Consider the following 143,389-nt stretch of genomic DNA (forward strand, 5'->3'; position numbering starts at 1 on the left):
TGCATTGCCCATTTATAAAACATGATCCTCGTGTTTCTGTTGGTTTTGATTGGTCAGTGGTTCATAAGGAGGGCCTTCACCCTATCATCATCTACCTCATCCTGGAGGATTTTCATTGAAATTAGTAATCACTACTCAATTTGGTAAAACAGCATCTCCATTTCCTGGATAAATACTGCTTCCATACCCTAGATTTCCATTTTATGTTTTTTATTATAAGTTTTTTCAAGTCCTTCTTATATGGATTCAACTTATAAAAGCTATATCAATGAAAAGCAACCAAAACATATGAATAAATACAGATCCTTCAGAACCCATATGTCACTTGCCTTTGCTTCTGTCTGATACCGGCTAAGTCCCATTTTTCTTGTTTTCATTCCTCTGCTATGTTTCCCCAGCCTGTTTTGTGTGGAAGGAGGTAAATTAAAATGGATGTTCTAAGCATCCCAATCTCATTTCTCCTCCCCTTCATGAAACCAGAGTGTCTTTTGGATTCCATCAATCCCTGGATAAGTAATATTACCACCCATAAAGCACTGCTTCTTTAGACTCTCCCAGGGGGACAATCTGCTGCACCCCCACCTTTGCGGAGGCACAGGGGTCCCAGATGTGACCTCTTTGCCTTTCAGGGCACGCTTCCTTTATCTTTACTGAATGAAAACTTTGGCTGAGGGGCCTGCACAGAAATGCTTCAGAAAAGATGCTCGATGGATTTCTACAAAATGGAAGTCTCCAGGGCTGGAGGTGAAGGTGCTTCTTCCAGGCCAGGAAGCCCCGGCTCAGCCCCCAGGTTCCTCCTACCACCACCGCTCAGCCTGGGGCCTGCCCTTCCATGGCCATGGAGCCCAGATCTGCCTTTCATTTCACCTCTCCAGGGGCTTGGCTGCTATCCTTTCCAGGAACTACATCAAAGTCCCTCCCCCTTAAGCCTTCCAAGGTTCCCTTAACTCTCTCTCTGGTGAGTTTCCTCTGTGAATCACCCATGTGCTATGTTCTTCCAGGTACTTGAATCATGGGGCATTCCCAGGGGCAACATGAGCTGATCCATCATACCCCTACAATCTCTTCTGAGTTCATTCTACTCTGAAAACAGCTCTATTTTCCCATCTGATTCAGCATTCCCACTTTTATCTCCCACTGGAAGTATAACAAATTCTAATATTTGACAGAGAAAGAAGCACCTGTGGAAAGAGTAAAATGCAGCTAATATATTGGCTGATACAGACAACACAAGAGACCTTTGGAAAAACATACAATGCGATATGATAATAATTGCTGCCATTTATTGAGAACCTCCTCAATGCCAGGAACACCAAAAATTGAGTTCCTTTGTTTCTCATTGTATACCTGGAACCAATGGCAAAGAGGTCAACCATGGCTGTGCTTGTCATTAGTCACAAATCCACACCTGGAGCTGGAGTCTCACCTGCACCTACCACCATACAAGACACCCAACTCCCGACACCCATACCTCCCGTAATGCAGTATTCCATAACTGCACCAGACTTCCCCTTTCTGTATCCCCTGTGGCATCTGGTGGCATCACTATGCATGGAGGGGTCCAGGTAAGGACTCCAGGCTCATCCTTATTCTTTCCCCTCCCCACCACCTGCAATCAGCCACCATGTCTTCCAGACTTTCTCCTGGATTGTATTTCACTCTATTTTATCGTTCCCCACCCCCAAGGCTACTGCATTCAATAGAGCCCTTGTACTAGTCTCCAGTTTGTTCTCCTGCCACTGCCTAGCACCCAAAAGCTACCCTCCATGGTGCCAGGTCATATAACAGCTGCCAGGCTGTCCTTTCCAACGATGGCCTCTCAATCTATATCCCATCCCAAATGCAGCATACAGCAGAAGGTTCACTGTCTGACTGCCAAGGTCAGGTTCTAAAAGGACCAACAGTATCCACCACCCATCCTTCACCTGCTCTCTCCCTGCCTCCCTCCTTCCTCTACCTTCTCTGCCCCCTCTATACGTATGAAACTATACTGGGTTGAGGAATGCATCCTCAGGTCTGGGAGTCCATACTTACTTAGGTTGGAGACCAGTTCTTAGGTCGGGGGGCCCATTCTTAGGTTGATGGTGCATTGTTGGGTGGAGGGGCCCATTCTTGAGTGTGAAGGCCCAGCCTAGCAATGTAGTACTTGGCTGAAAACCTCAAGGTGGCCACTTAGGAGCAGAGTGGTCTAGACCAGGCCACAACCTCTCCAAACTTCAGTTATTCTCTGGAGATGCAAGAGCTTCCCACAGTGTTTGAAGAGAGCTAAGTGACTCCATATTCCTAACATGCTGAGCAGGGGCCCAACTGCTGCAGCCCTATGTACGTGAGAGCTAAGGAAGTCTATATCCTCACGCATCTGCCCTCCAGCTGCAGGGGGCTGGACTCTGCTCTCTTTGAGCACCAGCACATGCCCAACTCCCAATGGAGGCCCAGTGAATGTCTGAGGCATGAATCCTTGTATCAAGAAGGTTGAGCTGGAACTGGCTGGAAGTCACTGAGAAAGCATCATGGGGAGTCAGAACCTTAACAGGACCCCACAGGATGAACAAATGACCAGTGAGAGGCTGGCAACAAATACTGCGGACTACCTCCCCAAGTGTTGGGAGAGGTCCTTTAGAGGACATGACAGCCAATTTACCCATGAGGTAGGGACTCCAGCAATCAGACTCTCCTCACTTGCTCCCCTACCCTTGGAATATGCATTCTGCTTGCTTACCAGCTCCTGGAGGCTGCCCCAAAGACACAGATAGTGATGTGGCACTGAGACCACCTTGGCGGTATTTACTTGACCAGACCCAGTCAAGCTCTTTACAGTCTGCTGTATGGGTGCAGAGGGTGTACGCAGAGAATACTGTAGGAGAAAATACCCAGCTGAGCTGGGGCCCTACAACCCCTCCCAGACAACCCTGGGTGTGCATTAAAGTAAATGCAGAATTGCTGCCAACTGGCTGAGCATGCTGGGCTTTGCATTCCTTCCCACGATCACGGTACAAGCTCACCTGCCTGTGTGCCTACGTCCAAGCTGCTTACTGCTCCAGCATGTCTCCTGTGGACTCCAATGGACCAGCCGCTCACAGTGGCATCTCAATTAGGCCTTCACCATGACCATGTTGGTCACAGTGACAGAGTGGGAGGTAGACTGGCTATGTGGTCAGGACCTCTCAGCCCATGGGACAATGTCACCCCTAGGTGGGTTTATCCCCTTGGGCAAGACTCTTGTTGCTCAGAGCCAGCTTCTCTAGATGTCAGCAAGGGATCCTGAGAGCACCCACGCGTGGGGAGTACTGAGGAGAGCCACCCTTCCCCTATTCTAGGACCAGAACACTCATTCCCTCACCTGCAGGGAGCCACCCTGCCCAAGGACCTCCCTGGTCTCATGACTGCTATGGCAAGGGCACCGGCACCCTTGCCTCACTTTTAGATGTCTCTGCATATGTGCAAAGCTCCAGTATCCCATGGGGCAGCAGAGGCCTCCACTGTACTTGTATCATGGCCCAGCTGCTCCCTCTGTCCCAGGTGTGGCTCCCAACAGCACCATCCCCAGGGCCCTACATGCAGATCACCTAAGAGAGTGTTTCCTAAGAAGCAACCTAAGACATACCTCCTGGTACTGTCATGATGATTGGAGATTAACTGAAGCCAGAGAAGGCCTGAGAAATGCTCAGACATTCATGTCTTTGTCAGCATCCTCACTATCACCATCGATGTTATGCCCTGGACTCTGGCCCACATGACTTCTCCATCTCACTGCTGCCCTAGTCCTCACTCCCCCGCTCCTGATAGAGGAAATGGTCCCCAGGGGCCCAAAAGCTGATTGTGGAGATTTCAGTGTGGCTAGTGGGGATGGCTTGGCTCTGCAGCCACTTCTGTTTAACTTCCTGGGACAGACTCCCTGTGACTTCACATTTGCCTGTTCTTGTGCTGATGGCTCAGGACAAGCTTCCCTCAGAAGCTGACCACAGGGGCGCCTGGGTGGCTCAGTGGTTGAGCGTCTGCCTTTGGCTCAGGTCATGATCCCAGAGTCCTAGGATCGAGTCCCACATCGGGCTCCCTGCCCAGGAGAGCTTGTGCTCTCTGTCTGTCAAATACATAATATCTAGAAGAAAGAAGAAGAAGAAGGAGAAGAAGAAGAAGAAGAAGAAGAAGAAGAAGAAGAAGAAGAAGAAGAAGAAGCAACTGACCACAGAATAGCTGCTGGCTACTGTTGGGCTGGCAAGACTGGAGACCTCAAAACGGCCAACCCCAGGCCAGCAACTTCCCAATAACTCTACCTTGCTGTCCTACCCTAACTTAGCTTAAAAGACCTGTAACCCTTGCCCTAATTGGAATGCCGCCCTGCCCCCATCTTCCCTGATGAAAACTCTTTATATACCCTCCTGCGGTTTGCCTGGGCAGGACTTCCTGCCCCACCTGGCCCGTGACTTCCCCGCTCTCTCCTTCCCCTGTGGGCCGGAACCTCACCAAAAGTGTCCCATTAAAAGCCTGTTTCGACCAACTTTTGCCTGGCCTCTCTATTCCATTTCACCACCAATCAGATTAAACCTGACAGCTACCAAGGTGACACAGGCTAGCAGGGGTTCAGGAGCCAATCCAGAGGCGACAAACGTGAGCTGGATGTTCCCCGTCCATCACTCCAGTCCAAGGCCAAGCACGGTGTGGGCCACAATGCAAAGGCTCTCGGTTTCAGTATCCTCTGAACTAAAGGAAGACTTTGCCAAGGAAAACGGAAGGGCTTTTCCAAGGGCAGCTCTGGCAGCATTTCTTGGAGACTTTGTTCTCTGGGATCAAGCCCACAGATGAGCAGCCTCACCCAGAAGAGCCCAGACCCTCAGCTACCTCACAGCTGCCTCAGCAGCCTCTATCCTACCACCACCAAGGTGCCAGGGAGCTTCCAGGGAGGCTTCCTGTAGGAGCTACCCTCTGCATGAGTGCCTGTGGATCCTGTGCCTAGAGGAGACTTCTCAACCTGTCTTCATCTCCATACACCAGGCTGCCTGCATGGCTGCCCTGTAAGACCCCTGGCTGCGTGTCCTCCCCAAAGCCTCCATTCTCCAGGGGAAGGAGACCTGGACAGGGAGGGACATCAGGGTCCTTGCAGCAAACACAGCCTCAAGGTCTTCGCTTTCTCTCACTCAGTGATTCTTCCAGCACATTTTCCTTCCTCGGTGCCCCAGGGCACTTTGGTTTGGCCTGCTGCCACAAGTCCCACCCCTTACCTGGGCTCTGGAGGGTTCCATTAGCCACAGAGGTGGGAACAAGGCTGGGCCTACCCAACCAGATCACTCTGTGTTTTGTACCACGGTGGCACTTACCTTGGCTGTGTAACAAATCAGCCTGAAACTTAGTGGCAAGAAACCACCACTTACTACGTTCATAATTTCTGTGGGTCAGGACTTGCAGCAGGGTATAATGTGGATGGCTGGTTCTTGTTACATGCTATCTGGGGCCGCAGCTAGAAAACTCAAGAGGCAGGAGGCTCACTCACTACACATCCGAATGTCGATGTTGATGTCACCTGAACCTGGGCTCCTTCCCACAGGGGCCTCTCCAAGTCTTCTTGCAGGCTGGCCCTGTTCAGGCCTTCTCATGGTGTAGCTGGGTTCAAGTGCCAGTGTCCCATGACAGAGGCAGGGAGAGACAAGAGTCAGGTGGAAGCCATCTCCCCTTTTTTTTTTTTTTTTAATTATGATAGTCACAGAGAGAGAGAGAGAGAGGCAGAGACATAGGCAGAGGGAGAAGCAGGCTCCATGCACCCGGAGCCTGATGTGGGATTCGATCCCGGGTCTCCAGGATCGCGCCCTGGGCCAAAGGCAGGCGCCAAACCACTGCGCCACCCAGGGATCCCGCCATCTCCCCTTTTATGACAGGGCTAGGAACTCACTTCTGTTCAGATCACAGAAGGGAGCATCAGTCATGTAAAAGCAGGTTGCATGGGAGATCTACAATACTGTGTGGCCACTTGAGACAATGTGATCTGCCCCAGCACTCACCAGAGACTTGATGGTGGCGATAGTGAGAGGCCTTCTCTTGCCTCCCCAGCATTTTACAGTTGATGAACTTGAGCACAGGGTGGAGAGGAGGGTTAGTTAACTTGCCCAAGGCCATGAAGCTGTACACAGCAGAACCAGGGTTCAAATCGAGGTTGCCCAGAGGTTTCCATGGACTTAACCATGGTCTTGACAAACCTGAGAATATATTATAAACATTATATTAACATTAAAAGAGAAGCAGGAGGAAGAGAAGGAGGAGCAGGAGAAAAAGAAAAGAAAAAAGCAAGGTAGAGCAGACGTGAGAAAAAAGGACCAGAGAACATGAGGTCGTGAAAGAAATCTTAAAAAATAAAGATATAACTGGTAAATTATGACAAATAATAAATCAATAAACAAGATGTAAGATAAAGTTTTCTTTTTTTAATTCCCAGATGTAGGGATCCCTGGGTGGCGCAGCGGTTTGGCGCCTGCCTTTGGCCCAGGGCGCGATCCTGGAGACCCGGGATCGAATCCCACGTCGGGCTCCCGGTGCATGGAGCCTGCTTCTCCCTCTGCCTGTGTCTCTGCCTCTCTCTCTCTCTCTCTCTGTGACTATCATAAATAAAAAATAAAAAAAAAAATTCCCAGATGTATTAGCCAGGGATATCCAGAGAAACAGAGAGAAAAAAGAGAGAGAGAGAGATTGATTTATACTAGGAATTGGCTCACGTGATTATGGAGGGCAAGAAGTTCCATGATCTGCAGTCTGCAAACTGGAGAACTAGGAAAAGCAGCAGTCTAATTCAGTCTGAGTCCAAAGGCTTGCGAACCAAGACCACTGATATCAGAGGGCCGGAGAAGATGACTGTCTCAAGCCAAGGGAAAAGAACAAATTTGCCCATCCTCTGTTTTTTTGTTCTCTTCAGAGCTTTAATGGATTTAATCACACCCACTGCATTAGTGAGGGCAATATTTTCTTCTTCAGACCCAATCAAATGCTAATCTCTTTCAGAACCACCCTCACAGAGATATCCAGAAATAATATTTTACCAGCTATCTGGGCATCCCTTAGCCCAATCAAGGTGACATGTAAAATTTATCATTATACCGGGTCATAGGCAAAAGAGAGTGAGAGAAAGGCTCAACTGATGAGACAAAAGAAAAGGTAGAGAAAGTGAGAGGAGAAATTCATGCAGAAAAAAAAAATAGAATGACATTTTCCAAGTTGAGGGAAACCCATGTAAACTGGGAAGATCCAAAAGTCCATAAGGAATGGCTCCAGTAGTAAAGGGTATCTCAGTCAATGAACTGTATTCTTAAAAGGCTTGCAGACTGCTGGAGGGGATTAAGGCACATTATTATTTTGTCAATGGCAAAAGCAACAAAGATAAAAACAGGACTGCCAAGAAAACGGAGCGCCCAGCTGGCTTAGTCAGAAGAGCATGTGGCTCTTGATCTTGGGCTATGACTTTGAGCCCTAAACTGGGTGTAGAGGCTACTTAAAATAAATAAACTTTAAAAAATTAATTCCAAGTAAAACAAAATGCTATACAAAAAAGACCTGATCCAAAAAGGAAGCAAAGTAGAGTGAGCATGATTTAAGTGTAGAACAAGAAAACACATTGGACCTTGAATCTGAGAAAATCATCCTTGGAGTGGTGCAGATCTCAGGAGAGACAGGGAAGAGCAAATCCTCACATCTGTGGATCTGCAGTGGCCCTCAGTTATGTGGACATAGTAATGTATTTATTTGTTTTCAATATTTAAATCCCATCTAGACAAAAAATAAGGGATATAACCTTTGTAGAATGTCAAACTTGACAGTGTAAATGCAGAGATATTCCCAACTATATTAGTTAGGATTGGATTTCATAGCATCTAACAAATGAGCCCCCAATGATGTAAACAAAATGGACTTATATTTTTCAGTCACTTAAAGGAAGTCTGCACATTAGCAATCCAGAGGTCTTAAGGCAGCTCCGTGAAATCACAAGGGAGCCAAGTCCTTCCACCTCCACTTTGCCATCCCTAGGATGTAGCCCAATCTGTCTGGCCCAAAGGGCAGCCAGAAGCACCACTCATCACATCTGTATTTCAGGTAATAGAATGGAGAAAGGAGGGAGAATGGCCCAGCTTCCTTCCTTTTGGGAAGTCCCACACAACATTTCAAACTATACTCGTCAACTGGAAGAGTCATACATCACAGCCAGTTGTGAGAGAAATTAATGAGCATAGTCTTTAGGCTGGGTGGCCATATGTGACAGCATCTTGCTGACGATGTATAAAGATGGGACTTTGGGAGAGATGGTTGAGAAAGCCGCTAACTTCCTCTGAGAGAGTAGAGAGCTGATATTCTCTATCACAGGTGGAGTAAAAAGCAGAGAGGAGGTGATCTTTATTTAAAGCTACAAAGGTCACTAAACATAATGGAACTAAAGATTATGAAATTTGCTAAGAATTTACCTTGTAACTGAGCTATCATTGTAATGGGGTCATTGGAGAATGTCTAAACTTGATAAATCAAGCAACTGAATTATAAGCTTATTGTTTTGATTTACAGACAAAACAGAGATCACAGTCCCTGGGGCAAACACTTGTAACTGTTTCTATTTTTTAAATAGATCATTGTAGAATGATTTTTTTAAATAGAAACAGTTGCAACTATTTGCCCCAGGGACTTGGATTGGGAAGGGAAGAAGGGCAGGACAGGAGGCACTAGCTTTGCTTTATAAACTCTTCTATACACGTTGATAACTATCATGTGCTAGAGGTTTGACTTAAGTTTTTAAATTAAAGGCAACCTCTGCTTCCACTCAGGGTGGGGGTAGATGCTTGAGAACCTCCAGGGGCCCATGAAGTAAGATCAGACTGCAGGTATTGGCCTGGGCTGACCATCTGATTCCCTGGGGAAAAGCCAAGGGACCTGGAGGGGGGGGGGGGGGGGGGGGGGGGGCGTGGTCAGTGTCATAGCAACTCCTCCAGTACGTGGTTGGGACTTGGCTAAAAAGGTTGGCTGCCTGGAGGACCCGAGATGATTCTTCCACCCACTCACCATTTTAGCCATTTTCTCCCATTGTATACTGTTTGTTTACATTGCCTTTGAACCACCCCTAGGGCAGAAGTTCAAAATGCCAAACATTTGACCAAAAACATTAATGAAGTGGCATTTTGAGACAGCAGCTCAGAGATTTTAAATAGCAAGCACCAAATAATGCAAGCTCTGCTGCTTTGAGAAGGGAAAGGGACATTTATTTTTCCAAAAATCTTCTAAAACTTCCTCCTAGACAAAGAAAAAAAAAGTCCTCCTGCACAGGCACCTGTCAAGTCAAATGAGATGTCCTTGGACTTTGCAACATTTTCAATTTTTGATATAGGAATGCAGTGCTCTTGTTCACGGTGAGAACAGACTCTCAGTCCTGGGGCCAGCTCAGAATTCCAAAAACAGCTCTCTCCAAAGTGTAGACCGCACTCCTGTGGCCACTGCGCAAACAGCAGCTCAGAATCAAGGGCTGGAGGAGTCCAGACGGCTTCTAAGGTAAGGAAACTATGCTCCGCAGGCAGCTCTGAACTAATTGCCAGGGGAGTGGAAAATATGCTTGATTTAATACTTTAACATCATGAAAGACATTAGAATTCCAGGATTGGATGTGGGGGATCATTTTTATCAGCAGAAACTAGGAAACCTCTGCCTCTGTGAACATTTCCCACCAACCTCACCCCAGAACACCTCCCCAGAACACCTCAGAGTCCTGATCCACAGGTGCTTTGTTCTCTAGTTGAGAGCAGTGGTTCACGAAATGTGTCCCTGGACCAGCAGTTTCAGTGTGCCCTGGGGAGTGGTTGGAAATATGTGTCTTGTCCTCACCCATCTTACTGTGGCAGAAACTCTGAGGCTAAAACTCCAGTACTGGTGAGCTAACAAACCTTCCAGAGGGTTCTGATGTGTCCTCAAGGTTGGGAATCTCTGCTTATAGTTTATTAGCATTAGATGTGGTTGGGTTTATTACTACTTGTCATTGAAACAGACCCGATAACCAAAATACTGACTCATCAAGAAACCAGAACACCTCTGGAGATTCCCCAGGACTTTTATTTTATTTTTTTTTTTATTTTTTTTTTTATTTTTTTTAAATTTTTATTTATTTATGATAGTCACAGAGAGAGAGAGAGAGAGAGAGAGGCAGAGACACAGGCAGAGGGAGAAGCAGGCTCCATGAACCGGGAGCCTGACGTGGGATTCGATCCCGGGTCTCCAGGATCGCGCCCTGGGCCAAAGGCAGGCGCCAAACCACTGCGCCACCCAGGGATCCCTCCCCAGGACTTTTAATGTTGAGAGAAAGTCTTGTCACTCAAGGCTTAGCCTGGATTCCCCAGCAGCAGACTCTGAGACCATCACTCAAGCGTAAGCAGTGTGCTGGGGAAGTGATCACAAAATGCATTGTTGGACTGTAGAGAGAAGCCAGTACAGGCTGTTTCCGTGGGCAGGTTGGCACTGTCAGAAACTGGGGTCAGTCCCTGAGGAACTTCTGAGGATGGTGGAGGACATGTCCCTCCCAAAGGTCATGAAAGCAGGGATATTTATCCCCCATTCCCCCTTCTGTCATTGTTGAGGTAGGCTCTGTATAGCACCCTCCTACCCGAACCCAGGGCATCCTGTCCTGCCCTGGGTGAGGCTTGAGTTTGTGGACAGAGGACCTTTGTCCAAGAATGGGAAAATGGAAGTCACCCCACCATCTGCTCCATGCAGCTTCCCCAGGCTGCTGGCAAGAGGAAAATTCTTATAACTCACTTCTGAGCTCCCAAGACTGGCTCCTTGGGCAGCCCTGGTGGCGCAGCGGTTTAGTGCCACCTGCAGCCAGGTGTGATCCTGAAGACCTGGGATGGAGTCCCACATCAGGCTTCCTGTATGGAGCCTGCTTCTCCCTTTGCCTGTGTCTCTGTCCCTCTCTCCCTCTGTCTCTATGAATAAATAAAATCTTAAAAAAAAAAAAAAAAGACTCTGGCTCCTTATTCAAATCCTCCTCACTCATCAAGGCACCAAGTTCATCAAACCAAGTGTAATTTTGTTGTCTTTTTTCTTTTTCTTCCTCCTCTTTCTCTTCCTCCTTCACAGACACTGAAATCTCTTTTATTGGTAGGAATGGAGACTCAGAAGGTGGGCGTGGGGCCCTCTCACTGCACTGTTTGTTCACTGGCTCTGCTTCCTGAGTCCTGCAGTTTCATCACAGTATGCAGCTCCAGCAGGCTATGTCTTCCCCAGACACCTCTACATCTCCAGTTGAGAGCTGCCTCTCAGAAAACCAGGATCAGCCAAGATCAATTCACCACTCAAATCTCTCTGTTGACTCTGGGCAAAGCAGAACCCATACAGCCTGCTGTGCCCAGCCCTCGGGTGGAGAGAGCCCTCCCACAGATGGCTGAGATGGATCAGACAGCAAAACACCAGAGCTGTCAAAGGGGCACAGGAACCGTTCAGAGAGGCGATGCACCATAGTTAGCTCTGGAAAGTGGGAAAGAGAGGAGGAGAGGGGTACCTGGACCTGACCCCGAAGGCTGGAGGGACCCTGTGCAGATGTGGAAAATGCCAGGAGCACAGGCATGGTGGGAGAACACCTGAGGTCAGAGCTTGACAGGGGTGGAGAGAAGGAGTAGGAGCTCATGTTGCATGGTGAGAGCCCTGTCCAGGGCAAGTGCCTTTGTAGAGCATGCGTGGATTCCTGATCAGAAAAGCCAATATCCCTGTAAGGAAAGGAAGGAAGATGGAAGCAGATGCTGGGGTCTCATGACAAGCCATGCTTCTGAAAAACAGGCATTGCCCGTCTATCCACGTCAGCACTAGGGATCAGTGCCCTGATTTTAGATGAGGAAACCGAGAGTGTTCCAAGGTTCAGGTGACTCAAGTCTATCTGGCTCCAAGTTCCCATGCTGTTTCGCTTGCTCCACCTGGATTGTTGTAATGGCTCTGGAGAAAGACAACTGAGCCTAATCCAGGACCCACACAGGAGCTCAGGGGCCTGAGCCATGGTGAGATCAAAGTGAAGTGTGAGAGGAAGGCGTCTGTGCTCTCCTGGTCAGTAGAGATGGACGGACGGGCATGCAGGGAGACAAGACCCTCAATGAAACAAGAAGAGCTTAGGGCACTGTAGACATCACAGGTCACTCCACAGGGAAATCCTTCACCTACAAAGTAGTTCTCCCCTCTTCCTCCCTGTCCACCAGCACACACCAATCAGCATCTCTGATTGCAGATGCAATCCATCTCTGCATTTATCTAGTCTGGATATTCCATATAAATGGACTTATACAACATGTGACCTTTCGTGGCTTCTTTCACTCAGCATAATTTTTTCATTGTAATATATGTCAGCATTTCACTTATTTTACCACCAAATAATATCTCATTGTATGGTTAAACCACAATTTCCTTATCCATTCATCCGTGGATGGGCTGTTCCATCTTTTGGAACCTTTATATACTTGCTGGAGTACCTGTTGTTAATTCTTTTGAGTGCCTACCCAGAAGTGAAACTGTGGTGTCCCATGGTAACTCTATGTTTAGCTTTTTGAGAAACACCCAGTTTTCCTCAGTTGCTGCACCATTCTACATTCTGTCCAGCAATGTACGAGGATTCTGATTTCTGCACATCCTCACCAACTCTTGTTATTTTCCCTTTTCTTTAATATAGCCATCCTAGAGGGAATGAAAGGTAACCTCACTGAATTTCTTTTTTTTTTTAAGATTTTATTCAGGGACTCCTGGGTGGCTCAGTGGTTGAGCATCTGCCTTCAGCTCAGGGCATGATTCCGGAGTCCCAGGATAGAGTCCCACATCAGGCTCCTTGCATGGAGTCTGCTTCCCCAGTCTCTGCCTCTCTCTGTGTCTCTCATGAATAAGTGAATAAAATCTTTAAAAAAAATTTTAAAAATAAAGATTGTATTCACTTATTCATGAGAGACAGAGAGAGAGAGGCAGAGACACACGGGCAGAGGGAGAAGCAGGCTCCCCATGGGGTACCTGATGCGGGACTCCATCCCAGGACCCTAGGATCAAGACCTGAGCCGAAGGCAGAGACTCAACCACTGAGCCACCCAGGTGTCCCCTCACTAGGGTTTTGATTTGCATTTCCAGGGCAAGCCATTTTACAGAGTCATCCACCATTCCCTCAGCTCATGGAGGGCAGGAGACATCTTACTCCTCCTCATGAGGTCAGCTCAGAGTGCCAAGGCTTTAGAAGGCAGACAGATTTCGTACCTCACTCCCAAATCTGCAGTGAGCCCATATGGTTGGGTGTCTGAGGCCAATGACCCTTCCCCCAGCCACCTCACAGGCCACATCCTCTGGTGATGTCTATGAAGGACACTGATCATGCCGGGTAATTCAGGGACTCTGTGCACTACCACTTCCGATGTCTATTGCAGTGGATACCATGAACCTACCACGGGCCTGGGACTTCCCATTTCAGTGGTGTCAAATAACAAAAATTCAATTGGATAAATTTGAAGATCTATTTGGCTTTATTCAACAATTCATAAACTTGGCTACACCCCATCTAGGAAGTAGAAAGGAGCTCCCCTGAGTTGTAGAAAGGGCAGGTTTGTTAATGGCAGAAAGGGGGCAGAAAAGGAAATTATTAGCAAAGAATGCATTGTTTCAGGTAAAGTTGCCTTGCTAAGGGGAATGGAAGGGCCTATAGAGTGGACTATCTCACTGTGATCAGGTAATTCCATGTTGACTGGTTAAAGGTTACAGTCCGGAGGTGGCTGAAACTTCCATTAGGTTAGGTATTGAGTCTAGGTTTGATGGTGTGAGGTTTAGCACAAGTGATCCCATTTTGGGCCTGCTGTATCCTCTTTAACAGTGAACTACAAGCTGATTTCCAAATGCCTAACATCTTTCTCCAATTGTGGAAGGGGAAACCTCTTGGCCTCTCTTGCCACCAGGCCAAAAAGTGCCAGGGAAACGACCCTCCCCAGGAACCCTCAATCTCAGGAGCTGATGTGTGATCACCAGGGCTCCCTCCTCCTTCGCTCTCCAGGGTCATTCTGAAGCCTGTGTTCTACTGCTGCTCCATGTTGAGTTCTACAGCATGGTTAGGCTCCTTTGACCATAGTGGGAGCTAGCTGAGTAATCCCCTAATATTCTGATTGGGACCACCAATTCCAGTGTGTGGGTTTTTTCCCCTACACCAAGTAATTTTCCAACACCAGCTGAGTGTTCCATAATTCAACTCAATGCTGACAGTGTCTAGCAGGAGACAGCATCAGATCCCACAGATGGTGGCCTCAGGCCTCCACTCTGCCCCTCCCCCCCACATACTTCAGATGTCATTTGCAAGTCCAGGTTGTCACCTGTGTTTCTGATCTACAAATCAGAGGTTCCCATGAGCCCCTCCTTTGGTTCAATTAATTTTCTAGAATAACCCACAGAACTTGGAAATACATTTTACTTACCGGATGACTGGTTTGTTATGAAAGGATATAATAACTCAGGAATAGTCATATAGAAGAGAGGCACAGGATGAGGTATGGAGAGAGTATGCTGAGCTTACACACCCTCTCCAGCTTGCCAAATCTCCTTGCCTTAACCAATTCAGAAGCTCTCTGGACCCTGTCCTTTTGGGATTTTAGGGAGGTTTCATTACATTAGCATGACTGATTACATTACTGGTCAGTGGTGATTAAAATTTACTGTTCAGACCCTTCTCCCTCCCTCCTCTGCCCCTTCAAGGTTTCCAACCCTCTAATCCTCAGCGATCTGCAGACTTTCCCAAAAACCATTCTATTAACATAACAAAAAGTCCTTAATTAACACTTTCATGGCTCTCCACACTTAAGAAATTTTGAGGGTTTTAGGAGCTCTGTGCTAGGAACAGAAGACCAAATCTATATTTCTTATTATAAATCACAAAATCACATCTGCTTTTTCTCAATTCTCCACTCCCCTACTGGTGCTCCTACACCTCACAAATCAGTGACTTCCACCTCTTGGAGAATCAATCCAAACTAAGATATATGCACACCAGCCACTTCATATACATTAATTCATGAGACCTGCTTAGAAACAAAGAACTAAGACCATCCCCTCAAAGTTAAAAGTGAGTGAAACACTGACTGGAGCAGACATACATAATGTCATCTTTAAGAAAAAAGAAGCTTCCCCCACCCCCTACTATGATATCAGTGAACAGATTGAGATACATGCCAGTAGAATGCAGAAACTCACACAAAAAAGCGGGGGGTAAACGTGGGCTTTGACGGTAAGAGGGATCTCTGCTCATAACTCAGTATCTGGTCCCCCTGGGGACACTTCCCTTCCTAGAAACACAGCTCCATAGCCCTTTGGCTTCAGGGATCATGCATCCCTGTGTTCATGGGGCCATCTGCCCATACTGCTGGGACTCCGCCTCACCTGCTCACAGAGAATGTTCTTGTCTTACAAAGGGGCATGTGCTAATACATGGGAAGTTGGTTCTGGCTATAGATAACAAACTGGCTCCTTCTCAAAAGTAAAGCCTTGACTAATTCTGAGAGATCAAGAGGGAGCCAGCCTAGACAGTGGTGAGTTCTTTGAAGTGGAATCCCCTTGGAAGGCCGCTTGGGATTCCTTTGGGAGCAGGTGGCAAACCTGATTCATACAGATGTAAATTTAAAGGAGGGGGGAGGGTATTGTCACTTGATACTTTCTCCTGGAGCCTGGGGCAGGGCCTCAGCAAGACTTGGGGATGATGCTGAGAAAGAGTCCTGGCTCTCTTGCTATATAACAGACCACCATGAACCCTAGGGATTTAACAGAGCAACAATCATTTATTATGCTCACAAATCTGCAACCTGGGCTTGGCTGGGAAGCCTCATTTCTGCTCTATGCCATACCAGTCCAGGGCGGACCAACCCAGGACTAGAGGGTTCATTTCCAAGGCCATCTACTCAAAGGACCGCTGACTGCCAGGGTTCCCCTCCATGAGCTGGGATACTCACAGCACACAGGTGCCAAGAAAGCCTGGCAGAGGCTTTTTTTTATAGGCCCTCCTCCATCAATTGAGGGGATCTAAGGCCATCTCCTAATGGGCAGAGAGGAGTGTGGCAAGGCAAGGTTCTGGACAAGCATGTGGGACTGAAATATTTTCGTAGACATTTTTAGAAAATACAAGCTGTCACAAGAAGGATGAGAAACTACTAAGAATCAAGGCAGCCACTCTCCACAGCTTCTGAGTGTGTGTGTCAGGGTGAAAGGTGTGTGTGTGTGTAACCTAGTTCACCCTCCTTCCCTCTTTCTCTGATGGCATAGCTTTCCACCTCTTCTTCATTCACTCTCTGTTCCAGGACTCTTCTCAGGTCCAAAGCTTATGGGCCTCAGTTCTTCTTGCCTTCCCAGAATCTCCCCAAAACTCGGGGCCTCAAGTGGCCCAGAAATGTAGCCCCAGCTCACTCTGCTCCAGCAGTAGCATATTTGATTCTGCTAAGATGGGGGGGAAACACACACATGTTTGTTTTTGATGACAAGGCATTGGCAGTTCTGGAGATTGCCTGGCTCCAAATGATGCAGCCTCTCATGGCAAACAAGCACTGTTTGGTCCTGTGGAGGCCGAGAAAATTAAGGCCATTCCACCTTAAGTTCAGCGTTAGCACAAGTCCAGCCATCTCAGGCCCCTGTGAAGAAGAGCAGAAATTTACCTTGCTTCAGTTACAGGAAAAAACAGCTTACAGCTTAACGTCCTAGGAAGCCCCATATTAGAATGAGAACAGAGCTTAATGCCCTTTAAAGCCCCATATCAGAATGTAAACAGAACTTGAGAAATTCCTCCAGCCCTTCTGGAGGTCCCCTAGACCAGCCCATAAAACTATGCTGGAACCCACCTGGGGGTCCAAGTCCCTGCTCCGCTGTGTCGCTGTGTCGGGTGTACTTGGACCCAAGCTCGAGCTTGTAAATAAACCCTCGTGTGTTTGCATCGGTGTCGGCTCTTTGGTAGTTTCTCAGATACGTAATCTTGGGCACAACAGGTCCCACACCAGACAACTATGCTGACAACAGGGAAAAGCTTAATTCTTTGTCTATGGACCTAAACATCCATAAGTCAGGCCTGTCTTCAGAGCTGCCTGAGGCACAGCATGTATGACCAGACGTGCCCTTCCTCCCTGAACAGACTCCATGCAGCACAGAGGGATGCTGGCTTCCCTACTGCTCGAGCCAGGCTCATCTTCCAGAAGATGTGCAAGTGGTTTGGTGACAAATCCTACCAATTTGTTATTACACTTGTCCCAAATTTAAAAGCCAGTTGTTGGAGGAATTCTTGGTGTGGAGGCCGAGAAAAATTAAGGCCATTCCACCTCAAGTTTAGCATTAGCACAAGTACAGCCATCTTAGGCCCCTGGGAATAAGAGCTGAACTTTACAGGAAAAACTGCAGAATGTCCTTGGCAGGGAATCCCATATCGGAAAGACAATAAAGCTCAGAATGCCCTCGGCAGAGAATCCCATATCAGATCTTAAGAAACTCCCCACCCTTTCCCCCATATTAGAATGGAAAAAGTTCCTCCACCACTTCTGAAGATCCCCTAGACCAGCCCATAAAAAACCCAGCTGTAACCCACTTCAGGGTCCACGTCCTGCTGTATGGAGTATACTTGGACCCAAGCTCGATCTTGTAAATAAACCCTCATGTACTTGCATCGGTGTCGGTGTCGGCTCCTTGGTGGTTTCTCGGATACGCAATCTTGGGCACAACACTTGGCAAATGAGGAAGTTGTTGCCGATGCAAAACATCAAAGCATACTAATAAGGTTTTCTGGATGCTTACTTTGTGTTGGCCTATGCTAAGCACTTACATGCATTGTTTTTCATTTGTGCCTCACATCAACCCAAGGAAATGAGTATTATTACTGTTCTTCTCCTAATGAGGCAGCTGAGCCTTGGTGTGGTTAACTCACTTGCCACTATCACTGGTCTAGTGCACCAAGTCATACTCATTAAGTTATAAATACCTTTCTGTTTATGCCCAACTTTACATAGTATTAAAACATAAAGCAAATTCACTGGCTCTTGAAACTACAAAGTCCAAACTTCAGTCTGATTTGGTTCCCAACAGTCACCAAAGGCCTGAATTCTTCCCGTCTCCTGTCTCCATCTCTGTCCAGGGGCTGCCCTTCAGGGTGGCAAGATGGCTACAGCTGCACCATCCATCTGCCACATATAAAGATAGAGAGAAAAAGCATTTCTCCCCCAAATCTCCTGGCAAATGCTTTATCCAGGCTCTGTGGCCTAAATTGGGGCTCCTACCACCCCAGAACTATGCTCAGGGCAGTGCCACTGTCATGTCTCTTAGAGTCAGGGGTGTCTCTAACTTCCCAAATTGAAGGACTGCAGGGGTAATAAAAAAACAGGCCTGCTTCAAAGAGTAGGGGGGTGGCTGTTAGAGAGGACTCATCACAACTAGAGTGTTGTGGGGCAATGACTTGAACCCCACCTGTCTGTTCATTCAAACAGTACTGACTGAGCCTTGCTATGGGTCAGGCACAATTCTAGAGGCTGAAGACCCTAACTTGAAAGGCTCCTGGCCTCCTACCCTCCTGTTGCTGGCTAGGCTGCCTCCTTGGAGCTGGACTTATGGTCTCCTGACCAGCTTTTCTAGTTTTGAAGCAGCTTTCTAGCACTCAATTTCTGTCTCTCAGCTTCCTTCTCTATAAAATCAGAAATAATGATACCTCCCCCAAAGTTAAAAGACAAAAAACAGTTATGTGGGAAATGTGATGAAACCTAGAGCAGCACAGCCTCCAACATAGTTAAGTCAACCCTCATTCCATTGATGCTGTGATTAGGATTTTTTTTAATAATAAATTAATTTTTTATTGGTGTTCAATTTACCAACATACAGAATAACACCCAGTGCTCATCCCGTCCAGTGCCCCCCTCAGTGCCCGTCACCGAGTCACCCCCACCCCCCGCCCTCCTCCCCTTCCACCACCCCTAGTTCGTTTCCCAGAGTTAGGAGTCTTTATGTTGTGTCTCCCTTTCGATATTTCCTACCCATTTCTTCTCCCTTCCCTTATATTCCCTTTCACTATTATTTATATTCCCCAAATGAATGAGACCATATAATGTTCGTCCTTCTTGGATTGACTTATTTGTGATTAGGATTTTTGTACATTAAATCCTAATTTCACTGTCCCAAGCTTTATAAAGACATGTCTGTGATATACTCCTTCAAAGATGCTATTTCAGGGCACCAGAGTAGCTCAGTGGTTCAGCACCTGCCTTTGGCCCAGGGCATGATCCTGGGGTCCTGGGATCCAGTCCCACATTGGGCTCCCCACAGGGAGCCTGCTTCTCCCTCTGCCTCTGTCTTTGCCTCTCTCTGTGTGTCTCTCATGAATGAATCAATAAAATCTCTAAAAACAACAACAAAAACAAAGATGGTATTTCACCCTCTCTACTCAGCCCCACCTTATATTTTTTATAATCCGAATTCTTCACCTACATGATTTAAGTAAAAGTAGTTTGCCTATACTACATATTAAAGAGCCCACCCAGTGTCTAAATTGGTCATGAAATCTGAGAGCAAGGGTTTTCTCAGGAATGTAAGTAAAAGTACCTGGAAAGGCGGTCAACAGGGTATGTGGTAAACGCACCACACACTAAAGACACGGCAAAGTTAGTAAACTCCCAGCATGCCCAGAGGGCTCCCAGTTTTGCAAGAAATTATTCAGTCTCTCAGACCAGTGGAAGGAGTTGAGGATCCTGTATCTAAAGAAACCTTTATTATTATTAAATTTTCGCTGTAAACGGTAAGTTTCCCATATCTTACTGTGTCCGTGGCTCTGAGCCTGTGGTTCTAAAGAAAAGCTCCAGTTCCAAGTTGGCTGCGATGCAGCTAGTTCCTGGCACAGAAGCACAGTGCACACCAGGTCAGGGGCCACAGCTGGAGCCTGCCACTATCCTCGGGGACCCTCAATTCCCAGGAGGAGCCTCTGTTTCCCTTTCTGGCACACGTCTGTGATTCCTGAACTTGGACTCTTCCCACCCTTGGCTCTTCTCTCCCTTCTAGTGGAGTTTCCCACTTCATTAACATGGGTGTTCTCCTGGAATGTCAGCTCTTGGCTGCCGGAGGGACTTGACCCATCAAGAGGAGCACCCAGCCGAGACCCCTCCTGGGGCAGAGCTCCACGTGCTGGGGGGGGGGGGGGGAGCACCCAGCCGAGACCCCTCCTCGGGCAGAGCTCCACGTGCTGGGGGGGGAGGAGCACCCAGCCGGAGACCCCTCCTCGGGCAGAGCTCCACGTGCTGGGGGGGGGGGAGCACCCAGCCGGAGACCCCTCCTCGGGCAGAGCCCCACGTGCTGGGGGGGGGAGGAGCACCCAGCCGGAGACCCCTCCTGGGGCAGAGCTCCACGTGCTGGGGGGGAGGAGCACCCAGCCGGAGACCCCTCCTCGGGCAGAGCTCCACGTGCTGGGGGGGGAGGAGCACCCAGCTGGAGACCCCTCCTCGGGCAGAGCCCCACGTGCTGTGGGGGGGGGAGCACCCAGCCGAGACCCCTCCTCGGGCAGAGCTCCACGTGCTGGGGGGGGAGGAGCACCCAGCTGGAGACCCCTCCTCGGGCAGAGCTCCACGTGCTGGGGGGGTGGAGGAGCACCCAGCCGGAGACCCCTCCTCGGGCAGAGCCCCACGTGCTGGGGGGGGGGAGCACCCAGCCGAGACCCCTCCTCGGGCAGAGCTCCACGTGCTGGGGGGGGGGAGCACCCAGCCGGAGACCCCTCCTCGGGCAGAGCTCCCCGGGGCTCGGCGGAGTCCCTGTTCCCGGCGCCGCACCTGCCGTGCCTGTGCGGACGCCTCCGCGGGTCCCTGCCTGCCTCTGGTGCTGGCTTTCCGAGATAGCATCAAGTCGTCTATTAAGTAGAATTTCCCCGACGGCAGGTGAATGGAGGTCATAGGGCAAGAACCTGAGGTCGCCGCACCAGCCCTCCCCGTCCTCTCCAGTCAGGCGGCCTCCGCTCCGCGGGACACACCGCTCCCGGCTCTTGCTCCGGGGGCGGGACCTGGGATATTTCATCCAATCAAGAAGCCCACCTGACGAACCGGACCGGGTTCTCTGCCTAGTTAAGCCAATGAAAACCCGACCGCGGATTTTCTGTGGCCTTCTGGGAAAGCGCCTCACCCGGAAGCCGCCGTGCCCCCTGCGCCACACCTGGGCGGGGCCAGCCTCCAGGTCCTCCGTCCAGTTGGCTGACACAGCTGCCCGTCAAGGGGAGGCGGGAGGGGGCGGAGCCGTGGGCCCCGGCGTCTGCGCAACGCAGGGCGGGCCGCGCGCGGGAAGCTGCGCGGGGATCCCGACGACCCTGGGGGGTCCGGGGAGAAGGGTGGAGAAGCGCGGCCCTTCCGGCGCTTCCTGGAGCGAGCGGCGGAGGACCCGCAGCCTGGGCAGGCCCGCCCTGCGGCCTCGGGGGCCGGCCCTCCGTGGAGCCGGGCCGTGCGGGGGGGCCGCCGCCCGCGCCGCCCGAGGTCCGTCCCGGCCGCCGGCGCCGACCCCGGCCCCCCGCCGCGCAGGTGGGTGTCCCCGGCGCCCCCGCGGCCGCAGGCCGGGCCGGGGACCCAGGAGACACCTGCCGCTGCATCCCGTCGGCCGTCCGCGTCGTGGGCCCTCGGCCGGGCCTGCCGACCCCGGTGGCGTGCTGGCGGCGCCGCTCCAGGTGAGTGCGCCGTGCCCGGTGCTGGGCGCTGGGGGCCCCCGCGGGGAAGCCGGGCGGCGCGGCGGGTCTGCGCATGGCCTCTGGCCCCCTGCTGCGATGAGAGCTGAGGACGGAGGCCTCCGAGGGCAGGCGGCGTGCTCTCGGCCTCCTTCTTAGCTCACTTCCTACGTTCCTCATCCCGATCGGATGGAGAAGGGCAGCCGGCAGCGCTGTGGGCAGCAGGACCGCAGGGGAGGAGCTGGCTGCCTCCGCGCCGGGCCGGGCCGGGCCGGGGTGGGGGGAGTCGCCCGGCCGCTAGCACAGGGTGCAGGAAGGGCGCCTGCAGAACGCCCCGGGGCGTCCCGGGGGTCGGCGTCAGGCCAGCAGCAGGCCTGGGGCGGTGCTCTCGGAGCCTCGACCTCTACCTGCAGGGACGCACAGGTAAGAAGTGAAAGGACAGCACAGGCCTGACGTTTTCAAAGGCCACCAGCATTCTTAGGGAGGTAAACCAGGACTGTGCTTGCCGTCAGACCGTGATCCAACCCCTTTCTCCCTTCTCATTTTCGAAATTGTGTATCCTTTTGTGGTGACCATGGAAGGAGGTGATGTATTCAAGGTAGGCAGCACATACCCAGCTCACGATCTGTCTGCTGAGGCTTGACTCTGAGTCCAAAGAGGCAGTGCAGAGACCTCGGGCTGTGTCTGCTCCTCTCTCTCATTTCTAGGACTGAACTCCTTGCCTGCTCTTTACAGTTCTTTACTCCAAGGCAGAGGCCTCCTCCTTGTGCAGCCCTCTTCTTTCCCAACTCTTTGAAATCTTTTCTCTATTTCATGAGCTGATATTAAAAAAAAAAAAAGTTAAGGTCTTTGAAACAAAAATTCATTAAGTGTATATCTAAACATATCCATTATTTTAGTAATAGTCTCGTGAATTTTTTCTTATTGAAATATATCGTTTTTAAAAATTTTATTAAAGATTTATTTATTTGAGGAAGAGCACAGGCACGTGCACCTGCACAAGTAGAAGGAGGGGCAGAGGAAGAAGCAGGCTGCCATCTGAGCAGGGAGCAGGCCGGGGCTGGGATGGGGCCTGACCCCAGCACCTTGGGATCACAACCAGCCCTGAAGGCAGATGCTTAACCAACAGAGCCACCCAGGTACCCCACTTCTAGTGAAATATTTTAATGATGCAAAGAAGAGCAGGGAACTGTAACAGTTGTACCATACTTTGAGACAAGCAAATAATAACATTTCTTTATGCTTTGGGGCCTTTTTTTTTTTTTTTAAGGAAATGTGACATTTCAGCGACAGTTGAGTTTCTTTTTTTTGATGCCACCACCTCCATCCTCAATCCATACAACTTACTTGGTTCTTGTATTTATTTGTTTTTGAGATTTTTATTTATTTGAGACGGGGGAGAGAAGCAGAAGGAGAGTGACAAACCAACTCTGCTGCAAGCTCAGAGCTGGATGAAAGGCTGGATCCCATGACCCTGAGATCATGACCTGTGCTGAAATTAAGAGTTGGACACTTAACAGACAGAGCCACCCAGGTGTCCCAGAACTTGCCTTTCCATTTTTAACTTGTCTTTCCATTTTGGCTCACAGAACTTGCCTTGTAGGTATTTGTGCTCATGGAAGCTAGGTGCTCTCCCTTCTCATTCCCAGTAGCTGAGAGGTTAGCCGTGTCATGAGGATCTTGACCACTATTTTGGTCTCTTATCTTCTTAGAAAACCTGCCTTCTCTTTGCTCTCCCACTATCTGTTGGGTGAGCTCATGATAGGCTTTCTTAGACTGTCAGCAGCTGACAAGCATATGCCGCATATGCCTTCTGACTGGTCTTTATTGGGCCACTGCTCCCTTCATTGTGGTCCACTATCTTTTTATTTTTTTATTTTTTTTTTATTTATGATAGTCACACACAGAGAGAAAGAGAGGCAGAGACACAGGCAGAGGGAGAAGCAGGCTCCATGTACCGGGAGCCCGACGTGGGACTCGATCCTGGGTCTCCAGGATCGCGCCCTGGGCCAAAGGCAGGCGCTAAACCACTGCGCCACCCAGGGATCCCATGTGGTCCACTATCTTTATCCAGGAACCATTGTTTCTTCACTTTTCTAGGGGCAGTCACACCTGGTCCACGCTTCCAGGAAAAAGTGACCTTACATAGGCAAATGTACTATCTTTTATAAAATGAGATTTTTAAAATTCCTAGTAATAGCTAACATTTTTTGAATATGTAGATATCAGGCTTTTTAACTAAGCACTGTCTTGTTTAATTCTCACATTACAACTATGTCACAAGTGGTGCTATTTCCATTTTTAAATGAGCAAACCGAGGTATTGTAAGATTAGGTGTCGCAAAATTTGAGCCTAGAGTCATCTCTCTACAGTCTGTAATTGTTTTGCCACTGGGAGAAAATAATTATTCCATTGTCAGGGCAGAACGAACTTGGATATTCACGGGGTTCTCTTCAACCTTCCTGCTCCACAGCCCCGGCTCCCTTAGGCACAGGCACACCTGGGCCTCCTCTGGCAGGGCTGGAGATGGCGTCAGTGGACTTCAAGACCTACGTGGATCAGGCCTGCAGAGCTGCTGAGGAGTTTGTGAACGTGTACTACACTACCATGGATAAGCGGCGGCGCCTGTTGTCCCGCCTGTACATGGGCACGGCCACCCTTGTGTGGAACGGAAACGCTGTTTCAGGACAAGAGTCCTTGAGTGAGTTTTTTGAAATGCTGCCTTCCAGTGAGTTCCAGATCAACGTGGTAGACTGCCAACCTGTCCATGATGAAGCCACCCCAAGCCAGACCACAGTCCTTGTTGTGATCTGTGGAACAGTAAAGTTTGAAGGCAACAAACAACGGGACTTTAACCAAAACTTCATCCTGACTGCCCAGGCCTCGCCCAGCAACACGGTGTGGAAAATAGCAAGTGACTGCTTCCGGTTCCAGGACTGGGCCAGCTAGGGTGGGCAAGAAAGGCCTCTGTTGTCTGCAGCCTGGCTTTGTAGGGAAGCACAGATCTCAAAATGTGGGGGACACATTCTTTTCTGTTGTTACAGGCCCCAGCTTAACTGCATTTGCTGGAGTCCTGTGAGCCCCTTTCTGAGTGTATTCTTGTTTGTCCTAGATGTCTTTTCAAAGTAGTCAACTTTTCTATTTTTCTACTAGTTCAGTAGAGACCCTGGTTCTGGAAATTCTGACAAATAAAACAATACAAATGTTGCTTCTTTTCCCTTCCCTGATGTGTTTGTCCAAGTTTTGAGGAGGAAGGAGGCAAAGGAAGGTTAAAGGCAGGAAGTGAGTAGAAAGCACCTGCCAAAGTGTGAGGTGTGGGACAGGGCACCTACACTGCTTGGGTGTGGTAGAGCCGGGGTTCACAGCCCTCCACACATTTGACTCCCTTGGGACACTGAAGATCACCTTTGCCCCGGCTGCACATCCAGACCAGCTGTACCCAGATCTCAGGGCAGGGCTGGGCATGGTGTTTTTCTGAAGCACCCAGGTGCCCTTCCCTGTAGTTCACTTTAGAATACATCAGAATTCCCAGATGGATAGCTGGGTCCTACCTCAGAGCCTTAGCCAAGTTGAATGATTGTGAACAGGTGAAATACTAAAGAATTAGTTAATAAATACTTATAAATGTAGCAGCTGTATTAACTACTCTTAGGAGGTGAGGAACTGCTTTTAAGAGGAAGACATACTAAGGTGGGGGAGGGCATCAGCATTAGAAACTAGTTTTATTGACCTTGAAGAGTGACTCTAATTGTGTTTTCCCAATGTAAAAAAAAGGAATAGAACTAGAAGGTTCCATCATCCTTTGACCAATAAATGAGGTCTCATGGCTACGTGGCTTCCCCGGGTACATTCTCTTTGACAAGATTGTGCTAGGTTTGAGATGGGTTAGTGGGCTAGGATATTGGAATGGGAACCTTGGAGAAGGAGGAGGAGAATACTGATGTGTATGGTGGCACAGATGGCAGCTTCTTCCTCATACTCCTCCCCTTATCTAGTTTATGAAGCCCAACAGTGAGCAGGACATGGTACCCACTAAAAGGAGGGTTTGACACAATGACTTTAAGTTCCAGCCAATGATGGAGAAGCAGAGGGATGGGACTTGTGGGAATTTGCATTGGTAAACTGTACCTTCCTCTGTCCTGCTTCTAGAGAGCAGTTATGGCCTGACCACTGGCTCTGGCTCTGGCTCATTCTGGGCTGTGGAGGTAGCTGTACCCAAGAAGTAGGATTGTGTTAAATTGGAAGGAACCTGGATCCTTGGTGACTATGTGGAACCATCCAAATGGACCTAGCTCACCTACCCTCAGACTTCTTTTAAATGTGAGAAATTTTATCTCTAAGACATTATTGGTTTGGGGCATGTCTCACCTGCTATAGCAAAACCTAATCCCAAGTGAGGAAAAAGATTTGCAAGAGGGGCAGACTGAGTCTGTTGTATAGGAATGGCTCTGTCATAGCGTCCTGGGGAGCCAAAGTAGATCCAGGTGCCCTCAGGAATTCAGTCTGATTCGGAGGCAAGACATTAAAATGGTAAATAAATTCAATTTCAAAGCCATACGTGAAGAGTGCTCAAATCTGTCTTCTAGATATACGCATAGCATGCAGAGACCGGCAGTTCAGCTGAGATGCGGTGAAATACTCATGAGATTGGAAGTGAGGTCCCAAACTGTGATGTGAAATTGTCAGACCCTGGAGCTCTGTCCCAGAGGGAGGAGAGGGGAGTAGGCTGGGAGGGTTAGAGCAGAGACTGATGTGGAGAGAGATGCCAGGCTTCAAATCTGAAAGCCCTCACCCTTAAGGGGTGAAGTAGGATGCTGCCTACTCACTCAGCCCTGGATAGAGGGTGTGAATCCCATCAGGCCATCAGAGAGTTTGACGTGAAATCTCTGGAGTCTGAATCACATCAGCCTGAAAAGCTTCAAGACAGCAGCTGTGGGTGTCCCTGTGGGACAACAGGTTTGGAAAATTAGAAGTATAGATGGCATTCTGAAGGGCACTAGGGCAGACCTCTAGTGGCCTCCTGTTTTCCCCTCCTTCAGGAACAACGGAAAGTGGGTTCAGGACACTTTACTTTCATCTGAGTGAAAGATCAGCCTTCCCTAGACCACACACATCAGCCCTGAGACCCGATGGGGCCAGTGAGGTGTATGTGACACTTCAGGGAAGTCTTTACAGATTGGGACAGTCTTATCTTTTCTCCCACCCAACCCTCCTCCACCCTGCCATTTGAGAATGGATGTTCTAGAAGCTCTGTTGGGCCATGAGGTGTATTTGGCCACATGCAAGGGGTGAAGGAATGGAAAGCAGGCCCTGGAGTCCATGTCCATGTTATGGAGCTCCTTACCAGCCTTGGATGACCTCCTTTGGCTCTCAGAGGAAATAAGAAAAGCACTCCCATCTTCTAGAAGCTACAGTTGTTTGGGAGCCTTTTTACACACAACCAAATGTACTCATCCGTAACAAACTGGAGAAAATATGTACAACAAAGGACAGCCACAGCATTTCCTCACTATATAAAAAAACCTCAAATCAGTAAGGAAAAAAAAAAGCACAAGTAAAGAACAGGCAAATCACAAAAATACATATGGAAGGGTGAGTGGGAGGGAGGGAGGACGATGTATAATCTAACAATTTCTACCACCCACGCCCCAACCTAGTAGAGCAACCACCTCAGTGATGGTAGGAGGTACCACCTCCCATCCGGTCAGACTGGCAACAGCTAGGAAACCCCAGACCCCGGTGCTTGCCAAAATGGGCCATCAGGGTACAAGTGTTGATTTCTTTATAAGATGTGATAGGGAGAGGAGAGTAGGAGGGACTTGAGTGTCTTGGGAAGAAGCTTCTTGAGAGAAAGCTGTCCCCCAGCAACAAGGCCCCTCAGAAGGGAAGTGTGGTTAGGTGCTACTTTCCTTGCCTCTAGCCCAGACAGAAGGGGCTTCAACGGGGTCTGCTTAGCTTGACATAGATAGTCTGAGGTCTAAGACACCACTGGACACAGCGTGAAGGGATCTAGAGGCCAGTGCTGTGGTATCCACCTGGGATGGCTGAGGTAGGTAGGCACTGCTGCCATGTTGGGAAGGGTCTTACTTCCCTCTGACATGGAGCAAAGGGATCTGAACCCTGGGGACTGGATGGAGAGCCAGCAGGGTTGAAGGGACAGGGTAGGAGGAGGGGCAGCGGCTGCTGCACTGGGATGAACCTGTACACAGGAACAAGCCTGGGGTCAGTTTTCTAGGCTGAAACATGGGCCTGAGCAGGTAGCACAGGCTGGACGGCATCTGGGAAAGGCTGATAGGAATGTAGAGGCGATCATCAGGTTCTTCAGAGGTGCTAGGGGAGCAGGAGCCCCTAGAACAAGAGGTCTATTCTCCAAGGCCAGAACACCTCAGCAACATGGGGGACAGCCTCAGAAAACCCACTCAGGTGCCCCAGGAGAGGAAATAAATCACAAGTTCAGAGAAAGCAAACTCCTCTTACTGAAACATTCACTTCCAAAGGGTCCTGCTTGAGAAACCCAGGGGTGATCGAAGTGCGCACAGGTGGCCTGAGCGGGCACGTCTGCCTCCTCCAAGATGTCGGCTGACCCAGCTGAGGGAAGGGACAGGGCACAGAGCCGTCTACTCACCCTTGAGGCTTTGGGGGAGGAGGTGGAATTGAGGTGAATGCAGGACTGCTTCATATAAGAGGGAACATAGAGTATCATCATGATGAAGGGGAAAGTGCCCCCACTGAAGGGACTGTGCATGGCAGTGTGAGCTGGCCCTGGTCCCATCCACAAAGAGCTCCGTCAGGCATTATTTGCTCTGTGGGTCTTAGCCAGATGGACCGACCACCCCAGTTTGCCCAGGAGGGGGTTCCTGGAGGTGGACTTTCAGTGCTAGGATAAATGAAGTCATGGAAAAACTAGGACTAGTTTTGGGCTCTTAGCCCAATTTATGCTGCTGACCAGTAAACTCTAAACTGTACCATGGTCTCTGGAAATAGGGAAGGAGGGGAGCAGCACTGAGAACAGGAGGCCATCAGGCTTCCAGCAGAGCCCTCATGGGCAGACATGTCCCACCAGCCACTTGGGACTCCTGAGCACCTGAAATGTGACTCTCGTGACTGAGGAGAACTGGGTTTTTATTTTATTTTAATTAGTTTAAATCTGAATAGCTCCCTGTGGTTGGTTCCCTCTGTATTGGATGGTACAGTGGAAGCAGAATTGCTGGTCCAGAGACATTCCCAGGTAGCTGGGAAACCCAGAACAAGGAGAGAGTGTCACCACCACTGGGGCCAGAGGGAATGGGGAGCCCCTCAGCTGGATGATGCCTCAGAAACGGATGGGTTCTACAGTCCTTGCTGGGCACCGGACAGGAAATGCAGAAACCCCTCCTCCATCTCCCAAGGAGAGAATTTCTCCTGCCCATCCAGGTTCCATGGAGGCGAGGTGGGAAAGACCTGGGCTCCCTGCCTGCGCTCTGCTGCCGTCCTGGGGGGCTTTATAGGCACTATTTAGTGGTCACCTCCCATTTGGGACAGGGAGTGAGCCAGGCAATCAGTCAGCTTACTGTCACCCACTAGCACAAAGTGTGTGAGGCGACCCAGTTCTGAGAACATTCTTTCTCCTGACAGGGTCACGTGGGAGTGGAAAGGCTTGGGTGTGTGCCTGGGTCATCTGCTCGAACCTGAAGATGAGGAATGTCGGGCTTGTGTGTGAACTGCCATGCATGTGGGGTCTGGACGCCATAGATGAATCTTCCCCCTAACACTCCAACCACTCCCCACCTCCAATCCCAGCCACACTAACTTGGCAACATTTCCATTGCATTTTTATGTTTCAGGATTTCAGAACTAAGGCAAGGGAAAAAATAGCTTGTTAAAAGGGAATTATAGAACTGCAAATTACTCAGCAGATAGGCTGCTAATATTCAAGGTGTGAACTTCAGTAGAGCACGGGGCTGCGGCAGCCCTGTCCACCACATTGCAGACCATGTGGAGGGCCAGCCCCTCTCCACCCCTAGCAGACCTGTGAGACCAGTCTATGTGTGGTAACCAGGTGAGTGGTTTCAAAATGAATGTCTGGTGGAAGTTACACTATGGGCTGCCCAATTTCACTGTCCCATAGATCACAATGAGTACACTCATCTGGCCATGTTTCTGTGTGCTTTGTGGGCTGGCAGTGGACTGCTGACATGGAATGAGCAAGAAGGCAGAGAGCTGAAAGACTCACCCAGAGACTTCGGCCTAGAGATGGGACTTCTACCCCACATCAGTGTGGCATCCTCCATGTATGGCAGGGACAACTGGCCCCCTTTGCATCCATGCTGGAGTAGTAACATGGACAAGCTTGGTCGTGGAGCGCACCAGCTCATGGCATTTCTTGATCTTAGACATAATCTTAAACAAGGCAGCCTCGGAAGTACTCCCGTTTTGAGAGTACTGCATGCAGCCCTGGGGAGCAGCATGAGTCTTCAAAGACTGTTCCCTGTTTCCATGGGCCCTGTACAGCTCGGTGAGAGCTACGGTTTCCTGGACTGTCAGCCAGGCACTTGGAGCAGATGCAGTAGGGCTGGCTGTCCACACCTGGTCATTCCTGCAGCCTCCCTCTGGGGCTGGGCCTTTGCTCTAGCAGTTTCCCCTGCCTGGAGATCCTTCCTAGGGGTCCCCAGTCTGTGCCCTCAACCCCTTCAGTTTTTGCTCACCTTCCTGAGTCCTATTCGGAGCCATAAGCCTCTGACCACCCTGCTCCAAACTCCGTGACTGGGCGAGCATCACCTTCTACCCTTTATATACTTAGTATCGTTATTTGTCAGCACTGTGGTGACATCGAGACCAAGGACTTGTCGAGTGTTTTGTTCACGTGGCAGACATGCCATACTTATAGTGGGAGTTGTGAGCACAGACACAGTTGTGTCCACTGTACACTCAGAGCCCAAGTCTGGCACAGAGACCCTGGCTGCGGGCTGCCAACCTCAGCCTTGAGGTTGGCAGCCCCATCATTCCTCCAACTCCACTGGTAGTGATGGCACGTTGCTCACCTGACAGCTGGCAGCAGGCCAACACAGTGGGGGTCGGGGGAGGTGAGGCTGGGACTGTCCCCAGTTGTCTGGGGAGGCCCTAGCAAGGAGCCCTCAGGACAGGTCTCCTCCTCCTCCTCCTTTCCTGACCACCACCATGGATTTCCCCCCACCCCTGCCAGAGGGAAGAACAGGCCAAGGCACAGGGCCAGGTGCAGACAGAACTCAGCCTCTGGTGTCTTAAAAGCCAATGGTGGACAGGAATTCCCCTGGGAGGTGTGCCTCCGAGTGCCAGGTAGGGTCAAGTGAGGCCACGAGTGACCAGTGTTTTGTCCCCAAAATCCAGCCTGCAGGACCCTAGGACCCTGAAGAGTCTCCTGCCAAGCAGTTCTTTCAGTAGCAGAAACCTCTCCCAATCCCCAGGGTAGGGGCAAGAATAGCCAGAGAAGGGTCTTGTGGTTCCTGGGGAATGCCAGAAGCCTGCGTCTATGAGTCCAGGTTGTCATCTTCAGCTTGTCCCCGTGGTTTCTGAGATTAAGGACAACCAGGCAAAGTATTAATTTTACCCTGCAAAGGGTAAACAATGTTTTCAGCACTTTTTCAATGTAGCAGAGCAATATTGTAAAAACATCCTGTGTTTTTACTAAAGTAAAATATAAGTTTATAAAGACTGTTAAGATTCTAACACAGGTTAGAATAAATGTTTGTGAACTTGGCTGAGATGATGATGCCCTGTGCATTATGCTAGTCTTTGGAAATAGATGCATCCCCAAGTGAGATCTTTGTGTGCTAGCAGTTTATTGACTGAAGTGAGGGATCAATATGTAAGTACAGAAGAAAGAAGACTGCCCAGGTCCCTGTAGGGTTCTGTGTGAGCTGCTTATGGCTTCAATAATGCTGGGTAACAAACACTCCTCAAACCTCAGCAGCACATGGCAGAAGCTTTCACTTGGTTCAGGTAACACAAGGCAGAGGCTTGGCTGATCTCATCGGAGTTTGAAAGTGGTCCGGTGGGGCTCTTCTAACCTGGACTGAGCTGGTTCACCTTAGCTGGCAAATCTCTGATCCACATGCCCTCATCTTCCCGCAGGGGCCAATGGGCTTTCCCACAGCTGATCTCATGCTGATGGCGGAGGTGCATGAGTGCGAGCAGGAACAGGCTTGGCCTCTTGAAGCCAAGGCTGGGAACTGGCACACTGACTTATGCTCACTCCATTGGCTCAGTGAAGTCATGCGACTGAGTTAAAGGTCAATGGGTTTGGAAATAGAGACCGCCTCGTAGGAAAAAGCAGAAGTACATGGGAAAGAGGGTGGCTATGTGTGGGGTGAGGAATTGAGGCCACCGATCAATACAAGCTAGACCTACTTCTAAAGCATGGGGGCAGAACAGGAAGGGTTTCCTTTAGGAGTCCAACCCCACAGCTGAGACCTGAGAGGGCAATAGGTAGAGAATCCTAAATTCCCCCAATAATCACTTGAAGATACAATTATTCTCTCAGGTTGGGAAAAGCACTCTGGTAGGAGCTGCTTTCAGAGCATGTAGCTCTGGAGTCTTAGGGAGATCAGAGATTGGATGCTGCTTTGTTGACCTTAAAAACCAGCCCTGCCTCCTCCACAACCTGGCCTAATTTTGGCACTATCTCTCCATTGTAAAGAGTGAACAGAAAACTGCAGGAAGTTCCTCTGTCCTGTAGAAAGAGGGCTGGGTCTGGGTAAGATGAGGTGCCTAGGGTGCAAAATGTAAGGAGGTGCCACTCAGAGCACAAAGGATGCCAACAAATCAGGGAAAATATTTGTCACAGGACAATGATATTTTCTTAATAGTTTAATTTCTTTACCATTTACCAATTCCTTTATCATAATTTCTATAAATCAGTAAAAGTCTTAGCAAAATGGAAAAGTTGTAAAAAGATTCATGTATGCAGATCATAGAAATACAGATGCCTAATAAAATCAAAGCACTCCAACCTCATTTTAATTTTTTTATATTTATTTTTTAAAGATGTATTTATGTATTTTAGAGAAAGTGTGACTGAGCACGTGCAGGAGGAGCAGAGGGAGGAGACAGAATCTCAAGCAGACTCTACACTGAACACAGAACCTGACACGGGGCTTGTTCTCATGACCTGAGATCATGCCCTGAGCTGAAACCAAGAGTTAGACACTCAGCTGACTGTGCCATTCAGGTGCCCCTAACCTCATTTATAAATTGCATGTTGCAGAGGACTCTAGTGGATATTGTGGCCATTTTCCTGGAATGCCCCTTGTAACAGATTTTCAAGGGATTTGGACCCCTGTTCCTCTCTGGGTAAACTTCCTAATGGACTCAGGCAGTCAGAATAGTCCTGCTACCACTGCAAGAGTAGCAGGTTCAAGGACCTGGGCCTAGCAAACAACTGAAGAGCCCAGCAAACAATTGGGTGCATGGTGGCTTTGATGCACCATGGAACTAATCCAACCACAAAGCCCATGTGCACCACCTCCAGGTCTTTTGGGAGTCAATCTTTTTTATTTAAAAAACTTTTTAAAGATTTATTTGAGAGAGAATGCATGTACACACATGAGTGTCGGGAGGGGCAGAGGGAGAGAATCTTCAGACTCCCCACTGAGCTCAAACCCCCCCTCATGGGGCTCAATCTCAAGACGCATGAGATCATGACCTGGTGAAACCAAGACTTGGACACTTAACCAACTGAGCCACCCAGACGCCCCTCAACCTTATTTAACACGTCAGACAGTTTGATGGGCCGTTCAGCAACTTTCAATAAAGTCCAACCAACACAAAACATTACTACTTTTCATTCCATCATAGTGACAATGAACCAAAACATTTTGCTTGTACTCCATGTTGGCCAGGGTCCACAGAAAGGAACATTCCTGTTCAGCTGTTGGGGGTGCTGATTGGTGCAGGATCTTGATGGCAAGTGACATTTAAAATCCACCTCTGGGTGACTGGCTGACAGGCACTGAGGGGGGGCACTTGGTGGGATTAGTCTTGGGTGTTATGCTATATGTTGGCAAACTGAACTCCAATAAAAAAAAATAAATAAATAAATAAATAAATAAATAAATAAATAAATAAAATAAAGTAAGTAAAACCCACTTCTCTTATCCTTGTAGTTCCATTTCTATGTACAGTTGACCCTTAACATGGGTTTGAATGATGTGGGTCCACTTATACATGGATTTTCTTACATTACAGGACTATAAATGCATTCTTTCACAATTTTCTTAACATTTTTCTTTTATCTAATTTACTTTTCTGAAACAATATATAGTATACAATACATATAACAAAAAATATGTTAATCAACTACATTATCAGTAAGGCTTCTGATCAACAGTAGGCTATCAATAGATAAGTTTTGGGAGAGTCAAAAGTTGTACGTGGATTTTTGATTACAGAGGGGTCAGTGCCCCTAACCCCTGTGTTGTTCAAGGGTCAACTGTATGAGTATTTTGCAGATGCAGCTGGCCAGATACATACACCACATCTTCTTACAAGAGAATTCATCATAGCAGTCTTTGTGATCGTAGTGAAAGCATCTCAAATGTCCACCAGTAAGACACTGAGCAAATTATAATATTCCCACAGAATGGATTATTGTGCAGCCTTGGGAACAAGAGGCAGACCTGTACATGGTATGAATAACATGACATCTTGGGAGACTCAGGGTAGTCAGGAAAGTCTAACACCTTTGTAGAATATTGCCAGTAGTTATCACAGGCAGTACAATCAACATCACAAAGACTATTCAAGGTGTTTTGCACTACTTCCAGCCTCATTTTACAGATGAGAAAATTGATCGTGCTAAAAGAATAATATTTCATACAGGCTTCTCTGTGTGCGGAGGCTTTCTGGAAGGATTGGCAAAAACGTAAGGATGGCTGTCCTTTGAGTCTGGCTTTAATGTGGGAACAAGGCATTTGCTGTTGTATGTTCTGACTCTATGTTTTTCATAGTGTGCCTGTGTTGCTTTGTCAGTTAACATCTCGTCGGGAGGGCTTCGGCAGGCCGCGGACCAGGACAGGGCGTTCAGGGGCAGGCAGGCAAGCAGCACCGGGGGGCCGGGCCTGGCCCGGGGCGATGGTCTCCAGCTAGACGCTCCACTGGTACAGGTCACCAGTGTCGACTGTAAGGGACACCTTAACGGCCTGATCATCTGCCCCAATTTGAGGCGGGCGCTAACATCGGGCGCACTGCCCCCCACGCCCTGTAGGTACCCTCCTGCGACCCGGGATGCGGCCGCCTCCCAGCGCCCTCGCTCCCCCGGAACCCCACGCCGCAGGTCGCCCCCCCGCGCTGCACACCGGGGCCCGGGCCCGCAGCAGCCCCCGAGCCCAGGGCGCCCGCCCCTGAGCCCCTCCTCTCGGGTCCCCGGACTCTGGAGGCCCGCGCAGCCCGGTGACAGGCCCCGCCCCCCGCGGCCCCTCCCCTCCCCCTCCCCGAGGCCCCGCCCCGCGGCCCCTCCCCGCGGCCCCTCCCCGCGGCCCCCTGCGCGCCCAGGCGGGGCTGCTGCAGCCTGCACGGCGGCCGCGCGGGGGACTGACGAGCGCAGGGCGGGGCCTCGGGGCGTGCGGTGGCCGGTAGGCCCAGTCTCCTCCAGTCTAGCTTTATGGATTGTTTTTAAACTAGATTATTTCTTATGAGAATCGTGTGATATTTTCTCATTATGATATAGTGAGCATTTCTCCAAGCCATTACACGTTTTCCAGGTTCGAGTATAATTAACAAAATTCAATTTACAGTATACAACGTGATTTGATAAATGTATACATTGTGAAATGATTACCACTCCATTATTTAGCTCCATTAAATAATTTTAAACGTTAATTTAAGGACTGCATAATAAACCAGTGCATAGATACATTGTAAATTATTCAGTCCTCTCCTTATGCGTGATAGGTTGTTTCTAAATTTTTAGTGATATAAGTGCATTCCAGTGAATGCCCTTCTGTGAAGATTATTCACTCCTTTTAGTTCTTCAGGATGGTTAAGGGTACAGACAGTTTGGATATACAGATAGATGACAGATAGATAGTACATAGATAGTAGATACATTTTTTTTTTTCCCTAAATGACTCGAGATTGCACTTCCATCATACTCGTGCTGCATCGAATGGTATGTTTAATTTTAGGTTACTTTATCTAGGCATTGGTTTATCATTTTCTTAAAGATTTTATTTATTTATTCATCAGAGAGAGACAGAGAGAGAGAGGCAGAGACACAGGCAGAGGGAGAAGCAGGCCCATGCAGGGAGCCCAACGTGGGACTCCATCCTGGGACCCCAGGATCACGCCCCGGCCAAAGGCAGGAGCCAAACCACCGAGCCACCGGGGGGGTGGGGGGGGGCTGCCCTATCATTGTTTTTATAATATCCCATTTGTCAGTGAAATCTCTATTTGTATTCCTATGTGTGTATTATCTATTTGTGTTCTTGGCTAATTCTCTATTGTTGGTGGTTTTTTTTCCTTATTGATTTCCAAAATTTCTTTTAAAAAGCTTGACATAATTTCCACCTTTGAACCTGATTGTGTAGCATTTCTAAAGGAAATTGAATATAAGAGTTTTGATAATCATATCTGGGTCCTTCATTTGGTCAAGCACTAAAGCTGTTATGACATCCAACTGAAGAAGTCTTCCAGGCAGTGAATGCTAACTAACTTGGGCGGAACACAGAATCCTAGCTGCTCTTGTCCACATACATTGTTTTTATGTCTACTTAGACTTTTAACACATTCTAAATACTTCATGTACTATTTTAAATGCTTACATAGGATTATTGATAGTGATAAAGTAAGATTGCAGTAATGTAACAAGGTTTTATTTGAAATTCTTCTGTAAAAAGTGGTGCATTACCTATTTTGACATTCCATGTTGAAGCAGTTGATTGATTGATTGATTGATTTTTATTTATTTGTCACAAGAGAAAAAGAGCACCAGCAGGGGGAGAGGCAGAGGGAGAGGGAGAAAGAGACTCCCCACTGAGCAGGGAGCCCGATATGGGGCTCAGTCCCAAGACCCTGGGATCATTACCTGAGTCAAAGGCAGATGCGTGACTGACTGAGCCGCCCAGGTGCCCTGCAAAGTTGATTTAAAAGCCAGATTAAATTTATCTGAATGTGATGCTCATGATGACAGGATATATGCATTTTTAACTCTTTCTTAAAATCTTATTTATTTATTCATGAGAGACACAGAGAGAGGCAGAGACATAGGCAGAGGGAAAAAGCAGGCTCCATGCAGGAAGCCCCATGTGGGACTTGATCCTGGGACTCCAGGATCACACCCTGAGCCAAAGGCAGACTCTCAACCACTGAGCCACCTAGGCATCCCTGCATTTTTTAACTCTTAATGGAAACTAAACTCTTTTCAAAATAAAGTGCCATTTATTAGTATGTTTTCCGTCTTCCATCATGAATTATCAGATAAGCTTTTCTTGGAGATGTTTTATTTGGGCTCAGATCCTGAACACTGAGAGCTATTTTTTTAAACTATTGAGAGTTTGGATAAAACTATTGAGGATATCATGCTGTAAAGATTATGTATGTGTAAAAATCTCTTGCTTAAAGATGCTTCAGTCTGTTGGTGAGGACATAGAGAAATTAAAAACATAGAATTATCATATGATCCAGTGATACTGCTTTTAAATATATAACTGAAAGAATTAAAAACAGGGACTCCTGTGTATCAATATTTATAGCAACATTATTCACAATAGCAAAAAGATGGGAACGACCCAAGTATCTATCAACAATTTATCAATGGATAAACAAGATATGGCATATACATACAATGGAATATTATTCACACTTAAAAGATAATGAAATTTTGACACATGTTATGACATGGATGAACTTGTGCAAAGCAAAATAACCAGACCCCAAAGGCACAGTTAGTATACTTCCATTTAGATGACGTCCCTGAAGTGGTCAAATTCATAGAGACAGGAAGTAGATGGTGGTTGCTCATGCCTGGGGGAGGTGGAAAGGGGAGTTAGCGTTAATGGGTACAGAGTTTCAGTTTGGAATGCTGAGAAAGTTCTGGAGATGGATGGTGGTGATGGCTGTAGAATACTGTGAATGTACTTAATGCCCCAAAGTACACACATGGTTCAACTGGTAAAATTTATATATATCTCCTCACTGTAAAGAAGAAAGATTCAGTCTAAAAGCATTGTAAAAATGATTTACAAAGACATTGAGATAGATTGCTTTATTTTTTAAAAAAGATTTTAGTTATTTGAGAGAGAGAGAACATATGTGAGAAAGCACAGTGAGGGGGAGGGGCAGAGGGACAAGCAGACTCCTGGCTGAGTGGGGAGCCCCATGTGATGGATGTGACCCGAAGCTCTATCCCAGGACCCTGGGATCATGACCTGAGCTGAAGTCAGATGTTTAACTGACTGAGCCACATGCATGCCCCGAGACAGATTGCTTTAGATGACATTTGCATGCAAGAATTTGCTTCATTTCTGGAATTTGTTTACAGTATGCAAACTGAACCAGAAAAATTGCATTGAAAAAGAGACGTAGCTGAGACCTGAATGCCAGGGTCTGTTGGGTATTTGTGAAGAAATGAGAGTAAATGGAAGGCTTGAAGGTACATCACAGAGCACCAACTTTGTGATTGGTAGGGCGTCAAGGTCTGGGGGCCAGGGATGGGAAAGTAGATGTCTCCCACCAAGAAAAAACTGTACAGGCACAGGTGTGCACAGAGCTTTGTCAGCCTGTGGCAACTAGAGTGCCCGGTTGCAAAGGGCACAGTAGCAGGATTCTGGAAACTAGAAATGCCCTATGGACAGATGGAAGGGAGTGGAGCAGGTGGGGGCTGCTACAGAGAGACAGGGAGCTGCCAGGCCTTCCATGGGAGGTCCGCGTCATCAGGGCTGCACTCTTGTCAGACCCAGGGCCTGGAGAACCATGAGCAGTCCCGAATGATTGCCCCCCCCCCCCCCATGCTAGAAGAGCAGCGGCCCTCTGAGTGCCCTCTGACAAAGCGTCAGGATAAGTGTCTTGTCCTGTCTGTCACAAAGTGCAGTGTACCAGGCACACTGGAGCCTACATGAGGAGAAGCTCCGGAAACATGGATGTGTGTGGGGCGGAGGAGGGAAGAAGAGGGAGAGACAGGGAGAGGGATGGAGAGAAGGAGGAAGGGAGACAGAGAAAGGGAGGGAGGAAAGAAGGGGAGGGGAGAGAGAGAGGGAGAGAGAGGGAGGGAGGGAGGAAGGGAGAGGGGAGGGAGGGAAGAAGGGAGGGAGAGAAAGGGAAGGAGAGTAGGGAAGAAGAGTAGGGGAGAAAGAGGGGGAGAGGGAGAGAGAGGGAAAGAGAGAGGTGGAGGGAGGGAGAGGACGAGAGAAAGAGAGACTCTGTGTTCTCATTAAGGTATGGGAGGTTTTGGTTTTGTCAGGGTTTAAACTTTCTTTTTTTAAAAAAGATTTTACTTATTTATTCATGAGAGACACACACACAGAGAGAGAGAGAGAGAGAGGCAGGCAGAGACACAAGCAGGCTCCATGCAGGGAGCCTGACGTGGGACTTGATCCCAGGTCTCCAGGATCAGGCCCTGGGCTGAAGGTGGTGCTAAACCGCTGAGCCCCCCTGGGGCTGCCCAGGGTTTAAACTTCTAATCACTTTGACTTACTGTTGGAATTGCTTAATGAAGAACCAGCAAAAGAGGTGAGGCATTAAATGGCAGATAGAAACAGCTTCTTAATCACCAGAGAGCTAAGATTTATAATTTGATTTTAGAACCTGTGGGCTGGACTCTTTCGTTTTGAACATTACAGTAGCAAGTGAATGAATCATTATTTAATGTTGTGTTTCTTTATAAGAAGTTGAACTTGCACCATTCATTTGAAGATAATAAAAATTTACAATACATAAAAATATAAAATCCAATTTAAATAAAAACTATCAGAATTTTTACATTGTGGTGTAGATTCATTAAAAAGGAAATCTCTCTCAAGTAAGTAAATTTGAATGCAGTAAAATAGACTCATATGAGAAAACTGACACCTATTTCAAGAAATAGTTTTCAGACTCTGAAGAAGAATTAATTGAGGCTGTGATTTAATAGGTTTTTCTGTCCTGAGAGTATATGTTAGTGCCAGGAATTTTAGATCAGATCAGAAAGTGACAGAGTTACAGTGAGGGGAGGAGCAAGGGGAACGGCTCAAGGTCAAGGTGAGTAGAGGATATGGAATGGTGGACTTGCCCTGGTATTTAGTCCAGGCTCTCCAGAGAAACAGCAGCTGGATATACTGAGGTAAATAAGAGGGGATACAGGACTCGGGGGCGTGTGGCTCAGGTGGCCATGAAGCCCTCCAGCCTACCGGCTGCCTGGTGGGAAGCAAGAGAGCTGGGGACTCATTCAGTCTGAAGTTAGAGGCCACTGGTGTCCCAGCTGGAGTCTGAAGGCCTGAGGACCAGGAGCTTCAAGCTCCAAGGGCAGGAGAATATGGATATCTTGGCTCAAGAAGAGAGAGAATTGGCCCTCCTTTTGCCTTTTTCTTCCATTTGGGCCCCCAAAGGATTGGATGATGCTGCCCACATCAGTGAGGGTGGATCTACTTTATTCAGTCTACTGAATCAAATGCTAAATTCTCCCAGAAACACCCCCACAGACACACACAGAAATACTGCTTTACCTGTGATCAGGGCCTTCCTTAGGCCAGTGAAGTTAGAACAAAACTGACTCACCTGGGATAAGACCAGAGACTAGAAAAATTGAGAGGAAGAAAAAAAAATCTCAATTATTGGATGGGAAATTTTTTTTGTGCAATTCATCCTTTATTATTCCATAAAGAAGGCTGCCACTTGCTCTTCAGCATTTCTGCCGCTGAGTTTATGGGTGCCTGTCCCCCTTGCTTGACCCAGAGGCCCTCTGTGGAAAGCTTGTGTGCAGATCACGTGCTTCCTTTTATGTTCTTAAAGAATTTTACTCAGTTCTCTCCGGTCTATCTCTGGATGATTCTAAGATTTCCTTGATTCTGTCATTCTGCAGTTTCATTATATTGTGACTAGATGTGAATTTATTTTTATTATCCTTCCCAAACCTGAGAATTTATTTAGTTCTGGGAAAACTATCAGCCAATCTCTCTTTGAATCTTGCCTCTCAGTCTTGTTATTCCTTTTTCAAGTCCTATTAGGAGTATGTTTATTATTCTCTCTTCTCTTTATCTCCGATCCTGAATCTCCACTGCATTGTTGGTAATGGCCTCAGTTCTGTTTCCAGCCCAGTAATTCCTCAGCTGTGCAAACCTACTGCTTACCCCAATGCAGCTTTTGATTTCGGTGAGTATATTTTAACTCTCAGTTTTATTTAGTCCTTTTCCATACCTGCTTGCGCTTTATCTTATTCCAACATATTTAACATATTTAAGTCCTCCATTTGTTTTAAATAATGTGAATATATTTACGGTAGAATCCTTGAGTCCTCCTACTAAAGTTCTTACGGGTCCAACCTGCTGTTTCACGGCTGCCTCCACTGCTCAGGAACTTTGGCCTCTTGTCTGTCCTTCCAGAGCAGGTTTGCATTTGCTTCTTTGGGTGCCCCAGGGATGTTTCTAGCCAGGGAATGGGCTTTATGATAATTTATTTCCAAGCTAACAGGTTCCCAGGTCTCCAAGACAGCATAAACTGAACCACAACTCCGTGTGTGGAGGTATGCCCATAGTCATGAATCTTTAGGGGAGATTTTTTACATGCCTAGCTCAGGTTAAACTCAACAGCTACTTGATTCTCTGTGCTGACAGGGTTTTTTCCCCCCGCCCCCCCTCTAAACTACTGTTTCATTGAGGGTGTGGATCCTTGTGACTCTCAGCTTTCTGCAAGGTCTCACTGTCCTTGCGTTCTTGACTATGTATATGTGTGTGGAAATCCAGATTCCTATCTCTACTGTCAAGACCGGACCCACAACCCCTTCAAGGGCAGTGCAGCTAACTCACCAACAGGCTTACTATTCAGCTCCCTCTTTATTTCTGAACCCCAGAGATTTTCCAAATTTCTTGTAAACTTGGCTATGAATTCAGAGATAGTTGCTACATTTAAGCTACCATTTCTAAGGGTTTGTAGCAGGAGGATTTTCAAGTTATTACATAGTTGGCTCTATTGCTGGAATTCTTCAAATCTTTTTTCTATAATCCTAACTTGGGAAAGGTCTTTCGCTCCTGACAGGGTCAGCAGCAATTCAAGGTGACACATACCTTTCCCTTTGCTTTGCTTGCAGGAACAAATTGGGGCTACACTGTAATTGAAGAGACCCAGTTGGTGATTTGAGTGACTTAATAACTACAGTGTGGGAAACAAAAGACCAAGCAGAGAAGTGGCCATTTAGCCACATGTCTGCAGTCAACAATGGGGCAGTACACTCAGCGAGCACATTATCTGTTGATAGATAGGAATAGCATGTCTTCTTTATTTCCTTTTATTTTCTTTTAACTGAGAAATAAGACACAGATACAGAAAACTACACAAAACAAATATTAAGCTTAGTAACAGACCCCCCTTTAACCACCACCCAGGTCAAGAGACAGATGTGCAGCCACTCCAGCAGGCTGCCCTGTGCCCATCCCAGATCCACTGCTCTGCACCCAGGATATCTGTGAAGGGCACACACTACTTTCTTACTGATATCTGTATGTTTTAGGCTTTTCCCCAGGGAACTGCCATGTTTGGACACTAGCCACCAGGAAGTTGGCACCATTAACCCATTCAAGCATGTTTTTTCAGTGAGTCCCACACCACAGTGAAATAAGGTGCCGGCTTCACCAGAGATGTGGCATGTTCCCAGGGCCACCACATGTCCAGGTGTGCCCTGACAGCACACTGGGTGAGCTGTTTGCCCCAAATCACATGGTTAAGGAGTACTATTTTTACCTGGAACTCACGGGCTTTCACCAGCCTGTTTCTCCCGAGTCTTCATCCCCATGTAGGGATGGGAGCCGTGCATTACATCTCATTCCAAAGTGTACCTGATTTCTTACATTTGCCCAGTTCATGCCGATGAGTGTTTATCCACTGCAGTTACATCCTGTGTTTCTACAGAAAAATACATGAATCCAGACAAGACAAAAACCTTGGCCAGTGTGGGGGGTGGTTGTCCCCTCACCAGCTGATCAGGAGCAAGAGACTACAAAACAGATGTCCCTGAGTCCCTGAACAGATGTCAGGAGCAGCACCAGACCCTGGATCTTTGACGGAAGCCAATCATAGGGAATCTGCTGGCTGTGACGAGGAGGGAGCAAATTCATTTGATCCAAAGTTGAAGAAGAGAAAAAAGATGAAAATGATGAGGGAGGACATGGAGGATGGTTGATCTTAATTTTGTTCTTTAGGACATATATCACCATGTATATAAAACTTCTGAGCAAACTAAATTTGCTTTCTCCTTCCCGGTAGATAAAACTTTATGGCCTTTTTCTCTTTGGCCACCAGGAGTGTCAAAGTCATGCCTGCAGCCTGTTCTTGATACAGTAGGTGCTCGGGGCAGCATCTCTGCACCTCCGTTCTTCCTATTCTCTCTGCTTTGTATTTAGAAGTGTTTTCTGGGCTTAAATTCAGCTGAAGAGATCCAAAAGAAAAGACTGGCAGATCAGCAAAATTTTAAAACCTCTCTATGAGAAAGGAAAACATACACACTGACTGAGACAGTGTGGTACTGAGGACAGTCCCATGGATCAAACGAACAGAGTCCGGAAGCAAATGGTGACATTTACAGTAAAAGGATCTTTGACAAGGAGGCCAGTTTCATGGGGAAAGGAACAGTCTTTCCAACAAATACTGGGACAACTGGATAATCACATGCCATTAGAATTAAGTAGGATCCCTACCTCATATGTATACAAAAGTTAACTCCAAATGGATCAAAGACTTAAACGTAAGCTGAAACTACAAAACTTTTAGAAGAAAACAGGTATAAATCATCATGACCTTGGATTAGGCAACAGTTTCCAAAAGCAACAAAAGAAAAAAATAGATTGGAGTCCATCAAAATCAAAACCTCTTGTGCTTCAAAAGATACCATCCAGAAAGTAAAAGGACAACCCACAGAATGAGAGAAATATCTACGGATCGTATTATCCAATGAGGGACTTTCGGTTGAAAGAACTCTTACAACTCAATAATACAAACACCAATAACTTAAAAAAAAAAAAAACTAGAGGATCTTAATAACTAAGAATTTCTCCAAAGGAAATAGCACATATGGCCAATAAGCACTGAAGGTTTAAGTGAGGAAGCGAATCACCTTGTGTCCATACCAATTTCTGGAATCATGGGATGCAAATACAAGGAGTGCGCCCAAGCAGAGGTGCTTCTCAGCAGCTCGTCAGACGTCCAGTGCTTGTGTGTGGGAAGCTGGCTCCTGTCGAGCAGAGAACCTTGAAAATAAGCTCTTCTCCCCACCCAGAAACCTCCATAAAGGCAGAAAAACAAGCATCTGTATTACCGAAGAAGCCTTAAAGCAGAACGCGATGTGCGAAGGCAGAAGAGGTCTCAGGTACGCCCTGTCACGGGGCGCCCTCGACGTAGACAGGACCGGCTGGTCCCCAGTGAGGGGCCCGGACGGCCCACGGACCTGCTGGTCCCCACTGAGGGGCCCGGACGGCCCACGGACCTGCTGGTCCCCAGTGAGGGGCCCGGACGGCCCACGGACCTGCTGGTAGGTCCCCACTGAGGGGCCCGGACGGCCCACGGACCTGCTGGTAGGTCCCCACTGAGGGGCCCGGACGGCCCACGGACCTGCTGGTAGGTCCCCACTGAGGGGCCCGGACGGCCCACGGACCTGCTGGTAGGTCCCCACTGAGGGGCCCGGACGGCCCACGGACCTGCTGGTAGGTCCCCACTGAGGGGCCCGGACGGCCCACGGACCTGCTGGTAGGTCCCCACTGAGGGGCCCGGACGGCCCACGGACCTGCTGGTAGGTCCCCACTGAGGGGCCCGGACGGCCCACGGACCTGCTGGTAGGTCCCCACTGAGGGGCCCGGACGGCCCACGGACCTGCTGGTCCCCAGTGAGGGGCCCGGACGGCCCACGGACCGCGCGTGGCTCCGCCTCCCCCGGGGAGACGACCGCCCGGGTCGCCGCTTGCTCACCCGCAGTGACGTCGCCCTTGTCGCCTTCCTGGCGGAGGCGGCCGCAGGGCCTGGGACACGACGCGCATGGGAGTCGGCCTCCTAGGACTGGGGTCGGCGCTCCCGGTCTACACCGCAGGCGGCGGCGGAGCCCTCGGGCAGGGCGCGTCTAGCTCGCGGCTCGGAGCTCTGCGGGCCCAGCTCGTCCTCACGAGAGGCTTGTGAGGGCGGAGGGGAAGGACGCGTCCTACCTCGTCCTACTTCGCATCTGCGCGTCCCGCACCCGTCGCGAGGCTCCTTGCGGCTCCCACGGGGAGCAGGGACCGGAGGTCGAGCTGGGGCAAGTCTCTCGGGGGTTGAAGAAGGGCGCGGAGGACGCGCAGAACCAGCCTGGACCCACCCGCCGAGCACGAAGCCTTCCCGAGGGCCGCGCCGCCCCCGGGGAGCCCCGTCCGCCGCCGTCCAGGCGTAGGACGCCCGCGGGCGGCCCCGCCCGCTCCTCCCGGGCCCTGACGGCCGCGGCTGCCGGCTCCGCCCCGCGCCGCCGCGCCCGCACGCGAGGACGCCGTCACCGCCCTGTGCGCAGGCGCAGACGCCAGCTGGGGCCGGTGACGCCCGCCGCGGCGTGGGAGGAGCCCGGCGCCTGCTGCCGCGGCCTCCGCTCCGCAGTCGGACGTGCGCGCGCAGCCCCGCCCCGAGCCGCGACAGGGGGCGGGGCGCCGGGGGGCGGGGCGGAGCGGCGGCGGCCAATCGGCGGCGGCCAATCGGCGGCGCCCGCGCTGCCAGCCGCGTTCCGTCCGGCGGGGCCGTGGGTCCCGGGCCTGGTCCGGCGGCGGCGGCGGCGGCTGGGAGGTGAGTGTGCGGCCGCGGGCCCCGGGGCCCCTTGGCCCCTTGGCCCCTCGGCCCCGGCCTCCGCCTCCCGGTCCGTGCGCGCTGCTCCGCCGGAGAAGCGTCGGGTCTCGGGGGCGGCCGGCGGCCGGAGGGCCGGGCCGGACCGCGCGGAAGCCGTGGACGCCTGCGGCCCCGCAGGCGCCGGGTCGGCGTGCAGGGGGCGGGGCGGGGCGGGCCCGGGGGTCGCTCTGGAGGAGGTGCGGGTGGAGAGGAGGTGCGCCCCGCAGGGTGGGCCTGGGGCCTCGGGCCGACGGGGCCAGCTGGTCGGTCGGGGCCTGCGGCTGGGCCCGCTCGTCCAGCCGTCAGCCCGGGGTGCCCGAGGCAGGTCGCTTCACCGCACATCTTCCCGCGGCTCAGCTCAGGCCCCTGCGGTGGGCCCGGGGGCTGCGCCGTCCCCGCCCCACCACGGCGGCTTCGCGGGCGTCTCCCGTTGCCCCCTCCGGTGGCGGCTCGGCGTCCTGCGGGTTCTCGTCGCGGCCGGGCCCTCGGCGGGGGCGGGGGCGGCCCGGGGCCCGCCGTAGCCCCGGGGGCCGCAGCGGCGCAGGCCGCGGGACCGCGAACGGGTGGAGCAGAGACGCGGGCTCTCCTGGAGGTGAGGACAGGCTCCGCCCCGACGGCCAGACCGCGGGCGCCGCGGCCACGCTCTGGCTGCGGGAGGACGGGAGCAGGGCCGGGCGTGCAGGCTCAGGAACCGGAGTGTCCTGGGAAGGGCAGCTGGACCCAGCGCGCCAGGTGCGGTGCGCCCTGCGGAGTCGGGGTGGCGCGGGGAAGCCGGGGAGGGCAGCTGCAGGCGGGGCCGAGCCGCCGAGGGGTGTGGGGAGACGCGGCCCTGCCCCGGCGCCGCCGGGTGACGGCTGGACGAGCGGGCCCAGGCCGCAGGCCCAGCGCAGCCACGGACTGCTACCTTGTTAGTTCTTGCACGAGATGGGATGTCTTTTCTTTAAAGATTCTTAATTTATTTACTCGTGAGAGGCACACACACAGAGAGAGAGAGAGAGAGAGAGAGAGAGAGAGGCAGAGACACAGGCAGAGGGAGGAGCAGGCTCCACGCAGGGGGCCCGACGTGGGGCTGTGGATGGTGATAACAGCACCTAGGCCTGCTGTACGGAAGCCGATAGCAAGTAGCTGCCAGACCTCAGGTGCGCTGTCAGCATCTGGCCGGGTTGCGGTCCCTGCAGCCCCACGCACCGGCAGCCTCCCACGGAGGAGCCCCCGCGGTGAGAGAGGCGCAGGCGCAGCTCCTGAAACTAGTCTCATAGAGAGTTGGCGGCTCGGATTATGAGGGGTTCAGGGGTGCTGGAAACGGCCGTGGACTGTGGACTACTTTTCCATGTGATTTTCCTCATGGAAAGTAGTTACTTGTTTAGTTGGTTATTTTCAGAGGCAGACATGATTCTTTCAGGTTTGTTCTCAGCAGTAGCCACATGTTTTGTTTTAATTATTTGGTTTCCTGGCCAAAGAGCTAGATATTATTGTTGCTGTAAATTCTGTTAAGGTTTTGTGGTACGTGTCCATACGCAAGTTAGAAAATGACCTAGATAAACAAATTATTGCTGTCATATTTTTCGTTATGCATGACTTTGACCAGCTGTGTTTATCATTGAGAGAAATCTTAGTAATTTTTTTGTGTGCAAATATTATATTATGAAGGTGCATCAGGACTACACTGTAGAAGGTCGCTAAGTGGTGTGATTTGTATCTCTACATGAGGGAAGCTAGCTTTTGGTTATTATTAATCAGTTTATATCCTCTAGAGAACTGAAATAATCCTAATTTTTAATTCTTTCACTTCAGTGTTTGCTCAGGCATAAGTAATTCTTTTTTCTGTTTTTAGGGTTATTTTTAGAAAAAAGAAACATGGAAAGTGGTGCAGTTCTGCTGGAATCCAAATCCTCACCGTTCAACCTTCTGCAGGAAATGCACCAACTACGCCTTCTTGGTCACCTGTGTGATGTGACTGTCAGTGTGGAGTACCAGGGCGTCCGTGAAGAGTTCATGGCCCATAAGGCCGTGCTGGCAGCCACCAGCAAGTTCTTTAAGGAGATGTTCCTTAATGAGAAGACTGTGGATGGTTCGAGGACTAATGTCTACCTAAATGAAGTGCAAGTTGTTGACTTTGCCTCATTTCTCGAGTTTGTGTACACTGCAAAGGTACAGGTTGAAGAAGACCGTGTGCAGCGAATGCTGGAAATGGCTGAGAAACTAAAATGTCTGGACTTATCAGAAACTTGTTTTCAATTGAAGAAACAGATGTTGGAGTCAGTACTTCTGGAGTTGCAGAACTTCTCGGAATCTCAGGAGGCAGAAGGGAGCAGTGGCTCCCAATCCTCTGTTGCCCCTGACCTCGGGGCAAGTCCAGCAGTGGACAGTCCACTCCCTAATGGCCTCGGGGAGTCAGATCCCTTGGCGGAGACAATCAGCAATGGCATGTTGCCAGATACGCCCCCAAGGAAGTCCAAGGAGAAACTAGAGAAGAAAAAAGATGCAGTCAAGCCTCCCTACACAAAAATCAGGAGGGCCAGTGGACGGCTGGCTGGAAGGAAGGTGTTTGTGGAAATACCTAAAAAGAAGTACACAAGAAGGCTCCGGGAGCAGCAGAAAAGTGCTGAGGATGACACAGGGGACCACTGCGGCTTCCAGGACCCCAGCTCCGACACCGCGGGAGCAGAGATGGAGCCCATCACAAAACGGGAGGAGGGTGGCGCAGGGCCTGTGGCAGCACAGGCGCTGCCAGCAGCGGGCCACGGGGAGGACGATGATGAGGACGACGAGGGTGAGAAGAGGAAGAGCAACTTCAAGTGCACTATCTGTGAAAAGGCTTTTCTGTATGAGAAAAGCTTCCTGAAGCACATCCGGCACCACCACGGGGTGGCTACTGAGGTGGTCCATCGCTGTGACACATGCGGCCAGACCTTCGCCAACCGCTGCAATCTCAAGAGCCACCAGCGCCATGTGCACAGCAGTGAGCGCCACTTCCCATGCGAGCTGTGTGGCAAGAAGTTCAAGAGGAAGAAGGATGTGAAGCGACACGTGGTGCAGGTGCACGAGGGCGGCGGCGAGCGGCACCAGTGCCAGCAGTGCGGCAAGGGTCTGAGCTCCAAGACGGCGCTGCGGCTGCATGAACGGACGCACACGGGCCACAAGCCCTATGGCTGCACTGAGTGTGACGCCAAGTTCTCGCAGCCCTCAGCGCTGAAGACCCACATGAGGTAGGGCTGCAGCCGCCCACCAGAGCCTCTGCCAGGGTGCTCTTGGCCCACCAGGAGCCAGGCATGCCGGGGATCTGGGTCATACCAGGGTTGGGCCGGTACAGCCTGCAGACATTCCACTCTTTAATCTGTGCCCTCTAGAAGTTGGGGGGCTGCTTTGGGATGTCTGTGAGGTCTCTTCCTGGGTAGAGGTGTGTCTTCCCTCAGCCTTCCTACAGGCCCCAGGCTGACAGCCAGCCCCTTTACCCATGCCCGGTGCCAGGACAGAAGCCTGGACGTGAGACCCAGGCCCCACCAGCCTTGTCTCGGCTCCAGCGGGCCAGGCTCTTCCTACCCCAGAGGAGTCTCTGGAGCTTCCGTTGCCTGCTGTGCTTTGGCTGGAGAGGCACTTGGGCTAATGACCTTCATTGCTCTCTTCCTGACTCTTCTTTTAGAACTCAGGCCTGTGATCAGCTGGGTCCCACCATCCATGAAAAGCCTCAGTGAGAGGAAGGACGTTTAGGGCTTTAGGACACTCCTCTGGTCTTGTGTTTGTTCTCAGGGCTTGGAAAGTGCCACTGGTTAGTCTAAGCTCCAGAATCAGGACAGGGTTTTCTGTTCATAACTTTGGAACTGTAGGCGGGGTATACCAGTTTTTAAATAGCTTTCCTTCCAGTGCTCACGGGTTGTGCCTGAAATCTAGACAAGCAGTCCTACTGTATTGTAGACCTGCTGTCAGGCTGGGGCGTCTTTGGGGTGGCAGCGCGGTGTTCACTGTCTTTTCACGCTGCAATCCGTTTAAGACCTTGGTGTAGGAAGTATGCAGTGAGTCGTGGTTGATGGCTGCTTCATACTAGCTGTGAAACTCTCATGCTGATGCACGCTCCTCAGAAACCAGCTTTCTTCAGCATTTTGAGAGCCGTTCTTTCTGGACTGGTCATGTCATCCATCTTAGGAATGGACGATAACGTTTTTGATCACATGGTGCTTTGTCAGCCGTAGTCCTGAGGTGTCTGTGGTCGATTACTCTGATGGGGAAGCTTTGCAAACCCCGCACAGTACTATTCAGTGGTGAAGTGAGAGCGCCGAGGCAAGTGTCTGCGGGCATGGGCCGGGCAGCGCCCCCTGCCGGGGAAGTGAGGGAGCCTACTGGCCTCCAGTGGAAACGACTTTGGGGATGGAGGTCGTGGGCCTGTGTACGTCCACTTCAGCCATCCTCATTCGGTCTCTTGGAATAACCGTCTTTGCCGGCTAGAGTGGAAATTGTATTGCAAAGTGAGCTTTTGAGATACATCCTAAGTTATCATCTGAATGTTGTACTTTCAGAATTCATACAGGGGAAAAACCTTTTGTCTGTGATGAATGTGGTGCAAGATTCACTCAGAACCACATGCTGATTTATCATAAAAGGTGTCACACAGGTAAATACTCAATGCTGTTGTGATTGAATGTTTTTCTAGCTGTAGAAGAAATTGCCATTTAATTTAGAAGTTGGCGTCTACCAAAGTGGTGCAGGTTAAGGCCATGATACAGCTTTTCCTTCTCTTACGTGAGCCAAACCAAGTAACTCAGATATGCCCATGGCTCTGTTGGGGCGTGCTTGTGGCAGTAGCCTCCGCACACTGGGCCTTAGGACTGGGCACTTGAGTCTTAAGTATCAAGGGGTATGAAACCGTTTCCACTGTACTAGCTTCAAATTCCATTTCCAGGAATCTGTCTTAAAGAAATTGTTCAAAATATGGGAGAAGCTATATACTGTCATCTACTTCTTGCTCTCCCTAATAACAGAGCATTATAAACAGCCTGATTGTCTAACCAAAGAGGAAGTGGTTCAGTAAACTGGTAAATCCATCCGTTCCCGGCTCCCGATGGGGCCACTCCCAGGGCTCTGAATGTTATGAAAAACACCTGTGCTTGGATGTGGCCTGGGAAGTGCACAATTACAGCATACAGCTAATCCCAACTACATTGAAAACCTGCACATAAAAGACTAGATGAAAATAAATTGCTATATGATGTATTAGGTCGTGGGATTATCTCATTTCTATTTTCCAAAATTTTGTGATGTAATTGTACTAAGGGAGGGAGAAAATTTAAGTTGACTTTATTCAAATTTAGCACAGCAATCCTGAGGTTCAGAACCTTGTTGTATGAGATACCGAATCTAACTATTGTATGCTGCTGTTATCATACTAACCCAGTGCTTCCTTACTTGCTTGCATTTTAAATTTGTATGTCTCAAATACTGCCATAAGAGCCTCAAGTTCAAATGCAGGTGAGGCAGAGCTGAGGCATTTAATGATTGGATTTATTGAGACTCTAAAATGAGAAATGGTGCCTAATGGAAGATGAGGGGTGGAGGTAAGATCAGGTCACACTGAAGCATTAAGTGAGAACCCATCATTTGATGAAACTATGAATGTATTCAGTTTCTGTTAAAACCAGTATTTTTATTTTGATGTTTGTAAAGTCAGGGGCATACCTCATAATCAGGTAAGTCTGATTTGTGGGATTAAAAGACTCAAACTGTACAATGTGAAATGGGAGTATTTTTCTCCTATTCTGATTGGAGTTGCTGTCCCAGACCAGCCATGCATATGTATCCCTGTAAACTCCCTCTCCTCTCAAGGGGGACTTTTGTCTTGATAACGTGCAGGAGTACTGCTTTGAAAAATTCAACAATTCCCCCAAACAAGTTGTAAGATTAATTTCTTGTTTGGAATGAGTACGTTTCCAAAATGTGGGCTGACTGAACGATCTAATTCTAGGCTGGTGGGATCCTTGTTGGGATTCCCAAGGTTTTTTCATGAACTTTCAGCAAGTAGCAGGCATCTTACATGAATAGATGTTTTATGACAGTTTTAACTAAAAGATGTAACATGCTTCCCAGTATGGCACTTCTGAGTTTGTATGTGCTCTAGGGCATGGGCCTACTCTTCTAGCGTTCCGGTGCCTCTGTCATTTCTAACTTTCTGTTTCATCGTTTCATGTAGGTGAAAGACCTTTTATGTGTGAAACATGTGGCAAGAGTTTTGCTTCTAAGGAGTATTTAAAACATCACAATAGAATCCATACTGGATCCAAACCCTTTAAATGTGAAGTTTGTTTCAGGACTTTTGCCCAGCGGAATTCGCTCTATCAGCATATTAAAGTCCACACAGGTATGGCTGGAATGTCGCCAGGGAAGGGAGTTCAGTGTGGCAAGGATAATATCCCAAAAGTTTTAGTTCTACTAGAAAATTATTTGGAATTTAGAATTGTGTGTCATAATAGTATTTTTTAATTTCTGAGTTTCTAGTTTCTGGTTTCAGAAACTGAAACGGTATGAATGTTTGCATGTGGTTGTGGATATGTGGACATTTTAGTATTTTTCAGATTGGAATTTGGGCTGATGGTCTGTCTATACATATTAGTATACGCACATGCAAATTCACTTATTATGGGACTTGGAATTTTATATTACATCACTGTGGGAAACAGGTGAATTTTTGTAGATGTGATACCAGCTTTTGGCTTTGGTCCTTTTTGGGTGTAGCTATAACCTCCTGGTATTGTAGGGATAGATTTGTACCCATCAGTCGACTCTTGAGTTGTTCCCAGTGTAGCCTTCCTGCAGCTGCTTCCCAGTGGTCTCCCAGCAGCGTGATTCCAGGGTATCAGAATTCCATAAAGTAGGCTGGAAAGATCACCCAGTGGCTTGCTTCTCTTCCCATCTCAGGGGAACGTCCTTATTGCTGTGACCAGTGTGGTAAGCAGTTCACCCAGCTCAATGCTCTCCAGCGTCACCATCGCATCCACACGGGGGAGAAGCCATTCATGTGTAATGCATGTGGGCGGACGTTCACTGACAAGTCCACTCTCAGGCGGCATACCTCGGTAAGCAGAAGCAGTAGTGTGGCTTTGGAATGACAAATTGCTGGTCCCCAGGTACACATAACTCTAGACAGAAATGCTGGCCATCGGAACACCTGGGTGGCTCAGTGGTTGAGTGTCTCTGCCTTTGGCTCAGCAGGGCGTGATCCCAGGGTCCTGGGACTGAGCTCCTCGCAGGGAGCCTGCTTCTCCCTCTGCCTCTGTCTCTGCCTCTCTCTGTGTCTAATGAATAAATACATAAAATTTAAAAAAAAATGCTGGCTCTCATTCTGTACGGTGGTTATAGAAGACAGTGGGTCTTTTTCCTTTTCAGGTTTTTTATGCAAGGGTATACACTCACAGTGTGAACACAGAACCACGTATGGGTCCTAGAGGCACAATCTATGATAAGTGCTTCTTAATGGTGACAGTGGTGGTAGAGGTTTGGCCATTAGTGAAAGGGTATTTTGCTATAGTAGAAACTAAATTTAAGTTGAAAAGAAACCATTGTTTTAAAAGATGTACTTGTTCAGAGATACGCTGTGACTTATGTTTTGTGTTTGATTCGTAGATACATGATAAGAATACTCCATGGAAGTCTTTCCTTGTCATTGTAGATGGCTCACCCAAGAATGATGACACGCACAAGACTGAGCAGCCGGATGAAGAATATACACCACCCAAACTTTCGGATAAATTGCTGTCTTTTGCAGAAAATGGCCATTTTCACAACCTAGGCACAGTCCAAGGCAGCATACCTACAGTGCACGAGAACAATTCTGCAGATACAGCCTGCAAGTCAGACCGTTGCGTGGGGTCTCAGGACACGTTGCTGGCCACTACCATCAGTGAGCTTAGCGAGCTGACTCCACAGACAGACCCGATGCCCACACAGCTTCACTCGCTGACCAACATGGAATGAGCGCTTACTTACCTGCCAGGCAGATGCTACGCTGCATCTCAGCATGGGTGATTGCTGTACGTGGATTAACACCAGGGGCCAAGATCTGTCTGTGGACAGAGTGGACAAGAATACCTTGTGCACATTTTCCTGAATCTCTGCTAACTTGCACGTCTTTCTCAAAGCGTTTTTAGAGCTTCCCCTTAAAAATCCCAGTCCGCATGATCTCAGCTACACTCGATCAACAAACAAGGCAGTTATTAACATGACCTCACTGAATCCTGGTGCAGGTCAGATGTGAAACCGTAACGCATGTCTTGACGTGTATGAAGTTTGGGCAACTACGTAATTGTAGAATACAGAGCCCTGGCCCAGTTACTGTTAGCAATCTCCCCGGTCACAGCCTGCCTTACCCTTCCATGTGGGTTTATTTCCCTGATACTTTTAAGCTATTTTTCTACCAAGCTGAAGTAAAACTGGGACCATGTATTTCAGCTCTTTCCTCTTGAACTGAAGCAAGTCCGATTCGCTCTGGGGACCTTGAATTGGATTGAAGAAATGGATGGTTGCGTTTATTCCCCTTCGCCTCGTGTCTGTAGGCACTAAAACAGGAGTGACAGATTCGAACACTTGAAAATGGCTTAGTCTTCACAGCTAGGAAGCTGGCCATAGAATCACTGCTGAAATGAAGTGTGGCTGTTGGGTTTCATTCCTAAAGTCTGATTAGGTACAAGCTGTCCTACCAAAGATTCTAGCAGCAAATGGTGTCGTAGTTTTTGCAGAGATATGAAAAGTGAAGCAAGAGGTTTTGAACACTCAAAACACTGTGGAGTCCTTTTATTCACCAGTAGCAGTGGGGTGATCTGACAAATCTTAGAACACAGTGTTAGCATTTTTGGCTGGGTTTTCCTGACTTACTCTGTGATTTTCAACAACCCAGAATTTCTCATCTACGCATCAGGAGCTTGAAACGGGCAAGTAATCTCCACACATCTATTTCCTTGGAAACATGAGCATGTAAGCGGAAGGGAACTCGTCTTTGATGATGCCTTAAGAGCGGATTGTGAAGAACCACTGACTGTCTCCAGTGCTCGTGTGGCTGGCCCCTGATGGCCTTCTGCTTAAAATGAATTTGCAGTGTAGTTCCGCTGTATTTGCTAAGCCTGATTCTTGCTTCCAGTGGCTCGGGTGTGTTGCCGCATGCTTTGACTCACATGTAACCCTCAACACATTAAAGAGAGAATCGTGAAGAATTCTTTTGTTTACTAGTTGCTATTTTCCTTACGTTTTAATTTATTAAACTTGCTGTGAAAACACATTCACTTTCTAAGAGGAACGTACTTTATCCTGAGGTCCAGGATGAAGATGCAGCTGCACTACGTCAGAAACTAACGTGGGAAGGCTTTTCCCTCAATGCTTATTTTCTAACTCGTAACATGTTACATTAATAGTAAAGCCACTCTAAGATGTTTTAGGTGCTGATAACATGTTTCACACTTGCTCTTGAAGATGGCAGTACTGAATTTTCAACCATGACAGCATACTTTGGTTGTGTTTACAGAAGAACAACAAAACTGTCACAACAAAACTGTGAGAGAATGAGCCTGCCCAGCTGATGTACTGTTTCATGGAGTAAAGTCATCTTAATGAGAAGGAGTTTAAATAGATTATTTTGTTACCTACTCGAAGAATTTGTCTTGAATTTGTTTCTTTAGAAATTCTACGAAAAATCATTTAATGTGTTAATAAATGTCTGCTTTCTAAAAAGTTTTTCCAGTCTAAAGTTTACTTCTGTTAGAATTGAGGCTCGGTAGAAATAAGATTCTTAATTGGAGCAAGTATAATTTTTTGTTTCATGGGTAGTAAAATTTAAAATCAGGATCTATAGCCTTGGGATTGTTTACATAACTATTTGGACTGCATCTTGACTGTAGATGGGAAAGCCTGCTGGTGAGGGACGTGGGCCTCTGCCTGCTGGGGTAGTAAGCTGCATAGGCTCAGTGCCACGCTGGCCGCCTAGAGGCCTCTTCAGTGTGATGGGACAGTCTCCACGGGCCTGTCTCCAACTAGACCCATTTTTCTGTCCCTCCCAGGAAGGTGAGGCTACCCCTGAGAGCAGAGAAATGCAAAAACCCCGAAGACCCAGCACAGAGGGAGTTGTGGGTGTGTAGCAATTCCTCGTAATCCAAGTCCAGCCTTGCTGAGAGAAAGCAAGGTTCTCCACCCTGAGTATGCAGATCCCAGAGTGTGATCAGGGTGCCCGGTGGGTGGGGGCTGTTCCTCCCAGAGCATCATGAAAGGCGACTGAGGGGGTGATCTAGTGCCTTCCATATGTCTTGTGGAAAATGCTCTTGGCACAAACTCCACTCAGCTACCTTTGGTTTTACCAAAATTTGTTGTACAGAATTTGAAAAAGCAAGCCATGTGGTGGTGGTTATGGGTGGGGAAGATAATCATACTAATTGACTTTAATAGAAATGTGGTTTTGCTGTAGGTGATAATCCAAACCAACTAATTTGAGTGTAATTCTAACCTGTTGATTTTTTTTTTTTTTTAAAGATTTTAAAGAGAACACAAATGGGGTGAGGAGCAGAGGGAGAGGGAGACTCCCCGCTGAATAGGGAGCCCAATGCAGGACTCCATCCTGGGACCTGAGCTGAAGGCAGACGCTTAACCAACTGAGCCACCCAGGCACCCTAGACCTGTTAAATTTTATACCTTGCCACACCAGGGACATTTTTTTGAGACCAAATGAGTGCTTGTCTATTTAACTTGATAGGTGTTCATGTTACTTGAAATAACCAGTATTATTTTGGTGGGGAGTATGGGGCCTGGGACACTCATGCAAACGGCCATGTATTCACTTGTACCAAGGTGGCTGCATATAACTGAGCCCCAGAAACCACCCACTTACCTCTGCCAGTCTATATAGGGACCTTTACTGTGGCTGGCAAAACCCGGTTTTTAAACCACTATGATGGCTTCCATTAGGAAAGAATTCTGAGAAAAGACATTTGAATGTGAATTAAACTAGAATGATCAACTTCTCAGAATGCCTACCTGGTCTACCACTCATTTTTTAAGATTTGCTTTGAATTATCTTTAAGCTGTTGTGAATATAGTTATGGACTTGACCACTGTTCTCGGAGGGGAGGAGCTGGCCTTCACTAGCCCCGGCCCCAAACTGCATCCTCTTCCTTCCCAGGGGCTCATGTCATCCTGTACAGACATCTGCAAAATGACAGGTACACCCACATTGCAAACAGATCTAGGGGCTTCAGGGTTCTCACCTCCCCCACCCAATAATCTTTTAGGAACCCACCTCACTGCACTTGGCAGGTGACTGGCCTAAGGGATGCTAGTGAGTCCTTGCCAAGGGTGGCCAGAAGGGACTGCCCCCTAGAGGCTGGAAGCAGGCCTTCCTCATAAACTCTGCTGGCAGATGTGCTACAGTGCCCAGAATCCCCACCAAGGGATGGAGGTTGTGACGCAGCCAAACACACATCTGGATGGATATTCAGAAAGCCTGGAGAATGTCAACGTCCACTGCCTTAACTAACTGCAACAACTTCAAGGAAAGGAAAATACTTTTGATTTGTGTACATTTGCGTAGGAAAGACCCATCAAAATAGGATTCATAATTTCCACTTTATTTTCTGTACAGGGTGACATAAAACATACTCTTTCTGCTAAGGGAGAGTGATCATCACGTGGTTAGTTTTCATAACATAATCCTCCACCGAGAGCACAAGGGAGGACACCCCGCAGAGCCCGACACAGCACTTGGCAGGCGGAAGCCTGCCCTTGGCCACAGCTCACACTGCAGGCAGGTGGGACGTAGGCGGCATGCTGTGCTGCCAGGTCCTCTGAAGGAAGCCATGAGGATTTGCATTTGGACATTTTAAATGCACATTATCAGAAGAAACAATAATAAATGCACACACCTTGGTTACAGGGATGTCACCACACATGGTCACAACTGTGCAAAAATACTGTTCTCCAATCATTAAATAAAAAAGGAACTCACACAAGCTATAAAAATGTTGCCACAAAAAGCAAAGCTTTCCTGTAAGAAATTTTAACTGACTTTGACTATGAACTAACCCCAGATCTGCTAAAAGTACAAGAACCGGAACATAAATAATCATTACATTTTATTCATAAAGAACATTCTGTAACTCCTGAAACCTAAGAGTCCTGGTACTACCCTATATTGATGGGACCTTTCCTTCTCATTTTTCTCTTCTGGCAGTTCTGTTCTAGCCATTACAATTATTTTTACTCTTTTCATGTAAACTATTAAAAAAAAAGAAAAATCCTTAACTCAGCCACTGATCCCAGTGTTTATGTCAATACAAGCAGGCAACTCTCCAAATGACGTAACAAAATGGTACCAGTCCTGTTTTTACAAACCACTCCTCTTTCTCAGACAGGGCTGATGGGACCACAATGAAAGTTTGAGGAATTGCCTGAAGAGAACTCATTTGGCTCTCATTTTATGTGATCAGACCAGAAGGTCCTTTTAACAAGTGAAAACAAACATTGCACACTAATGATGAAACAAGCATGCTGGCAGGCTAGGATTTAAACACTCTCCAGATGGGACAGACTTACAACCTGAGGACACAGGCTATGTATGAAGGTACTCTCCATACTTCACTTTCATGAAAGTGCACTTGGCGGGTTGTGGAACAGATTAGGCAAAGGAACTCACTTTCTGCTCTAATCATTTCTTCCTAAGAGATTCTGACAGGAAGTGGGGAAGTACCAGACGGACTGCATTCCAAATTGTACCGTGACAGCCAGCTTTCTCCTAACTCCCAGACCTTTGAAGGAATGGCAGGACACTCACCAGATCCCAGCACCCAAGGCCAGAGTGGTATTTTGGCCCACTCTGATATTTCTGACCTTTTCCAGCAGGCTACATTGGGCACATGACCCCACCAGCACACCGGAGGGACAATCTCCCTACCAGGCCTCAGCTGGCCCTTTCCAGCCACTTTATTACTTTCTCCGTCGTCTCAGCCCAATCTGCTCACTATCCCCACACTATCCTCCACACTCAGCCCTTTTCCTGGCCACACCCTCTACTTCTGACCAACAAAAGCCTACCAATTCCAACGGAGGAACATCCAAAAATGAAAACACACCCTTCAAATGCCAGTTTCCATCTGACCTAACATGGAAAAATTCATTATCTGTCTTTAATGACAGCAGCATAACTTAGACCCACAAGCTAGGTCTGGCAACAAATGCATGACCATGTCTAGAGCAGTGTCAGCATGTAAGTTTGTAAATCAACAGAGTATGTCATGTAAATCAAAATGACACAACTGAATTCAAACATACAAGCCAAAACAAACCCGTCAGCCGAGAGCAAAGTCAAACTTCCTCAGAAGCCGGTTGCCTTTCTTCTCCAACTGGACACATGGTAAACCTCTGTCCCATATTTACCCCCTTTAGTATATGGGTAAAATCAATGACCCATTCTGTCTGTGGCCAGGAAGAGGACTCACACGGCAGTGGCACAGCAGGCACCGTCTCAATGTGAGTAAGTGCATGAACATGAAAGTAAACAAAAGGGACATGCAGTCACATCACTTTTATGTGAATATAAAGAAAGGGTTCCACCCCAACTAAAAGTGCAAACTCTCCAGGAAAAGGAGAAATTCTGTTTCATATGGATTTCACGTGTGTGAAGGAGTACACATCCATCAGACTCATCCTAACATCTGCCCACACACATCAGCAAGCCCTGCCAGGAAGCTCTCTGTTCTCACAACATTAAGCAAGTGATGCTGGCAGACCCCGGCTGTTCTGAACTTTCGCATGCACGTCTGCATACACAACAATATAAAAAGCAAACAAATAGGTCACTAGCACCATCAAAAGTATCACGATAACAACAAAATAAACCAGTTCTGGTAAGTGAAATCATAAAACTCATTCCTAACAATCACCCTGAACTAAACACATACACTTAGAGAAAACATCCAGGTGCAAATTTATTTTCCATAAATGGAAAATATGCAAAGCATCTATTACAACAATTAGTAGGATGGGTACTCCAGTCCCAGAAAATGACAAAAATATGTGACCAAGTTAAACACAGGCTCTGCAAATATGAAAATAACAAGAATAAGAGTCTGAAGTAATTCTCTGAAAACTCTGGGGACTCTGACAAGCATGAAATAGCCCATCACACCCAAATTGTGCACAGGAGCTTCCCAGCCATCCGTTTTCACAAAGACACAAACACAGGGAGCTTAAACACACAGATGGTTTGGCTCATGTGCAAGAGAATTAAGCCATTAAATGGGCATCCCATAAAGATCATGTGGCCCTAACATGAACTAAAGAGGAGTCAGCTGCATGCCACAAAGACACAAATGTTCACTTTAGGTCCCCATCTCCTTCTCCATCCCCTTGGATGGACTTTTTGATACGAAGCAACATGGTTGTGAGCCACTGATCCAAGCGAGATATTGAGTCAAATTCCTTCACCTAGTTGAAAAAAAAAGAACAAGAATTAGTCCATGGAAATAAAACACAAAGAAACAACACCCCAAGCTGTTTAAACATTTCTAGTGCTAATCCTCCAACTGTCTTCATTTAAATCATTCATTCCAGTTTAAAACTTTCTTCATTAAAATGGTTTGTTTTGGGACACCTGGATGGCTCAGCGGTTGAGCGCCTGCCTTCGGCCTAGGGAGTAATCCTGGAGTCCTGGGCTCGAGTCCCACATCGGGCTCCCTGCATGGAGCCTGCTTCTCTCTCTGTGTCTCTGGCCTCTCTCTCTGTCTCATAAACAAATAAATAAAATCTTAAAATAAAATAAAATAAAATGGTTTGTTTTGTGACTATTTTGATAGAGCTAGTGACAAGTTCCTGTTCTTTTAAACCACTCCAATGCTAACATGCTGAGCTCCTAACCACCTTTATAATTGGACCTTTATACTTAATGTGATAAAGGAAATGAGAGGCTGTATAAGGGAACATGAAACATTACGGTGCAGAGACAGGATGTGTGATAGTGGAATCCCTTTAACTCATTTCAATGCGTTACCATATCAAAGAATGATATTTGAATAGGATGTGAATAGTTTGGTAGCGAAAGTCAAAGGGGGAAACATTCCTTTCCACTACTGCTTCAAAGCCATGATAAATAATGGAGGATACTGAGTAATCGCCTGATTCTAAACATAAGATGGCAAATAGGGGAAAACAAAACTAACGAATATAAAAAAGTCTTCCACATTTCTTTTATTCCAAGAATATAGCAAACTGTTTTTATATGTTAAGTTGCATTTAACTGATTTTACTTTACACTTATTTACAGATCAAATTATTTTCAAAAGAAAACATTCAAACAGCAAATTGTAACAGTATGTAATATTCTCTCTCAAACTTGTCTTTCAGTTAAATTCATCATGGCTAATGAAACTAAATAATTGTAAAGGTTTGTGGGATATATAAAATATGGCTTTTGGAAAAATAAAACTTAGGTATACTAGAAAAATGTTCAAATAAATGTTCAGCACTCATACAATGAAAAGATGTTTCTGTAATTTAAATTTTAATGAATGTACTATATCCCGAATGCATAACTTACTGCTTCAGTATAAGCTTCACTGTTCTGTTCTTCGTGAGCTTCTAGAAGTTTCTGGTAGCAGAAGTATGGACAAATTAGTTTGTTACGCTAAAAAGTTTCAGCTACAAATAGATACTTTAAATCCAGAAATAGCCTTAGTATCACAATAACTAACACTGCTAAACACCTTCTAGAATAGAGAAAGTACTCAAATATAAGCCACGAGTTACCCCAAGTCAGGGACCTAGTTTTTGTGCTAACATTTCTGAGCTGCTTGGTTTAGAACACAGTGCTTATGTCCTTGCCTCTGTTGGCTTCTAAGACCTATTACACAAAAGCAGGAGAGTACCAGTGCTCCTCAGACAGTCAGAGCTTCACTTTAGGCCCAATCCCACCTTACAGCAAAGGATTTTTTCTTCTTCAAAGCTGTGATGTTACTTACTTTCAATAACTTACATTCTCTTGAATCAGTGAATGCTGGAAACATTTCCTCATATTTCTCAAGAGCAAGCTGAAAGAGAAAAGCCAGTTGTTAGTATCTCACCCACTAAATCAGGACATAAAGCCCTTTTTATCTGAACATCTTACTACAGTAAGATTTATCTGCAGCCTATTTAAATGTAGAAGTATGCTATTAAACTCAACATCAAAATCGACACAGGAAACTCTATTCAGTTCGAATTACCAACTTCAATTAAGAATAAATTTTCAAACCAATTTTTCTGAATTAGGTTGCTGTAGAGAAGATAATGTGGACCAAATCTAATTTGTAAAAACTCACAACCAGATGTCTGTTTCCATCCACTACATAGAGAAGCTCTTCCTTAACGCTGTCCAGATCCCACATAAATCCCAGTGAGAGCTCTGCTCGAGGCTTGGAGGGAAGGACACCTTTCCCTCAGCAACTTTACTTCCACTCTCCCAGCCACAGACATGATGAAAGCAAGGCTGCCCAAGTCCTTGCCTCCTGTCTTCCTACTTGATTTTGGAGTTTGAAACAAAGGATGTTATTCTACTTTGTCTCCCTCTTTGTTCCCTCTTTTCTTTTCTTTTCTCTTTTTTTCTTTTCTTTTCTTTTCTTTTTTCTTTTCTTTCTTTTCTTTCTTTCTTTTCTTCTTTCTTTCTCTTTCTTTCTTTCTCTCTCTCTCTCTTTCTTTCTTTCTTTCTTTCCTTAGATTTATCTATTTAAGAGCGAGAGCACAAGCAGGAGGGGCAGAGGGAGAGGATCACCAGCAGACTCCCTGCTAAGTATGGAGCCTGACACAGGGCTCAATCTCAGGACCCTGAGCTGAAACTAAGAGTCCGATGCTTAACCAACTGTGCCATCCAGGTGCCCCTGCCCCCTAATTTCAGTAAAGCAAAACTACTGAAGGGAATACAGCCACCATTTCAGCAGCTGTTTCAAGATTACAGCTGGGATGCACAGCATAGTGTTACTGTTAGTATTATTATTAATGCACACAGTTTGGTCTTGCTTATAACCAGTATCACCCAACAAAGTATATCATGGATGACAGAGGACTGAGGCCTGTTCTCATGAGTAAAGTGCTGCCAGACTCCTTACCTTGGCATTCAGCTCATCTACTATGAAGTGACAGAGGGCTGCTTTAAAAAAGTAGTCCTTTGCACTGTACTTCAACAAAGGATTATCCATGGTGTTTGCCCCAACCTAGGCACAGAAAGCAGAATTAGATTTCAAAGGTTTGCCTTCTTATAGTAGGCAAACTGATCCTTGTCTGTCCTTTAGAAAATATTTGTGTATCTTACATCAGTTTAACTATCAATCTATCCTTTAAACTCAGTATCATAGACTCACAACATCAAGAAAGGAGATCTTAAGCTGAATGAAAAACTACCAACAGATGACAGCTCTGAAGTGACAGAAATGTTAAGATTACAGAACAATGATTTTAAAGGAGCCCTCATAAAAATGCTCCAACAAGCAATTATAAAAATGCTTAAAACTAAAGAAAAAACAAAGCATCAACAAAGAAATTTCCAGCATGAAAACCCCGTAAGATATGAAAAAGAAACAAATGGACATTTCAGATGTTATTTATTTGAGAGAAAGAGAGAACAAGCAAGGGGAGAGGAAGAGGCAGAGGCAGAAGGAGAAGCAGACTCTCTGCTGAGCAGGGAGGCCAACTTGGGATTCAATCCCAGGACCCAGAGATCATTGCCTGAGCCGAGGGCAGATGCTTAACCAACTGAGCCACTCAGCTGCCCCACAAATGGAAACTTCAAAACTAAAAAACACAATAATAAAAAAAACCCCACCATAATCAGCATAAAAGGTAGATGGGTTCAATAGCACAACAAGCAGGAGAGAGGAAAGATTCAGTCATCACTGATGACAGAACTTTAGAAATTAGTCTGAATAAGAGAGGCGACAATAGACTGAAAACAACAGCAGCAGCAGCAACAACAAATGAACAGACAGCATGAAGGACCTATATAACTGTAAAATAAGGTCTAACATTCAAGTTGTTTAAGACCTGGGAGGGGAGGACAGAGAGAAGGGCTAAAAATGTACTTGAAGAAATAATGGCTGAAGACTTCCTAAATTTGTCAAGAAAGATAAACCTATAGATTCAAGAAGTTTCGTGAAACCTAAGCAAAGATACCCAGGTCAAGCCACATAAACTTCTGAAAAACTTAAGTTAAGGAAAAAACTTTAAAGTGGCCAGAAAAAAAATGGTCCTTTACCTACAGGAGGAAAACAAGTTGAATGACAGTAGACTTCTCATCAGAAGCCACTGAGGTCCTAAGTGATGCATTTTTCAAGTGCTAATAGAAAATAATCGTCAACCTAGAGCTATATACCCTAGGAAAATAAGCTTCAGAAATGAAGGATATCAAAACACTCCCAGATAAAGGAACATACAGAATTTGTCACCAGTGAAATCTGCCCTAAAAGAATGGCAAAGGAATGTTCTCTAAATGGAAAGGAAATAATGAAAGAAGTAATCTTGGATCATCAGGAGAAAGAAAGAATACAATAAGCAAAACATGGGTAAACACAATGGGCTTTTTCTCCTTGTGTTTTCTACATTATGTTGGAAGACTGAAATTAAAATTTATCATAGATGTGGTTCTCAAAGTATGTAGAGAAAACAATTATATATACTGAATGAGGAGGACAAAGGGGCATAAAGTAGACTTCTATATTTCACTCAAAACAATAAAATAACACATCAGCTTGTGATAAATCATGTACTAGTTACACCCAGAGCAACTAAAAACAGCTAGTCAAAGACACTTACTTGAAAACAGTATAGATAATCAAGCAACCCACTATATAAGGCAGGAAAAAGAAAACAGAAAAAAAACAAAACAAAACAGAAAACAATAAATAAAACAGCAGACTTAAGCTTTAATATATCAATAATTACATTAAATGTGAATGTTCTAAATACACCAATTAAGAGACAGAGATTGGGAGAATGGATTTAAAAAAATCATGACACAGAGCTATATGCTGTCCATAAGAAACTCACTTCAATTACAGTGATATACGCAGGTTCAAAGAAAAAGGATGGTAAAAGATATATCATATAAATATTAAATCAAAAAGAAGCAAAAGAAGCTATACTAATATCAGATAAAGTAGACTTCAGAAGAGAGAGAACTAATAGAGATAGTGGGGGATGTTATAAAATGATGAAAGTGCCAACTCACCAAAAAGACATGGCAATCCTAAATATGTATGCAGCAAACAACTGAGCTGCAAAATATGTGAAGCAAAGACTGATAACGAGAGACAAATCCACTCCAGTCTCAACAATGGATATAGATAGAAAATCAGTAAGTAATACAGAACTCAATAATGCAGTCAACCAAGATCTAATTCACACTACAGAACATGTCACCAAGCAACAGCAGACCCACAGAACAAATGCCATGTCAGGCCATATTCTGGGCCATAAAATAACTATAAAAAATTGCTAAGAATTGAAATCACACAGAGTATGTTCTCCAGCCATGATGGAATCAAACCAGAAATCAACAACAGAAAGATAAACAGGAAAATCTCCAAACACTTGGTAGTTAACCAAAGCACATCTAAATAACTCACAGAAATCAATAAATACAATGAAATAAATAAAATATCAAAATAGTGAGACATAGTCAAAGCCGTGTTTAGAGGGGAACTAATAGCACTAAACATGCATATACAACAGAGGAAAATCCATAAGCTCAGTTTCTGTCTCAATTCTCTAAAAAAAGAAGTGTAAAATAAATCTAAAGAAAGAAGGATGAAATAATATTAGAAATCAATGAAACCAAAAACAGGAAAACAGAAAAAAATCATTGAATTCTACCAAATGTTTAAAGAATGAACACCAATTGTTCATGAATTCTTCCAATGAGAAGGGATTATTTCCCAGCTCATTCCATAAACCCAATATTGCCTTGCTACCAAAACCAAAGATCTACAAGAAAATTAAATATCCTTAAAAAGAAAATTAAATATAAATATCCTTATGACTACAGACTGAAAAATCCTCCACAAAATACTAGCAAACAAACTGTGACTTATTAAAAGGACTACACATCATGAACTATACAATACAGGATTAATTTTCTCCAAAGTGAGGTCCTGTCTTTGTCTGTGGCTCCTGGGGGGGCGGGGGCGGGGGCGGGGGCGGGGCAGGGGCCATGGTGGTCATCTCTAAGCTTGGAATATCCTGCCTGAAAGAGTGTTTTTGTTTACCTGGGTGTCTCTGACAACGTGCTTCAGCTCAACCTATGGAGGGACTAGAGAATAAGATCAGCTATGTCTGTGACTGAGACACAAAAATTCTAGAAACCCAGTACAGGTGAACTTCTTCCCCTGTTGGCAATATTCCATGCATATTTTCATCACACATCATTGTTTGGAGAAATAAGTGCTATCTGTACAACTCCACTGGAAGGACAAAAGGAAATTCTACTGGATCCTGCCCCAAGCACCTCTTCCTTTTGCTGATTTCAATCTGTATTCTTTGGTATAATAAACTATAACTGTGGTATAACAGCTTTCCCTGAGTCCTGTGAGTGCTTCTAGAGAATTATCAAACCAGAAGGTGCTCTTGAAGAACCCCAAACTTCACAATAATCAAGAAGGATTTATCTTAGGAATGTAAGGTTGGCTCAAATACGAAAAATCAATCAATGAGATACCACATATTAATAAAGAACAAAAACCATTTGATCATCTCAACAGGTGCAGAGACAAGTACTTGACAAAACCCAATATGCTTTTAGGATAAAAACACTTAATAAAGGAAGAGAAGGGTATTCCCTCAAACTGATAAAGCGTATCCACAGAAGACCTAAGGCTAACATCCTATTTAATGAGGAAAAACTGAAAGCTTTCTAAGATGTGAACAAGACAAGGATATGTATGCTCTTGCTACTTCTATTTACCACTGTTCTAGAAGGTCTGGTCAGGGCAAATAACAAGTAAATGAAATAAAAAAAGATCCAAATTGGAGAAGTTTAGCTATCTGCAGATGACACAATTACATGATTTTGTACAAAATCTTAAGGAATCATAAAAACCCCCCAAAACAAACAAAAAACCCCCAAAACCATTCTAGCTAATTTCAGCAAGGTTGTCGTGTATAAAACTAGCAACTAACAAACTGAAGAGGAGAGTGAGAAAACTCCATTTACCACAGCATCAAAAAGAACAAAATACTTAGGAGTATATTTAACCAAAGAAGTGCAAGGCTTACACACTAAAACTTTAACATATTACTGAACAAAATTAGAAAGATCTAAATAAATGCAAAGGCACCCTCAGTTCACAGTTTGGAAGACTTAACAATGTTAAGATGTCAACACTTTCTAAACTAGTCTATGGATTCAATAGAATTCCCATCAAATTCCAGCTGGCTTCTTAGCACAGACTGACAAATTGATCCTAAAATTCATATGAAGATGAAGATGAAGAGTCCCAGAATAGCCAAACAATCTTGAAAAAAAAAAAAGATCAAAGTTGGAAGACTCATAGTAACTGATTTCAAAACAAAGCTACATAATTAAAACAGTGCAATACTGGCATAAAGACAGACATGTAAGACAAATGGGACAGAACAGAGGGTCAAACAGATTATCAGTCAATTTCCATTGAGGGGGCCAAGACCATTCAATGGCAAAAGGATAGTGTATTCGACAAAAAGCGCTGGGAAAACTGTATAGCAACAAGCAAAAGAATGAAGTTGGATCCTTACCTAACACTGTATACAAAAATTAACTCAAAATGAATCAAAGACCTAAACCTAAGAGCTACAACTAAGCTACAACTAAGAGCTACAACTAATCATTTAAGATTTCATGTTAAAGGGTATCAATAACAGAATAAAAAAAAGCAACCCACATAATGGGAGAAAATATGTACAAATTATATATTTGATAAGGGATGAATAAATTATTTAAAATGAGTTAATATATAAATATAAATAAAATATGAATATCTAAATAAGAATTTCCAAATTCTTAGAAACAAGAATTTCTAAAATCCAATAATAAAAAACACTCAATTCAAAAACGGGTAAAGAAATTAAACCAACATTTCTCCAATGAAGATATACAAATGGCGAATGAGTACATGAAAAGGATCTCAACATACTAACCATGAGGGCAATCAGATGTAACAGAAATCAAAACCACAATGAGTATCACTCCATGCTCATTAGTATTATCAAAAAACAAAAACAAAAACAAATCAGAAAACAGAAAGTACTGATGAGGATGTGGAGCAACTGGAGCCCCTGCACAACACTGGTGGGAATGTGAAATGCAGCTGCTGTAGGAGTCTGGCGGTTTCTCAAATAGTTAACAAGAGACTTGCCAAATAAACCAGTAATCCCTATCCTAGATAAATAACCAAGACAATGGCAAGCCTCCTCTCCTAAAACCATGAACACAAGTGTTCAGAGCAGCATTATTCATAATAGTTCAAAAGTTAAGAAACCTCAAATGATACACATTCACTGATCAACAGGTAAACAAACTGTGGAATATTACTTAGCTATGAAAAGAAATAAAGTATCATTACATGCTAAAACAAAAATGAACCTTGAGAAAACTATGCTACATGAAAGGAGCCAGTCACAAAAAGCCACCTATCCTAGAAAGCCTAGAATAAACAAAACCATTGAGACAGAAAGTAGATAGTGGTTTCCAGAGACTAGGAGGAGGGGGGAATAGGATGTCTTTTGGTGGATAATGTCTTGGAATTAGGTTCTTGGGAAGGTTACACAATTTTGTAAATATACTAAAATCCACTGTTGTATTCTTTAAGATATAGATATATAGGTATAGATATGTATCTCCCCCGATTAAAAGTAAAATTAAATAAAAAGTTTAATTAAAAAAAAAAAAGATTCAGAGTGACTTCTGCTAGAAGTTGGCAAGCAGCCTCACCTGCTCGTAGATCTCGATGGCTTTCTGGTACTGCTCCAGCTGGGCAGCATACGCTGCCACTTTGAGCAGACACTTGTTAGCCGAACTGAAATCAAGAACCAGAGCAGAGTGAATAACAATCCAACAGAAAAATGAAAAGGTATCCCATTACATCTTCATTTGGTATAGCCCAATATGCTCATAAAGATTTGTCTCTTATTGCATATAACAAAACTCATTTAATTGTATTAAAAAAACAGCACTTGCCTGTTGGATTCTTCCCCTTTGTAATAATCAGCTGATTGTTCATAATGTGCGATGGCCTGAAATACACACACATGTTTTATTCAAACTACTTCTCTGAAGAGCTATATTTAAGAACTACATTTGCAGAGGTATTATTTTTACAGATAAACCTATTTCCACAGCACACCTTTCACAACTTGGCCTCCTTCCTTTGGGGAAAATCAGAAGCATGCACATCCAGAAGCTTGATGGCAGAATACTGACCACCCATCGGAATCTCTTACTCTCTTCCCTGGGAGCAAAGGCCCAGCTATACCTCCCCCAGCCCCCACTGTAATTCCAGGCAGCTGTGACCTGCTATTTGCAACCGAACGTAAAGAGGCATGCTCTGGGCCTCTCCAGACTTGGCCCATCCATCTGACTATGTATCTCATTCCAGGCCTCTTCCCTTCCCAGGAGCCACAACGGTAATGACCAAGTCTGGAGCAACAGCAGCAGCCACAAACTGAAGATGGCACAACTGCTCTCCACCTGGTTCCTAAGAAACTACAAAGGGCAGAATGTACTTCAACCACCAAGCACCCACTGCTGCCAAACCAGAATAGCTACACTGGATGGTTACATGAATATGATGGCATACAAAGCCCTACTGCATTTTAGATCTATAGGTTGCTACAGCAGCATAGACTTTACTCAAAAATACCTTAAATGTCATCTAGAATAAGGGTGCTGCCTTCAGTTTAAAATGTGTAGTGCTGAATTAACAGTCAAGTGAAGAGAAAACAAGTTGCAGGCTGGAAAGTCTTGGTCATGTTGTGGCATAAGATACAGTGAAATCAAGCATACAACAGCTCAGAAGGCAGAACACAGTCCTACTGTAGCCAGAAACTCCATGGGAAAAAGCTCTATGCAAAGAGACAGATGGCTGTTTTCAGCAATGTTTTGTGAGAACAACTCTGGAAACAGCTTGTTTTTTGTAGGCAATTATAAAAGGAATAGGCAAAGTGATAGGGCCTCATAAGACTAGAGAGCCCAATGGCTTCTATCCCTCAAATGACAAAAGTTAAGTTGAACATTTTAAATTAGGGATTCAACACACTTTTCTGTAATAGCCTAGATTATAAATATTTTAGGCTTGGTGAACTATGTGATCTGTTGCAATAACTTATTAATTCTTCTGTAGTGCCACAAAAGTGGTGTGTCTATGTTCCAAAAATTTATTTATAGACAATGAAACTTCAACTTCACATGATTTTTGTGTCATGAACTGCTTTTTTCCTACCAGTGATTAAAAAAGGTAAAACCTATTCTTAACTTATGGATGTACATAAACAGGTGGTGGGTCTGTACCTCTGCCTTAAATTTCAAGGTTTTCCCAGTAAGCCCTTAAGAGGAAACTAAGCATTATGCAAACATCAGACTACAGGTGCTCCCTTCCCACTAAGCCCATAGATTCAAGGAAGTCCTATGTAAGACCTTAAGAGAGGGGCACAAAGATAAGAAAACAATAAATAAAACAGGCCAAGGAACTATGCTAAAGACAAAGAACACTTTGGCTGTGGTTCTTTAGAGCTGACTGGAAACAAACAAATCTGGCCATAGAGCCTCAGCCCCCACTTTCTGCAGGTACTACTAGTGTAATGACCAAGACCAACAATGACTTGGTTTACAAAATTTGTTTCCCTCTGAGGCCTCAGGCTGGAAGGGGCCACAGCTAACGTTAGCCATATCTAGGCTGCAGGGCACCATGGGCAGTGCGTGAAAAATCGATATTTCTGGGTTTAAAGTTATGTATTGGGTCTTTATTGTCAGCCTACCCTAACTAATACGCTCCTCAACCAAATTTTCTGAGTATTATTTATAACAGGGGCAAAACTGGAAGCAAGGTAAGTGGTTAAATATAATAGACTACTGTGGTAAGATTAATAATAATGACAGGGGTGCCTGGGTGGTTCTATTGGTTAAGTGTACAACTCTTGATAGCTCAGGTCTTGATCTCAGGGTTGTGAGTTCAAGCCCTGCATTGGACACCATGCTGGGTGTGGAGCCTACTTAAAAAAAAAGGGGGGGGCGATAATGACAGTCAATATGGAAATTTCTTCATGAAATTTTACACGAACAGTCATGAAAGAAAAGATACATTTTGGCCCTCTTTCTACACATACACACACACACACAGAAAACAGCTGGGACAGATTCTGTTGGAGCCTTTGTCAGAGCTGTCGCATACACACACATGATCAACGTGCACATCCTTCCACTAAAATATAAACTCTGTGAGGGTAGGTTTCATGAAAATTTTGCTCATACTATGTCCCTGAGCCTAGCATAATGTCTATCATTCAGTAGGTGCTCAGTAAATAGATGCTAAGTGAATGAAGGCAAACTGCATTTCAGATGATAACCCCCTATTAAACTACTGCCAATATCTTAATCTAGAATGCCCACAAAAGAAAAGTTTTTCAGTGAATTCCTAGTTAGTCAAAAATAATCTTCTCTGAACTGTCCTCATGCTCTAAAGTATTTAGCATTCTTTTCTATCATAACAAATGGGGTAAAGTATGAGAAACATGACCAAATCTTAGTAGAGTATCAGATAACATAACCTCCTAGGGGTGGGGTAGGGAATATCACTACTTATCTTGCTAGTTCTCACAACACCAGAACTCAATGAACAGTGTTGGGTTGAACTGTATATAACTGTTGTTTTGGAGGTAAAAATAAATGGGTAAATGTGGATAATCTGGTTTAAACTAATAGTTCTTAAATAATTGTACTGGTTCATTGAAATTGTATAACTGTAAACTATGGCTGGATTTATCATAGCAAAAAATAAAACTAAAACCTAGTTTTTAATATTGCTAATTAAATCAATAATCAAATTTTATGATAATCCTAAGTTTTGACAGAGGCAGTAGTTGAACAGAAGCTATAGTAGAAAGAAAAATTTGTAATAGTGGCTTAACAGAAGTTTGTAGAAAAGAGGTTGTCACAGGTCATGATATCTTTGGATGTTCACACCTAGTTTGGAATTTTAACATGAAATGAAATTTACCAGGCAGAAGCAAACCCTTACACACCTAGAAATCTGCTCGTTGTTTCTTACCATTTCAAAGACCATGATAAATATCAAAAGTAGAACACAGCCACCAATAACAACAGCATACATAACAATAAACCAGACACAAAACCAGTTATTTAAGAAGATTAATAAATCCCATTATTTAAGAAGACTAAAGGAAATGCAGTAATACTCCTCCTTGAGGAATCTGGTAAATGTCATGATGCTGGAAAATACATGAACCCTGAAATGAGAGACAAGACCTTCTAGGACTGCAGTCCTCCTAAGTGTCTCAATTGCAAATGCAATTTCAAAGTCTCAAACTTAAGAGTCCACTTTATAGGTAGATTTAAACAGCTTTCAGATGGGATCAATTCTTTTAGAACATATACCCCCAGACAGTATCGAACGTGAACTTGCTACAGACACACCTACAGAGTAGCAAACAGTATTAAATCATGTTCTCCAGGGGTTGAAACATAAATGGATCACAATTCCTCTGGGTCATCTGAAAGCCCATTTAGGGGCACCAAGGAGGCTCAGTTGGCTAAGCATCTGGCTTGTGATTTTGGCTCAGGTCATGATCTCGTGGGTCATGGGACTGAGCCCCAAAGTCAGGTTCTGCACTCAGCAGGGAGTCAGCTTGAAGATTCCACCCCTCCTCCCTCTCCCTTTGCCCTCCCCCCCTGCTCGCATGCACACACACACTCTCCTTCAAATAAATAAATAAATCTTTAAAAATTTTTTTTAATTCCATTTAAAGAACACCATTATTTTATTTCGTAAAATCAAAGAAATAATGTGAGTCTTTGAAACTTCACATACTTTGTTGTTCACTAGCTAAAATCTATAAATGACTCAGAGAACATATAGCTGCTGCATTAAAAGGGAAAAAATTCACTTGTAATAAATGAAATGTAAGCTACCTTACACTACATCTGTCTTTAACTGACTTTTCAAACATAATATATATAACTCATAATATAACTGATTTTTCAAACTTAAACTGCAAGCACCACTGACTATAATCTGGTGAATCTTACCAGGGAAGCAAGGGCAATGATGTTTCTAAACACAGAAACTCAAACATCAGGGAACACCACAAGGTAACAGCCCTGTGTGTGCTGAGTAATACTCTTAAATTGCTTTTAAAAGGGCACATCACGGGATCCCTGGGCGGCGCAGCAGTTTAGCGCCTGCCTTTGACCCAGGGCGCGATCCTGGAGACCCGGGATCGAATCCCACGTCGGGCTCCTGGTGCATGGAGCCTGCTTCTCCCTCTGCCTGTGTCTCTGCCTCTCTGTGTGTGTGTGACTATCATAAATAAATACAAAAAAAAAAAATTAAAAACAAAACAAAACAAAACAAAAAAGGGCACATCACAACAATGAAGGGAGATGTCACCTGCTGGCCAACTTACATAATGGCAGGAACGCATGAGTTAACAGGCATCAGAAGCTGCCATGACAAATCATAATTTTTTTTTCTAAAAGAAGGAAAACAAGAATATACCATAGATCATTTTATCTACCCTGAATTTTGTGGAGACCCATGTGTGAAGTGGTTGCCCAAGAACATGCCCTGGCAACAGAGGTGGCACAGTGCTATAAGCTCCAGCTTAGAGTGCTCTCCTGACCACCCTGGGTAAGGAGCCAACAATGCAGCCTTTGCTCTGCATGAGTGTTGTCCCAAGATGATTCAACCTCAATAAAGATACTGTGCCCACCCAAGACACTCTGACCAAATAAATATCTCAGCCACATAAGACCCATCTCCTTTCTGTTCCATCAATTCTGCACCAGAGAACAAAGAAGGGGTCAGGTTTGGGTCTCCTCATCCTTTCCAGAGTCTACAGACAGCTTCTCCAATGGGGAACGGCGTATGCAAGGCACTCAGTGGCCCCGATTTAGTCAAGAACAGAGTATCCTTAGAAAACCACGGCATTATTATAACAAAAACGGCCAATCACGAATGTTATGTAACAAGTCAGTAAATTTTGTGCTGCATAGCCACAAAGTGGTAGTCAGCATGAAGAGAGAGGGCAAAGGTTAACAATACCAATCCAACTTTAGCAGTAAGAGACACCTCCTCAAACCAAAATTCTATGTGCTTTGATAGGTACATGCTATGGCAAAGATGGGTACATCATTTGCTTATTTATCAGAGGCTCTTGGGATACCTCAGTAAACCAGAGGCACAGCTCTGTGCTGATATGCACACCCACTGTAGTGCAGAGAAAGATCATGAATAACAGGAATGATGAGCAAGCATTTGTAGCCTATGACGTAAGGTGAAAATGTGCTGCAAAAAAAGAAAAAGCTGAAGTGGGGGAGGTGTCTGGGTATCGTATTCGTGACAGTCTGGGATTCCAATTTTAACTAGGTGGTCATGATAGGTGTCATGGAAATGGTAAGAAGTGAGCAAAAATTTGAAGAGCATGGAGGAGTTTTGCCATGTAGGCATTTGTGGAAAAGCCCCACAGAGGAAACAGCTACTGAGATAGGAGCTCATGTGGCATGTGTACAGATGAACAAAGAGGTCATGCTGGCCACAGCATGGTATAGCATGGTGGAGGAGGGTGGGGAAGAGCAAGAGGAGAGTTCACAGAGGCACAGAGGTCAAGAGGCCAATCAGTCGGGCCTCAGAGGCCACCTGCAAGGCTCTGACTATTCCTGAGTGAAGAGGAGGCAACATCAGGTTGTAAGCAGTGGAGACAGTCTGATCTACTTTAGATAAGAATTGCTCTGGCTGCTCTGTTACACTGGGGCAGGGAGGGGACACCATTATTGACAAAACAAAACAAAACAAAAAACAAAACAAAAAAACCGAGCTGCGCCACCCTCCGCGCCGACACCATGCTCCAGTTCCTGTTTGGATTTACTTTTGGCAACGTGGTTGGAATGTATCTGGCTCAGAACTATGACATCCCAAACGTGGCTAAAAAACTAGAAGAAATTAAAAAGGACTTGGATGCCAAGAAGAAACCCCCTAGTTCATGAGGCGAATTCCAGCACTGCCTTTTGGATACATTGATTCTGCTGTTCTTGAGGGCCTCCTTATCATCTGAACCAGAAGCTTTTGTTTTAAATTCCAGCCTCAACCATTTTCCTCTTTGCTAGATCCTGCCTTGCCTGAGAGCACAGATGGGGCCAGAAGTTAAGAACCACCCTTTCCATCTTCCTCACCTCATCCCTTCTTCCTCCCAGCCACTTGAGAAGGCCTGATTGGAATTATGGTGCTAGATTAGTAAACGTGACCTTTAATTAGTAGTCTCTTCTTTATTCTTTGGAATTTCTACTCTTTTCTAAAGAAAAATTGATGAGTTTTGTATAGCCGATCAGACATAAATAATGCTAATTTCACAGTTTAGCAATTATAATGGCTGTTTAAACATTTGGTACTAAATTATGTTGTTTTGGGGGGGGAGTTAACTTTTTAAAATTGTATTTGAATTCAGTTTGCCAACATACAGTATAACACCCAGAAATTAGATTGTTTTAAAGTCCTTAAATTTTTTTTAATTTAAATTTATTTTTTATTGGTGTTCAATTTGCCAACATATAGAATAACACCCAGTGCTCATCCCGTCAAGTGTCCACCTCAGTGCCCGTCACCCAGTCACCCCCACCCCCGCCCACCTCCCCTTCCACCACCCCTAGTTCGTGTCCCAGAGTTAGGAGTCTTTCATGTTCTGTCTCCCTTTCTGATACTTCCCTCTCATTTTTTCTCCTTTTCCCTTTATTCCCTTTCACTATTTTTTATATTCCCCAAATGAATGAGACCATATAATGTTTGTCCTTCTCCAATTGTAAAGTCATTAAAATTAAAGCCCAGAAGCCAGTTACTCTGGAATTATCCCATTTATTTTATGCTGTTATCAGGCAGCTCCATAGTTGCTAATTTAATCAGTAAATTGATTTACTACTCATTAACTGGGGAACTGTATTCTCAGGGACCTGTCAGGAACTAGGGAGTTTAAAAATATGTAAAATAATGGCCTTTATCCTCTGAAGAATTCAGTCTAGTATGCATATCTTTCCCTGAATCATGTCTTTGATTTGGCTCTTCTCTCTCCAAAGAATCATACTCACCTTAAGGGATTACAGGTGCATTTGACATTACATGATGGATAAATAACACGTTGTAAAGGAAATTTTATGCCTCTTCACATTAAAAAAATGTATTTACATTATAACTTTATAGCAATTCTCATAAGAAACTTTGAGGGGTTTTGTTTTGTTTTGTTTCCTGTATTCAGAAATCACCATTGTATGTTGACCCATACACAGGGATATCTCTACATCCCTCATTTAGGAAGAAGCTACTGAAGATGAGACCTCCACTCAAATGCCAAAGATTTGTCATTGTCGATAAGTCAGGATGGAACATAGAGGCCACTTTTAGGCAACAGGCTTGAGCAATAGAGACCTGAGCAAGGCAAAAGGGCCCACAGTGACCACTGAGCTGATGCAGTCTCATTAAGCCATAGGCCCTAACTGACCAATGGGCCACTTAAAACCAGTCACTGTTCCTAAGACTGCCAAAAAAGGGAGAATTCCATCTGGCCCCATAGTCCCTTATTTCTCCTGTAAATATAGCCCCTCACCATTGCCTCTTGGCAGACAGTCCTTCCTTTGTTGTGGTGCCCACTGCTTCCTTTCAGTGTATTCAGTAAACTTCTACTAAAGCTTTAAAAAAAAAAAAAAAAAGCAAGAATCACCATTGTAATTTGTCAAGTGTATAATTAGTCCATTTTTTTTAAGTTAAAAAAGTGTTTGTATACATCACTTTTTCCATGGGTCAGGATACAAAAGTGATCAGAATAAAGGACCCCTCATACTCTGTCCCTGAGCAGCTAGTTCCTCTTCCTGGACGCATGCACTGTCAACAACAGTCCCCTGTATACATTGAGAAGGATTCTGTGCCTGACCAAATACATGTGTGTAAAGGGGGTGTTTACACAGATCATAAACTACTCAGTTTATGCCTGGCCTTTTTTTTTTTTTTTTTTTAATGGAGGTCATTCCATATCAGTATGTAAGGAACAAGAAATCTCTTTCTCTTTCTTGGCTACATGAGATTCTATTGAATGGATATACCATAACTTACTTAATCTGTTACTGATGAACGTTAGGTTTCCTGTCTTTTGCTGTTACAGTGATAGCCTTGAGCCTAAAGTTATACATATCTGTGCAGGGTATAGCTATAAGCTAAATCCTAAAAGTGAAATTTGCAATAACTAGATAAAATGCCACTTGTGTGTTTTGTGTTAGGGGACTTAGGCAGGTCTTTGATAATGCCATTTCTGAAAACACTTTAGAATCGGTGAACTGGAAGAGTAATTTAGAGATGCTGTTTTCAGACAGTGATGACATTGGTACTATGTGATTCTAAAACAAAGGGGTTCTGTTTCTCTTTGGAAACAGGGATCTCTTATACATGAATATAGGTTTTATCCCTGGCAGCTTATGCTGGTGTGTGATACAGATTAGCAGCATATTGTGGTTTGCCTTCACCCTAGAAGTGAGATCACTGGCAAGGGTCTTCTTTTTCTGATGCTGTTGTATTCTCTAAGGTGTGGATGCAGTATCTACCTCATACAGCTCCCCTGAGAAACGGTTGAGGTAATCCATGTGATGTGTTGCACAGTGCTTTGCAAATTGCCAATAAATAATAGATATTGGTCCGAAAAAAAAAAAAAAAAAAACCCCAGGGTAATGTATATCAAATTATCATTTTATATCAGGAGAAAATTTCTCATGTTGGCAATAGTAGCCATCTTGCTAAATTCCAAGTGGCTGACATATTACACCTACTCCCTTGACGGTCCACTGGGATTTTGGTTAATAAGCTATTTTTCAGTATAAAGCCCCCTTTCTCTGTGAAAATGCACAAAAGCAGAGGAAGAGTGAATCCAAAAGGATTGAATGCTGAGGACCCTGTGCCCAAGGCTCAGAACTCCAGCAGGAGAAGAAGGAGGGAGGCCAATCTGGAGGCTCCTTGCAGAGATCTAGGCAAAGCTGACAACAGGGTAGTGAGTGGTGCCCAGACTTGGAAGTTTGGAGGATAGCACCCCAGATATTACCCACAGGCTGGATGTAGAGAAAGAGAGGAAGCAAGGATGCCTGTGTTTGGAGGGGAACATGACAACAGGGTATCAGAATTCTGACTCAGACACACCGGGTTGGAGGCAATGGTTGGCAGACAGGAGGGTATAGGAATCTGATGTTTGGAGAGAGATCTGGGCTGCAGACACACTTGCGAGCCACTGGCATACAGATAATCTGTAAAGCTGTGATAATGAGTGCAGAGACAGTAACAGGGGAGCAATGTGGACTGAGAAAAGACAAGGAATCCACCCCAGGGTGCCCCACACTAGAGGGTGGGGAGAAGAGGAGGCATCATCAGGCACTTGTGCTAGAAGCCGAGAAAAGACATGAGATGAAAGAGAGGAAGGGCAATGTCTGTCTGAGGCTACAGGGGGCTCAGGGAATGTCCTGATCATGTATAGGACACAGCTATAATCCTAAAAGCATGGCTGGTGTTCATTAGCCTGGCAGGAATGACTGATGGCCTGCACTACTGTTTCTCCTTCTCACTCACACCTCCTGTCTTCTGCAGTACTCAGGACGTAACACAAACCTCTGTCTCCAGTCTGGGCCAAAGCAACCTCTGGAGTCTGACAAACGTCTTCCTCTTGCTGAGGTGCCCTGAGCCCTGCTAGTGATCCCATGACTGAGAAGACAGCTTGAAACAGGAGGAAGCTCCGCACTTGGGCCAGCTTTGCCTAAGTTCTGCTGGTTCCAACCTGAGTCGTCCCAGGCCGCAGAGTCCTTCCAAGCCCTAACTTCCACATCCATAAAAGGGCCTCTGTGTTGTAAAGCTGAAAAGCAGTGAAACTCACAGCATGCCAGTAAAGACGGAGCCTGGGAAACAGTTGCTCACTGAGCAATTTTTTCTGCCTCTTTTCTTTTACTACTACAGCTCAGAAAACCAGACCTACATGAAACAGGTGTGTCCAAGCCAGTGCTTAGCAACCTTCCTCTTCCAGGTCAGGGCCTGAATATGAAGGTGTGCATGAGCCCATAGCCCTGAAGTTTCCTTTATGGGGCTGCAGAGGCCTTGGCAACCAAGAGGAAGACTTCTGCTAATATTGCCATCCTAACACAAATCACCCAGAACAGAGATAATAAGGAGGCTTGGGAACTCTTACCCAGCTCTCAGATAGAAGGCATTCACACCAGAAGCCCATCCAGTCCTCAGCCTGTTAGGCCCCCAGTCTCCATGTGAAAACATCTGATGATTCTGCACCACTCAACTCTGCTGGAAGGGGTAGGGCTCCCCAAATCATGTCATTTATCTGCCTTGCACCCAGCTGTGGAGGAATCACACCCTGGCTTACCTTCTCGATGTCTACCAGTTCAGTCTCATAGATCTCCGCGATGGTGATGTGGTGCTTGGCTGCGATTGTAAACCTTCCCTAAGGGGAAAAAACGAAACAGAGTCACGTTCTGCTTTTATGTTTTTGAATGCCAATCCCTTTGGGAAGCAAAAAAACAACAACAAAAGTACTACTGTAAACCATCTCCAGGACTCCACCCCACAGCTGCTCAAGCAAGGCAGTGTCTTACCATGTCTGTGTAAATGTCGATGGCTGCGTTTAAGCAGTTGATAGCCTCTGAAGCGAAGGCATTTAAGAAAAACAATGAAAAAATCCATTCAGTCAAAGAGGGTTCCGGGGAGCCTAGCTGCTATTAGAATGTTAAAGAGGTTGCATTTGAGGTAAAATGCAGGCAGGTGAGTTAGTAAAAAGCAAGTAGAAATCACACACAAGGCCAGATCCCTCAATATGCTCAGTCCCTAGGAGGTGTAGTGAAATTAAGGGAACTAGAGCTGGAGTAGGACTGGCTCAATACTCTCAACCTGACAGTGAAAAACTCCATCCAGGGCCAAGACTGCATATAAAACCATGCCGGCTGTCATCAACACGGATCAGCTCTAGTTGCTAAAACATAAATGCAAATGCATTTTTTACTGATATCACGTATATATACTTGAATTCTGGAAGACAGTCCTTCACAAGGAAGATCATTTCAATAGACTTGACTCTTCATGGAACCAAAATCAAAAGCAATTTAAAATATCTGAACAACTCCTAAGGCAAGTTAACATTTCATACAATGTTAAAAGATGCTAACTTTTAGTGTACTAATATATGCCAAAAGGAAGAAAACAAATGTAGTACGGGATATTGCTAATAAATTCTATGAATTTTCTAAAACACTGAGCCAACAAATTTCCTGTCACAAAAGGGTGGTGTTTATAATGTTGACATGTGAGTGACAGCTCCAAATTTATTGCTTTTGCTTTAAAGGCAATAGCAAAGAGAAAAGGTCTGATTGAAGAATTAGAAAAGTACACATATTAAAAAATTAAAAGCAACTTCCTCCCTAAGAAATGTGGATTGTTACATCCTTAAAGAAATAGATACAGAAATATATACACTATCCATGATGCCACCCAAACCCACTGCTAGTATTTTGATGCACTTTTCCTTCTAGTGTTTTCTGGATGCAGTTCCACATGCACACATTTTTTTTTTTGTAAATTTGAGACCTCAATTCTCATGAGGCTCTTTGGTTACCATTGTGGACATTTACCAGGTCACTGAAGATGCTCTGAATCCAAGGACTTTAATGCTTGTACCATATTCTAGAATACTGATGCATTATAATTTTATCATTCTATCCTTGCTGTTCATTTAGGCCATGTCCAGTTTTTCACATTCAGAAACAATGTGATTAATCTTTATATAAAAGCCCTCGAGGCATCTTCATTCTCAACGATACATTCATAATAAAAGTTGGGATTTCTGTGTTAAAATGCACTGCTAAAAGAAAAAAAAACAGAGACTCCACAGCTACCAGTGCATGTGCTGCAGAGAAGTTAGTGCTTTTTAAGTGTATAATCTTAACTAAAAAAGAAATAACATTTGCAAAATTTTGCCACTTTAAATATCCAAGTTCATTCTTTCTTCAAAATCAGCACTTCAAAAAACACTTTTTAGATGAATACTGTGTAAGTTGTTTTTAACTATCAGATGTTATATTCTGCCATTAACTGGATCTTAAAATGCACCAGGTAGGGATCCCTGGGTGGCGCAGCGGTTTGGCGCCTGCCTTTGGCCCAGGGCGCGATCCTGGAGACCCGGGATCGAATCCCACGTCGGGCTCCCGGGGCATGGAGCCTGCTTCTCCCTCTGCCTATGTCTCTGCCTCTCTCTCTCTCTGTGACTATCATAAATAAATAAAAAAAATTAAAAAAAAAAAAAAATGCACCAGGTATTTAAAAGTGAGGAACCATTAGTTTTCTTTAATGAGTTATAATACATTCATAAAATTAAGGTAATAAGAAGATATAGATAAAATTAAAGCTAATTTCCAAAACATTCTCCAAAATGCACTATAAGTGGCATTTAAGAAAACAGTGCTATCCAGTAAATAGCCATGATGAATTGAACATAATTTTTCCTCATAAAAGTTCAAAATGATTATGGAAAAATCCCTACAGTTACTAAAATCTCTACTACCCCAAAGCACAAAAACTTCTTTTTACCAAGACTCCAAGGTCCAGAAGTGCACCCCGTGAAAAAGGCCGCCGACATCAACCCTACAGTCTTATTAGTTGCACAGAGATGGAGAACATCTTACCTTGAGGGTCTGCCTTCTTGTAAGCATTGCCAGCATCCACGAAGCTGGTGGCAGAGTCATGCTTGCTCTGAAGCTGCATATGGAGCTTGGCTGCCTGACAAAATGCATTTCCTGCAGCTGAAGAAGACAAGTCACTACAATTAGTCACAGAATAGCAAGTGTTCCCAGAGTGGCTTGTGCTCTAAGTGTTGGGCCTACTCCTAGAAAAGTTCCTTGTCAATGAAAAGCATTCCAGTCAGAAGCACAGGTAAATGTGATCAAGTGCATCTCAGATGTGTGTGTAAGAAAACCAGAAGCAAGTTGAATGGTGACAAAAGCTTCTCTTAGCCCTAGGAGATCTCCCAAGTGGCACCTGGGCAACAGGCCTCCATTAAGTACTAAAGCCAGTCATGTTCAACTCTGTCCTCCAGCAGATACTAAACACTGATTGGGGCTTCAGGCCACAAGTGCTTAAAGAAAGGTAAAACACCAAAGTAAGGATGCTTATTTGATCATCTTACTATCTCAGTGTCCACTGGATTTGGCTGTCACTGTTGAAGAAAGTGCTAATGGAAGCTTCTTAGACAAAGTAAGTATCTCAAAGAGTGAAAATTAGGCTCACAACTCCAAAACTCAGTTTCTTAAGTTTTAACAAAATCTGACTGAACTTCACATGAGGTATAACCTGTTTTTATCTTCCACTTGGTGTGAAGAATTGCACATTCCCTACAGGATGATGGATGGATTTGGTTACAAGGTGCTGTCCAGGTTTCTGTTGGGACAAGGTACACTGTGAAAGTTTCATGCACTTAATGTTTTTCAGAAAAAGTTTCTTTTTTTTTTTTTTTAATTTTTATTTATTTATGATAGTTACAGAGAGAGAGAGAGAGAGAGGCAGAGACATAGGCAGAGGGAGAAGCAGGCTCCATGCACCGGGAGCCTGATGTGGGATTCGATCCCGGGTCTCCAGGATCGTGCCCTGGGCCAAAGGCAGGCGCCAAACCGCTGCGCCACCCAGGGATCCCTCAGAAAAAGTTTCGATCAGAGACTGTAGATTCTGGAGTGGCAGAAAAGAATGAGGGAAGGAATCTCTAGCACAGGAGTCACACAAAGAACAAATGCCCGTAGGCAAGAAGCAGCTGGGAACACAGGCTGGTGACAAGCCCATGCTGCCTGCAGGAGGGATGAACACAGTGGGCAGGGGAGATGAAGGCTGAAGACACCATCGGGCCAATTCTGGAAGGCTGTAAATGTCAGCACAAAGAACCTGAACAAGGATGAACCCCCACTGTCATGAGGTTCTTGGCTCAGAGAGAACCACCACAGACTGGGAAGCACAAGGCCTGTGGAGACACAGCTCAGTAAGGTCTGGAATAGGGAAGCACTAACAGGAATGGACAGGAAAGAAATCCTTCCATTAGGAAAAACATGATGAAGAATATTGTAAGACCTTTCGATACTTAAAAAAAAATGTTTTTAGTCATCTCAAAAACACTGAGAAAAGTACAGAAAATCGTGGGCCAAAATACGCACCGCTGGTATTAAGAAATAAAGCAGTCAATTCCACAAAGCTTTGGCTATTATCCCTTGTTCTGATCCCTCTCCCAGAGGTAACCACACAATTCCTACTCAGGCTTCTGGACTGCCACCTGAGGGAAAAGAAGCAGTACAAACTCCTGATCCAGCCTACGCAGGCTCAACTCTGACCCTGTGCCAGACAAAAAGAGTACCAAGGCAGTGCTGAAAATACTCAGCCATCAGTGTGGCAGAGGCACTGAGCAATCAGAGACAAAGCTGGCCCCCAGCTGGAGCTAGGACTGGAGCACCCCCACCTACCAGGCTTCAACCTTTACACTATTGAATCGTGGGGTTGGTGATGCTGGAGGAGGGGCCAAGGCTGCCGCCAGGGAGGGGAGTGCACAGGCATGTGAGTACCTGTAGCAGCAGCTAACCAAATGGCAGCTCTGATGGGCTCTGCCTCAGAAGAGTACAGTAATAGCTTGGACCTCCCAAGTAAACTGCTTCCAACAGCCTGGCTCTTGTTCAGCATATGTTGGCCATTCTCATTAGGACATGCAAATCTATCCTTAGACCATACCCTCATACCATACAAAAGATGCAAATACTGAAACAATGCGCTTTTCTCCTCAACTGTTTTCAATGTGTTATAAATCAGGTATAAGTACATTTTGAAAACATACCCTTTTAACCTAAAACTAAACCTATAAATGAATTTTAATCAGAAAGGACCTTTCAGGTTCATATATTTCTACAGAAATTTCTTACTAAAATGCTTTTAAAGTGTCAGCCTTAATGGGTAAATCAACAGAGTATATATCCCAAACTTACACAAGGTTATATGTACATTATATCTCAATAAAGCTGGGAGGGAGAAAAGCAGATGGAGAAATGGATTTGTAGAGAACAAAGGCCCTGCTTAAATCATGTAGTAGGTGCAGGCCAGGGATAGAGACCCACTGGAGCTGAAGGCAGTCTCCATTTTCACTACAGAGATACCCTGTCAACAAGCTCCTTTTTCATGGCAGGGGATGAATCTGTTTCTCAAAATCAGTGTTGGAAAGTTATCCTTTCTCAGACCAATAAAACAATTCCACTGTTTTAGAACTGATTTCGCTATGTGTAATTTCACTGGATAAAAGGCATTATTTTAAAAAGTGACAATAATTTTGTTGGGGTTTATAAAAATAACACTCTCACTGTCATATTTCTCAATGGAACCTTACACAGAGCTGTTCTCACAGTAAAAAAAAATTCTCAACCAATGTTTAGATATAAAAAAAAATAGTCTGTATACTTAGATCAAGGTTCTTTTCTCTCAGACCATGGTGGCCACACCAGTTATTCCGACAGGCACACCTGTCTCAGCCAACAGGAGGATATACAAATAGTCATTTCCTCCTTTGAGATGATTTCTTAAAGTTATTTGCCTGAAAAGCAAACAAATAAAAACTTTATACATACCACTCCAATTTTTAGCCATCTTGAACATATTTGCAGCTCTGGTATACATTTCACAAGCCTCTTCTATTTTTGTGTTTCCTCTGAGAAAAATTTAAAAACAAGGTGAAGTTTTACTATAGCAACCATACACATCTCTAGTTCTCCATCCCCAAATAATAAGTATTTAATGAGCACCTACTATGTGCTATGCAACTACACAATCTTAACAGCTGCTCGCTCAAAGGGTACACTCTTATTACCCCTATTTTCCAAATAAGGAAACTGGCATACAAAAGTAACTAGCTCAAGGTCACACAGCAAGAATGCTCAGAACTGGGACTCAAATACAGATCTGGCTTATCTCAGAACCTACACCCATAACCAGAGTCCTTTTCATGCATGGGAACTGAAGTTTTAAGGTCAATTGGAGAAATAAGAAGTGCATTATTCAAATGAGATTAAATTTTGAATGTTAAAGACATTTTTACCCTATTAATTCTGAAGAGTTTAGCACTATGTTTATTCAGACTTTAAAAACAAAAACGGAAGCCAGATCATAAAAGAAGTGCCATGTTGTTTGCTATCTTATTACCTCTGGCAGGAGAAAAGCTCTTCTCTACTGTGTAAGGGACCACAATGTCCAGCCCCTCACCCCATGTGGAAATGCATTTTACAACATCCAGAGAGGAAGAAACTCTCTACTGCTACTTGAATACATAGTGTTCTGGAAAGTTCTCCACTAGACAGCTGATTCCACTGAGGGATAATTAGCTGTCAGACATTTCTTCTTACACAAAGGCAAAAATAATCCTCTGTAACTTGCACCAGAGTTTTCTAATTCAACCTTGTTCTTTATAAGCTAAATGAAGGCCCCTCTATAAATGTTTCTCTGCCTTGTCTATGGCCACTATAAACATACCACAGAACGAAAACAAGGCACTCTGTGCAGTGCACACAAGGAATTCAGAGTGATTTAAGGACATAAGGACCAAGAGAAAGGGGAGGTCATGCTGACTCTTGGGAGAGTGAGCACATACACATATGCCAGAAACTCAAAGAGGCTCTGGCAGAGGGGCGTAGACAGCTCTGTGTCAATACACGTCCCAGTGCAATACACTGAGGCTCAAGTATGACCTGCATCTTACCCCAGGCCAGTTCTTTAACTTCACTGGGCCTCCGTTTTTGCATGTGTAAATAGTGGATAATATGATCTATACTTGTGGAGTCATTATAAAGATCAAAGGAAATAATTCATACACAGTTGCCATTGCAGGGCTTGACCCAGAGTAGGTACTCAATCAGGACGATTATTATAATTAGATTCATGTACTGAAGGCATAAAAACTTTTGGGAATATATGTACAAATAAGGGACCTGTCTGATAAGGGACTTATATCTGGAATATATAATGAACTCTTACAACTCAGTATTGAAAGACTAGTAACTCAATTAAAAAATAGGCGAAGGATCAGATCAGACATTTCTTCAAAGAAGATATATAAACAGCTAATAAGTACATGAAAAGATATTCAACATCATTAGCCGTCAGGGAAATGCAAATCAAAACCACAAATGAGATCCCACGAGGGATCTCATTCACACCCACAAGGATGGCTGGAATCAAAAGAGAGATAATAACAAATGTAAGGGAGGATGGATAAAAACTGGAACCCTCCTATATTGCCTGTACAAATGTAAAATGGTTTAGTTTGGCAGTTGCTCAAAAGATTAAACATAGTTACTATATAATCCAGCAATTCTGCTTCTTGGTACACATCCAAGAGAAATGAAAAGGTTATGTCCACACAAAACCTTGTATATATTCACTGCATTATTCATAACTGCCAAAAAGCAAGAACACCCTAAATGTCCATCAACTGATGAAAAAATAAATAAAAATATAGCATATGCATACAATGGAATATTGGACAATAAAAAGAAATGAAGTACTGATACATGCTCTAATATGGAAAAGCCTTGAAAACATTACATTAAGTGAAATAAGCCATGAGCATATTGTATGATTTCACTTATTTGAAAAGCTCAGAGTAGGCAAATCTATACAGACAGAAAAAGATTAGTGGTTGCCTAGTGTTGGAGAAAAATGGGAGGGGGAAGGAGAGCAGAGTTTCTGTGGTGATGAGAATGTTCTAAAACTCATCGATAGCATGGATGCACAGCTTTTTGTCACTATGCTAAAAACTACTGAATTGGATACTTAAATGGAAGAGTTACATGGTATGTGAATTATATCTAAAGCCACAGTACTTCCTTCCCCACACATAAAAAAAAAACTTTGGGGGCTATGTCATACAGCAAATGACAGGATGGCAACAAGCCAAACCAAAAATGTAGTGTCAGAATAAGCAGTTTTCTTTTAATGACACCTTTATATATTTAAAAAAAAATTAGCTAATTATCCCAATGGAAAATTCCTAACCTAAGTTTTTGATGTTAACCATTAACTCCTTGCAGCTACCAAAGGCTTACCACTTTCTTGTCTTATTTTCCTAAAGTATACCAGGAATCTTGCACTGTAATTATAGTTCAATCATTCTTATTAAAGGTTTCCAAATAAAACTAGCTTAATTAAAATGTACTTTACCCTATTATTTTTGGAGACAAATTCAACTAGGAATAATAGAATGCCTACATTACATTAGGTTTTATGCTGAATATTTCCACATATGTTATGTGATTTTCATCATTATTACAGCCACCATGAAAGATGCTAACTCCATTTGACGGAAGAGAAAATTCTATCTGGGCATCTGCCTTTGGCTCAGGTCATGATCCTGGGGTCCTGGGATTGAGCCCGGCATAGGGCTCCTTGCTCAGCAGACAACCTTCTTCTCTTTCCCACTACCTCTACTCTGCACCCCCTTCTTGTGCTTACACATGCTCTTTCTCTCAAATAAATAAATAAAATTAAAAAAAAAAAAGAAGAAAAAGAAAATTGTATCTGGAGGTCAATGGCTCACCCAAGGTCATCCAGCCAAGGTCAGTAGTGGAGCTGACACCTGACGTCAAGTTCAGTGGTATTATAATAACGAATATATTTTTGTAAAGACTTAGGACCCTTCACCTCTCCTAAAACAGAATCACGAGAAGTAATCATTTTAAAAGCACTAGAGAAACTCACTTATCATAAACACAACATAACCTTAACAATTCATGAAAAAATATACTTCTGAAATCATCCCAAAGCCTACTGTGTTCCATTCATGTGAAAGTTAATTTTTATGAGTTTTAAGGACAAATATTCAGAATTCACGTTCAAATAATTCAAATGATTGTTACTCAGAGCTCCCATAAGTAAGGTACAGGTTCCTTAAAATGAGAAACACGTTTCTGTGAGGAAATCTACCTTATAAAGTGATACAATATAAATACAGGGCACCTGACTGACATTAAGAAAAGCTGAACTGTAAAAAAAATAAATAAATAAAAATAAATAATAAAAAAATTAAAAATTAAAAAAAAATTAAAAAATTAAAAAATAAAAAGCAAAGCTGAACTGATCCAATTTAACTACCTGGGGAGACTGTGCTACCATGAACTTGAAGAAAATGCTTTCTCCACCACGAAAGTAAACAGTGACCAGCCTGCGTAAGAACCACTATCACCACCATCATCACCTCCACCACCATCATCACCACCTCACCCATGCAGCCCCAGCTAACCCCACCAGTCCTCAACTCCAAGGTCAAGGCTGACTGCCTCTCCTTTTTGACCATGCTTATTCATGAAATATTCACTGAGATCAGTAAGTGTCAGAAAACACTACGAGGAGATCAGAATGTTGAAGAAAAATATTTAATTTCAGGGCTGGAAGCCCACCCCACCTCACATGTTCCACTGAAGAAATGTGGTCAGAGCCACATGTCCCACCAGAAGCCAAGTGAACCATAGAGTTGTGCCCAGCCCGCAAGTCCCTGCTCTCTTCACAATCCCACCCTGTGTGTTCCTACTCAGATGCTGGTGGGGCAAGAGCAACCAGCCTGGGAAATTACAGCCCATTATTTCAAAGAGCTCCAATAACATCTACACATAGACAAATCATTGATCTTTTAAAAACCAATTAATCCTCAAAGAATCTAGTCTTGGTTTTTCTTTATCCAGAATAAGAACTATTTCAAGGTGCTATAAAACACTGGCAACCATCAGTACATGCTCTTCTAAGACTGTGGGTGGGAAGAGGGGGATGTTAAAGTAGAATCACAGGGACTAACAGCACACGTGTCACGAGATGTACCCAAAAGAAAAGGAGGAAGCTGCTGAGATAGAAATAAAGCTGCTTTTTAAATCACAAGAGTAGCACAGCAGAAATCTCAGAAGAGAATTTCTCAGAGTAGAAATATAAAATACCATAAAGAGGGCACCTGGGTGGCTCAGTTGGGTAAGCACCTGCCTTCGGCTCAAGTCATGAACCCAGGATCCTGGGATCAAGGCCCACGTCAAGCTCCCTGCTCAGTGGGGACTTTGCTTCTCTCTCTCCTTCTGCCTTTCCTCCCTGCTTGTGCTCTCTCTGAAACAAATAAAATCTTTAAAAAATATATATGTCATAAAAAAATACCGGTGTCACTGACAGTGCTGTGATAACACGAAAGCAGAACTACAGACGCAATTCAACTCTGTCATCCGAATATCCTGAAGGGATGTCAAACTATGTCAGGGGTCTACAAAAAAGGATCACTTTTTGGAGTGCCTGGGATCCCTGGTGGAAAAGCCCACCAACCAGGACAGCTCCTTATTTACACTATTTATGAGTAACATTAGCCCTTAGGCTGCCTCTGGTGATAGAGACCAGCACAGGACCTGGCACATGAGTCTCACTAACAATGCTTGACCACTGGATGGAAGAAACTACCCACATTACAGTTTTTTTAGTTTTCCCATTTGTCATTCAAAATAAAAAGCAAACACAAAAAGTATCCAGAAAAAGGAAAGAAAAACTCAAACTCTTTAAAACATCTCCACCATTAATAGAAACACTGTTTCTCTACTCACAGCACTTCTGACACCAAATGTGTGAGTTTTTCATATCAAGCAATTCTCTAGTTCTCTGCAGCCACCAGCTAGGTGTCCTATAATTCAATTGAATGGTGACACTACCCAGAGCCAGTGCAGATCCCACAGGTTAAGGGTTCAGTCCCACACAACTACCTCCACTTCAGACAACAGTCTCAAGTAGTCGGTCTTCAAGGTACTCACATCTCTAACTTGGCTAAAAATCAAGAGTTCCCACAACCCCTTCCTCAAATTTGATTAATGCTAGAACTCACAGAACTTAGGGAAACACTTTACTTATGATCACAAATGATACAACTCAGAAACAGCTAATGGAAGAGAGGCACAGGGTAAGGAATATAGGAAGAGAGTTCTGGAGTATCCTATGCCCTCCCCAGGGGTATCGCAGTCTAACACCTCCACATATTCACCACCCAGAAGTTCTCTGAACCCAACATTTAAGATTCTGGGGAGATTCTTCACTACACAGGCACAACTGATTCACTGACCATTGGTGATTAACTCAAACCCCAAACCCTCTTCTCTCCTGGGAGGTTTGGGAGTGGGGCTCAAAGTTCCAACCCTCTAATTACATGGTTGGCTCCTCTGACAACCAGTCCTCATCCAAAGCCACCCAGGGAGGGACCAACAACAGTCACCTCATTTGCATAAACTTTAGTATTGTTGAAAGGGGCCTATTATGATACAGAAGATGCTTCTCTCATCTTCACCACTGAGGATGGCACAAGGGCTTTACAAGTTCTGTGTGAGGAACCAAGGATAAAGAACAAATATATATATTTTTTTATTATATCACAACATCATAGCCACATAGAACTATTTATTCTATTTTTTACCTTCCATAAGCAATTTATTTTCATCTGTACTTCATTTCTATAATTTCCAGATTCTAAAAGCTTAAATTTTCATAAATAAATACAACTATTTCAAGATGAATTTACTGCTGGGTTTAACATATTTCTAAATAGTCCAACTTCTTTCATGGAATGCAAAAAGCAGAAGTATCTACAGCACAGGCCCCAGGGAGGTAACACTTCATCAAGCTACCTTTAACTCTTATTCCAAATGCCTGTAATACCGCTAGACTGAGGTCCTTTGTTTTTCCAGGAACCAGTATTAGGGTGGAAAGGACACAGGCTTTGGACAAGGTCAGACTACCTACAGAGGAATGCTGTCATTTATTAGCTTAGTGCTGCCAGCTCAGAGTAGGCAGCCCCTCTTGGGCCTCTGAGAAATTCCACGAGAGCAGCCTACAGAAGCCAAGCAGGAGGATCATAGCTTTACCACCAGCACAGTCTTGGCATTCTGCCATGGACTCTGGATTCCATTTTGAGAACTTTTCACCTTATTTCTACTTATTTAAGAAAGAAACTATCATAGATTCTCAGACACAGGAAACAATCTGAGACATTTAAGGAATGGCTGACAAAAGTATCTGTGTTTAAGCATAACTTCCTGAAATAAAGTTTATGAGAACATGTACAGCAAAGAAAGCTAGTTGGCCTTTATTCTGGTAATACTCCCAATGCCTTGACTTGATATGGATGGGAAAATGTGTAGTTGAACCTATTAATCAAACAAATCAAGATACTTAAATATACAAGAAAGCTAAGAACAGTAATTATCGGATGAACATATACAACATGACATATATACATATACAACATTATGACATATACAACATTACTTGCCACAACAAGCTTTTTTTTTTTTTTTTTTTTTTTTTTAATTTTTATTTATTCATGATAGTCACAGAGAGATAGAGAGAGAGGCAGAGACACAGGCAGAGGGAGAAGCAGGCTCCATGCACCGGGAGCCTGACGTGGGATTCGATCCCGGGTCTCCAGGATCGCGCCCTGGGCCAAAGGCAGGCGCCAAACCGCTGCGCCACCCAGGGATCCCAACAAGCTTTTATATTTAATTTCAACCTTTATAAAAATCTATATAAAATTCAATCTTCAAACTGACTCTCAATCTGTAGGAAAACCTGGTGAAAACTGAATCCACAGGATAATGGTGGCTGCCTAAATACCAACCTGTCCTCCAAACTCAGATCAGCAAGCAGCAAATACAACCAGCTGTAATCCATGCCAACAGCAAAACTAGGAGACAGAATTCGACAAGATAATTGGAGAAATAAAACCCCCAAACCAGCACAGCTGGGAGTCAGGAGGAAATGCATGAGCAGAAGGGGGAGGGGGCAGCAGGGTCCCACAACAGCAGTTTGTGGACAGCAACACCCTAGCAAGAAGGGCTGCAGTGGGGGAATACAGAGGGCAGGTAGAAGACCAAGAGAACCGGGAGCCCTGGAACTGGGGACGAGAAGGGGAACTTGGCTAGAGGTAGTAGTCTCCTGAAGACCCTGCTTCCAGCAGAGGCAGAGGCAGCTCCATGGAAGCTTCGTACCGAAGGGAAAGAAAACCAATGGCAGAAATAAACTAAGAGTATTATGACACAAAGAAGTATCACAACACTGGGGAGTCACACCAAGCCCCTACCTACCCCTTCCTTTTCACCAAAAAAATTCTTAATGGTATCAACAGAAGAGGGCATTCAAACTAAGAAATCCATAAAAGCACCCAAACCCCTCATCTCCCATCACAGAAACACATGGTATTACGAGCCCAAGAAACTCCTAGACACACTGAACAGAAGGCAAGCAGCATCCATACAAAGCTGCTACGTAAGAAGAAAAACTTTGCAGCTGACCAAAATGTTCCCCCAAACTACCATAAGGCAGAGGAAATCTATCCCATATAATTTAAATTTTATTAAACATTTACAGATATGAAACTACATCACAGGTCAAAAGTTCAAAACTCAGAATAAAAGAGCATGAATATCCCCCCCAACAAAATACACCACTTTGGCCTAAAGATTATTTGAGCCAGAGGAAAATGAGAATAGCAGATACAGAAAGATGGCTTCTTAGAGTTTCCCCTATCTGACAGAATGCAGAAACTTCTAAAGAACAACAACTGCCATAAATCCCCTCTCTTGGGGAAATTTTATGGTCTTGAAGCAGATGGAAAGTTTATACAGAGATGGACCTGCACAAACAAACCTTACTCCTTTGTTTCCCAGTTTGCTGACCTTGGAAGCCTAAAACCTTCCCTACAAATACATTGTGTTTTGTCAAGATGCTATGAGCCCAAGTTCTAATCACCCCTTTGAGAGATATCAGTGCTGCTCATGTTCAATAAACTATTTTTTCCTTGTTTGTCTGGAGGACCTAGGAGAGTAGAGAACAAGATAAAGTTCTTCCTTCCCTATGTGAACACAAAAAAATAAGACCATGAACTCCTCTTTCAAAATTTAGAAGGAAAGAAAAAGACCAAATCATCTCAAAAATGAAATCTTAGCTATAACATACCTATGGGGAGAACTGACTCTACTGACAATGAGGAGAAAAATGAAAACAGCCAAGGAAATGGAAATAAGAGAGGGAAAAGGAGCCAAGAATAAGTGATAGGAGAAGTACCTGGAGTCCCTAAAAAGGGGAGTAAAACAAAACAAAACACTGAAATAATATTTGAAACTATAATTTCAGAAAATTTTTTGGAAACAAAAGAAAATGTAAATCTAAATACTGAAAGAGCCTGCCATGACTGAGAAAACTGACCCAGTGAACCACATCTAGTAAGACTATTAGATTTTGGAGGCGGGGCAAGAGGCGGAAGAGTAGGGTCCCCAAGTCACCTGTCCCCACCACATTACCTAGATAACCTTCAAATCATCCTGAAAATCTACGAATTCGGCCTGAGATTTAAAGAGAGACCAGCTGGAATGTTACAGTGAGAAGAGTTCGCGCTTCTATCAAGGTAGGAAGACGGGGAAAAAGAAATAAAGGAACAAAAGGCCTCCAAGGGGGAGGGGCCCCCGAGGAGCCGGGCTGAGGCCGGGGCGAGTGTCCCCGGACAGGAGAGCCCCGTCCCGGAGGAGCAGGAGCTGCACCAACCTTCCCCGCGGAAAGGGGCCCGCAGGGAGTGGGAGCAGGACCCAGGAGGGCGGGGATGCCCTAGGGCTCCCTGGGACAGTAACAGAGGAACCGCGCCCCGGAGAGTGCGCCGAGCTCCCTAAGGGCTGCAGCGCTCGGCGGGACCCGGAGCAGCTCGGGACCCGGAGCAGCTCGGAGGGGCTCGGGCGGCGGCTCCGCGGAGGGGGCTGCGGGGGGGAGCGTGAATCCAACAGCGCAGGCCCCGGAGCACAGGGCGCCGGGACACAGCCCAGGATCCGGCCTCCCCCGGGACAGGCAGAGGCCGGGAGGGCCCAGGACAGCAAGGACGCTCCTGCCCCGAGCTGAGCAGATCAGCGGCCCTGCCCGGGAGCCCCCAGGCCCTGCAGACGGAGAGCCCCGGAGCTACTGCAGGAGCTGACTCCGGGGTCCCAGAGCTGCCCCCGCCACTGTGGCTTCCTCCCGGGGCCTCACGGGGTGAACAGCCCCCACCGAGCCCTGCACCAGGCAGGGGCAGAGCAGCTCCCCCAAGTGCTAACACCTGAGAATCAGCACAGCAGGCCCCTCCCCCAGAAGACCAGCGACACGGACCAGTTCCAAGGGAAGTCGAGGGAATTAAAGTATACAGAATCGGAAGGTACTCCCCCGTGTGTTTTTGTTTTTGTTTTGTTTTCTGTTTTTTTTTCTCTCTTTCTTTTTGATTTCTGATTGCTTCCCCCACCCCACCCCACCCCTTTTTTTCCCCTCCTTTCTTTTTCTTTCTCTTTTTCCTCTCTTTTTTCCTTTTTTCCTTCTTTCTCTTTTTTCTTTTTCTCTTTTCTTTCCTTCTATTTTTCTCCTTTTCCCAATACAACTTGTTTTTGGCCACTCTGCACTGAGCAAAATGACTAGAAGGAAAATCTCACCTCAAAAAAAAAAAAAAGAATCAGAAACAGTCCTCTCTCCCACAGAGTTACAAAATCTGGATTACAATTTGATGTCAGAAAGCCAATTCAGAAGCACTATTCTATAGCTACTGATGGCTCTAGAAAAAAACCATAAAGGACTCAAGAGACTTCATGACTGCAGAATTTAGATCCAACCAGGCAGAAATTAAAAATCAATTAAATGAGATACAATCCAAACTAGAAGTCCTAACGACGAGGCTTAACAAGCTGGAAGAACGAGTGAGTGACATAGAAGACAAGTTGATGGCAAAGAGGGAAACTGAGGAAAAAAGAGACTGACAATTAAACGACCATGAGGATAGATTAAGGGAGATAAATGACAGCCTGAGGAAGAAAAACCTACGTTTAATTGGGGTTCCCGAGGGCGCAGAAAGGGCAGGAGGGCGAGAATATGTATTTGAACAAATCCTAGCTGAAAACTTTCCTAATCTGGGAAGGGAAACAGGCATTCAGATCCAGGAAATAGAGAGATCCCCCCCTAAAATGAACAAAAACCGTTCAACACCTCGACATTTAATAGCGAAGCTTGCAAATTCCAAAGATAAGGAGAAGATCCTTAAAGCAGCAAGAGACAAAAAGTCCCTGACTTTTATGGGGAGGAATATTAGGGTAACAGCAGACCTCTCCACAGAGACCTGGCAGGCCAGAAAGGGCTGGCAGGATATATTCAGGGTCCTAAATGAGAAGAACATGCAACCAAGAATACTTTATCCAGCAAGGCTTTCATTCAAAATGGAAGGAGAGATAAAGAGCTTCCAAAACAAGCAGGAACTGAAAGAATATGTGACCTCCAAACCAGCTCTGCAAGAAATTTTAAGAGGGACTCTTAAAATTCCCCTTTAAGAAGAAGTTCAGTGGAACAATCCACAAAAACAAGGACTGAATAGATATGATGACACTAAACTCATATCTCTCAATAGTAACTCTGAACGTGAACGGGCTTAATGACCCCATCAAAAGGCGCAGGGTTTCAGACTGGATAAAAAAGCAGGACCCATCTATTTGCTGTCTACAAGAGACTCATTTTAGACAGAAGGACACCTACAACCTGAAAATAAAAGGTTGGAGAACCATTTACCATTCAAATGGTGCTCAAAAGAAAGCAGGGGTTGCCATCCTTATATCAGATAAATTAAAATTTACCCCGTAGACTATAGTGAGAGATGAAGAGGGACACTATCTCATACTCAAAGGATCTATCCAACAAGAGGACTTAACAATCCTTAATATATATGCCCCGAATGTGGGAGCTGCCAAATATTTAATCCAATTAATAACCAAACTCAAGAAATACTTTGATAATAATACGCTTATACTTGGTGACTTCAATCTAGCTCTTTCTACCCTTGATAGGTCTTCTAAGCACAACATCTCCAAAGAAACGAGAGCTTTAAATGATACACTGGACCAGATGGATTTCACAGATATCTACAGAACTTTACATCCAAACTCAACTGAATACACATTCTTCTCAAGTGCACATGGAACTTTCTCCAGAATAGACCACATACTGGGTCACAAGTCGGGTCTGAACCGATACCAAAAGATCGGGATAGTCCCCTGTATATGCTCAGACCATAATGCCTTGAAATTAGAACTTAATCACAACAAGAAGTTTGGAAGGACCACAAACACGTGGAGGTTAAGGACCATCCTGCTAAAAGATGAAAAGGTCAACCAGGAAATTAAGGAAGAATTAAAAAGATTCACGGAAACTAATGAGAATGAAGATACAACCGTTCAAAATCTTTGGGATGCAGCAAAAGCAGTCCTGAGGGGGAAATACATCGCAATACAAGCATCCATTCAAAAACTGGAAAGAACTCAAATTCAAGAGCTCAGCTTACACATAAAGGAACTAGAGAAAAAGCAACAAATGGACCCCACCCCCAGCAGAAGAAGACAGTTAATTAAAATTCGAGCAGAACTAAATGAAATCGAGACCAAAAGAACTGTGGAACAGATCAACAGAACCAGGAGTTGGTTCTTTGAAAGAATTAATAAGATAGATAAACCATTAGCCAACCTTATTAAAAAGAAGAGAGAGAAGACTCAAAGTAATAAAATCATGAATGAGAAAGGAGAGATCACTACCAACACCAAGGAAATACAAACGATTTTAAAAACATATTATGAACAGCTGTATGCCAAAAAATTAGGAAATCTAGAAGAAATGGACGCATTCCTGGAAAGCCACAAACTACCAAAACTGGAGCAGGAAGAAATAGAAAACCTGAACAGGCCAATAACCAGGGAGGAAATGGAAGCAGTCATCAAAAACCTCCTAAGACACAAGAGTCCAGGGCCAGATGGCTTCCCAGGGGAATTCTATCAAACATTTAAAGAAGAAATCATACCTATTCTACTAAAGCTGTTTGGAAAGATAGAAAGAGATGGAGTACTTCCAAATTCGTTCTATGAGGCCACCATCACCTTAATTCCGAAACCAGACAAAGATCCCACCAAAAAGGAGAATTACAGACCAATATCCCTGATGAACATGGATGCAAAAATTCTCAACAAGATACTAGCCAAAAGGATCCAACAACACATTTAGAAAATTAGTCACCACGACCAAGTAGGATTTATCCCCGGGACACAAGGCTGGTTCAACACACATAAAACCATCAATGTGATTCATCATATCAGGAAGAGAAAAACCAAGAACCATATGATCCTCTCATTAGATGCAAAGAAAGCATTTGACAAAATACAGCATCCATTCCTGATCAAAACCCTTCAGAGTGTTGGGATAGAGGGAACTTTCCTCGACATCTTAAAAGCCATCTACGAAAAGCACAGAGCAAATATCATTCTCACTGGGGAAGCACTGGGAGCCTTTCCCCTAAGATCAGGAACAAGACAGGGATGTCCACTCTCACCACTGCTATTCAACATAGTACTGGAAGTCCTCGCCTCAGCAATCAGACAACAAAAAGACATTAAAGGCATTCAAATTGGCAAAGAAGAAGTCAAACTCTCCCTCTTCGCCGATGACATGATACTCTACATAGAAAACCCAAAAGCCTCCACCCCAAGATTGCTAGAACTCATACAGCAATTTGGTAGCGTGGCAGGATACAAAATCAATGCCCAGAAATCAATGGCATTTCTATACACTAACAATGAGATTGAAGAAAGAGAAATTAAGGAGTCAATCCCATTTACAATTGCACCCAAAAGCATAAGATACCTAGGAATAAAGCTAACCAAAGAGGTAAAGGACCTATACCCTAAAAACTATAGAACCCTTCTGAAAGAAACTGAGGAAGACACAAAGAGATGGAAAGATACTCCATGCTCATGGATTGGCAGAATTAATATTGTAAAAATGTCAATGTTACCCAGGGCAATTTACACGTTTAATGCAATCCCTATCAAAATACCATGGACTTTCTTCAGAGAGTTAGAACAAATTATTTTAAGATGTGTGTGGAATCAGAAAAGACCCCGAATAGCCAGGGGAATTTTAAAAAAGAAAACCATAGCTGGGGGCATCACAATGCCAGATTTCAGGTTGTACTACAAAGCTGTGGTCATCAAGACAGTGTGGTACTGGCACAAAAACAGACACATAGATCAATGGAACAGAATCGAAAACCCAGAAGTGGACCCTGAACTTTATGGTCAACTAATATTCGATAAAGGAGGAAAGACTATCCATTGGAAGTAAGACAGTCTCTTCAATAAATGGTGTTGGGAAAATTGGACATCCACATGCAGAAGAATGAAACTGGACCACTCTCTTTCACCATACACAAAGATAAACTCAAAATGGTTGAGAGATCTAAATGTGAGACAAGATTCCATCAAAATCCTAGAGGAGAACACAGGCAACACCCTTTTTGAACTTGGCCACAGTAACTTCTTGCAAGATACATCCACAAAGGCAAAAGAAACAAAAGCAAAAATGAACTATTTAGACTTCATCAAGATAAGAAGCTTCTGCACAGCAAACGATACAGTCAACAAAACTAAAAGACAAACTACAGAATGGGAGAAGATATTTACAAATGACGTATCAGATAAAGGTCTAGTTTCCAAGATCTATAAAGAACTTATTAAACTCAACACCAAAGAAACAAACAATCCAATCATGAAATGGGCAAAAGACATGAAGAGAAATCTCACAGAGGAAGACATGGACATGGCCACCACGCACATGAGAACATGCTCTGCATCACTTGCCATCAGGGAAATACATATCAAAACCACAACGAGATACCACCTCACACCAGTGAGAATGGTGAAAATTAACAAGGCAGGAAACAACCAATGTTGGAGAGGATGTGGAGAAAAGGGAAACCTCTTGCACTGTTGGTGGGAATGTGAACTGGTGCAGCCACTCTGGAAAACTGTGTGGAGGTTCCTCAAAGAGTTAAAAATAGACCTGCCCTACAACCCAGCAATTGCACTGTTGGGGATTTACCCCAAAGATTCAGATGCAATGAAACGCCGGGACACATGCACCCCGATGTTTCTATCAGCAATGGCCACAATAGCCAAACTGTGGAAGGAGCCTCGGTGTCCATCGAAAGATGAATGGATAAAGAAGATGTGGTTTATGTATACAATGGAATATTCCTCAGCCATTAGAAACGACAAATACCCACCATTTGCTTCAACATGGATGGAACTGGAGGGTATTATGCTGAGTGAAGTAAGTCAATCGGAGCAGGACAAACAGTGTATGTTCTCATTCATTTGGGGAATATAAAAAATAGTGAAAGGGAATATAAAGGAAGGGAAAAGAAATGTTGGGAAATATCAGGAAGGGAAACAGAACATAAAGACTCCTAACTCTGGGAAACGAACTAGGGGTGGTGGATGGGGAGGAGGGCGGGGGTGGAGGGGAATGGGTGACGGGCGCTGAGGCGGACACTTGACGGGATGAGCACTGGGTGTTTTTCTGTATGTTGGTAAGTTAAACACCAATAAAAATTAATTTAAAAAAAAAAGACTATTAGATTTTATAAGTCATGAAAAGCTCCAGGCTGCCAGGCTAAGTCACTTACAAAATTAAGAAATGCAGGTTAGCTTCAATCAGACTTCAACAGCAACATACAAAACAAGTCAACAGAGAACAATATTTTTGAAGCAACTCAAGCGGAAAAAAATGTTTAAGCCTAAGAGCCAAAGATCACACGACCAGCCCAGCCAACCATTAAGTACCACTGACAGAAGCAAGAACTTAAGATATATCACACTGGCTTCCAACTATGGAGATAACTGACGAATATCAGTAAAAAGGCTGGTAGTGGTGGCACTGAATGTTTTATCACAGATCTAAGACAAAACAAACAAAAAAAGCAGTATAGACAGAGTAGAAAAATAAAATGGAGACATCTGTTCCAACAAAGTACAAATAACTGAGCCCTACCCTCCCACACACATACACGCTGGACAGAAAGGAAAATTTAGAACAGGCTCAGGGACTGGCACAAGGCTAATGGTGTTTTCCACATCAAACACTAGATGCCTAGTAGATTTAAGGGCATTAAAAAAGGTTCATAGTATAAAAGTTACCAGTAGAATAAAAATACATTTCCTAAATAAAAAGCAAAGAGATCACATGAAGAAAAAAAATATCATACATAATATAAAGACATAATAAATATAAGAAAGCAGGACAACAGAATTAAAAACCAATCATATCTCAGTCATACAAACAATGGAAATGGATTTTTAGATTTGCTAACAAAAGCCAACCATGTATGTGCTCACCAGGAGAGATACAACTAAAATAAAGCTGTTCTGAAAGGCTTAGGATTAAAGAGATGGTCAAAGGATATCACATATATCAACCAACTTTTGTTTGATTTGCTGCAACAAATAATCCCCAAATCTCCAAAGCTCCTGTCTCACACACTTTACCTGTTACTGTAGGCCACTTGTGCGGGTTCTTTCTTCACGTGTTATCTCTCTATTCTGGAATGTAGCCCTATCTGGGGTGTTTTTTGTTTTTTTGTTTTTTTGAACCACAGCTGACAGAGGGATGGCCTCTGCAGCTCTGCTCAGAGAGTATGCATCCCCCTTTCACTTACTCCCTCAAAGTCAGTCACAGGGACAGGACGACTCAATGGAGAGGGAAGTGCACTTTGCCCAGAGCCAGGCAGCACAGGTCACATGGCAGCAGGCAGAATGTATAATCCTCTTACATAAACAGTTCTCAAGCAGGCAAATGCAAATAGTAAAGCAAGGATTGCTACTCCAGTGTCAGGTAAGACAGAATTTGGGCTGAAAAATACCAAATGAAAGAAAGAAATTAATTTGTTAATGCTAGAGACACAATCCATAATGAAATTATATTAATTGTGAACATCTATTTACCAACACAGTAGCCACCTTTATAAAGCAGAAATGACAAGAAATGCCAGACAGAAACACTTATCAAAGGAGATATGACTATATCCCTTTTACTCCGAAGCAAGTCAAAAAGCAAGTTAAAAAATTAACACAGATATGAAAGGCCTTGACAACATAATCAATACCTAGATCTCAGGGATCTCTAGCAAGTCATATATTCTGACTTGAATAAGACTTGGTAAGAGTGTATGCCTTTGCAAGTGTGCATGAACACCAAACATATATTAGGTGGCAAAGAAAACCTCAGTAGGTTCTCTGATTATAATTAAAAAACTAGAAATCAAAGCACTTCCACCTTGAACACAACCCACAAACAACTCTTAGGTCAAAGGGAAAACGACTTGCGATAAAAAAAACCACTATGTATCAGGATCTGAGGGATACTATACGGTTTTAAAGGAAAATTCATCCATGAGTATTTGGATCCATATAAATACAATAATGGAAATCCTCCCAAAAAAGCTAGAGGGAAAAATGGAAGAAAGCAATAGAGGTAAAAGCAGAAATTAATAAAGCAGAAAACAGGAAATTAATAAACCCGTAAGTCAAAATATTAGTTTGGAGGAAAAGGATCAAAAAAATCAAGAGAGAAGGATAAAGGCACAGACACAAAAGTAAGTGACAGAGAGAAATAACTGCTGAACGAATGTTCAAAAAGTCACAGTTAGAGGGTTCCACTGAAACTTTCAAAGACCAAAGCACTGGGTAAAAGGAAAATCTCTACATTCCTTTTATGGGGCACCTGTAACACTGATACTTCAACCTGATCAACTAAATGCAAAAGAACCATAAAGAAAATAATTCAAAAGAAAAACAGATTCCATAGCACATTAAAAAATAATACTTCATGATCCAGACAGGTTATTCAAGGAACGCCAGGACAGTTTAATATGAGAAAATTTATTTATTAACATATTAGTAACTAAGGAGAAAAATCATGTTTGTCTCCACAGATATTAAAGAGGCCTTCAAAATATAATTCTTCATTCAATCCCTAATGAAAATACCCATTAAAACAGAAGTTGATATTTCCTTACCACGAAAAAATATGTATTTTAAGCCAAGAAAGTAATGATTACTTATTTTTATTTTATTTTATTTATTTTTTTGTTTCAGCTATTTTTTTTATTGATTTTAAATAACAATTACTTATAAGCTCTATTTATTTTAAAGATTCTATTTATTTATTCATAAGAGACACACAGAGAGAGGCAGAGACATAGGCAGAAGGAGAAGCAGGCTTCCCACAGGGAGCCCAATGCAGGATTCGACCCAAGGACCCCGGGGCCACGACCTGAGCTGAAGGCAGATGCTCAACCACTGAGCTACCCAGAAGCCACATAAGCTCTATTTAAAGACAAAAATGGTTAGCATTCTGAAATTCTACTTCCAATGTTTTCTTTTTCTTTCTTTTTTTTTTTTAAGGATATGTAATTCCCTTAGATGAGCCTAGAAATCTCTAGGCTGAGTTTTTATTTTTTTTCATTTTTTTTCTTCTTCTTTTTTTTTAATCCAACGTTTTCTTATTGTAAACTGTGTAGTCACTAAAAATGCTTTGAAGATACAAAAGCTTTACTGATCTTACCATCTAATCAAATGAACACGAAGAGTAAGAACAGACTGCAAAGTCTCCTAGAACTTGGTTAATATTAATACTCCAGCTGAATGGACAGACACCCAATGGCTTATACCCATCATCCTGGCATCTCAAAAATATCCCAATTTGGACAATCTATTCATGGCCACTCTGTAACTCACAGAAATAGGGAACTATTTGAAAAAATTAAAAGTAGAATTACAGTTTAAATATGTTATTCAAGGGCGCCTGGGTACTCAGCAGTTGAGCATCTCTGCCTTTGGTGCAGGTCATGATCTCAGGGTCCTGGGATTGAGTCCCACATCAGGCTCTCTGCAAGGAGCCTGCTTCTCCCTCTGCCTATGTCTCTGCCTCTCATTAATAAATTAATAAATAAAATCTTTAAAAAAGGCAAATATATGTTATTCATATATAAAAGTTAGTATTTAGAGATTGACAATTTAAACTAAGTAAAATCAGAAGGTGAGAGAGAAAATGCAAGGCCATGTAACTATTCTTTTTTTTTTTTTTTTAAGATTTTTAATTTATCTATTCATAGAGACACACAGAGAGAGAGGCAGAGACACAGGCAGAGGGAGAAGCAGGCTCCATGCAGAGAGCCCGATGTGGGACTTGATTTCAGATCTCCGGGATCACGTCCTGGACCAAAGGTGGCGCTAAACCATTGAACCACCCGGGCTGCCCACTATTCATCATTTTTAACAGAATCAATAGAATATTGTCTAAAATTAGTAAGTCAAATTAGAAGTATTCCAAATTTATTTAGAATTACAGTGGTTACCCTCAGAGGAATTAAAAAGTTAAAAACCATTACTTCTGGAGAGTGCAATTTAGGAGAGGGGAGACTCAGGGAATACTTTACTCTTCAACTGGAATTGTTCTATCGTCCTTTTTTTCTCACATATGGAGTAGCTGTTATGTTTAAACAAACATGTTATTTAAGTAAAACGTAGAAGAGAGTGACATGAACTCTCCTTCATTTTGTTGCCTTTGCTCTTGAAAACTAAATAAAAGAAAAAAATCAGCACGGTAGGAGAATTTACACATTCTTTCTGCCAATATTCACCAAGTGCCTACTTCATGGCACATGCCAAGTGAGGTGTGGGGCAACAGCAATGAAGTAAGACAGACTCCCCAGGAGCTTATATTCTAGAGCCACATGCCACCATGGGTCCTCCCTACCTTTTCTAAACAACTATATCTCACAGGGCTCACAAGAATGAGAGAATACATGGTGAACACTGCAAAAATGCAATCAGAGTAAGGCCAATAAGAAAAATTTTATCATTTGATACACAAACTGTAATTTGGCACTAAAACTAGAAAAAAAATTTGAGAGAGGGAGAAGTGAGGGTAGGGAGTGGGAGAGGGACAAAGAGAACCTCAAGCAGGTTCCACACCCAGCAAGAAGCCCTGATGCAGGGCTCAATCCCACCACCCTAAGATCATGACCCGATTCAAAGCCAAAAGTGGGATGCTTAATCAACTGAGCCACTCAGGTGCCCCAAAGCTTTATAAATGCTATCATATGTCCTCACCACATTTTGGCAAAACTTAAAAATAATCTTTGTAGAAATAAAACTGAGTGAAGAATACTGCTAATTAATAGCCTACCATGTTGAATAAATATTCCCGATTTTCAAAAATAGCTAAGAAATTATAATCTATTAATTGCGTCAAAATAACCCAATAGGGTCTTTCATTCAATCTGACACTGGCAAATTTATGGCTCTTTACAAGCTTTATGACTGGGCAACATCGAAAAGCAGGAGAAGACAGCATTAGCCATACAGAACATCTTTCAACTGTCATTCTTAAACAGCAACATTCTCTTTGATATGCACTGTGAAGGCTATCCCCAATCTGGCCTCCTAGTATCGAGAAGAAAGTAAGAGAGATCTTACAGATTCAAAATACTTTACTGTCATTCTCAGGCCAGCTTAAGATCTTACTGGCAGTTCCTTAAGATTCCACATTTGAATTTGAAATTAACTGCAAAATTCTATAGCTCAACCCTGGGAACAAATGAAATGAAAACACTACTCTTTCAGTGGTAGTTTTGCTATACTATGCTAAGCTCTCAGAGTAAATTTTAATTCAATACCACAGCTACAAAAAACATACCACTGTTTAACTGCCTAGCAGAAAAGGAGAACTCCCATAACAGTTATTTTGTGATGGCTGTATCCCTCAGTGGCTCATAACATCTTGCAGACAAGCATGAGACTTGTGCCTTGTACAAAGAATACATGATTGACCTTTCCTCAGGAATCTACGATGTATATTTTCAACTAATCTTACTAAAAGCAACAAAAAAGGAAGAACAATAGTTTAGTGAGAATACAGTATTGCCACAAAACCAGTGTGGGTGGTGGATAAACAGAGTGAAAAAGATAAGCTCCTAATACATTTTAATCTGCAGTTAGGATAATGAGAAGGAGTCCATGCAAAATATGCTGCAATATGCTGAGCACATTCTTTTTTTTTTTTTTTTTAATTTTTTTTTTTTAATTTTCATTTATTTATGATAGTCATACAGACAGAGAGAGAGGCAGAGACACAGGCAGAGGGAGAAGCAGGCTCCATGCACCAGGAGCCTGATGTGGGACTCGATCCCCAGTCTCCAGGATCGCGCCCTGGGCCAAAGGCAGGCGCCAAACCGCTGCGCCACCCAGGGATCCCGCTGAGCACATTCTAATGGCTGCCATGACCTCAAAACAATATCACCTGTCCTCTTTAAAGCACTAACTAGTCAGCTCTTAGATACATGGGGGCTCAGACCATACTAATAATACTCAAGCCAGTACACGTGTTCCGTTAATTCAGGAGTCGACATGGAGATGGACTACACTGTGATTTCAAGAAAGGATATCAAGTAGATGGGAAAATTCTACATCAAAGGAAGGATGGCAGGATGGACTAACGTGCTCCAGCCTAGAAGGATGAGGACAGGTACAAATGATGCCAAATATAATGGAAGAATCTAAACATCTAAAATTGATACACAATCAGTCTTCTCACCCTGACAGAGAAACCTGGTTTTTGGCTTCAAGTAATTATATACTATTAAAACTTCACAGAACCCTGAGAACTCTTCTTCCCCAAGCTTTCCGGAGACAACTATCACTGAAAATAACACAGCTCCCCATAGGATAAATAAAACTTACATGGTACAAAGCTCTTTCAAGTCTTTAATCAAAAGACCAAAGATCTAGTCCTAAAGATCTTTGGCTCTGAAATCCTGGCAGAGTTACTTAAATATGTCTGGCTGCTTCCTTGGTAAACAACGGCTAACAATTTTGATGAATATGCTAATTAATATTTCATAATCACTACTTCCAGTGGCTCTAAATATTTTACAAGCATAAACTCACTGAACCCTCACTATGATATATACTATGTGGCAGACGAAACTCACACACAAAAGCTAACTTGCCCCCCATCCAAAAGCTAAAACAATTAGCTGGCCTGCCATGTCCAGGCTTGATCTAGGATACGACGACTTTTGTGCAAACTAAATGTGAAGGGTTAAGATGAAGGCTTCCTATACCTCCTGTCAATGATATAAGTAAGTGATCAACAGTCAAGGAGAAAACAGGTATTTATTTATAAGCAAAGCCTTTTCAAAATCCTTTTAGGATTACTGGCTGAAGACTTGGCCTAGTTTCACAAATACAATAACGCAACACCTCTTCACAGAAAGGAGGATCCCCGAAGACAACTATCAAGTGCTCTAATGTTTTCCTCTGCCAATTATAGATTCTCTTCAAGGAAGCACATCCTGACTTGAAATTTGCTGTGACATTAAGATCACCTCTAGGTAACAGGTGCTAGGACATTACATTTTATTTGAATACATTTTAAACGTTTTGTGAATCACAGAGAGGAGCTATCCTTTGGTGTCAGCATCAAGTGAGGCAGTGCTCCTTATGTCAGAGCCTCTATTGGGATAACTTTTAAAGGGCAACAAACTTACGATTGACTGCTATGTTCCGAACTACACACATCATAGGAGAAATTTAGAAACTGGCTAGGATAAAATACCCTGTGAGAGGTTCCTGAGCATAGAAACCCTTACCTTTATGCATCTGTGCATTCTGTACTACTTGAGCAGTGCGTGAAACCTACATCTAAGCATTTCCTGGAGATGTATCCACAATGGTAAAGTGTTATAATCAAAAGAATGAAAGTGGCAAAACAAGCAGATTTCAAACTGAATTTAGCAGAGAAATAAAACCGTAATAACGCAAAGATTAAGTACTGGTCCTTCTCAAAAATAAAAATATGCTCTTGGCATTGCCAGATTTTTCACTTTTAAAAAGAAAAACAACAAAACCATCCGGAAATAGCCTCTCTAATCCTAAACAGCTGAATCATTCACCATATTCAGCCGCCCGAACAGTCAGTGCAGGCTCTGCTTTTTGGGAAGTCCGAATTCAAGGCCTTCCCTAGGAGAACCTGAAAGAATCACAGAAAATTAACGGGATTCCCAAGAGACGCCTTGGACTTGGGAGCTGCGTTATCCTTAATCAAACAGGAAGCCCCGGAAAATCCACCAATCTCTGGTGCAGTATAAATACTGGGCTGAGAAACGTATTCGTTCTCCAACGAACATTTATTAAAGGTGTCCTGGGCGCAGGGCAACCGGGCCCAGGGTCTCTGGGACGGGGGCGGCGCGCTCCTGCGCCCCTGCGCCCCTCGGCTCCTGCCCCCCTCGGCTCCTGCGCCCCTCCGCCCCTGCCCCCCTCCGCCCCTGCGCCCCTGGGCTCCTGCGCCCCTCCGCCCCTGCGCCCCTGGGCTCCTGGGCTCCTGCGCCCCTCTGCCCCCTGGGCTCCTGCGCCCCTCCGCCCCTGCGCCCCTCCGCCCCTGGGCTCCTGCACCCCTCCGCCCCTGCGCCCCTCGGCTCCTGCCCCCCTCGGCTCCTGCGCCCCTCCGCCCCTCGGCTCCTGCCCCCCTCGGCTCCTGCGCCCCTCCGCCCCTGCGCCCCTGGGCTCCTGCGCCCCTCCGCCCCTCGGCTCCTGCGCCCCTCCGCCCCTCCGCCCCTGCCCCCCTCCGCCCCTGCGCCCCTCGGCTCCTGCCCCCCTCCGCCCCTGCGCCCCTCGGCTCCTGCCCCCCTCGGCTCCTGCGCCCCTGCGCCCCTGCGCCCCTCGGCTCCTGCCCCCCTCGGCTCCTGCGCCCCTGCGCCCCTCCGCCCCTGCGCCCCTCGGCTCCTGCGCCCCTGCGCCCCTCGGCTCCTGCGCCCCTGCGCCCCTCCGCTCCTGCGCCCCTCCGCCCCTGCGCCCCTCGGCTCCTGCCCCCCTCGGCTCCTGCGCCCTTCCGCCCCTCCGCCCCTCGGCTCCTGCGCCCCTGCGCCCCTCCGCTCCTGCGCCCCTCCGCCCCTCGGCTCCTGCGCCCCTCCGCCCCTGCCCCCCTCCGCCCCTGCGCCCCTCGGCTCCTGCCCCCCTCCGCCCCTGCGCCCCTCGGCTCCTGCCCCCCTCGGCTCCTGCGCCCCTGCGCCCCTCGGCTCCTGCGCCCCTGCGCCCCTCGGCTCCTGCCCCCCTCGGCTCCTGCGCCCCTCGGCTCCTGCGCCCCTCCGCTCCTGCGCCCCTCCGCCCCTGCGCCCCTCGGCTCCTGCGCCCCTCCGCTCCTGCGCCCCTCCGCCCCTGCGCCCCTCCGCCCCTGCGCCCCTCGGCTCCTGCCCCCCTCGGCTCCTGCGCCCCTGCGCCCTTCCGCCCCTCCGCCCCTCGGCTCCTGCGCCCCTGCGCCCCTCCGCTCCTGCGCCCCTCGGCTCCTGCGCCCCTCCGCCCCTCGGCTCCTGCGCCCCTCCGCCCCTCCGCCCCTGCCCCCCTCCGCCCCTGCCCCCCTCCGCCCCTGCGCCCCTCCGCCCCTGCCCCCCTCCGCCCCTGCCCCCCTCCGCCCCTGCGCCCCTCGGCTCCTGCGCCCCTCGGCTCCTGCCCCCCTCGGCTCCTGCGCCCCTGCGCCCCTCCGCCCCTGCGCCCCTCCGCCCCTGCGCCCCTCCGCTCCTGCGCCCCTGCGCCCCTCCGCCCCTGCGCCCCTCCGCTCCTGCGCCCCTCCGCCCCTCCACCCCTGCGCCCCTCCGCTCCTCCGCCCCTGCGCCCCTCGGCTCCTGCGCCCCTCCGCCCCTCCGCCCCTGCGCCCCTCGGCTCCTGCCCCCCTCGGCTCCTGCGCCCCTGCGCCCCTCCGCCCCTGCGCCCCTCGGCTCCTGCGCCCCTGCGCCCCTCCGCTCCTGCGCCCCTCCGCCCCTGCGCCCCTCGGCTCCTGCCCCCCTCGGCTCCTGCGCCCCTGCGCCCTTCCGCCCCTCCGCCCCTGCGCCCCTCGGCTCCTGCGCCCCTGCGCCCCTCCGCCCCTGCGCCCCTCCGCCCCTCCGCCCCTCGGCTCCTGCGCCCCTCCGCCCCTCGGCTCCTGCGCCCCTCCGCCCCTCCGCCCCTGCCCCCCTCCGCCCCTGCGCCCCTCGGCTCCTGCCCCCCTCCGCCCCTGTGCCCCTGCCCCCCTCCGCCCCTGCGCCCCTCCGCCCCTGCGGTCCTCCGCGGGGCCGACCGCCCCGCCAGGCTCGCGGGCCCGGGTCCCCGACGCCGCCTCTCCGCTGCTCCCGGCTGGCCCCTCGCCAACACCGGTCTCCCAGCTTTCCCACCGCGAACTGGGCAACGCCGTCACCCTCCGGGAGGGGCAGTGGGGCCCCCGCACCAGGGTCGGGCGGGGGCGAAGAGGGCGTCGGGGGCCTCGGAGGACCCCCCAGTGTCGGGGAGGGGAGCACGCGGGAGCCGACGGGCCCGGGGACACTGCGGAGGCTCCACGGCACGGACGGGGCCTGGGGACCCCGGGGATGTCTGGGGCGCGCGGGGGTGCGGAGTCCGTGGGCCGTAACTGGGGAGGTCCCGGGGGGCTCCAAGGCTTAGGGGTTCCCCGCAGGCTGCAGGGGAAGCGAGGGCCCGAGGCGTTCCCGGGGACAAGGTGGCTCCCACGCGGCGCGCGGAGGGACCGGCTGCGGGGGGGGGCCTGCGACCGAGACCCCCGGGGCGCTCACCCAAACAGCCCGCGGAGGAAGGAGTGGGAAGCCTTGACTCGCTTCTCAGCCTCCGCCATCAGCTGCACCGCCTCTCGCTCCTTCCCCGCGTTGTCCATGTCTGCCGCGGCCGCCGCCACCAGCCTCTTCACCCGACTCGGACTCGCCTTCGGCGCCTTCGCCCTCCTCTAGCGACGGCGGGCAGCGCAGGCGTGGCGCGCAAGGCCTTCCGGGACTTGTAGTCCCGGGTCCCGCCCGAGCGGCGGGGATGCGCGAGGCGCTCAACTACAATTCCCAGAAGGCTGCAGAGACGGGCCGGGTGAGGATCGCAGCCTGCGGATCGCCGGCGCCCGGGATTTCTGGGCGGAGCGTGTGACTCCCCGTAGGGGTCTCTGGTCCCCGGTGAGCTTTAGTCCTTTGGGTACGCAGGGAAATGGAAGGTGACCCGTGGCTTTCGAGCAAAGATGACCTCAAGCAAACCTCAAGAGCTCAGAACTCTCCTCACCACGACTTGACTCCCGGCAATGGGATGGACGAGGAAACAGCTTGAAACGCGCAACCTACGCTCAAGTTCTGCAAAAGGGAATCCGCGGCAGCCGCGAGGGCGATTCCATTAGCCGTGCGGTGCCCGTCCGCCCGCCCCCCAGCAGCAGGCGCAAAGAGCCATTTTTACCTCCAGAGGAAGGCGTTTAAGAATCCATCATTTCCCCCAATATGAATTCAGTTATTTTTCAGTCTCTCTCTGTTACAAGTTAATGTCGCTGCTCTCTTCCTTGGTCATAAATAAGTTGCACGTATGTTATATATGCGTAATCCACTCTTGCAATTGAGTGAAGTATTTTCCATGGACGGGAAGCTTTGAGCTCTCGTATCCTGTACGTGGTGCTGGCCGGAGGGGATGAGTCTCCTGGGACACGATTCTTCCTGCCAGGAAGACTTCTGATTTCCTAGCAGACGGATTCATAGGTAGATGCTATCATATGCCAACAATTTCCAGGCCTGTCCTGGAGGGAGTGCTTTTTGTGTTTTGTTTGTTTGTTTTATACAAAGCCTAGGCCATTTACATTTGGCAATGCTAAAGCAGAGTAGTGAAGCAAATGTGAAAGTCACTGCCAAATGAGAACTTGTGACAATATCAAACTATTAATAAGTACACTGTGGGCACTGACACATGAAATATAGCTAAGAAAATGCAGTCTGCCTTTAGAGAGCAAGGCAAGGAAGGCCAGACTCCTAGAAAGGTAACTAAAGCGTATGTTGCTGATTTCATACATTGAAGGCACTCTAGAGATGGAGAAAAAAATATCAGATCTTCAGGCAGAGTTTATTTACTATTACTACATGCAATATTCTAACTTTGAAAACCTAACTTGTGCTCCCCTGAAGCAGTATTGGAGAATAAGGAGGCAGGAAATCAGAGGCGGCAGTAAATGTAGGATTAAAGAGAAAAACCGCAAAATTGGACATAAGCATTCGGAAAGCAGAGCAGTCTATGGGGATCTTATGGAATGGAGCCAACTCAAAAGCTCCCTAAGTGCAGCATCATTATGTTGATTAAAGCAGCTCCCAAAGCTGGCCCAAGTAAAGGAGGTTTAAGAGATACTGATTCCTAGCTTTTAGTATCAGGATCTTCCGAAGTTGGAGTTTAGGAAGTGTACATTTTAAAAAGAACTCTCTGCCACTATGGTAAAGCATACGATCCTAGCTTCTGAAATCTGTGGTCATCTCAAAAGGAGGTACAATGGACTGCCTCCTCTAAGCCAGAACAATGCAGTTAGGCATGAGAGGGTACATCTTGACATTTTTTATGTTTCCAGGTATTTCCTTCATTCTCTCTCTCTCTCTCTTTTCTTTCTTTCTTTTCTTTCTTTTTTTTTTTTTTTTTTTGACAGGCACTCCCTTCCCCAGTCCACATCCAAGTGGGAAAAAACATCAAACCATAATTGTGTAGAGCACGTATTTTCTTCTCCCAGAGGCTAGATAAGGGAGGTGGCAGGGCAGAGCAACAAACCTCAAAGAATGAGGATGTTTGAGAGACAGATTAGGAGTAACCCCCTAAGCAGGAGGGAAGAGGAGACCTGCTCTGCTGTGGGCCAGGGAGGGAGTGAGGCCCTCAAGTAAAAGCTGTCCTCAAGTAGTTTCAAAGGACCCATGACATATGCCCATGATGACCAGGATGGTGGCCACTTAAATATGAATCAAATAATATGAAATCGAATGTAAAATCTTGTTCCTGAGTCACACTATCCACATGTCAACTGCTCAGTTGCCCTGAGTAACTAGTGGCTACCACATTGGACTGCACAGACACAGAGCATTTCTATTTAGAGCACAAAGTTTATTGCACCAAGTGGACAATGCTGGCCTAGACATATCTTGCCTTTCAGAAGCTCTGGACACTTGGAAGAAAAGGCTTCAGACAAGCTTCTGAGAAGATGGAGTGAGAAAGGGGGAGTCTGCACCCTTTACCAGGCAGAAGCAAGTAGAACCTACAGGCCTTTATGATCAGGGATGATGACTCACGGGCCTTCAGACTGAATGAACACACAGGAAGTTAAGCTAGAATGTCGAGTGTCCAACTTTTCACCCTGAGAGGTGCTCTGCAAAGGCAAGGCTGAAGCCATCTGAGAATAGCCAGCCATAAGAGAGGCAGGATCAGAAAATGATCTGTGTGAAAAACAAGGTGTGGCCCTTTGCATGTGTTCATGGGGGCGGGGTGCAGCATGGGAAGAGTCCTGTGTGGAGGTCAGCACCAAGGGAAGGTGCAGCAGGCAGGAATGCATTGTATTTCCAGGACTGTCTGGGCTGGTATATTGAGTGGCCAGGGCAGGTACCCAGTGCACTGGGTGCAGCAGAGTGCAGCTGGCTCCGACTCCCACTGCCTGCCCTGTGGCTGAGCAGCAGCTACCAGTTAGTTGTTAAGTTCACTTAGTGTCACCCACCTCCCCTCCCTCTGATTCCAAAATCTGTAGGAAACTTCCGGTCATGAGTAGCATTGGGGGTTCCCGTGCCTGTAAGTCCCAACTGCAGCACCTGCAATTCTCCTGAAGGTTCTCTTTGGCCTTCCAGCCTGCTCTGCTTGAATGCTAGAGAAGTGAGGAGGATCAATTAACTACGTTAATAAAGGAATTAATGCCTCTTGGGCTCCCAGGAGCAGCCCTCAATCAATGAATGTTGGGAAGTTGGAAAATAAATACCCTTCAGGTAGGACAACTCTGAGCAATGTTTTACACTTTCTCCTAGGAATCCCCAGTGGCAATGAGCTCCAGCTGTTTACAACAGAACAGTTGTTTGTTCTGTACCTTTTATTGACTTTCTTCCTTTGCCTTTCCCCACACTCCTACTGGTATTGCCTTCTGGTTTCACCTCTCAGGAAATTGCTTTCACTAGAATCCTTGTCTCAAGGTCTGTTTTTGCAAGAACACACATGAAGACAGGGAACGTATGCACTGAGGACCAATAGGCGAGTTCTGGTACCCGGCACAGTCATGGTGTTCATTATAAACCCATAAATTGGTATCGTCCTCTGTGGATAACTGTATTCTGAGGGTTCTGTTTGCCACCTCAAATGTAGTGGTAGAAACTACAGCAGTTGTGTATTATCGTTATCACTTGTGGTTCTAGGGCTGTCTGGGCTCAGATGGTGGTGGGCTCTGACCTTTACTTGAGGGTCTCTCAATCCGGTGGTAGCAGGAGCTGGGGTCATTTCAGGGCTTTCTGCTCACACCTGCTGGCTGGGATGGGAAGACTCAAAAGGCCAGAACATCCAAGGCTTCTGAATGTTTACCTGGTGGCCAGGGTTCCAAAGGTGCCAGGGGGAGAGAAGCCAGGCAGCTGCTGAGTCACCTTTACGATTTAATATCACAGGTTCTGAGGCATCACTTCTGTTTCCCTGAAACAAATTGCTCAGGCTTACCTGTATTCAAGGGGAGGATCCCAAAGTTATTTGTAGGTGTGTTAATCCCACCAGAGTTATGTTCAAGGGAGCCTGGTTGCACTGACAAAACTGTGATGCTGGAGTCCCCAGGCTGGGGAGCAGCCCCTCACATCCACTTGGAGTCCCAGGAGCTCTGCCCTATCCTTGACTGCCTCCACGAGCGAGCGATACCTCAGCCTCACTTCCGTCTGTAACCTAAGAGTGGCTCAGAGGTATCGGGAAGGGCAAGGCTAGGGCTGCTCCAGTGTGGTCTCCTTTAGAAGGCAGGAAAGAAAATTCATTCCAGAAGGCTCTTCATCCAAAAGCATAAAAATAATGAATTAATGAAAGTAAACTTTCTCTATTCCTATTGGTGAGGTTGGGCTTCTGCACTGTGCAGCTTTGAAGATAACATTTAATTACCCTATTTATGGCAATTCTTTGTTCTCCTCATGGACTTGCAAAGCCCAAAAGCAGTTGAATGGGGAATTTCAGAGGGATAATTTAAATAAGTGGTTTTTATTATAATTTTTTTGAACTTTCAAACCAACAGTGGTTTGTGTAAGTGTGTCTATGTTCAAGACATTTTATACTGTGTCAAAATTGCTACAAATATTCCTGAAAGCAGCTTTGTTAATATTATTTACCATTTTCTTAAGAAATTGTTCTGCTGGCAGCCCTAGTGGCGCAGTGGTTTAGCGCCGCCTGCAGCCACTGTGTGATTCTGGAGACCCGGGATCGAGTCCCACTCCAGGCTCCCTGCATGGAGCCTGCTTCTCCCTCTGCCTGTGTCTCTGCCTCTCTCTGTGTGTCTCTTATGAATAAATAAATAAAATCCTAAAAAAAAAAAAAAAGAAAAGCTTTAAAAAAAGAGAAATTGTTCTGCAAAATTTAGACCAAAGCATTAGAAAAAGCAAAGTTAAATGTACAAAATATCTGTTAGGGGAAACATGGAAGATGTAAATTAAATTCAATAAATATATCTGGAAAAGTCGTATTATGTCATTAATGTCATTCTTTTCATTAACTGATACAAAATTCCACAACACAGTTTGAAATGAATGGGATGCTTTTAAAAATGGCAAATGGACATAAAAACCAAGATGACCCAACTTTTATTTATATGACAATGACATATTCTAAGACTTTTCTTCTCAATATTTAATATAGTTCTTGCCAGAGTTATGGTTCTGAGCTGCAGGCACAATGGCTTACTGAGAAAAATGGGTTTATTTCCTGGACTATTTTGATTTCCTTTCACATTACTATTTTAATTTAATTGATTTAAATTTCTTTAATTAAAAGAATTTTTAGGAAAAAATTCACCCATTTCTACTCACTTGTTATGTATATGTTTCTGTAAATTCTTTATTAAACCTACAAAGATGCAGATGAGTATATATTTGTTTGTATTTTGTTTGTTGAGGATACATAAGCATTTTCTAGATTGCTACCAGTCTTTGCAATTCATTGTTAATGAATTAATGAATTAATGTTAATTCATTGCGTCAAATTTTATAGAACCCTTTCCAATTGTAGTGCATTCGGGTTTCATCCTATTTGCCTGTTATCAAAATAGTTATGTCTGTTCTAAAATAAAGAAGGGGTTTCCTATCAGTGGCCACACTGTCACAGGCTTACTTAGGGTGTGATGATAACATCTCATACTCAGTCTGAAAGAACTGAGTCTTTATAAGCCCACTCTGCACTGTTGTAGTGACTGCATTTGAAAAATATAGTAAATGCTCAGTATTCATGGATTCTATATTTGCCAATTTGCCTATTTGCTAAAATGTATTTGTAACTCCCAAATCAATACTATGCATTTCTGCAGTCACTTACGGACATGTACAAAGCAATAAAAAATTTGAGTGATGTGTTTGTTATACATGTTTTCAGCTCAGGCTGGACAAAGCAACATTGCTTTTTTTTTCTTCTAGCTTTCACACTGTAAATGTGTCCTTTTTGTAGTCTATTCAGTGTCATGTTTTTCACATTTTTGCACTTTTTGGATGATTTCATTCTTTAAAGTGGCCTCCAAACAATGTGCTGCAGTGCTGTCTGGTGTTCCTTAGCACATGAAGGTGATGCTGTGCCTTAGGGAGAAGATAGGTGTTAGTTAACCTTTGTTCAGGCACAAGTTACAGTTCTGTTGTCTATGACTTCAATGTTAATGAGTTAAGAATATATGTTAAATAAAATGTCTTTAAATAGAAACACATACAACACAAGGTCATGTGTTAATGAGGTGACAAAAATGTGACCAGAGACTCAAGAGAACCAAACCTGTGGTCATGGTTGACCCACCTCCTCTCCATCCCACTCACTACTCTCCTTTATGCTGCTCTTTGCTTTGGTCTAAATTTTACAAAGCAATTTCTTAGGAAAATAGACCAATAGGGTGGGGGTGGTTGCTCAGCTTGAGGTGGAGGGCAGAAGGTGAGTGAGGTCATGACATTTGTCCCCCGGTCCTTCAGACTTCTTGACATTCCGACGGCTCCCCTCACCTTCCAGCAAATGACAGCTCTGTTCCCTGGGATTCACTTGCACCTGCAGCCTTGTAAGTACCCCCTGTAAATAAACCTTCCTCTTATGTGTGTGCCTCTTATTTATTGACATATTTCCCAGCTTGTTGTATGAGACCCAAACTAGAAAAGGCCTGTATGAGAAAGGAAGATCTTGGGTCAGTCTCACTCAGGAACATGAATACAAGATTCTGAATGAGATATTAGCAAATATAACATGCATAAAAATATTAATGGTTATGGATGCAAGTGTGAAATGCTTAACTTCAAAACTCTTAGAAGTTTTTTTTTTTTTATTGTAGTTGACATTACAATGTCACATGAGTTTCAGGTGAAAACTTTTAGAAGTTTTAAATGAAAATACAGGAAAGTAGCTTCATGACCTTAGTTTCCTAAATGAGATCTCAAAACTGCAAACCATAAGAGAAAAAAATCAATACATTTACTCCATTAAAAGGAATCATTTCTTTTCATTAACATAGCATATAACTCAAATGGAAGGACAAAACCACAACCTCTCAGAAAAAGATATTTGCAGCAAATATACCCCAAAATAATTATTACTAAGGATAAAGAAATTCTACAAATCAATGGGAGCAAACAACCAAATGGAAAGATGGACAAAGGACTTGAACTTGGACACTTGGAGGGTACAACAAAGTGTTGCCTGCTTCAGCTCTTGCTGTTTGTTGCTTCAGGAGGGTGGCTGCTTGTTCACAGAAAAACAGAAGTTCAACAATAGAGCAGAAGCAGGAGCACAACAGTCTGCAGAGTTTGCATGCTTTTTATTTGCTTTTGAAATGAGATGTGATGGTTGCTTAAATGCCTGTTTAGGAAGCTGGTAAACCAATGCTGCACTGGAGAAAAGAGACCCAGGGCTGCACGAGGACGTTGGCCTGCCAACAAACCCTGCCACCCTCGGTCCCCAGGTGGAGGTCCTACAAAGACAGTGAGAATGTTCCGTGTCTTGTGACATCTCTGTCTTTCTGAGACTCATGATTTCTCAGGTTTCTTTGTCTGGAAGGGGAAAATATACACTGAGCCTTTTGGGGCAATATCAGCTCTGAGCCATCTGTAGTACCACCTTGTCATTGTTGACATTCTGAGCCTGCTGCTGGCCTTCTCCCCAGAACCAGCGGGCATCTCTAGCCAATGTCAGCTGTGTCCTTTTTCCGAAGCCCCACGGATGAGGGCTCAGGGGCTCGGGGCTGCAGTTGGGGCTGCCACTGACAGCCTAGGTAGACAGTGCTTTCCTGAAGCCTCACCTGGAAGAGTATTCAAGCAGGTATCCAGACTACAGATTGCTCCTTGCTGGGCTGGATGTGAAGGGCTTCTGGTGGCAGGGTGGGTCTCAAATAGATTTGCCTCTTGCCAAGATAATATCCAGGTCAGCAGCCAGTTGAGAGCAGAGCAAAGAAGAGTCTACCAAACAGTGCTCAAATACATAAATAGATAAACAGATAAATAAGTAACTAAGTAAGTAAATAAATGAATAGGGAGAAGAACCCAAATAAGAATGACCTTGCTGTTTGCAAAGATATATTTGTTCTCTGAGACTTATCACATCATGACCCTTCTCTATGCCCTATGTCAGTGGCAATGTGGATGGAGAGAGGGCAAGTGGAGGAAGTTCACAGGAAATAGCCTGTCTTACCTGCTTCACCTCCAAGCCTTCTAGAGGAGGTTTCCCCTTCTTATTGAAATAGCCAGCATGATTGAGCCCTATGTGCCAGGCACATCTGTACCTTTTATAACAATCTGATGTATTTACTATTATATGGATTTTAGAGTTGAGGAAACTGAGACTCAGAAGATAAAGCAGCTGTCAAGAAACAGTGGAAGGGCAGCCCCACTTCTGACTCTGCTCTGCAGCTCTCCTACCTGTCACAGCAGCACAAAGGACCCACAGTGAGATCAGAACTGACCAGGACAGATATCTAGACTCAGTCTGCCTGGGCAGGGATGGTCTACCTGGCTACCTGCCCTGGAACATGCCCAGCATCTTGGGGCATAGATTCTCACCTGCTAGATGATTTCCAGTTTGCTTCCTACTTTGGGGAACAATTGCACCTGCTTTGGGTTTCCAGGCAGAAGCATATCATGATGAGCAATGGTTTTGACCAGACTGATGAGTGGTCTGTGCAGGCCCAAGAGAACTGGGGTCAAGGAGGAGCTTGGGAAGTGCAACTGGAGTGGAGGGGCAGTAATGACAAGGTAAGATAAAGGGGTAGATTAAAAGCTACCGCCAGGAAACTCCCAGTCTCCAGACTCAGCTCACACAAGCAGAGCCATACTGCTGAAGTGATAAGACAAATTCGCCATCTGTTTCCTGCTAATTTTTTCCCTGGGAGCAGCCTAACAAAGAATTTCCAAGCCTAATTGGCAACAGGCCAAGCCAGGAAGTTGTGCTGCACGCAGACAGCCCTCCTAAACTCCCACCACATCACCCACATACCACACAGCTACAGGTTGACCTAAGACAAATTCCATGCCCTTGCCACCATGACTGCTCCAGCAGTGGCCCTGCTACCAGGTTCAGCCTACAAGTCAGAAGGCCAGATTTTCTGGCTTTTGGAAAAGATGCTATTCTTTCTTTCTTTTTTTTTTTTAATTTTTTATTTATTTATGATAGTCACACAGAGAGAGAGAGGCAGAGACACAGGCAGAGGGAGAAGAAGGCTCCATGCACCGGGAGCCCGACGTGGGATTCGATCCCGGGTCTCCAGGATCGCGCCCTGGGCCAAAGGCAGGCACCAAACCGCTGCGCCACCCAGGGATCCCTGATGCTATTCTTTCTTAAACACCAAGTACTAATGCAGCTGTCTTCCTCTGGATGGAGTAGCAGCAAATGAGAAGGTGGCTTGGGCCCAGGCAGGTGGGAGACTCTGAAGAGCAGGCCTCACTGTTCTCATACTTGCCCCTGTGTCACTCTGGAGAAGGGCAGCCTTTTCTTTCTCAGTGTCCTGAGTGTCAGTCATGGAAAGGGCCACAGTGGCCGCCATGTCTGTTCCATAGGAAGCTCTGTGCTTATTCTTGTATACACTTCATCCATCTATCCATCCACTTGTTCACCCACCTGCTCGCCTACTTATATATCCATCTATCTGTTCATCTCTCCACCTGTCCACTCACCCACTCATCTATCCATCCATCCTTCCATCCATCCATCCACCCATCCATCCATCTATCCATCCATCTACCTACCTACCTAGAAGGCTTTATTGAGGTATAATTGACATACAATAAACTGTACATAAAGTGCAAAACTTGATGAGTTTTGATGTGTTATCACCTGTGAGATCATCACTATACTTCATACATTGAACACATCTGTCACCCAAAGTTTCCTTATACCCCTTTGCATTCCCTCCCACTTACCCCTCCTTATTCTATGGACATACACAGACCCATATTTCCTATAATTTCAGGCTATAACTGGGGTCCCCATTTTCCATTCTTTTTTTGACCAAAATGGGGCTCCTATTTTTCACTTTTCCTGTGAACATAACCAGCCCAACAAATGTACCTTTATTCCATGGATAATCAGGGTCCCTAGTTTCTTCTTATCCTATGACTATAACCAGGCAACATAATTTCCTATTATTCTATGAAAATAAATAGGTTCTCTGTTTTCCTCTTGTTCTGTGGACATTACTGTGCCACATATACAGCCAGGTTCTCTACTTCTCTGTTATTTTATGGACATAACCAAGTTTTCTATTATGAGATAATAGAAAATATATGTATTGGTCTCTGCCTCTGGTTCCTGGCACAGAACCCCTGAAGTCCTTGTAATTTCCTAAGTGGTGAGAAGAGTACAAAGAGCATCTTTTGTTCTAATATTTGGTCTTTGACCCTGTCCTGGCACAGAGCTCCTGAAATCCTTGTGTTCTGTGTGACAGGAGTGCCTTTTGTTCTAATGAGATGACTTTGGCTAGGCTCCTGGATGGAGGCTGGTCACCAGAGAGAACAACTCATGGTTAAAGAGTTGGAATTTTCAGTCCTGCCCCCTATTCTCTTGAGAAGGAAGAAAGGCTAAACATGGAGTCAATGATAGATCATGCCTGTATGATGAATTCTCTATAAAATCTTAAAAGTACAGGGTTTGCAGAGCTTCCAGGTTGGTCATCATGTGAAGGTGCTTGGAGAGTTGCCCTCTGGAACAGAGAATGGAAACCTTGCACCCATTCCCATATACCTTGCCCTTCACATCCCTTCCATCTGGATGTTCATCTGTATTCTTTGTCATATTGTTTTATAATAAAATAACCTGGTAATAGTGTTTCCCTGAGTTCTATGAGCCACTCTAGCAAATTAATTGAACCCAGAAAGGAGGTCATGAGAACCGTGGATTTATAACCAGTTGGTCATGAGAATAGCTGACCGACCACCTGGACTTACACTTGACATCTGAAGGTGGTGATGGTGGGGCAATCTTGTAGTACTAAGCCTTTCATCTGTGGGGTCTGATGCTATCCCTAGGTATTGGTGTTGGAAAGAATTTCTTGTGGGGAAAAACCCACATATTTGGTAGCCAGAAGTGTCAGAAAGTATGTTTTGCAAGACAGGAGACTCACAAGAGAGAAAGAACGTAGGAAGAGCTGGGGTTTTTCCCTATGCAGGTGGGAAGCTAAGTTTTTCCTTTTTATCTACTTTCCCTTTCTCCATGGAAATATCCAGAGACCCTGCTTTCCACTAATTCCCTGGGCATGATCAGGCTCCCTGTATGCCCTATTAAATGGATATAATCATCCTTCCCATATCTTCCTTATGGACTTCCATAGATTTAACCAGGCCACATGTTTTCCCCTTATTCCACAGATATGGCCATATTTCCAATTTTCTTTTTATTCCTGAACCTCTAGCGTTTCTATTTTCCCTTTATTCCATGGGAAGCAATCAGACCTCATGCTTTTCCTTATTTCATGGTTACTATTAGGCTTCTTATTTTCTTCTTTGTGCATGGACATATCAGGTCCCCTGTTTTCTCTTCTTTTGTGTACACAACTAGAGGTTTTTCACACATTCCATAGTCATGACCAGGGTCCCTATATTCCCCTTACTACCTGGAAATATTTGTAGTCTCTATTTCTTTTTCTATGGATATGATGGGGCTGCTTATTTTCCTTTCATTCCGTAGATATGACCAAGGCACTCTGCTTATCACTTTATTCTGCTGACATAACTGGGTCCTCTACTTTGCCTAAATTACCAGGACACAGCCAGCACTGTATTTTCTCCTCATTCTGTGGGAATAATCAGGCTTAATATTTTCCCTTTCTTTGGATTTTATCAGGTTCAACGTTTTTCTCTCAGTTCATGGATATTGCCAGGCCCCTTATTTTCACCATATTCCATGGACACGATCAGGGTTGCCTGTTCTCACCCTCCACATTTTATGGGCATTGTATTATTGCCTTTTCTCGTAACTTATTCTGACTATAACCAGGCCATTCATTTTGTCTTTATTCCATGATTTTAACCAAGCCCCTTGTACCACAAATATTACCAGAATCCTATTTTCTCTTCATTCCATGGACATAACCAAAACCACCATTTCCCCCTCAATCTATGGAAATCAGCCATCCTCCTGTATTTTTCTTCTGATTCATGAATATGTTGCTGATCCCTATCTTCATCTTACCCCATGGATATTATCAGGTCTCCTATTTCTCACTTATTACACAGACATAACTGGGACACGTGTTTTCCCCTTAAGCTTGGAATTGACGAGGCCTCCTCTTTCCCGCCATTTCCATGGATGGGTTTATTTTCCTTCTTTCCTTCTCCAGGGACATGACCAGGGCCCCTTTCCCCCCTCCTTCTATGAACATAATCAATACTTCCTCTTTTCCTTTAATTCACAGTGTGGTAGGCTAAATAATGCCACCCCTCCACCCCAGAACTTTTGAGCATTGTCTTGTGGTAAAGAAGGAATTTACAGATGTGATTAAGTTCAAGATCTTGAGATGTGCATATCATTCTGGATTTTTCAAATGGGTTTCAAATGCCATCCATATATCCTTACAGGAGGGAGGCAGACAGAAGAGAAGAAGGGCATGTGCCCACAAAAGCAGAGATTAGAGTGGTGTGGCCACAAGCCAAGGAATGCTGGCAGCCAGTGGATTTCTCCCCAGAGCCTCTGGAGGGAGTACAGCCCTGCCAACACCTTAATTTGGGTCTTGTGAAAATGACTTCAGATTCCTGGCCTCCAGAATTGCTAGACAATACATTTCTGTTGTTTTAAGCCACTAAGTTCATGTTAATTTATTACAAAACCATTGGAAACTGGTGCACACGGACATATCTATGGTCCCAATTTTCTTCCTATTCTGTGGACAATTTAGTGGGTTGAATTGTGTTTCCCCAAAATATATGCACAAGTTCTAGCCCCTAGTACCCATGAATGTGAACTTATTTGGATACAGAGTCTTTGCAAACCTAATAAAAGTGTCCTGAGATGAGATCACATTGGATCTAGGGTAGGTTCTTAATTCAATGACTGGTATTCTTAGAGGAAGGAGAGAGAGATTGGAGACAAAAAGACAGAAAAGAAGGACAAAGAGAAGAAGTTTAATGTTCTGCACTTTCTTCTTATTCCATGGAAATTACTGGGGACTCATTTTTCCCTTACTTTATGGACATAGCCAAGGTGCATATTTCTTTAGGTAGATCAATTTTAAAAATGTATTTAGGCCTATGTTCATAGATTTTCTAACATGGTCCACTGAATGTTACTTTTCCTTCCTTAGGTTCCCAGTCCAATGGGTATCTCCCAGGTATCCAGGGCAATCCGAACACATTACTCCAAATCCTTATGTATCTATTTGACAATGATACTCCTGCAGCTCTATCTCAGGGTGTTCTAAAGTAGCCGCTTCCATCAGCTGGAGAAATTCTACAGGCAAGTTCTGAGGGACAGGTCCTAATAGGATTTTCACACTGGAGGGAGGCCTGGGGTCTGACAGAACACAGGCTTCAGCATGTGGGTTCAGAGTCTTGAAAGAATCACCCAGAGGATGTTTCTGAGCACTGACTGATGCCTGACCTGGGAACAGGTTGTTTGGCACATGGATTTAGTTTCCACCACAAACTAAGATTAGTAGTTTTTCCCATTCTCATATTATAGATGAAGAAACTGAGGCTCAGAGATGAACTGTCTCTCTCAGAGTCACCCAGCAAGAGATCTGAACCTGGGAGAGTTCGATTGCAAGGTGGTGCTGCATGTGTGCTGCTTCCTATTTATTTTTGAACATTTTAACTTTTATTTTGTGGAATTTAAGAGACAAAACAGATGAACATAGAAGAAGGGAAGGAAAAATAAAATAAGATGAAAACAGAGAGGAAGAAAACCATAAGAGACTCAACTCTAGAAACAAATTGAGGGTTCCTGGAGGGGAGGTGGGTGGGGGGATGGGGTAATTGGGTGATGCACTAAGAAGGGCACATGATGTAACGAGCATTGAGTGTTGTATGCAACTGATGAATCACTAAATTCTATCCCTGAAACTAGTAACACAGTAATGTTAACTAAATTGAATTTAAATAAATTTTTTAAAATTAACCTTTATTTTGAAATAATTTCAGACTTACCAAAAAAAGGCTACAAAAATAGCATCAAATATTCACCCCACTTTCCCAAATGTTAGCATCTCATGTAATTACAGTGCAATAGAAAAAAATTAAGAAATTAACATTGGTGCAGTGCTATGAACTGATTTATAGACTTGATTCACATTTCATTAATTGTCCCACTAACTTTTTTTCTGCTGTGGGACCCCATTTAGGATCCCACTTTAACAAAAGTTTTTAAAATGGGGAGCTATTATAGGCTTCTGGGTGCAGGTGATGAATTCAGGACAGGCTACCACTAAATATGTCACCATAGCACATTGAAGATCTTAAGCCGGAGTAGTTTGAGAAAACTGTGAAGCAGGAAGGGCACTCTGATCACCGACCCTCCCAACCTGAGCCCTTCTTCCCTGAAAACACAAGACAAATCTCCCATGGGAAAGGTACTTTCCATGTACCAGGAGGATGGGGGACGACATTTTATCCCCAGAGATGGGGGATAAGGCTGTATAATCAAACCTTACTACTTCTTCACCATTTATTACCCATAGTCAAAACCCAGTTGTCTTGTCAATTCTTCACACATTTATTGTTTCTTCGTCTACAAGGTTAATAAGCTTCTTGTGCTAGACACATCTTCATTCTCTTGTGAAGGATCCCATCCATATATAAAACATCAATAAAACCTGTATACTTTTCTTCTGTTAGTTTAATTCTTAGGCTGAGCCAGAGACCCAAAGAGGGTTGGGGAGAATTTTTCCTGCCCAAGATAAGCAGCACCTAACCTTCAGAGGTCTTCAGGATTAATTTCTGAGTAAGGATCAGAGTTTATTCACCCCCCCCTTCACAGAGAGGCTTATATTACCTCACAAAGGTCTGCTGGGGTCACACCAAAATAGCAAGAGCTACTGCCAGGGCCTGCAGGTACAGTGGGATCCAGCAGGCAGAAATCTGTGGTGCAAAAGGTGGCAGGTGCATAGAGAACCTATCTTTAAAGGAGGAACAGGGAATAGTTGATGGCTGGGTTAGACAGGTAGAACCCACAATAGGTAAGTAGAATGTATCAGCCCTGTCCATATCCCTGATTCCTCATATCCCAGTTCAAGTAATACCTTCTCCATAAGCCTTCCCCAATTCCCACAAATGGCAAATGGCACTTCTTTGTCCAATATACTTATGCATAGCACTATAAAGCTCTGTTCTGGGGACTTTCTCCTTGATAGATATGAAGGCAGGAAGAGGTTGCCATCTTGGCAGGTGTTTAGAAATCATGCTTGCCTGGATAATCTAAGAATCAAGTGGACATCATAAAATTGGAAAACGTTTGGACCTGAAAGAGTTGAGCTCAACCTGAGTTGAGATTTCCTGGGTTGGTTCTTCAGTCAAATTGTGGGCAGATCCTTGAAAGGATGAGTCTAGGGTCTCAATCTCTGCCTAACCTGGGCAAGCCCATTGGGCAAGGGCCACTGCAGACGGTGAATGAGCTGCAGTCTGGTCCCAATCCTGTCCTGGCAGGCGCAGTGGAGGAGGTTTTCGAGGCTGCAAGATGGGAGTTGGATGCTGTAGGAACCCTCTGTTGCTGTTGGCTGTCCTGGTCCTGGCAGCCAGGCTAGGTCATTTTCAAAGGTGGGAAGGCTTTCAGGAGAAGTCCACGAGTGAGACAAACATGAATTCAACACTCCAATTCTTCATTGAAAAATACAACAATGCTAGCAATGACACCTACTTATTTCAAGTCGACAAGCTACTTCAAAGTCAGATGCAGGTTTGTGCTTCAGTTTCTCTGGATGTGGGCAGTACCCACTTGGACATGCAGGAATATGGTATGGTTCCCAGAGAGAACCAAGTGATGGTTTCACAACTGGGGGGAGGCTTCACTTGGGATGAGCATGGTTTGGATGGTTTGGACTCCAGACTTGCCTTAGCTATGCTTTTGAAATGCTAGCCCGATGACAGGAATGAAACCCTAACCGTGTTACTGTTGGTCTGAAGGAAACATAGCCTCTGAGTTTCTCAACTGTTATTTCTTGGGAAGAATTGCCTTTTGTTCTGAAATTAGTCCTACCGGAGTGACAACAAATGAGAATGATTTTGTTTCCTTAAATGGTTTGCTTTGGCAAAATACAAATGTTCTCTATGGATTCCCACTTGACATAATTTTTCAATGTCCAGGGATGTAAAGTCTGGACTTTATAGCTGTATTATACAGAAATCTGGAATTGCACAGGGGTTTATTTGGGCAGAAGGGAGAAGGGAGTGAGAAACAGACTTCAACCAAATTATCTCTTTTATGTGTTTTACATACAAAGTCTCTCTGAAATGAATCAGTTGAGGACAACGGAGGAAAGAAAAGTTGTTTGAAAACTACTGTTGTGGGTCCAGCTTCCCCCCAACTTTACCTAGTAAACTATATCTAAGTTAGGTCAGAGGCAATAGCACATTTTAGTTCAATTAACCTGATTTGGAAAAAACAACAAACCACAATTGACAGGAGAAAAGATCTCTGATGGAGAGAGGGAGGCAGTGGGAACAGGAGAAACCAGCAAGGGTGGGGAGTAGAGAGGGGCAGGCAATGTTAGTGTGACACAAAGCAGGCCTGACATCACAGTGTGTGGACATCAGCCTGTCCCCGGCTCCATCACATACTCTTGTCCCAAGATGGAGGCCCATCAGGCCCAGGGACACTGAGGTGACTTGGCCACGAGGTGGCAGCTGTCAACCAAAGTTCTTGCCAAGTTGTTCTGTTCTCCCAGGTTAGTGCTCCCAAAGGTGAATCTGAGAATCCCAGGAGACATGTCTTGTAGAATCAGTCTATAATCATTCACAGTTAACTCTAAAAGAATAGTTTATGAATAAGCTTTTGTTGTCATTCAAATGGGTAAAAGCACAGAATGTGTGTGACTCTGGGTGGCTGGGTGACCTGAAGTAAGGGTCCTTTTGCCAAGTGGTTGTGTCCATCAACACTTCACAGAGGGGTGTAGGAGGTGGGCCTGCCAGGCTGCTGCACCCAGGTTCCAGGTCTCTTTAATTGTGAGATCTATGTCAAGCGCCATCCAGGCCTGTTTCCTTACCACCAAGTGGGCAGAATAACAGTGAAGCAGCACTAGGGAAAATATTTGTGTTACTATGATGATTCCTCTTACTATCTAGCAATCCAGTCTAATAATGAATAAGCAAACACTTTGCGCACTGGAATTCCAGTGTTTTCGATTTTTCATACCTATGGAGTGTGCTGAAGGTCAGTGTGAAAGCCCTGTAAGATGCCAATGCCTGGATGTAACTCTCCTTTGATGAAGAGCTTGGAGCCCTGCATCCTGAGGTTCTTCAGGTGGCGGATGCTGGGACCAGGATGGTGATACAGCCCTCAGGCTTCCTTCCCCTGCAACCACCCTGAGCTTTTCTGGGGGCATTTTCCTCCAGGGGGCAATGTGGGCACTCTCTCCCTCTACCACTTTGCTACTAGGGAGAGTATCAAGCCTTTGCCTTTGGTTTTATCTGACATTGGGACAAGGAAGTAGGGGACTTCCAGGAGCTTCTCCCCTCCCCTCCTTCATGTCGACTTGAGGGACCCAGCTGTTCCACAGAATCATCAAAGCATTTGCTGGAGTTTCACTTGAAGGTGTGGATCCCCCCTGCTACACAGAGCTTTCCTGCCCTTAGAGTCCTCAGAGCCTGGCACTTGAACATGAGCACAGGAAGACAGATCCCAATAGCCTGGAATTGCTTTGGTGTAGGTTCTCCATGGTTTATGCATTCACTGTTTGCATACACCCCAGGAGGAAATTGGCACTAGTCTCCCCATTCTCTAGATGAGGAAACTGAGTCAGGGAGGTGGCAGGGCTTAGCCAAGGAGATAGAGTTGGCAGAGGAAAAAGCCAGAACTCGAGCACAATTCTTCTGTCTTCTGCTCTGTTGCTTTCCTGACTCCATATCTGCTTCAGAGTGATGTTCCCCACATTTTGCTAAAACATTTAATAATTCATAATAAGTTATGTTAAAATTTGCTTTGGTGAGATGCCTGCTTCTCTTTAGCCCATGAACAACTCCTTGAGCAGGTACAATTGTTATCTGGACTCTGTAGTTTTTTTTTTGTTTTTGTTTTTTTATAAATTTATTTTTTATTGGTGTTCAATTTGCCAACATATAGAGTAACACCCAGTGCTCATCCCGTCAAGCGCCCACAACTCTGTAGTTGAAGAAAAGGAGATTGCCGGGGATTTGCTCTAGGGCTCAGTGTTAGTACAAGGGAAATGAATGCCCCAAAGCAATTCAGTTTCTAAGCCTGTGTTTTTTTAGCTGTGTTGGTAAACTGCTTTCCGTCAGGTTGGTTGGGAAGGAGAGTAGGGAGGGAGGACATGGATGAAGTTGAGGGACAGGATGCACCCCTATACATTCTGAGGATTATGTGTACAGATATAGGGTATCCTGGGGCTGTCGGGCAGCCAAGTTCCATGATTTGCCAATCCTTCATCCTGAGTATGGAAGGGAGATGGGTGAGAAGCCATCTGTGGCTTGCAGAAATGAAGCTAGTCCAGACCGAGGGGAAGGGCTCTGCACATGCTGGGGACTGACTAGTGGCCTCAACTGTCACTGTCCATTCTCCAGCTGGGAGGCAAAGTGGGAGCCATGCTTTTAGTGGATGAGCTCTGAGAACAGGTATTGTGGTTCCTTAGTCTTCATCTTCTAGATTTTCCGGGTGAGAGTCAGCAACTGGATAGTTGGAGTCAATGCTAACAGTGCCACGTTTCTTGGTAGCTGACGACTGGAGTGGAGTATATGGTAACTGTGAAGATTAGCCGGACCAAATGCAAGAGGAATAGCACAACAAAAAATTCATGCCCCATTCAAAGCAAAAACAAGCTGAAAAAGGTGTGTGGTGGCAGTCACTTGAGTCGGGACTTGTGATCAAACGGGGAAAAGTAAACTTTTAAAAAGTAGACCAAAACTGGACATTGACAATTTTTCTAGCTGTGTGGATATGGGCTTTAGAGCTGCCTGATGCCATTAGGGGTACGCAGAAGTGGGGGGAAGGCTCTCTAATTAGGCAGTCTCTCTACCCTGAGCTGTCATAGCTCTGGCCACAGTCCTCCAGTCTCCTTCCCTGGCAGTTTTACCCCAGCCCTCAGTGGGAAGTAGTTTAGTTTCCCTTGGGCTTCACTCTGATCTCAGCTTATGCTCTCAAGGTCCTTGGGGATTGTCTAGTTTCCTTTTTGTCTTCCAACCTCTGCCTATGTTTTCTGGCTTTTCCCAGTCCCTCCTGGTGCTGCCACCCAGAAGCTGGCAGACACAAAGTCTACCAGAAGCAAAAGGACTTGAGGCAGTGGGCAATGCCTCTGTCCCAGGCTGTCCTGCCAGGACTTCATCCCAGTGTCCCGCTGGGCTATAGGCTTCAGGTGCACCCGTTCCACATCCTAAGTGACTGAGTAGGGGGTGCCCAGGGTGACATCCCTGTTCAGGTTGGCCCCACCCCACCCCCATCATGTGACTATGAGCAGATTCCCCTCCCCACCCATGTGGTCGTTATCCAGACACAGTGACTGGTCCAGATTTCCCAGATAAAGGCTTGTTGGGGGGCAGGAGCCTTTTGTTCATCTTCAAAAATATTTCCCTGAAAACTGTTTTCTTTCTCTTTCCGCAGAGTTTCATTTGTGACTTTTTGATGTACACTGTGCCCTGGATGAACTATTACCAACTCTGGAATAATTCTTGTCTGGAGGCTTGAATGCATTAGTGCAAAGATCTTTGATGAAAACTTAGATGCCAACTGTGCACTTTCTATTAGACTTCTGCAAGGCCTCATTCCTCTTGGCAAGGTCTCCACACACCTGCTCTCACTCATGCACACATGCACACTCACATATGCACTCACATACATTCATGTACACACTCACACACTCACTCAGGGGGCTGATGCAATTTGAACAGAAGGATATCAACTCTTTGGAGGAAACTCATAGTTCTTCTACTTCAGTGCATGTCTCTGAGGCGCTTAGTTTCAGGTACATCCTGACCTCTGGTCTGAGCTTCCAGGGGCTCTGTTTCTTCCCCATACTCTCTGTGACTTATACATTTTTGTGAGTGTGGCTGAGGTCCCCAAGTTCACCAGTCCAGAAACTCAGTAGAGGGACCCTCAGGATTTCAGCGCAGTTAGTTGTACTCGCAGCTGTGCCTTAATTACAGTGAAAAGGTACAAGACAAAAACAACAAAAGAAAAAGGCTAATGTGGAGAAGTTTCAGGGAACTAGGTGTAGGTTTTCAGAGTGCTTTCCTGGTGCACTTAGTTCCCCAACAGTGAGTTGTGATAACACGTTGAAATATGTTTCCCAGAGAAGCTCTTTAGAGATTCAATGCCACAGGTTTTCCCTGGAGCTGCACTAGGCAACCCTCTGCCTAGGATATGTCCAAATTTTAGGCTCCCAGAAGGAAAGCAGGTATTCAGCATAAATCACACTGTATAAACAGTATAGACACAATGAGGTCCTCTCATCACTTAGGGACAGGATTGTATCAGTTTAGGGAACTGTTGGCAATCCAAGTTCCCAAGCTCCAACCAAGGCCAACTTTACAAGTGGGCCTTTCCAAGGACAGCAGTCTGGACTAGCTGTACGAACTCTTTATTTCACAGAGAGTTCCCGAGCCTCCCATGTGCTCACTGCTGGAGGAATGAGACAGTGTCTTCCCTCATGTGACTCATAGTTGAGCAAAATAGGTATACACTGGAACAGAAATGGGGAGCAGATGAAGGCTGAGAACCTCCTCAGGGACCAGACCCACCAACACACTTATAATGGAAACTTGAGAGATGATTTCCAAAGGGGGAGAGTAAACACACAAATAAGAACCTCAAATTCACCTGAGTGGCTTAAGAGAGAAGGGAAAGTGGACGTGCAGTGGTAAAAGTGGTGAATTTCTCATGCAAGAGAGAAGCCAGACACATCCAGTTCTGCAAATCTAATGTCATTGAGGGTTGAGTGGGTGTCTTTCATGGGCATGCTGTCCTTACTTTCTTTTCTTTTTTTTTTTATTGAAGTTCGATTTGCCAACATATAGTGTAACACCCAGTGCTCATTCCGTCAAGTGCCCTCCTCAGTGCCCATCACCAAGTTACCCTATCCCCCTTGCCTACCACCCCTTCTACTACCCTTTATTGTTTCCCAGAGTAAGGAGTCTCTCATGTTTTGTCATCCTCTCTAATTTTTCCCACTCATTCCCCCTCCTTTTCCTTATAATCCTTTTCACTATTTCTTATATTCCCTGTATGAGTGAAACCATATAATGTTTGTCCTTCTCTGATTGACTTACTTCACTCAGCATAATACCCTCCAGTTCCACCCACGTTGAAGCAAATGGTGGGTATTCATCCTTTCTGATGGCTGAGTGTCCTCACTTTCTTATTTGGTTATCACAACAACCTATGAAATGGCAACTCTCACCTCCATGTCACAGGTGAGGAGCCTCTTTCCAGATCCTACCATCTTGGCTGAGTTTGGCCTGTTTGAACTTGTTTACAAATGGAATCATACAGCATAAAATAATATATTTTATTTCTGGCTCCTTTCATGCAACATAATCCTTTCTTTTTATTTAAATTCAATTTGTGAAGATAAAGTATATCATTACTTTCAGATGCAGTTTGCAATAATTCATCAGTTGCGTGTAACACCCAGTGCTCATCACATCACTTGCCCTCTTTAATGTCCATCACTCAGTTTTCCCATCCCCCCACCCTCCACAGCTTCAGCAGCCTTCAGTTTGTTTCCAAGAGTTAAGAGCCTCTCATGGTTTGTCTTCCTCTCTGATTTTTCCCCACTTAGTTTCTCCTCCTTCCCTTATGGCCCTCTGGACTATTTCTTATATTCTTCTTTTTTTTTAAATAAATTATTTCTTATTGGTGTTCAATTTAGCAACATACAGAATAACACCCAGTGCTCAACCCGTCAAGTGCCCCTGTTAGTTCCCATCACCCATGCACCCCCACCCCCCACCCTCCTCCCCTTCCACCACCCCTAGTTCGTTTCCCAGAGTTAGGAGTCTTTTTCTTTTCCCTTCCCTTATATTCACTTTCACAATTATTTATATTCCCCAAATGAATGAGAACATACACTGTTTGTCCTGCTCCGATTGACTTACTTCACTCAGCATAATACCCTCCAGTTCCATCCACGTTGAAGCAAATGGTGGGTATTTGTCATTTCTAATGGCTGAGGAATATTCCATTGTATACATAAACCACATCTTCTTTATCCATTCATCTTTCGATGGACACTGAGGCTCCTTCCACAGTTTGGCTATTGTGGACATTGCTGCTAGAAACATCGGGCTGCAGGTGTCCCAGCATTTCATTGCATCTGAATCTTTGGGGTAAATCCCCAACAGTGCAATTGCTGGGTCGTAGGGCAGGTCTATTTTTAACTCTTTGAGGAACCTCCACACAGTTTTCCAGAGTGGCTGCACCAGTTCACATTCCCACCAACAGTGTAAGAGGGTTCCCTTTTCTCCGCATCCTCTCCAACATCTGTTGTTTCCTGCCTTGTTAATTTTCCCCATTCTCACTGGTGTGAGGTGGGATCTCATTGTGGTTTTGATTTGTATTTCCCTGATGGCAAGTGATGCAGAGCATTTTCTCATGTGCGTGTTGGCCATGTCTGTGTCTTCCTCTGTGAGATTTCTGTTCATGTCTTTTGCCCATTTCATGATTGGATTGTTTGTTTCTTTGGTGTTGAGTTTAATAAGTTTTTTATAGATCTTGGATACTAGCCCTTTATCTGATACGTCATTTGCAAATATCATCTCCCATTCTGTAGGTTGTCTTTTAGTTTTGTTGACTGTATCGTTTGCTGTGCCGAAGCTTCTTATCTTGATGAAGTCTAAATAGTTCATTTTTGCTTTTGTTTCTTTTGCCTTTGTGGATGTATCTTGCAAGAAGTTACTGTGGCCAAGTTCAAAAAGGGTGTTGCCTGTGTTCTCCTCTAGGATTTTGATGGAATCTTGTCTCACATTTAGATCTCTCAACCATTTTGAGTTTATCTTTGTGTATGGTGAAAGAGAGTGGTCCAGTTTCATTCTTCTGCATGTGGATGTCCAATTTTCCCAACACCATTTATTGAAGAGACTGTCTTACTTCCAATGGATAGTCTTTCCTCCTTTATCGAATATTAGTTGACCATAAAGTTCAGGGTCCACTTCTGGATTCTCTATTCTGTTCCATTGATCTATGTGTCTGTTTTTGTGCCAGTACCACACTGTCTTGATGACCACAGCTTTGTAGTACAACCTGAAATCTGGCATTGTGATGCCCCCAGCTATGCTTTTCTTTTTTAAAATTCCCCTGGCTATTCGGGGTCTTTTCTGATTCCACACAAATCTTAAAATAATTTGTTCTAACTCTCTGAAGAAAGTCCATGGTATTTTGATAGGGATTGCATTAAACGTGTAAATTGCCCTGGATAACATTGACATTTTCACAATATTAATTCTTCCAATCCATGAGCATGGAATATTTTTCTATCTCTTTGTGTCTTCCTCAATTTCTTTCAGAAGTGGTCTATAGTTTTTAGGGTATAGATCCTTTATCTCTTGGGTTAGGTTTATTCCTAGGTATCTTATGCTTTTGGGTGCAACTGTAAATGGGATTGATTCCTTAATTTCTCTTTCTTCAGTCTAATTGTTAATGTATAGAAATGCCATTGATTTCTGGGCATTGATTTTGTATCCTGCCACGCTACCAAATTGCTGTATGAGTTCTAGCAATCTTGGGGTGGAGGCTTTTGGGTTTTCTATGTAGAGTATCATGTCATCGGCGAAGAGGGAGAGTTTGACTTCTTCTTTGCCAGTTTGAATGCCTTTAATGTCTTTTTGTTGTCTGATTGCTGAGGCGAGGACTTCCAGTACTATGTTGAATAGCAGTGGTGAGAGTGGACATCCCTGTCTGGTTCCTGATCTTAGGGGAAAGGCTCCCAGTGCTTCCCCATTGAGAATGATATTTGCTGTGTGCTTTTCGTAGATGGCTTTTAAGATGTCGAGGAAAGTTCCCTCTATCCCAACACTCTGAAGGGTTTTGATCAGGAATGGATGCTGTATTTTGTCAAATGCTTTCTCTGCATCTAATGAGAGGATCATATGGTTCTTGGTTTTTCTCTTGCTGATATGATGAATCAAATCACATTGATTGTTTTACGAGTGTTGAACCAGCCTTGTGTCCCGGGGATAAATCCTACTTGGTCATGGTGAATAGTTTTCTTATTGTGTTGTTGGATCCTATTGGCTAGTATCTTGTTGAGAATTTTTGCATCCATGTTCATCAGGGATATTGGTCTGTAATTCTCCGTTTTGGTGGGGTCTTTGGTTTTGGAATTAAGGTGATGCTGGCCTCATAGAACGAATTTGGAAGTACTCCATCTCTTTCTATCTTTCCAAACAGCTTTAGTAGAATAGGTTTGATTTCTTCTTTAAACGTTTGATAGAATTCCCCTGGGAAGCTATCTGGCCCTGGACTCTTGTGTCTTGGGAGGTTTTTGATGACTGCTTCAATTTCCTCCCTGGTTATTGTCCTGTTCAGGTTTTCTATTTCTTCCAATTCCAGGTTTGGTAGTTTGTGGCTTTCCAGGAATGCGTCCTTTTCTTCCTGATTTCCTAATTTATTGGTGTAGAGCTGTTCATAATATGTTTTTAAAATCGTTTTTATTTCCTTGGTGATGGTAGTGATCTCTCCTTCCTCATTCATGATTTTATTAATTTGAGTCTTTTCTCTCTTGTTTTTAATAAGGTTGGCTAATGGTTTATCTATCTTATTAATTCTTTCAAAGAACCAACTCCTGGTTCTGTTGATCTGTTCCACAGTTCTTCTGGTCTCGATTTCATTGAGTTCTGCTCGAATTTTAATTAACTCTGTTCTTCTGCTGGGCGTAGGGTCCATCTGCTGTTTCTTCTCTAGCTCCTTTATGTGTAAGGTTAGCTTTTGTATTTGAGTTCTTTCCAGTTTTTGAATGGATGCTTGTATTGCGATGTATTTCCCCCTTCGGACTGCTTTTGCTGCATCCCAAAGATTTTGAACGGCTGTGTCTTCATTCTCATTAGTTTCCATGAATCTTTTTAATTCTTCCTTAATTTCCTGGTTGACCCTTTCATCTTTTAGCAGGATGGTCCTTAACCTCCACGTGTTTGAGGTCCTTCCAAACTTCTTGTTGTGATTTAGTTCTAAATTCAAGGCATTATGGTCTGAGAATATGCAGGGGACGATCCCAACGTTTGGTATCGGTTCAGACCTGTTTTGTGACCCAGTATGTGGTCTTTTCTGGAGAAAGTTCCATGTGCACTTGAGAAGAATGTGTATTCGGTTGAGTTTGGATGTAAAGGTCTGTAGATATATGTGAAATCCATCTGGTCCAGTGTATCATTTAAAGCTCTCATTTCTTTGGAGATGTTGTGCTTAGAAGACCTATTGAGAGTAGAAAGAGGTAGATTAAAGTCCCCAAGGATAAGTGTATTATTATCTAAGTATTTCCTCACTTTGGTTATTAATTGGTTTAAATATTTGGCAGCTCCCACATTCGGGGCATATATATTGAGGATTGTTAAGTCCTCTTGTTGGATAGATCCTTTAAGTATGATATAGTGTCCCTCTTCATCTCTCACTACAGTCTTTGGGGTAAATTTTAGTTTATCTGATATAAGGATGGCTACCCCTGCTTTCTTTTGAGGCCCAGTTGAATGGTAAATGGTTCTCCAACTTTTTATTTTCAGGTTGTAGGTGTCCTTCTGTCTAAAATGAGTCTCTTGTAGACAGCAAATAGATGGGTCCTGCTCTCGAAGGGAAAAGAAATGTGTGGGAAATATCAGGAAGGGAGACAGAACATAAAGACTCCTAACTCTGGGAAACGAACTAGGGGTGGTGGAACGGGAGGAGGGCGGGGGGGTGAGGGAGGAATGGGTGACGGGCACTGGGGCGGACACATGCCGGGATGAGCACTGGGTGTTTTTCTGTATGTTGGTAAATTGAACACCAATAAAAATTAATTTATAAATAAAAATAAAAAATAAAAATATAAATAAATAAATAAATAAATAAATAAATAAATAAATAAATTTTGACAGTGAAAAAAAAAAAAAGATGGGTCCTGCTTTCTTATCCAGCCTGAAACCCTGCGCCTTTTGATGGGGTCATTAAGCCCGTTCACATTCAGAGTTACTATTGAGAGATATGAGTTTAGTGTCATCATGATATCTATTCAGTCCTTGTTTTTGTGGATTGTTCCACTGAACTTCTTCTTAAAGGGGAATTTTAAGAGTCCCCCTTAAAATTTCTTGCAGAGCTGGTTTGGAGGTCACATATTCTTTCAGTTCCTGCCTGTCTTGGAAGCTCTTGATCTCTCCTTCCATTTTGAATGAGAGGCTTGCTGGATAAAGTATTCTTGGTTGCATGTTCTTTTCATTTAGGACCCTGAATATATCCTGCCTGCCCTTTCTGGCCTGCCAGGTCTCTGCTGTTACCCTAATATTCTTCCCCATTAAAGTCAGGGATTTTTTGTCTCTTGCTGCTTTAAGGATCTTCTCTTTATCTTTGGAATTTGCAAGCTTCACTATTAAATGTCGAGGTGTTGAATGGTTTTTATTGATTTTAGGGGCGGGATCTCTCTATTTCCTGGATCTGAATGCCTGTTTCCCTTCCCAGATTTGGAAAGTTTTCAGCTATGATTTGTTCAAGTGCATATTCTGGCCCTCTGTCCCTTTCAGCGCCCTCGGGAACCCCAATTAAACGTAGGTTTTTCTTCCTCAGGCTGTCGCTTATTTCCCTTAATATATCCTCATGATGTTTTGTTTGTCTCTTTTTTCCTGTTTCCCTCTTTGCCATCAACTTGTCTTCTATGTCACCACTCATTCTTCCACCTTGTTAACCTTCGTCATTAGGACTTCTAGTTTGGATTGCATCTCATTCAATTGATTTTTAATTTCTGCCTGATTGGATCTAAATTCTGCAGTCATGAAGTCTCTTAAGTCCTTTATGCTTTTTTCTAGAGCCACCGTAGCTGTATAGTAGTGCTTCTGAGCTGGCTTTCTGACATTGAATTGTAATCCAGATTTTGTAACTCGGTGGAGAGAGGACTGTTTCTGATTCTTTCTTTTGAGGTGAGATTTTCCTTCTAGTCATTTTGCTCAGTGCAGAGTGGCCAAAAACAAGTTGTGTTGGGAAAAGGAGAAAAAGAGAGGAGAGAAAGAAGGAAAGAAAAGAGAAAAAGAAAGAAGTAAAAAGGAAGAAAAAAAGGAAAAAAGAGAAGAAAAAGAGAAAGAAAAAGAAAGAAAGGGGAAAAAAGGGTGGGGGAAGCAATCAGAAATCAAAAAGAAAAACACATGGGGGGAGTATCTTCTGATTCTGTATACTTTAAGTCCCTTGACTTCCCCTGGAACTTGTCCGTCCAACAGGTCTTCTGGGGAGGGGCCTGTTGTGCTGATTTTCAGGTGTTAGCACTTGGGGGAGCTGCTCTGCCCCTGCCTGGTGCAGGGCTCAGGGGGGGTTGTTCACCCCGTGAGGCCCCAGGAGGAACAACCGCAGTGGCGGGGCCAGCTCTGCAGCCCTGGAGTCAGCTCTCGCAGTAGCTCCGGGGCTCTCCGTCTGCAGGGCCTGGAGGCTCCGGGCGGGGCCGCTGATCTGCTCAGCTCGGGGCAGGAGCGTCCTTGTTGTCCTGGGCCCTCTCGGCCTCTGCCTGTCCCTGGGGGAGGCCGGATCCTGGGCTGTGTCCCCGCGCCCTGTGCCCCGGGGCCTGCGCTGTTGGATCCGCGCTCCCGCCCCGCAGCCCCCTCCTCGGAGCCGCCACCCGAGCCCCTCCGAGCTGCTCCGGTCCCGCCGAGCGCTGAAGCCCTTAGGGAGCTCGGCGCATCTCCCCGGGGCGCAGGTGCCTGTTAGTGTCCCGGGGAGCCCGAGGGCATCCCCGCCCTCCTGGGTCCTGCTCCAACTCCCTGCGGGCCCCTTTCTGCCGGGAAGGTTGGTGCAGCTCCTGCTTCTCCGGGATGGGGCTCTCCTGTCCTGGGGACACTCGCCCCGGCCTCAGCCCCGCTCCTCGCGGGCCCCTCCCCCTTGGAGGCCTTTTGTTTCTTTATTTCTTTTTCCCCGTCTTCCTCTCTTGATAGAAACGCGAACTCTTCTCACTGTAGCATTCCAGCTGGTCTCTCTCTAAATCTCAGGTGAATTCGTAGATTTTCAGGATGATTTGAGGGTTATCTAGGTAATTTGGTGGGGACAGGTGACTTGGGGACCCTACTCTTCCACCATCTTAACACCTGGGTTTTAATAGAAAATCAATAGTCCTACTTAGAATGAGAAAAATGTCAACTTAAATGAGAAACGACAATGAACTGATGCTAACATAGAGATTACACATCTTAAAATCACTGAGAAAGATTTTAAAGCAGTCATCCTAAATGTGCTGCAATAACCATTTATCCACATACCTCAAACAAATGAACGAATGGGAAGTCTCAGCAAAGATAGACAATCTCAGCAAAGAAATAGAAAGTGCAAAGAAAAACAAGTAGAAATATTAGAATTGAAAAGTTCAATAACTGAAATACAAAATTAAATGGATGGAGTTACCAGTGGAATGGGAGGAATAGAGGAAAAATAAATGAACTGGAAGTGAGAATAATGAAAACTACCCAATCTGAATAATGGTGAGAAAATTGACCAAATACAAATGAATAGAATGTCAGAATATGGTGAAACTATTACAATATCTAACACACTGTAATTGCAGAAGGAGAGGACAGAGGTGAACTAAGAAACTATTTGAAGAAATTACGGCTGATTACTTTTGAAATTCGGCAAAATACCTATACCTGTAGATTCAAGAAAGTGAGTAAATCCTAAACAGGATAAATTCAAATATACAGCAAAACACATCAGAGTTAAACTTCTGAAATTTAAAGACAAATAAAAAAGATCTTGAAAGCAGTGAAAGAGAAAATTCACCTTAGCTTTAGGGGTAAAAACCCAATTTGAATTTCAACATATTTCTCATAATAAACCATGCAGAAGTGCTCCAGTGTTTTTCAGAGAGAGAAGACTCAAATTAATAAAATCATGAGAAAAGAGAGATCACTACTAACACCAAGGAAATACAAACGATTTTAAAAACATATTATGAGCAGCTATACGCCAATAAATTATGCAATCTAGAAGAAATGGACACATTTCTGGAAAACCACAAACTACCAAAACTGGAACTAGAAGAAAGAGAGGCTAAAAGAAAAGAAAACTGTCAACCCAGAATCATATATACACCAAAAATATCCCTCAGGAATAATGGGGAAATAAGCCATTCTCACATGGAAGGAAACTAGGGAATCTGCACCAGAAGACCTATATTAAAATAATAGCTAAAAGAAGTTCTCTAAATATAAAGGAAATTTAAAAGAAGGAATCTTAAAGTATCAGAAAAGAACATAAAAAGTGTAAATATGGGTAAATACAATAGGATTTCTTGAGTTTTCTAAATTATGCCTGATGGTTAAAGCAAAAATTATATCATTTTAAAATGTGGTTCACAATGTATGTAAAAGAAATATTTAGGGCATTTGTAAATGAGGAATAATAATGGGCTGTAAAGGGAGGTAAACTTCCTACATTTCACTCAAACTGGTAAAATATCAACACCAGTAGGCTGACAAGTTATATATTTATGTCATATCTAGAGCAACCACCTAGAAGGCTATGCAAAAAGATAAATGCTCACAAACAGCATAGATACGTAAAAATGGAATTCTTTAAAAAATGTTCAAGTAACACAGGAAGAAATAATAAAACAGAAACAAAATACAGAGAGAAGAAAAATGAAATAGCAGACTTAAGTCCTAAATATCAGTAATTATATTAAATGGTATGTGTAAGCTATCTGTAAATGGTCTAAATAAGTCAATTAAAAGACAGAAATTGGTAGAGTGGATTAAATAACACATGACCCAACTATATGCTGTCTACAAGAAACTTACTTCAAATATAGTGATATGGGTAAGTTGATAGTGAAGTGATGAAAAAATTATATTACGTAAACACTAAAAGAAGAGAAACTATATTAATATCAGATAAAGTAGACCACAGAACAAAGAAAATTACCAGAGTTACAGAGGGACATTACATAATGACACATCCTTTGGAAAATAGTTTGGTGCTTTCTTTTTCAAAAAGAAAAAAATCCTAAAATATACTTTAACATATGGTGCAGCACTTGTACTCCTCGGCGTTTAATGCAGAGAATTGAAAGCTTACTACATCCGCACAAAAACTTATACATGATTGTTCACAGAACTTTATTTGTAAAAGTTGAAAACAAACACATCCTAAGTAGGTAAATAGTATACTGTGGAATATTACTTAACAATTAAAAGAAAATAAGGTACTGATAACATGATACACATTGGATGGATCTCAAGGGCATTACCAGAAATCTCAAAAGGTCACATACTTGATTCCACTTCTCAAATTGACACAACTAAAGAGATGAAGAATAAATTAGTGGTTGCAAGGAGTTTCAGATGGGAAAAGAGAGGTATGACTCTAAAGGGGTAGTTCAGAGCATCCTTGTGGTGATGGAATAGTTTTATATCTTGATTGTGGTGATAGTCACATAAATCTATGTAAACAACAAAATTACACACATGCAAACTATACCAGTGTCAATTTCCTGCTTGTGATATTTTTCTATGGTTACAAAAGATGTGACCATGCAAGAAAGCTAAATGAAGGGAACAAGAGAACTCTCTGTACTATTATAACGTTCTTCTTTTTATTCTTTCGAAATAAAAAATTGAAAAAAAAATCACTGGGCTGAGAAAACCAAAAGATCAATGGGCACAAATGTTCTACCTTTCCTTTGTTCTACCTCAGGTTAATAACTCTTGCCTTTAGGCAAAGCAGCCAAAATGCCAGCAGGGAGTTGAATGACTGATTAGTATTAAATCATGATTGCTACCAACAGTGTTGTTACTAATTAATTTTTTTGAATATTTGCTTTGTTAAGTAATTTACATATGCTATGATCATTAATAATTATAACTACTCTAAAAATAGATATTATTTTTAGTTAAAGATGAGGAAACTGTAGGTTAACATTTTCCTGGATAGTTGGTAGAGGGGAGTCCTACCTGGGTCCCACCTAAAACAGGGTCCTGAGCATTTCAGAACTTTGGTAAGAAGTGTAAAAGACAAAAATATTGTTCTCTCAAAGCTCCCAGCTATCTCCATCTGGTAGAGACTGATGTGTCTATTTTGCATCCCTGTACACAGCTCACATGGAGAAAGAATACCCGGGTGGCACTCTGCCTTTATCTTCTCACATATTCTCTTTCTGTGCACACTAACTCCAAATGCAGCACCTATGCCCCCTTAATCTCTGACTGTTCCCTCTTCCTCAAGCCACCTCAGGCCAGTGGTTCCAGAGAATTACTGCCTCATACGAGCTTTCCTGCAACCAGTAACTGACTGAGATTGTTGCATAAATACCCACCAATTTCCTCTTCTTTCAGGTAGTTGTGTGTGTGTGTGTGTGTTTGTGAGAGAGAGAGAGAGAGAGTTGTGATTGTGTGTGTGTGTGTGTGTGTGTGTGTGTGTGTATTCTATAACATCCCTAGAGTTCCCCAGTGGTATTAAGCCAAGTGGCTTTTCCCTCAGTTACTGGGGATGAGATCTTTTTCTCCCTTATTGGATGTGAATGAGGATAGATGTGACCTAGTGAGCTGCTGGCAGCCCTCTTGAGACCACGTGGAGGAAGTGGAATGAAGAAGATGAAATTGTTGACATTGTTTAAAATCTTGAATCAAGCTGTTGGCTGGGGGGTAGGGTGGTGGTGTTCATTCCCCAGTCCTAATATGGCACTCATGGAGAGTGAGTCTTTTTTTTAAGATTTTATTTATTTATTCATGAGAGACAGAGAGAAAGAGAGGCAGAGACACAGGCAGAGGGAGAAGCAGGCTCCATGCAGGGAGCCTGAGGAGAAAACTCGATCCCAGGACTCTAGGATCACTCCCTGGGCCGAAGGCAGGTGCCAAACCGCTGAGCCACCCAGGGATCTCCAAGAGTGAGTCCTTTTAATATAGTATTGTTAGCTTTTCTCCATCATCAGTCATTTCTTTCCTGGAGGAATCATTCTGATTGGTCTTTCTGGGAAGAATAAAATAGTAATGGTAGCCCCATTCTCCTCCTTCCCACATGGGCACATATTTTCCCTCGTAACTCCAAGTGAAGTCCTCTGTAAAGTGACCTGCTCTGGTCCAATTTTGCTGGTGCTAGGGGTGTAAATCTAGAATTTGAAAGAAAGTTCACTTTCCTGCAAAAAGAACACATCTCCCAACCTAGTCCTTCTCAGTAACAAAGGCCCTCATCTTTTAAAATTACTTGTATTATTTCCCATTATTCAACACTTTGGGCAAGGAAAGAGATATTCCTCATTGAATACCTCAGAGATGGCATCATAGGCCATACTTAGAAATAGCTCTTGTCTGATCAGGTAAGTAACCTAGAACTTCTTCCCTCCTTCTCCTTTTAATCCTCTCCTTACTCTAAAGTCTGAAGACTTCTACTTGAAATGAGGCTGGGGTTGAAGTTCTGCTATCATATAGGTAGAGGCTATAAGGTCAGGAATTATCCTCATCACCTCATTAGAATTCTCAATCTGCCCTAGCCCAAAGTACCTTCAGATTATATTATTATGAACTGAAAAATTTGGCAAAAAAGAGTGGAATCATAAACATTAAGAGCATTAAAATAATAGTTTGGTAAATATTTATTTCCTATATTGAGAATTACTGCTTATTGCAGGATATTTTCATGTATAGTGATTGCAGGTGTGTGCTCCAGGATACCTAGTCATCGGTGCAGTTTTTGTTCAGAATTTTGTACTTTTCAAACCAGGGAACAACAAACACTGAGTAGAAGCACTCAATTTGCTAAAAAACAAAAACAATATTTTAAAAAGTTCAACATGCAAAGCGAAAATTTTAAAAGAGAAAGAAGATATAACACATGTAGATGGGGAAAATGACACCACCTCACTATGCCTCCAATCCAAATATTATTTGACCTTTATTTTGATTTCAATCACTTGATAGTAGTATTGCTGAGATCATCCCCTCAAATGTCCTTCTGTTTATTTAATACATTTATTTTTTATTGGTGTTCAATTTGCTAACATACAGAATAATACCCAGTGTTCATCCCATCGAGTGCCCCCCTCAGTGCCCGTCATCCAGTCACCCCCACCCACCGCCCTCCTCCCCTTCCACCACCCCTAGTTCGTTTCCCAGAGCTTCTGTTTTTTTTTAATTAAGATTTTATTTATTCATGAGAGAGAGAGAGAGAGAGAGAAGCAGAGACACAGGCAGAGGGAGAAGTAGGCTCCATGCAGGGAGCCCGATGTGGGACCCGATACCTGGATTCCAAGATCACGCCCTGTGCCAAAGGCAGGCGCTAAATGGCTGAACCACCCAGGGATCCTCTGTTCTTCTGTTTATGGTTAGAATTGGAGAAGAGAAATAGGAGAAAGAAAGAAAGAAAGAAAGAAAGAAAGAAAGAAAGAAAGAAAGAAAGAAAGAAAGAAAGAAAGAAAGAAGAAAGAAATAGGATCCATCCTGCCACACTTACAATGGGACCCAGTGATTCTCTTTTCCTCTTTATTTTTACTCATGTGTCCTTTATTTTTTTTATTTTTTAATTTATTTATGATAGTCACACACAGAGAGGGAGAGAGAGGCAGAGACACAGGCAGAGGGAGAATCAGGCTCCATGCACCGGGAGCCGGACGTGGGATTCGATCCCGGGTCTCCAGGATTGCACCCTGGGCCAAAGGCAGACGCTAAACCGCTGTGCCACCCAGGGATCCCTCATGTGTCTTTTAATTCACACTTTACTTGGCCTCTGCTGGCTCCATCCATCCATTATCCATCCACCCAACCATCCATCCATCCATCCATCCATCCATCCATCCATCCAGTCCATCCA

General features: G+C 44.9%; 6 protein-coding genes across 12 annotated transcripts in view; 4 read left to right on the top strand and 2 right to left on the bottom strand.

Moving 5' to 3' along the window:
• Window positions 1–21,229: 21,229 nt before the first annotated feature.
• Window positions 21,230–24,853, top strand: NXT1 (nuclear transport factor 2 like export factor 1). The gene is made up of 2 exons (XM_041733556.1): window positions 21,230–21,649; window positions 24,120–24,853. The coding sequence occupies exon 2, from the start codon at window positions 24,173–24,175 to the stop codon at window positions 24,593–24,595; it is 423 nt and encodes a 140-aa protein (XP_041589490.1). The 5' UTR covers window positions 21,230–21,649; window positions 24,120–24,172; the 3' UTR covers window positions 24,596–24,853.
• A 20,625-nt stretch (window positions 24,854–45,478) lies between these two features.
• Window positions 45,479–55,689, top strand: GZF1 (GDNF inducible zinc finger protein 1). 2 transcript variants are annotated; one of them, XM_041733347.1, is made up of 6 exons: window positions 45,479–45,573; window positions 47,447–48,821; window positions 50,127–50,221; window positions 51,794–51,961; window positions 52,519–52,676; window positions 53,224–55,687. In XM_041733347.1, the coding sequence occupies exons 2-6, from the start codon at window positions 47,470–47,472 to the stop codon at window positions 53,572–53,574; spliced, it is 2,124 nt and encodes a 707-aa protein (XP_041589281.1). In that variant the 5' UTR covers window positions 45,479–45,573; window positions 47,447–47,469; the 3' UTR covers window positions 53,575–55,687. The 2 variants fall into 2 exon arrangements, with proteins under 2 accessions (XP_041589281.1, XP_041589280.1); XM_041733346.1 differs by lacking the exon at window positions 45,479–45,573 and adding an exon at window positions 46,167–46,204 and having other exon boundaries at window positions 53,224–55,689.
• A 1,498-nt stretch (window positions 55,690–57,187) lies between these two features.
• On the bottom strand, window positions 57,188–109,596 carry NAPB (NSF attachment protein beta). Of its 6 annotated transcripts, XM_041732722.1 has the most exons (12): window positions 109,414–109,526; window positions 87,475–87,583; window positions 84,515–84,594; window positions 81,554–81,670; window positions 79,475–79,521; window positions 79,246–79,323; window positions 68,804–68,859; window positions 68,558–68,642; window positions 62,709–62,813; window positions 61,587–61,655; window positions 61,166–61,216; window positions 57,188–60,057 (listed from the first exon to the last, which is right to left on the bottom strand). In XM_041732722.1, the coding sequence occupies exons 3-12, from the start codon at window positions 84,561–84,563 to the stop codon at window positions 59,947–59,949; spliced, it is 768 nt and encodes a 255-aa protein (XP_041588656.1). In that variant the 5' UTR covers window positions 84,564–84,594; window positions 87,475–87,583; window positions 109,414–109,526; the 3' UTR covers window positions 57,188–59,946. The 6 variants fall into 6 exon arrangements, with proteins under 6 accessions (XP_041588656.1, XP_041588654.1, XP_041588658.1 ...); XM_041732720.1 differs by lacking the exon at window positions 87,475–87,583 and having other exon boundaries at window positions 109,414–109,596; XM_041732724.1 differs by lacking the exon at window positions 79,475–79,521.
• LOC121478020 (short transmembrane mitochondrial protein 1-like) lies at window positions 74,215–75,236 on the top strand. The gene has a single exon (XM_041732726.1). It carries the CDS (start codon window positions 74,699–74,701, stop codon window positions 74,840–74,842), a length of 144 nt encoding a protein of 47 aa, XP_041588660.1. The 5' UTR covers window positions 74,215–74,698; the 3' UTR covers window positions 74,843–75,236.
• A 15,355-nt stretch (window positions 109,597–124,951) lies between the features above and the next one.
• On the top strand, window positions 124,952–129,127 carry CSTL1 (cystatin like 1). The gene is made up of 3 exons (XM_041732408.1): window positions 124,952–125,170; window positions 128,161–128,274; window positions 129,044–129,127. Exons 1-3 carry the CDS (start codon window positions 124,952–124,954, stop codon window positions 129,125–129,127), a joined length of 417 nt encoding a protein of 138 aa, XP_041588342.1.
• Window positions 129,128–142,254: 13,127 nt separating this feature from the next.
• Window positions 142,255–143,389, bottom strand: part of CST11 (cystatin 11) — a 2,821-nt gene continuing 1,686 nt past the window's right edge. The window contains exon 3 of the mRNA XM_041732299.1: window positions 142,255–142,338. Coding sequence (XP_041588233.1) covers window positions 142,255–142,338 — 84 coding nt within the window. The remainder of the gene's footprint in view (window positions 142,339–143,389) is intronic.

This window comes from Vulpes lagopus, chromosome 18 (assembly GCF_018345385.1).
Source record: "Vulpes lagopus strain Blue_001 chromosome 18, ASM1834538v1, whole genome shotgun sequence".
NCBI classification, from domain to species: domain Eukaryota; kingdom Metazoa; phylum Chordata; class Mammalia; order Carnivora; family Canidae; genus Vulpes; species Vulpes lagopus.

Excerpts from the sequence above, each read along its gene's own strand:
- NXT1 (XM_041733556.1), top strand. The coding sequence starts at position 24,173 with ATGGCGTCAGTGGACTTCAAGACCTACGTGGATCAGGCCTGCAGAGCT.
- GZF1 (XM_041733347.1), top strand. The coding sequence starts at position 47,470 with ATGGAAAGTGGTGCAGTTCTGCTGGAATCCAAATCCTCACCGTTCAAC. Across the intron at positions 48,822-50,126 it reads GCGCTGAAGACCCACATGAG|AATTCATACAGGGGAAAAAC; the intron begins GTAGGGCTGCAG and ends TTGTACTTTCAG. Across the intron at positions 52,677-53,223 it reads CTCTCAGGCGGCATACCTCG|ATACATGATAAGAATACTCC; the intron begins GTAAGCAGAAGC and ends TTTGATTCGTAG.
- LOC121478020 (XM_041732726.1), top strand. The coding sequence starts at position 74,699 with ATGCTCCAGTTCCTGTTTGGATTTACTTTTGGCAACGTGGTTGGAATG.
- NAPB (XM_041732720.1), bottom strand. The coding sequence starts at position 109,511 with ATGGACAACGCGGGGAAGGAGCGAGAGGCGGTGCAGCTGATGGCGGAG. Across the intron at positions 68,860-79,245 it reads AACTGGTAGACATCGAGAAG|GCCATCGCACATTATGAACA; the intron begins GTAAGCCAGGGT and ends TGTGTATTTCAG. Across the intron at positions 60,058-61,165 it reads GTGAAGCTTATACTGAAGCA|GTGAAGGAATTTGACTCAAT; the intron begins GTAAGTTATGCA and ends TTTTTCAACTAG.
- CSTL1 (XM_041732408.1), top strand. The coding sequence starts at position 124,952 with ATGGGAGTTGGATGCTGTAGGAACCCTCTGTTGCTGTTGGCTGTCCTG. Across the intron at positions 125,171-128,160 it reads TACTTCAAAGTCAGATGCAG|CTGACGACTGGAGTGGAGTA; the intron begins GTTTGTGCTTCA and ends GTTTCTTGGTAG. Across the intron at positions 128,275-129,043 it reads GCAAAAACAAGCTGAAAAAG|AGTTTCATTTGTGACTTTTT; the intron begins GTGTGTGGTGGC and ends CTCTTTCCGCAG.